At 41.9% G+C, this 144,179-nt stretch overlaps 1 protein-coding gene and 1 long non-coding RNA gene across 5 annotated transcripts; one reads left to right on the top strand and one right to left on the bottom strand.

Annotated features, from left to right (window-relative positions):
* The first annotated feature begins 46,245 nt into the window (after positions 1 to 46,245).
* On the top strand, positions 46,246 to 51,717 carry LOC133365518 (uncharacterized). Its single transcript, XM_061587499.1, is given in 4 exon segments — positions 46,246 to 47,869; positions 48,429 to 49,898; positions 50,095 to 51,349; positions 51,387 to 51,717. Coding segments are annotated over 4 exon segments (4,680 nt in total).
* A 6,176-nt stretch (positions 51,718 to 57,893) lies between these two features.
* On the bottom strand, positions 57,894 to 83,532 carry LOC133365385 (uncharacterized). 4 transcript variants are annotated; one of them, XR_009758193.1, is made up of 3 exons: positions 83,430 to 83,532; positions 74,375 to 74,624; positions 57,894 to 58,083 (listed from the first exon to the last, which is right to left on the bottom strand). It is a non-coding gene; the product is annotated as an uncharacterized LOC133365385 (long non-coding RNA). The 4 variants fall into 4 exon arrangements; XR_009758194.1 differs by lacking the exon at positions 83,430 to 83,532 and adding an exon at positions 77,541 to 77,732; XR_009758196.1 differs by lacking the exon at positions 83,430 to 83,532 and adding an exon at positions 74,910 to 74,983.
* Between the last annotated feature and the right edge of the window lie 60,647 nt (positions 83,533 to 144,179).

Below are 144,179 nucleotides of genomic sequence, written 5' to 3'. Positions count from 1 at the left end.
ATATTGCTCAAATAGATCCCATTTTTATAGCTTTTTGATGCATACGTTGCACAGAGTAAAACAGTTCTCCTTTTAAAAATTGGCTACTTGCCCTCCCTTCTGAACAAAGCAATGTTTTTCTGTGAGGCAAAGTACAAAGTGATAAGGAAGTCTAGGCAGACAGCCAGCCCTCTGGCTGAATCACTAAGAAAGCCCCTTATATGGTAAAGTTAAGCCAACTAGTTGTTGATATAAATTACACGAGGTGTGCCTGGATAATGACTTGAAGAAGGTGGCATGAAGAGGCACAGTGAAAAAGTTGTAGCTGATAAGGCCATGGGAACATGCTCCCTCTTGGATACAAAAGTGTCTAAAAGACCAGGTTTTATAGCACTCATTATGCTCCACTCTGGCTAAAGTGAGGGTTGAAGAGAATGCAGGAGAACAATCCATTGATTCGATCCATGGCATCTGATACGTGATGTATCCTGACATGTATGTCCATGTACTTTGTAATTTTGGCTTGTAATATGACTTAGAATTTAACTCAGTCTTTCATCAGTTGTAACCTGTTTAACTAAGATGTACCTTCAAAGTCTTATATTTGATGTTAAATGGATATCTAACAGTTTCTTTTTTGCTGATATGTATTCCTATTTTTCTGTTTCTGCAATGTTGGCTAAGGCCACCTAGAATGCATTTTATTAGTTGCAGTGTGCAAGATATGAACAAATAGCATATATTATAAAGATTATTCTGCTGTCTGAAGTCTGACTCCCAAATAGAACATTTCTGGTACCTCCCGAGACTCGAGTATTCTTGAGTGAGGTCCTCTATCCTCCACCTACATTGACAACTGCTGTTGATAATCTGTGAGCTTAGGTGAACTAATGTTTGACATACAAGGACTCTGGGTAGACACAGGTAAAGGGAGAAAGCAAGAACCTTTGACCCTGTGCCTTCACAAGAAGAGGGCCGGCCTTGCCAGTATCACCATCTTTTCTTAAGCAGCGCTCTGTGGTAAGCAGAAATTCAAGAGTTGAAGCTTTCTCTGTTATTGCACTTTCATGATGAAAAAGTTACACCTGCCTTGCAATGTAGCTGTTAAAGATACAAAAGTCCAGGCTTAATGGAAAACCCTTGTGACCACACTAGAAGAGAATGATGCTTCCAAAGAATATTCTTAAACTATCATACACTGGCCACTGACAAAATCTGAACATGTATTGGGAGAGCCAAGGGATTTATTCCAAAATGAACACTTTCATTCCAAGGGCTTGAATGGCCCTAGTATTCTGTGGTGACTACTTCTTCTTCAAGGCACCAAAATTAAAACAATTAGCCAGGCTCTCACACCAGAGTTAATGTTATGCTAAAGCAAATCTAAGTTTGAATTATTGACCCAATGTGCAGCAGCTGTGAAAATGGCAAATTCTATGTTGGGGATCATTAGGAAAGAAATGTAAAGCAAAGCTGCCAATATCATAGGATTGTATCTAACAATGTCAGTGTGTGAGTAGTACAGAATTTCCCCTCCCTCTCCTCTCACATGTCCCCCAAACTGTTCTGGGTTTCCCCTAACCCTTCAAAGAAAACTTGGGGGGTGGGGGATGCCAGGGGCAGAGAAGGGGAGGGGAAGTTCCATTCTGTGAGTAGAAGCTGTTCTGCTTGTGCAAGAACTTATCAGGATTCAACCTTTCATATGGTGTGACAACACTTGGAATACTGTGTACAGTTCTGGTTACTGCACCTCAAAGATACTGCAGAGCTGGAAAAATTGTAGATAAGGGTAACTACAATAAGGCTGGAGCATCCTGCCCCCAATGAGGAAAGGTTACAATGTTTGGAGATTTTTAGTTTTGAAAAAAAGGTGAGTAGGGTGGGCTGCAGACATGATACAGGTGTATAAAGTTATACATGAAGTGGGGAAAATAGATAAAGGTTTGGGTTTTTTGCACTCTCATAATGTAATGAAGCTCAATGTTAGGAGGTTCAGGACAGAAAAAAAGGAAGAACACACAGTAATTGGAATTTGCTACCAAGTGTAGTGATGGTGACTACCAACTTGGATAGCTTTATAAGGGGATTAGACATACTAATAGAAAATAAAGCTATCAGTAGCTAATAATCACAATAGTTACATTACTTCCATTATTGGAGGCAGTCTGCCTCTGAATACCAATTGGTGGGGATCACAAGTGGAGAGCTATTGTACTCATGTCCTATTTGTAGGTTGCCCATAGGCATCTGGTGGGCCACTGTAAGAGTAGAAACACACTTGTGGTTTTGTTGGCTTCAGTGTGTCTACACCTGTTTTCTGAATGTGGGAACACACAATGCCAGCAGCGGCATCACTAGCGGGAGTGCGGGGGGATGCAGACCTCCGGTGCGCGCCCTCCCAGGTGCATGGATGGGGGTGGCTGGCCTTGTGTGTGTGTGCACGCATGCGTGCGTGCACTCACCACGCACTCCAGGCTGATGGTGGAAGGCCCATCCCAGCTTCACCACCAGCGAACGGGCACCTGCTTTCAGTCTCACCCACCCGCCTCCGAGGAGGAGTTGGCTGTGCTGACCCGGAATGCTTCTTGGCTCCTTTGCCGGGCAACGGCACGGGGCGGGATGGCTCTGGGTGTCACCCCCCTCATGCTGTCACCCGGGTGCGGTCTGCACCCTTCGCACCCGGGTAGTGATGCCCCTGAACGCCAGGCAAACTCTAAACCCTTTTACTCCAAAACCTCAGAAAACTCCAGTCTGATTTACCTTGACATCAGCTTCACACAGACTTCTAAACTGATTGGCCTTCAACCCCATTGCCATTCCAGGTGTGTCCAATGAAAACGCTTTGCTGTAGGCTCAGGTGGACACAGTGATTGGCCCAGCATTTTGCTATGGGTGGTCCTAATCAGCAGTGGAGATGGCAGATATGTCCAGCTTGGGCAGAGTTGTTTCAAAACACAGCCAGAGAAAATGTTCTGGTTGCTTTTGAAGCAACTAGTGTGTTTGCAGCCTAAAAGAATACTGGTCTATATAGGCCTTTGGTTTGATTCAGCAGGGCTCTTCTTACGCTCATTCAGTTCCAGAGGCATAAAACCAAGCTTAACTATAAAGCTGGCAGACAACAAGCAAGTGCTCTGTCAGACATTATAAAGGTAATATTTTAAACCTTTAGTAGTTGAACAGAAGAGGGGATTTCATTCCACAGCCCTGAAGCATAGTGATGCACTTACCAAAATTCTATGCCAACACTGCTTGATGGAGCAGGGGTGATGTTGCCAACAAAGCTTGGAGACGTAAAGCCCTGCTGGCTCAGACTATGGGGTCACCTGCTTCCAACTTCATACTTGATTAGTGGCAGAGAGTGTTTTCTCTGGGAAGCCTACAAGCAGGGCATGAAGGCTAGCAAGGGGCAGCTCCGCACCATGGAGGATTCCATGGCAGATGGTCTACTCAAAGAAGTAGACAAGGGTGAAATGAGGTATTTATTGAAAGTTTAATAACAGAAAGACAGCAGTAACTTCACCCTGCTTCCTTGTCTTGCTCCAGCTCCTGGAAGTGGAAAACCAACAAACCCTGAGAGCCTGACCAATCCTGATCGGGATGGACCAAGAAAGCACCTCCTCTGGGGTCTCCTTTTCCTTCCAGTGCCAGGATACTGAAGGGCCTTCCAATTCCAGAATGGTGCTCCTCTCTGTCAGATATCAATCCTAGGATTCACCCAGCTAGTCCAGTTAACCCCTTAGCTGCCTAGTCTTGCTGTATTTTCCCTTTTGCTTCCTCCACTTGCCGAGTCATTTGCCCCAGGTCTCACTCTGAGCCACATGTCCCTACCACGTTACTTGGCCCCAGCAATTGATATGCGGAGGCAAGCCCTTTCTCAATGTAAGGTTTTTATTCTACAGTCATAACAAATAGCCACATTTGTCCTGATTTGTTCTGCGGGAGATTAGATGACATTGCTTGAAGCAAATGTCCTCCCACACTTTCCAGTGCATTTCTCCATCATTTTCCTTATCACAAAAAGTCAGATTTTAGGGGGAAGTGAGTTTGTTGTGGAAATCAGCTTAAATTGTGCAACCTGAATTTGCCAGTATGTGACTGAATCCCACTCAAAAATAGTGACAGTCTGAAAGTGGCCCCTAGATTTTAACTAGGAACCTGTTGATTCATAGTCAAATACTCTTAAAATTGCCAGCAGGTTACCTGACATGAAATAGCTCACTGCAGTGCTTCTACTAGTTCAGTTCTAATTCAACAGCAGTTCAAAAGATTAGACAGCTGGAGAACCCAGCCCATCAACTATGCATCACTGAGCTATAGTGCAGGCAAATCCTAAGTAGGTACTCAGAGAAAAAAATTCTGGGTCATTAGAATGACTACTTTGCAGGTTGCCACTTCAGTTCTAGAGTAATAGGGTTTGACGATTTCATACAGCAAAGGGCTCTCTCTCACGGTAAGGCCACCATCTGGAAGGCAACTGCGTGCAGTAAGCCCTGCATGTGAACCTGCTCAGTCTGCAAAATTATACCCCCTCCACTGCTCATACATGCATGTTCACCACTTGACAATGGCAGTACAATGGTGGTTTGATGAGCCATTGCATATCCAAAGCCACAAACAGCCTTACTTATCATCAAGAAAGTGAGCACACAATCAACAGACAGTTGTAAAGTCTTGAGTGATGGAGAAATGTTGAGTAGCATGCAGCCTTTGGGCAGAAGTCTTGCCTATCACCCTTCACAAATTATTGTGTCTAACATTTTAAATAATATTGAATTGTGCACCACTGATAGATGTGGTAACCAGCCATATTGTGGTCAGTCACCACGATATTGCCAAGCAGCTTGTAGCAGCATTGAATGGTGAAGAGTCAACTGTTAAGGCAGCTGTGAGCGAGTACATGAGAACAGTTTGCTGTATTACCCAGAAGGGATTTCACACAGCATCCATGTGGAGGCTATATTATGAGAAGTGGCCCTCAACATGCTTAGGACTGCAGCCTTAGTCCTACCAATTTCAGTCAGGGTTCAGAACGTCAATGGGTAACACTTTTGATAAATAGTAACAGTCATAAACTAAGCAACTAATATCAGGGATGATGGAAACAGCAGCATGGGAGAGTTTCCTTGCCTATATTAAATCTGAAAGACTTTGAGGGATCACAAGACTCATACTGGCTACAATAGTAGTGTTTGGTGGAGCAGCAAAGGTGCTGCAGTGTTTTTAAAAAAATATTTTTATTGAGTTTTGAAATATTACATAACTTTGACATAAAAACAATGAACATATATAGCCCACATATGAAAATTACATTTTGGTAATTGATTTTTAATACTAAAACCATATCTAAACTACCACCCTCCTCCCCCTTCTCTGGCAATAGCAACGTATTTAAATGAACACAGTTTAATAAGGTAATTAGTATAATTTTAGAGAACGAGGAATTTTTTCCCCTTCATTGGATATTTGAAGTTGTGCATACTCCTGGGGTTTTTCAGTTTAGGTATTCCAGCTAGTCACATATTGTGATGGTGGAGCCCATGTGTTGTTTAACTTATGTACATTATAAAGGGGTACCAAGAGTCAACAAAAATTTCCTTCTTTAACTCTCCCCTAGCTTGTCAGAGCTTGGAGGTTGTGTTTCAGTGTTGTGCACCTGGCTTCCAGATGCTGAGTGTCACTGCCATTTTCCAAGAGGGGTAGGTGTGGGGAGCTCAGCGTGGTGCGGGTGCAGTGGCAGAGCCAATGCTACTGGGCTACCCCTTTGAACCATGGAAGGCACCAACTGCACTGTATGAAGTGGACAGTTTTTGTGTGCATATATCTGTCAACTGAGAGCCGCACTTCATGCAGCTAAGTGGGCGGACTCTAGTCCATGAAAGCTTATATCAAAATAAATGTGTTAGTCTTTAAGGTGCCACAAGACTCTGTGTTGCCTTTTTTTTGCTCCAGGTTATTTCTCTAGTCCAGGGGTAGGGGTACCTGTGGTCCTTCTAATGTTGCTACACTATCTCCCATCATGTCTGACCCTTGGCCAAGCTGACTGGCACTGATGGGAATTGTGGTCCAACAATATTGAAATGGCCACTGGTTACCCACTCCTGCTAAATCATATCTAGTACTTCTGTATAGAATGGACATAGAGTCATGGCATAATGTGCTTCGCCTGGAGGCTTGAGTCCATGTTGTTTCACCCATTGTACTCTCACTCCAGGAACAGTTGCTACTTTCTGTGTAAGAGAGAGAAACTCATTTTAGTTAGCAACAAATGCTATTCCCCTTCCCCACTGATGAATGGGGTCCTGAATATTCAGGATGATACAACAGCAGCAATCCAGCTCAATGAGACAACACATAGGAAAACCATAAAGACCAGTGTCATAAGTTGCTTGGCACAACTAGCCTGCTTAAGTCATCTGGATTTGTTTTGACTCATCTGATTCTTTGTCCTACAAATGCTGCTGGCAATGATGCACATTCATCGCTGTTTACAGTGCGCTGTATAATCAGGTTGATAAAAGGTTATTTCCCTCGTTATCTGGGTACGCAAGCAGGAGCACAGGATCCCGCAGCAGGGTAGGCAGTGACATGACATGACCTTCATTTCGCCTCCAGCCTCTATGAGGCTTTATGCGCACAACCATATTTCCCCCTTTACAGACCCCCATAAGGTGTGTATTTTTGCACTGTACTAATCTTATGACCACATGCCAGAAAGATCTTATGTACACATTTTTTTTAAAAAAAATCTCATTTTTAACTGAGGTGGATGTATGCCTAGTGGTGGTAGTCATTTCCCCCTGTATCTCATTGTGCCATGTTTCTCCTTCATTACACTCTCTCCATTCATTATCTCCCGCTAATGTATTAGATCCATTTTAGTTTCTTGACACTTTGTAGTTTTAAATCTCTCCACATTTTGACTCATCTAGTTTCTCTTCTTTCTCTTTATTATCCTTCTTGCTCAGATAGTCCTTTTTGTGTCAAAACCTCAAGTTACTTCTGCTGCTGCATGCTTCTCTCCTCTGACTGTCCCCTTATTCTGGAACTCACTGCTTATTGATATCCAGAGTTCTTCTTCCATGCAAGTCTTGACACAACATCAGAAAAACATGTCTCTTGTCCTGAGCCTTTAACCTCAGATACCTTCCTCTCATTCTTGTCCTTCATTTTTATCCCTTTCCCTTTTCTAATGGTCTTGTTTCTTCTGAGATTGTCATAGGAACATAGAAACCTGCCTTATACTAAGTCAGACCATTGGTCCAACCAGCTCAGTATTGTTTACACTGATTGGCAGCGGTTCTTCAGGTTTTCAAGCAGAAATGTCTCCCAACCCTTGCTTGAGATGTGAGGGATTGAATCTTGGACCTTCTGCATGCAAAGCAAATGTTTTGCCACTGAGCTATGGCAGGATTTATTGTGATGAAGTGGCTCTGTGTGTGTACATTTCAACTCATGTGCCGTGAACAGATCGCTACATGGGAATGAAAAACCCACATTCTATTTATCCAGTCTGTTCCTGAGAGAACAAATTAAAAATGGAGCAGGTTTATTATAACGGTCAAAGTGTTTCCCATTCATGAGGGCAGTAACAGTTACAACAACCCTGTATTATTATCTCCATTTTATGGATGGGCTACTGAGTCAGAGTGCAATGCCCATACCCATCTTGTGAATCTATAGCAAATATCAGATTTGAATTAGAACCTTCTTGATTTATAACCAAGCTTCCTAGCAGCTGTCTGACACTTGTGTTCACTTTGACAGCTTTGAGGCCAAATTTGAACCTGTAGCAGTTAAGAACAAACAAAAAATAAACCCAATGTCATCTATTTGAAAGGAATTTTTGTAGCTGGCTAAAATGGTTAGTGGTGAAACTTTGAAGTTAGTTGTTGTATGTTGACATATTAGTGTGCTGTGAAGATCCAATTCATTTGTTAATTGGGACCATCTGCAGACATTTAGAGGTCTAATCTTTTCATGCACATTTCAGAAGCTTCAGAATTACCAAGTAAGGAGCTTGAAGGAACAGAGCAAATAACTGGCTGAGCCAAAGCTTTCCTCCCCATCAGAATCAACATTTTCAGACTTTGTAAATGGAGGAAGCTGAACCAGTTAAGTTCAAATGCTTCTTAAAATGATTCACTTTAAAACAATTGCAGTCTTTTGTGGTAGCTGACACTTTAGCTAAGGGCAGGTAAATATAGTTCAGACAAATTCTGTGTAAGGATTTATAATATGATTTTGTTTGAGAACAAACAAGCTCTCAAAGGGGAGAACAATATTTTTAAAAACTTAGGTACAACCAAACAATACAAGGCATTTATAGAGCCTAGGCAAACAACCACTTAAATGCATGGGAATGCCAACTCTTCTACAGGATCTGCTACTCTGTCTTAAACATTCCCGTCATATTAAGCTGATGAAGCTTTGCTGATCACTTTGCCTCCTTACCAGGATAAGCTGCCTTCACCTACCAAACGTCAGAGTTTTCTCCTTGAACCACTCCATGGGTATACCATTGTGTACTAGACCTCTTCAGGATCATATATATGGAGCTAAGTTTTACTCATAAATCTTTATGTATATCAGATGACAAAATATTAAACATGTAAATCTTGAAGAGGAAGCTGAACAAAGTTGCACTGCAGAGGCACTAGTGGGCACCATTCTGACTTATTTTGTTTGTAAAAATGTGCAGTTCTCTTCAGCTTGCCTGTCTCTTAGCTCAAAGAGAACGAATCCTTACTTTTCTGTTTGAAAGGGTGTGATGTGGCAAAGAATGACAGGTCAGAGAGGGAAAGTACTTAGATCCAGGTGTCAGAGCCAATGACCTATGATCAAGAAATTCAGTCCATATGCACTGTGTATACAATTCAATATGCATGGTTAAAGCAGTGTTTGGTCCCACAGGGCTAGATTAACCTGTAATCTAAACAAATTTAGGGGTTTTTATAATACATAAATAAATAAATAATAATAATAAGATAATAATGTTTATTTATAATAAATAAATCAGATCAACACACAAGTGTCAGAGTGCCCTTCTTGGGGTTTTCAGTGCAGTTGTGATTCCTGAAAGTGTACACCAAAATGCATCATTTTACGTAGAAAATGTGTACAAAAACATATTTTAGTGGGGAATATGTACTTTGCAAGAAGAACTTGTGAAAAAAAGTGTAACGTTTAAATCCCACCTGCAAAAAGATGGGACCAGTGAAACCGACAGAGCAGACTTGAGCCCGGTCTGTCCATCTCGACCAATTGCTAGTATCTGCATTAAGATTAAACCATCAGTATTGTTAGCTTCTGCATGTGGAATAAGGGGGCACACCATTTTGCCCTTCATCTCAGGCAGCAAAACGTCGTTGGACTGGCCCTACTGACAAGGAACTGCTTGGCATTCAGGAATGGGACACCACCTACTGTGGCAAAGGCAAAGTGGAGAGTCAGAAAGGATCAAATTTGTGTTGGAAGCAGAAGCTATATAAATCATCAAGAGACTGGTTGGATGGCCACCGAGAGATTCTGTCAAGGGTTTTAGACAACTAAAATCAATTCATCCACTTTATCTGTTTTGAACATACTGGAGAGGCATCTAAAGATGTCACAAATGGTTAGAGTTGCCTGGAAACCTTTAAGGTGTCAATTGACTGTATTTTTAGGTACAGGAATGTTACATGGACATGCCAGTTTCACCAGTGATTAAAAAAAAAAAAGACTAAAAACAAAACAAATGGACTTGGTAATATGCAAGGGAATAAAAATATCATGAGAGTGAAGCTGAGTTGAAGCAGGGTAACTCAAAATCAATATTTTGCTTTTAAACTCTTCAAGGGAGGCCCAGGAGGGCTGCACTCATTTTGTCCTCCTTACTTATTATCCTCAGAGGACTGGCTGAAAAGTGTTAAGAAGACTCCATACTTACAGCTAGGACATTCCTTGCCGACAAGCCACTTGTTAGACTATTTCACTGCTGCCTGGGGTTTATGGAGAGGATAAAGTAAAAAAAACAAAGCCTCAAACTTTGAACAGGTAAAATATGCCAAAGATGTTATGTCAAGCATGCTTGTGCCTCCTGCCCATGCTTGCATCAAACAACTCCTTTAGTTATTGTGGTCACTCAGATGGTTGCCCAGGGCCTATCCATATGTTACAACTAACTGCTGTTAACATCTTATGCAACCAGTTCCTTATATGAGCAGAAGGGAACTTATGCAATAACATGGCAACCATTTCTATGAACAAAGTTGCTTGGGAATATATTTCTCATGCAAGGTTGCTGCTATAGTGCCATGTCAATTTCTCATTCCATGTTACTCAGTTTGCTCAAGCAAATTTATTTATTTATTAAATTTATATTCCACCCTTCCTCCCAGTAGGAGCCCAGAGCGGCAAACAAAAACACTCTAAAACATCATAAAAACAGACTTTAAGATATATTAAAACAAAATATCTTTAAAAGCATCTTTTTTAAAAAAAAAACTTTAAAAATATCTTAAAAAACAGTTCCAACACAGACGCAGACTGGGATAAGGTCTCTACTTAAAAAGCTTGTTGAAAAAGGAAGATTTTCAGTAGGTGTGGAAAAGATAACAAAGATGGCGCCTGTCTAATATTTAGGGGGAGGAAAGTCCAAAGGGAAGGTACAGCTACACTAAAGGTCTGTTTCCTATGTTGTGCAGAACGGACCTCCCGATAAGACGGTATCTGCAAGAGGCCCTCAGTGATCAACACAGTGATCAGCTGGGTATATAAAGGGTAATATGATATTTCAGGTACCCTGGTCCCAAGCTGTATAGGGCTTTGTACACCAAAACCAGAATCTTGAACTTAGCCCAGTAGTCAATGGGCAGCCAGTGCAATTCTTTCAGCAGTGGGGTGACATGTTAGTGGTACCCTGCCCCAATGAGCAGTCACTGTGCCTCATTTTGCACTAACTGCAGCTTCTGGACCAACCTCAAGGGCAGCCCACATAGACGGCATGACAGTAATCCAGCCTGGAGGTTACCAGTACATGAACAACAGAAGTTAGGCTATCCTGGTCCAGAAACAGCTGCAGTTGTCTTACCAGCCTAAGCTGGTAAAAGGCACTCCTAGCCACGGAGGCCACCTGGGCCTCTAGTGACAAAGATGGATCCAGGAACACCCCCAGACTATGAACCTGCTCTTTCAACGGGAGTATGACCTCATCCAAAGTGGGCAACTGACCAATTATCCAAACTTGGGAACCACCAACCCACAGCACTTCTGTCTTGCGAGGATTCAGACTCAGTTTATTGGCCCTCATCCAGCCCACTACCGAGTCAAGGCAGCAGTCCAGGGCTTGCATGGCCTCTCCCAATTCAGATGTTACTGAGAAACAGAGCTGGGCTTCATCAGCATACAGCTGACATCTCACTCCAAATCTCCTGATTGGCTCCCAGAGACTGAATCTTTAGCACAGGGATGTCAGTGTGATCACCTAAACTAGAGTGTTCAACCAATGAAGTATAGGTGATAGAATGTGTGTATGTTTAATGCAGAGGTGAACTGAGTGGGCAAATGCAATTCAGATACCAGAAACAAATATTTTGTTACTGTTGTTGATCTGCTTGTGTGCCTATGTATATACCCAAACACACATCTTATGTGTGTGTGCACTCAAAACTATTGCTTTGGGAATATTCATTGGAGATGATAGCATGTCACAGAGGCTATTGCAGTGGACATGATTACTCTGAAAATATTAATATTGCTTTGCTTCTTTTGGGAAAATTAGCAAAACCCAAACAGATGCTAACAATATCTTGCTTGCTTAGGAGAATTAGCAAGAACCACTCTATTTATCATGATTAGAACATTTCTTTCACAAAATAGTTGATAGTGAGTAAAATGTCTGTCCCTTGAAATGTTAGTAGAAAATGTTACAGAATGGAAAAGGTGGTTAGTTAGCATGAGGACATACCTAAGAAGAACTGCTTGCTCTTTCTCAGAGGCAAGGCAAGGTAGCAGGAATGTGGAGGGTGGTGAAAGTGAGCAGATAGGAAGTTGCTGCCACCGCAGAGAAAATCTGGATCTGGTGGTGAGGGGTCAGGCAGCAGGTTGGGGCCTTATGAGCTCTGAAACCCTTGGCCAGCACCTGACCTGGCCAGCTGCTGGCACCTGGCTTGTCTGAAAGGCTCACAGGTAATCCTCCTGTTGTGGACTCCACATCATGTGCTGGCCTTCACCAGCTTTGTGAACCTGATGGCAGGGGAATAACCAATGTGGACTAAAGCATCCTGAACTTCTGAACCTCAGGAATCTTGGACCTGAAGAACTACCTTCTCACACACAAACCTCTCCATGTACCAAAGTCATTGTTAAAGACTCTTCTCTGGGTGTCCCCCCTCAAGATAGGTGGATAGTGTGTAGAAGGAGGGCCCCTTTTAGCTCTGGAGTGTTGCCTTTGGAGCACTTGCCTGACACCCAGCCTGGAATCTATTTGGCACTAGGTGAAGACCTTTTGGTTTGCCTGGGCTGCTTAAAAGGTGATCTGTCTGAATTGTTTTCATTGTTGCCCTGATGCTCATACATTTTATTGCCTGCCATTTTAACTTGCTTGATTTCTAGTTGGATTGTTTAAATTATTTTTTTCATTGACAGATCTGAAAGTAAAATACTGAAGGGCAGATATAAATATTTTAAACAAATACAACCAATTCCTCAGGACAGAGTTGATGTGGAAACATCTTTGAGCAGCAGCTACAATACCTTTTCTCATGTTCTACCATTTTGTAGACAGAGGTTTGCAATGGGTGAATAAGGATGGAGGACAAGCAGAAGAATTCATATCATAACTGTATGCTTCAGATCCATCCTTCATATATTAATTTTTTAAAATGTGCTTGTTTACAACAGAAGTGGGCAATCTGTGGCCCTCTAGATGTTTCTGGACCACATCTCCCATCACCTGTGACCACTGGCCATGCTGACTGGGCTGTTGGAAGATGAATCAAATTCATTATCTAAAAACACTTGGAGAAATAGAAACATTTTCAGCAGGTGACAAAATATCAGAATTGTAGGTACATGCCCACTTTCAATAGGAATAGTGTTCCAAAACACTAGTGCCACTATGCTCAACACTTCAGTTTGCACTGAAATGAAACAAATATGAGATCATAGAATCATAGAATAGTAGAGCTGGAAGGGGTCCATAAGGCCACTGAGTCCAACCCCCTGCTTCATGCAGGAATCCAACTTAAAGCATACCCAACAGGTCAGGAGGGCTTCTCCTGATGTTCACAGGGATCTGGCCAGTGTATAAGGCACAAGGTGGTCCTTGAGATAACCTGGCCAGTTAGGGCTTTGTACACTAACAGTAATAGTGCACTGTTACTTAGCTCAAGAACATACTGGCAGCCAGCAGAGACCTTTTAGCACCACTGCAATATGCCAGTAAGGAGCTGCAGCATTCTGCACTAGCGGCAACCTCAAGGACAGCCCCATGTAGACAGCATTGCAGTAGTCCAGTCTAAAGGTTACCAAGGGCTGCACCCCTATGGCCAAGCCATGTAGCAGGGAGAGTGCAACCCCATCAAGAACAGGATATACACACGTACATGTTTACGTCCAGATCATAAAAATTACAGGTACACATACCAGGGAGTCAGGATTGACTATTATTTCCTGCTAGGTGTACATACAGTAGCAAACACACATATAGATACTAAAGAAAAACATATGAAGAGCCTTGCTGGATCCATAAGGCCTAGTTAGGCCAGCAATCTGTTTCCCACAGTGGCCAACCAGATGCCTGTGAGAAGCCCACAGTGTGAGTGCATTAGCTTTTAAGTTTTGCTTTGGGGCTTAAGTTATCTTTTTAACTGAAGGAGGGACATTCTTGCACTTGCGCTGAAAGTTATTGCCAGTGTTTAACTGACAATCATGGCAATCAGAAAGGCACGTGTATTTACAGCTACAAAATTAAAATCCTTTAATTCCCCGGGAGGAAATACATGGTTTGAAGAGTGTCCTTCATGAGGCCATTTATTAACATTTCACTGCTGGATCTCTATCTAAGTGTTTCTGTCGTGACAGTGATCGTATAGGCAGCAATGAGACACCATCCCAGGAGATTTTTGATAGGCATGTGTGGCGGTACCAGCCACTTTCACATCTCTAGCTATACTTCAATCTATTATTTATAACATCCCAACAGTATAAGTTCTCATGCAAAAAATCCTCCTCAGACACAACATCAATCCTTAAAACAATCTTCCACATTTTCACTATAATCACAGAAGGTCATACATAAAAAATACTACATCAACCATCCGTTCTCTTTCTTATTCATTCCCTCCCTTCCCTATATATTTCATTTGTAATGTATAAAGTCATTTGCTACAGCACTGCAACTTTAAATTACAGTTTTAAGTCCCTGCAAAGCGTAATAAATCCACAACTGGAATCACATCAACTGAGCAGCCATCAGCCAGGATAAGGTGTGCCAGGACCTGCCTATGGGTTTGTCAGCCCCTAGTAATTGAATCTCATTACTTTCAGTTGATTGACTCATATATGGGATCTCAGAAATGTGTTAGTTCAGTTTTTAATCTCACCTTGGAAACCACTCCCCTCCCTGTTGGACCAGTGTGTGCGCGCGTGAGTGGGCGGGCACTATATACAGCAAAATAGATATATTTATGATCTTCACTGTTCACATTATGCATCTCATAGCATAGACTTTTGTATATGAAAGCTCACCCCAAGATCATTTTGTTAGTCTTTTAATGTGTTGTTTTAACAGTACAGTAATAGAACAGGTGTTGTTTTGACAGCACAGTATTAGAATGTACCATGCAAATGTTTAATATTAAGGTTAGATAATTACAATAAATACGCTACTCATTCAGTGGCTGTTAGGCATGATGGAGCCTCCATGTTCAGAACCATTCACACATTACCTTCAATGACTTGTATAATTTGTGTATCTGTGTACACAGTAATTAATATGCACAAATCACAAGTGTACACTCTTTCACACAAACACTTGTACATGTGTAGAAATAGTTTGTACCGCTGTCCAGTGTAACATGTGAACAACCCTAATATGCCACTGAAAACCAGTGCCGAGGGAGCAACAGTGAGGGAAGGCTGTGTCTTTCATATACTGTTTGTGGGTTTTGGGGGGACATCTGGTTGGCCTCTGTGAGGGGCATGATGGCATAGATAGGCTTTTGATCTGATCCAGCAGGGCTCTTCATATGTTCTTCCTTATCTACTATATATTTTGGAAAGTTGTGTGTTCACTAAGTGTTTCGACATCTCTTAAGAGATATCATAACCAAATTTTGCATGCTGGTTCCCGAGATCAAGAAGCAGGATTTCCTCTATGTTTGGATACAATTGGACACCATTTTGAATCAAGGTGGTGGACTGTACCTTTCAAAATTGCACGGAGGTTTTGGTTTCTCAGAATTCCTGAGCAACACTAGGCATAAGGCTACGAGTTTACTATAAAAGATGGACATTTGTAGAATTATCCATATTTTTACACCATGCCCTGGTTCCTATCTTTGCCTCTTTTAACTGGCAGTGGCTGCCAGTCCCCCAAAGCAACTACATGCAGGAATGCAAAACTATCCCATAGCAGAATGCTTAATCTTGCCTCTAAAACTAAAACAAATCTGTTTAAGGACAATTCATAATTTCACTCTCCCTTCGTTGGTCTGAATTTATGTGGCTGTTCTTTCCTTGAGAATCCCAGTGCAAGGAGTTGGACTGGGATCAACTTTGAGGCACCTTTGGTTTACACTGTGCTTATATTATCATAATCAACCAAGCTGTCACTATTTTGTGGTAAAGATTCAAGTGCATACCAGAACTTTAGGTTTGCACAGTTAAAGTGGATTAAAGTGCTCTGTTGCCCTGGTGCAACAAATGCACTTTAAAAAACCACAGGCTTTTTGCAGTTTGGAAAGTGACGGGGAAATACACTGAAAAGTGTGGGATAAAAGAATGTTTAATAGAAAGACGTGTAAACATCCCACAAGCAAAGCAGGATGAATGCAGGATGAACGCTCATTGTCATATAACTGCCCCATAAACAAATGAAAATGAACGCTCAGTAGAGACTGAGCATAGTTTAACCTCTGTGTAAGCTTTCTGCAAGCAAATCCAGATGAATCTTGAATAAACAGGTCATCTGGAGGAGCCTTAGAAAGGCCCAAAGTTTATCCCTTCACCTGTTATCTGCACTGTATGGGATATTGCACTGTATATATCAAGGCTTTTAAGAGTCTTGTGTTAAGAATAAAGTGTGGTTGGGAAACAGCTTTCTAGATGTGTGGAAAGGCCTCAACTGGAAACATCTGCTGTTCTTAAGATCTTACCAAGAAAGAGCGGTCGCAAAGGTGACTGAAAAAATATTTTCTTTCTAGATCTGTTCTCTGAACAAAGGTTTTAAATTTACAGTTACTCAAAACCTGTACAATAATTATAACTATATTTTTAATTTCTTTTTTTTTCAGCACAGTTGATATAGGCATCCACATTCTCAATTCTCCCACAGTTTGTTTTCATACAAAGCTGCTCTCCCATCTATACCAGAATACTGGCTTTTACATCTACCCAAAGTACAGAATAATATAGAAATTATTAATTTTCTTCTGCATATAAGAGATTTTAAAAAAACAAGTAAAAGAAATGGTAGGCAAAAAGTCTCTGTGCAATAAGCTGTGGTAGAATTGATATCTTCTCTGAAGGGTTTTATAAATAAAATAAATATAAAAAGACAAGTAACTTTCTCACCTAATTTGCTTGCAGAACTGATAATTAAGTGTTGCTGGCTGCATCACCAGCAAACATTTGTGATACTTGATATTGTGTCTCTGCATATTTAGAGGCTAAAATCGTTTTGCTTTTTGCTGAGTAAAACATCCATTTCATGGATGCTTTCCACCCCCTGATATTGTCTAGCTCCTGTCTTATAACTTTTCCTTCAATAGAAAAATCTCTTATTTGGGGTCAAATATCCCCATGTCTAATATCTTTAGGAGAACCAGAAGAACCAGAGCAGGGCTCACCAGCATGGCTTCCCTGGGCACACATGGGCCCTCAGAGGTCTTCCCTGGTGCCCTCCTTCCTGGTTGAAATTAGGCTGGAAGCATTCTCTTGTAGCCAATAGACTAGACTGTGGTGTGTGCTTTGTTGCAGTGTATGTATGGTGCCCACAACAGTTTCTCCAGTTTGCAAATCTGCCATGGGTCCAAAAAAGTGGCTGAACCCCTACACTAAAGGCTACAAACTGTCTTAATCAGTGCTTCAAAGTAATTCAGTACAAGTAACGAATTACTTGTAATTCATTACTTTTTTGAGGAACGAGTGGGTAATTCCTTTACATTTTGATTGTAATAGAACTAGGAGTAATTTTATTACTTTCATGGAGTAATTGTAATGTTTCCAGCATTACTTTTGGGGATTACTTTTGGGGGGGAAGCAGGGGAAGCCTTCTGCTTCTCTGATTTGTGGATGAAAATCATGTACCTTAAACTGGGCTTCTGTGCAGCATCGCTCTTCCCTCATGCTCTGTGGGTGGGTAGGAGGCGACGAGGGAGGAGGTAGAGAATGAGACGGGGTGGAGTGGAGAAAACAATTGTTGAAAAAAATGTATGGTGGACTTCCGGGAAGGGTGACTTCGCTTGTGCCTGCTTTTGGGACGGGCTCCCGCCTCAAAAGAAGCTTATTCAGATATAAATCAGTCAGAACATTTTTTTTTTTGACTGATGAAATTTCTCCCGGGCAGGGAGAAACGTAGAGATCAACCTCAAAGCCTGTTTTTGTTGGGAGGACTGGATTTCATTAATTTATGAGATAAGGTCCAGCCAACAATGCCGGACGGACTTTCTAACAAGCTCTATCTGCTTAAGCGATACGTTTATCTTTTCTTCAAAGAGAGAACGGACTAACAGGCAAGCACCCTTCTTTCTATTATTTTTTTTACTTGGTTTAAATTGTTGCAGCAAAAGGAGATTTGTCAGATTGATCGGCTTTGGACAACTTCTGGGTGAGATATAGCTCTTCTCTGTTATTCACGAAATTAACAGCTTATCTCTGTTTCTGTCGCAAAAAGCTGTCCTGGAAGTGCATTCTAAAGATAATAAACAGAAGAGGGATTTCTATTCCTGATTTCTATTCCGAGGAATATTATATTGCCTGGGACTATTCTTTTTTTGGTCTATTTTATTTTGACGAATCTGCTTCTTCACAACGCCACTAACTGTTTTGATGCTGGGAACTAAATTTGTTTTGCATTCTTGCACAAGAGAGATAAGGCAGGTTGCTCTGTTTATACTGTGATGTCATCAAGCCTGGAATATTAACCCAATTGTTGCTGAAATAAGAAGTGGTTCTTCTTTATTTTTGTTTTGCTTTGTTTTCGTGGTTTTAAAAATGGCAATCAAGAAAGTGGCTGAGAATCTGGAAGTAATTATGTTTCAGAAAATAATGGATGAGATTGAGATAACGAAACAAACCCTGCGACAGGGTAGTAAGGAGCTGAAAATTGAACTGAGCAAAATGACGCAGGAGCTTAAAGAAATAGGGGACCCTGTGAGAGAGGAGAATGAGATCAGAGATGAGAAAAGAAAAAATAAAGGGAAGATACAAGCCCTGGAGATTGGAACAAATGTGGAATTGGAAAAAGATCTGGAGTTTATGGATTTTAGAAATAAAATCTACTGTTTGGAATTTAACGTTATCTCTGAAGAAATTAATGAAGATATTACAGATAAAGTTATCAATGGCTTGGATAATCTTCTGGACTGGAATGATGTGATGGAGCTTGATATAGAGAAAATCTATGGAATTAACTGCAGCCATGTGACAATGGAAAAACTCTTAAGAGATGAGCCAGTGCATTTTGTAAAAAAGAAGAACACAGATATGACTTTACAACAGTATTTCAGCAACTTATTCAGAATGGATGGCAAGAAAATATTTGGGATAGAGGAAATTCCCATCAGACTCTTATTATATGACTATGGCTACAACAGCAAGATTATTATGGAATACTGATAATGGAAGATTGGACACTGAAATTACTGGACTTAACAGGACTATTGAAGATGGAAGATGGAACTAATAGGGATAATGGAATAATGGCTATTGAAATTATTGGACCTAACAGATTCTGATGAGATGGATTAATCGAAATGTTTATTTGGACTATGGTTATGACAATAAGATTATTATAATTATTAACGAGATGGATTAATTGACATGTTTATTTGGAGAAAAATTGATAGATATATTTCTTAAAGAATTGAAACCTCTCTTTGACTTTTTGTGGAAAGAATAAAGTAATGTTTATGAGATTTGATGATTAATTAAGATAACTACTGGAGGAAAGTGATTTTATAATATGATTTAAGAGACAGGATTGTTATATATTGTAGACCTGTAACTGATTTGATATGTGACAAATGGGAAGTCAACATTTTATTTTATTTTATTTTTTTGTTTAATCATTTTTGTTTTGTTTTGTTTTTTGTCTTTGAATGTTTTATGATTTTGTTTTCTATGTTTTATGAAAATTTGAATAAAAATTATTAAAAAAAAAAAAGAAAAAAATGTATGGTGGTGGTGAAGAATGGAGTGGAGGGAAAAAGCAGCCGGAGGGCAAGAACATGGATAAAGGAGGAGAAGGAGACAGTGGAAGAATGGAGATAAAGGAACTGTGGAGGTGAAAGATGACAATGTGTGTGTGTGTATGTGAATACTATGTTTGCACTTGGCACACAAAATGGCCTCCACCACCCTCTCTGGCTACTGTGCTGCATTTGCAGTATTTTAACTTCTTTGCATCTCAGGGGAAAATGTTTGCTTGGGTGAGTGTCCCTCAACTGGTGGCAGGGCAAGGTCTGGGAGGTGGTTAAGGGAGAGAGATTATGCTTGCTGGCTGAGTGGGGGGGATTGCACTTGTCTGACATGCAAAGATCTGAGTAGTGGCCTCTGCCTCCCTCCCCACCTCGCTTACCAGCGGAGAGACCACCATTGCTATCTTATGGATAAAAAGAATTCCACTACCTGTGTATGTGTGTGTTTGTTTTTAATGTTGTTTTAGGCTACTTAGATGTGCAGCAGCCAAGGCCAGCACCTTGTAGGCATTTTTTAAAAAAGTAACTGAAATGTAATTGTAAGACATTATGTTAGAGAAAAAGTAAAGTAATCAGTTACTTTCAGAGCAATTGTAATTGTAAAGGTAATTACTACTTTTTGGGCCATGTAATTGTAACTGTAATTTATTACTTTTTCAACGTAATCTTCCAAGCTGTGGTCTTAATTAACAACAGTAATAATCATAATAAATGTAAGCTGGTGGTCAAAAGGAAGTTTCCAACTATTTATAGAGTTGAGGGAGCAAGCTGGTTCCAAGACATAGAGCACAATATGTGAAAAATGTCAGAAAGCTGATTCAGACAAAGAAATAACCTGCTTCTTCCTCTGCTTAACATGTTTTTAAAGATGTTTTGTTTTAATATATTTTTAAGGCTTCCCAGAAACATCTGGCTGGACAATGTTGGGAACGCAATGCTGGACTAGATGGATCGTTGACCTGATTCAGCAGGGATGTTCGTAGACTCTTATGAACCAGCATCTCTTTATAATCATAACTGCAGTGGAAGGCTGTGCATGCTTCTATTTTGCTTGCGAGAGGTAAGACTGACAAAAGGTGCCACAGCAAAGTGACAGGCAACTTTGGCAAGGATATGAAATATTGCATTGAGTCTAGCCAGCCATGGTTAAAACCTTAATTTCCCCCTTCACTAACACCCTCTCCTCTGAAATTCCCAAAGACCTTTGGCTATTAGTTAGCACCTTTGGTCTTTTCCCACGTAGCAATACAAGGAGTGGAGTAGCTTGGTTAGGCTTGCCAGAGCAGTGTTGCAACTTAGACCATGCGACAGGAAAGGGATGGGGAACCTGCCACAGCTGCCATCATACCTGACCTTGGCCATGCTGGCTGGGGCTAATGGCAGGTGAAGTCTGACAATACCTCCAACGCTAAGAAAAAGGGATTTTCCATCGCTAAGGAAAAGGGATTCAGCTGCTGTAGTTGTTCCTTTCCTCAGCTGGTCTCCGTAATGTTTGTTGCCTTCCTACTTGGCCCCCTTTTGTGCTGCAGTCTGGAGTTTATGTTAGGCCTCATCAAGATCATTCTTTTTTCTTTAATGAGGTTCCACAAAAAACATTGAATCAATCTCTTGCTCACTTCACACCTCTTCAGGAATCTTGTTTCTCTCCTGGGTCAGTGGTCAGATCTCCATCACAACCATTTTTTGAAAAAGTATAGATAAATATTCTGTTTTTCATGGATTGGAGTTACTCTTGTTGTATTAACTGGCTTGGGGGGGAAATTGTTTGTTTTTAAAAAAAGGATATTAGTGATTTATTTGTAATGGGTTGGATGCAACCTAAATTAGTCAGGTCCTGCTCATTTCAATGTCAAAAGTCAGTATTTCAGTGGGATATAAGTGTGGCTAACTTAGGTTCGATCCAACCCGTTGTACTGATTTTAAAAAACAGTGATCACAATTGATTTTGTCAAACCAAATATATTGATCTGTTTTTACTGCAATCCACAGGCATCAGCTTGCAGTGGAACATTCATGTCTCACTTTATCTTTATAGTAATGTCCACCCAGGAGAAAGTTCCATTGAGTTAATAGAAAGCACAATATGATGGCTTATCACCACGTCTGAATCGTGATGGAGTCACACCTATGCAAACCTGTTAGCATTAAGTAGTCTGCAGAATGATACTTCAAGATGTGGGAAAATATGGGCAATCCCTAGTGCTGGAATTTGTTGCTATCATTTCCCCTTCTGACCAAATGTCTCTAGATTTGATTCAGATACAGTTTAGTTTGCCAGTTGTGGATTAAAACTGTGTTTGAAGTGGCTGATGCCCTTATAAACATACTAAAGGATTTAAGAGGTGAGAAATACCAGCAAAGCAGACATGCATGAGTGACAAATTGCCAGTTTAGAAGGAATGAGCAGATTCTAAGCATTTGAATGCCAAAGGAAGTCCAGTCAAGCTCTAATTGGTACTCTTGCTGGCATTAATTTTTGTAAATACAGTTGAGTATCATTTGGACAGGAACTCAGCAATTTTGCTAACAGAGGAGGGTAACAACAACAAAAGAGCCCCAAGAAATCAAAAGAAGTCCTTTCCAAGGCAATACACATAGTTGCTTGCATTACTGATTACTATGCCAGCAGTGGAATCTAACTATGGAAGATGAGATCTGCATCAGAATGATCACTACAAGATTCAGGCAGTAAAAACGTATTGAAAATGACAGCTTGTCCAAAATATTGTTTCTTCCCCTTAAGATTATTTTTTCAAAGGTATGAAATTCCTTTTAATAGCACCTGATCAGACTCCACGTACACATAACCAGAGGCTGGATTTCTTATTAAATCTCCTCATTTTTTATTTCTATTTTGCCATTATTCTTTGGAAAGTCATCCACCCAGAGAATGGCCAGGTTTTTTCTCCCAGCATAACTATCCACATTGCTCTTAAAAGGCTGTCCATAATCTGAAGCATGTAAAAACTTTTTTTGCCCTCTTGCCCCATTTTAATTTCCTTCAGCGATTTAGTACCTCTTTGCAGCTCACATATATGGAACACCCAGGGAAATTTCTTAAGACCCCTTTTGGCAACTTAGCCATGACATTTTTTTCCATACCCAGAGCAAGCCAGAATAAAGAGCACCCAACCCAAAATCAAAGTACACACACACATACATAGTAAGCAACTGACAACCCCAGGGAACAGGCAGGCAAAGAGCATTAAAATCTATGGTCCTTATTTCTCGTTCTCGCTCTCTTTTTATTTAAAAAGCACAAAACCCAGTAGGAATGAAAACAGTGTCAATCCAAAGCAATATATTCTATGCACCCAAAACAATAGCTGGATTTTTATTGATTGTTTTCAGAAATATATACTCCATCCGTCTCAAAGCAGTTTACAGAAAAGAAAAACAAACATACAGTATACAACATTAAAACAGATAAAAGGGGAAGGCACAAAGGGCCAGAATGAGTGACAACTGAAGTTGTAAAATGGTCAACCACAAAGGTTTCTGGGCTCAGTTCTTTGAAGCATCCAAGTCTGAGATACATTAACAAACAACAGATGTGCCAGCAGGATTTTCTGGGCCCAGTATACTGTATGTGGATTGGGCCCCCTTCTGCACTTTCAAGAGAAGACACACATTTGCATAAAATTTGCATAAACTTTATGCCATATGAAAATATGTGCCCTCTTTTGTAGGTGGGGGTGGAGCACCTTAAAGTAAATCAGGGTACATATACAAGTACTGAGATGTCTGATAGGCAGAATAATAGGGCACTCAGAGTGGCTCACAATAAAATCACAAAAACATTAAACCAGATAAAAATACATAAAATGCAATTAAGAAACACAGGGGAGTGACATTAAAAGGGACTAGAGGCAAAAAAAACTAAAAAGGGGGGGAATAAAATCTGTTACAGGCTTGACTTTTAGTCCCTCCCAAAGGGTCTCTGGAACAAGGTTAGGGTTGCCAGGTCCATGGCCTGAGACTGATCCTGTATCTTTAGGAGAAGAAAAGGTCAGCCAAGTGCAGGTGTTCTTGCAACTCTGTAATGGGAAAAACCACAAGGTGGAATTCTCCCTCCCCCTCCCCCCTCCACAACTTTTAAAGATACAGAAGACCTCTTGGAGGCCGGGCAAGAACACCTGCACTTGGCTGACCTTCTCTTCTAAAGATACAGGATCAGTCTCAGGCCAAGAACCTGGCAACCCTACATGTAGAGTATGTTGAGCTGGTTTCTTGGCATTCATTTGTTTGATTGTTGGAGACTGGTTCAGTATGTGTGATAAGAAAACCGACTTAGCACAGAACCTGTCAATAACTACCACGCAGATGTTAGGACAACTGTTATCTATTTCTTAAAAAAAAAAACTATAGAGAAACACTTCACTAGGTTTGACTGTGTAACAGGCCTAAGTTCTCCAAGTGCCAAAATTGATGGTAGCCAGGGACATTTTAGCGTGTTAAGAAGCTTCTGATATCTTCTGTGCACTCTTCACAGTGCTCTGTGATTCTGTCATCTTATGACATTATATTATCAGCTCCAAGAATTTTCAGTTCTTCAGTGTCTTCTAGAAAAGATACTGCCTAACTCTTCAGACATGTCAATACTGCCTTCAAACCAGCATAGGAACTCTGGGTGAGTATTTGTGTGAGTACACTCTTTTTGTAGTGCTTGGGATTCTCCACAATGGATGTATCAGTGTAAGGAGCCCTGCCTGGAGCAGCAGCCAAATCTCTGAGGAATAGGAGCCCACCAGATCAATCAGCTTAGCGGTACTGGAGGCAGGTACAGTAGGGCCCCACTCATACGGCGGGTTACGTTCTGGACCCCAGCTGTAAAGCAAAAACCACTGAAAAGCAGAACTCATTGAATAGAATGGTGTGCAATGCCCGAAAACCGCCGTAAAACTGGAACAAGCGTTGTATGAGTGGGGCTTTAGTCTAATTGTGTCTAATTGAGACCGCCGCATTAGTGAAGCGCCTTAAATCGAAGCACCGTAAAGTGGGGCCCTACTGTATCAGTCATTCACCCTCAGCAGCAGCCTGGATTCTGAGTTAGGTCACATCCACACCATACATTTAAAGCTGGGATTTGTAGCTCTTTGAGGGGTAAACTACAGTTACCAGTATTCTTTGGGGGAAGTCATGTGCTTTCAATGTATGGGCTCAGAGGGACAGTCCAATCTATTAGTATAGTTACACTGGAGGTCAACCACACCCCAGCATTATGGCTAGTACAGCCTAGTGAATCAGGGGCTCTTGAGCCCAAGACACCCCTCCCCACAAGTCAGCACTTTGAGTCCATATGCACAGAGCATGCACACCCCAAAGATTGGGCTCCACCATGCAAGGGACCAATGTCCCCCTGTCAATCCAGCAATGCAAGTAATATTCCCAGAACAAAGAAGTGCCGGGCTCCAGTTAGAGGCCTTTCCCTTTAAGCCAAAAATGGGGAGCCTCAGGTCAATAGGCGAAATGAGGCTCTCCAGGTTTCTCTATACTGCCCTTGGGACTTGCCCTAGGCCACACCCCTCCCAAGCCACACCCCTCCCAAGCCACACCCCTCAGCAGCTCTGCTTTGCACCCTCCTTGACTTTTTTTGCTTGGCAGACATGTTCTTGAATTCTGACAATGTTTCTTGCTGGATGGAGGATAGAGAGGTGTTTAGAAACTCGCCTACGGTACAAAGATAAATTCACTTTCATTGCTGTGCCCACTTTTGCCTCTGATCCCATCCACTAATGGCATGTTGCCCAGAAGGGAATGTGGTGTTTGGCTAAAAACTGTTCCATACCCCTACTTTAAGCTTTCCATTCTTCAAGGAAAGTAAGGGACAGTGGTGAGGGGGGGTGAACAATGGCTTGGCTCTGCTTCCTTTTTCTTTCTCCACTGCAACCTTGAGGAAGAGCAAAATATGACCAAGAAAAAAACACAAGAGCAATAGCTAAGCATTGCATTCACCTCTGCCCTCAGAAATCTATATTCATATTCCCTTTATTCTTTTTTGAGTTGCTGTTCTTTTTTGCTGATCTGGCATGCATAACTGAGACCTGGGTGGGTGAGCAGGGAGGAGTTGGTCTCTCTCAGCTGTGCCCACCAGGATACTCAGTACAGCATCACGGTAGATCTGAGGGCCGGGGAGGGGGGGTTGCTGTGGTCTATAGGAGTTCTATCCCCCTCTTCAAGCACCATGTCCATGTAACTACTGGCCTTGAGTGTTTGGACCTTGAGCTGGGCCAGAGGGACAGATTGGGGATCCTGTTAGTGTACCGCCCACCCCACTGCCTAACAGACTCCCTGACTGAGCTGATGGAGGTGGTCTCGGAGGTTTTGTTGAGATCTCCTAGACTATTGGTACTGGGCGATGTCAACATTCATGCCGAGGCCATCTTATCTGGGGCGGCTCAGGACTTCATGGTCTCCATGACGACCATGGGGTTGTCCCAATACACCACCAGCCCAACTCATGTGGCAGGTCACACTCTGGACCTGATTTTTGCTACGGGACATGATGATAGTGATCTGTATATAGGGAGCCTTACATCAGCTCCTTTGTCATGGACAGATCACTGCTTGTTGAGGTTTAGACTCGCGATGGCTTTCCCCCTCTGCAAGGGTGGGGGACCTATTAAGATGGTCCGTCTCCGCTTCAAAAAGCTCTGGGGAGTTTTCCGGCTGATAAGGCTGGCACCCATGTCGACACCCTGGTCGATTTGTGGAATGCGGAAATGACCCGGGCAGCTGACATGATCGCTCCTGTGCGCCCTCTCCTTTGTAGAGCTCATACAGCTCCATGGTATACTCTGGAGCTGAGGGCAATGAAACAGTATAGGAGACGGCTTGAGTGCAGATGGAGACGGACTCCTGACGAATGCAACTTTGCACTGGTGAGTGCTTATAATATGACATATTTTGGGGCAGTGCGGGCAGCAAAGAAACAACATATCACTGCCTCTATTCAATCTTCTATTTCCCGTCCAGCAGAGCTTTTTCAAACTGTCAAAGGGCTCTTACATTCTGGCCCTAAGGACGTGATTGAATCTTCTAAAGCTCACTGTGACAAATTTGCCAATCACTTCCAGAATAAAATCTCTTGCATCCGTCAGGACTTAGACTCCAATGTTATAGCAGTAGAATCAAATGAAGTCTCCGGAGCACAGTCTGGTCATATTTTATTGGATGAGTTTCAATTGGTGCAGCTTGAGGACGTTGACAAGGTGCTTGGACAGGTGCGTGCAACCACTTCTGTGTTAGATCCTTGCGCCTCTTGGCTAATAAAAGCTAGCAGGGATGGCACTGCCGGCTGGGCCAGGGAAGTGATTAATGCCTCACTATGTGAGGGAGTGGTCCCGAACTGCCTTAAGGCGGCAGCGGTGAGACCACTTTTGAAGAAATCTTCCCTGGACCCAGATAATTTGAATAACTATAGGCCGGTAGCAAATGTGCCATTCCTGGGCAAGGTTCTGGAAAGGGTGGTTGCATCCCAGCTCCAGGCACTCTTGGATGAGACAGATTATCTGGATCCATTTCAATCGGGTTTCAGGCCCGGTTTTGGCATGGAGACGGCCTTGGTCGCCCTGTATGATGACCTTTGTCGGGAGAAAGACAGGGGGAGTGTAACCCTGTTGATTCTCCTTGATCTCTCAGCGGCTTTTGATACCATCGACCATGGCATCCTTCTGGGGAGGCTTGCGGATTTGGGAGTTGGAGGTACTGCTTGGCAGTGGTTCCGCTCCTATCTGGCAGGTCGTCTCCAGAAAGTAGTGCTTGGGGAGCACTACTCGATACCCTGGGCACTCCAATATGGAGTTCCGCAGGGATCAGTTCTGTCCCCCATGCTCTTTAACATCTATATGAAGCCGCTGGGTGCTGTCATCAGGAGTTTTGGAGTGCGTTCTCATCAGTACGCTGATGATACGCAGCTCTACCTTTTCATCTTCTTCAGGTGAGGCCGTCAAGGTGCTAAACCGATGCTTGGCCGCAATAATGGACTGGATGAGAGCGAACAAATTGAAGCTCAATCCAGACAAGACTGAGATGCTGTTAGTAAATGGATCCCCTGACCAGATGGATGTTCGACCTGTTCTGGATGAGGTTACACTCCCCCTGAAGGAGCAGGTGCACAGCTTGGGAGTCCTTTTGGACCCGTCCTTGTCACTTGAGGCGCAGGTGGCCTCGGTGGCACGGAGTGCTTTTTACCAACTTAGGCTGGTAGCCCAGCTATGCCCATATCTGGACAGGGAACATCTTGCTTCAGTTGTTCATGCTCTGGTAACCTTGAAATTGGACTACTGCAATGCACTATACGTGGGGCTGCCCTTGAAGACGGTTCGGAAACTGCAGCTTGTGCAGAATGCAGCGGCCAGATTAATAACTGGGACCAAGCGGTCGGAACATGTGACACCGATTCTGGTCCGCTTGCAGTGGCTGCCTATATGTTTCCGGGCTCGATTCAAGGTGCTGGTTTTAACCTATAAAGCCTTACACGGCACGGGCCCGCAATACCTGATGGAACGTCTCTCCCGATATGAACCTACCCGTACACTGCGTTCAACATCGAAGGGCCTCCTCTGGGGGCCTACTCAGAAAGACGCCCGGAAGGCGATTACGAGAAAGAGGGCCTTCTCGGTAGCGGCCCCCAAACTATAGAACACCCGTCCTGACGAGGTACGCCTGGCGCCTACAGTACTATCTTTTCGGCGCCAGGTGAAAACCTTCCTCTTTACCCAGGCGTTTTAGTATTTTTAGTATTTTAATATTTTAGTATTTTGTATTTAATGTTGTAAAGATAGTTATATGTTCATTTTTTTCTAATTACTTTTTGATTTGTATTTAATGGGTTTAATTATGTTAATCTTCGTTTTTGTTGTATGTTTAAATTGTTGATTTGATGACCAGGTGGTTTTAAATTGAATGTAAAGTGTTTACTTGATGTACACTGCCCAGAGAGCTTTGCTATGGGCGGTATAAAACTTGAATTAAATAAATAAATAAAATAAAATTTGTTTACCCTCTTGTCATCTTAAAAAAATAAAATAAAATGAGGAGTAACAGGAATCCAGAAATGGCCAACAGATTTAACCTAAACTTTTCTACTAAATTAATTACAATCTTAACTTATTTCTTTTGTGATGTGTCTTCCTCACAAAGATAGCTTGTTTGACCTAACAATTTCTATATTATGAACTATATTTATTTCTATACATTAAAATTATTGTGTATTTATCACTGGATTTACCTAACCGGGAAAAAAATCTTAATGTGGTCAACATTACATAGAATATAAGAAGACAAGATAGTAAAAACATATGCTGCCATATAGACAGATAATTTGTCCAATCCAGTGGCCAGTTTTGGGTGCATATACAAATTTCTCTCAATCATCAAAGCTTCCTTATTCATTTCAATTGGTGGCCTGCCCCAGCCACTGAAGTGATTGGGGCAGACTGTAGAAGCTTCATTGGGATGTATGACCACAATGCAAGACTTTGGATATGTTGAAACGTAATGCTAACCCTTTGTGTTACATACATGAGACCCAGGCTCATGTGCTCTCCCCTCCCCTCTTCTCCTCTGGCGTCACCACAAATGAAAGACAGGAAGCATTTGCTTCCATATTCAACTAATTTGCAGTTTGTTATGTCCAAGCCTAGACAAATTATGGTTAGTGTTAACTATGATTTGTTGAAATGACAACTTCAAACCATAGTTAATGTTCCTGACTTACTTCAATAAACAATAGTTAACTATTGTGCACCATCCCAATCTCCGAGCCGTGAGGGATCTCCAGGGATCCCTGCGCTTGCCCAAAGTTTGGTTCCCTTGGAAAGGTCAGCGGAGTCTGTGGTGTCTTTATGAAATACGGTTTATTTATTTACACACATTCCAACCTGAGCTTAAGATGGAGGGGTTCAAAGCATCAACTGTCCCATAGATCTTTCTTTTCCATCAGGCTTACAGAAGGCATCCTAAAGCCACGGTGCAGGGAGCCAGCCTCTCTGCCTCAACACAAGCCTCTCATGGGGGGCTCTCCTGAAGAGCTTCAATAACAATAGGATCTCCCTGGCCCATTTATCAGTTAATGGGCGTTTGGCAGACACATTAGCCCACCTGGCTACTCTATCAGATTAACAAAAGAGACTCATCTGACCAGTGGAGCAGTTTTCTCAGCTGGGGAGCCAACCTCCAGGTGCAGGGTCCCAAATCAGAGACTGGAAGGTGTTGTGGAAAATAACCACTCTGAGTTTAGCATTTATAAGTCTTTATTAACCAATGCATTGGGGCTATTCCAACAAGCCATCACAGGACTAAGGAACTCTCCAAGGAAAAGTTAGCACCCATATTTATATACATTTAAAAGCAAAGCATTGTTTTCATGGAAACGTACAGCAATGAGAAATCATTGCCATCCATTATTTTCCTTTCACCATCCCTGAAGTTCTGGCAGTTTTCTTCCTTCCTCATCCCTGTCTTGAGACTGCCTGTCTCTACAGATAATGATTTCTCAGAAGAAGAGGCGCTGTAAGGGAGTCTTGGAAGAGAGCTAGGCCTAGTTTTTCCTTTGTTTTCCTAAATTGGTTAACACTGGTTTTTATGCTGAATTTATATTCCTAAATCCACGTCTAAGGGAACTCATAGAAATTATCTATCTTAATCCCCAAACTCCTAATATAACATTGGTACATTATAACCATCCATGGTTAGTTGAAAATGAGTGGATGCTTCTGATGTCCTCCTCTGATGTCATGCTGGAGGAGAGGAGACAAATTTATTATTATTATTTATTATTATTTATTTAATTTCATTTATAAACCGCCCATAGCCAATGGCTCCCTGGGCGGTGTACAACATACAATAATACAATAAATGAACAAAATCACAGATAAAAATACAAATTCATAATAACACTAAATGATATTAGCATAGCTAAAACATTAAAACAATAAAATACATAGAAATATATTAAAATGCCTGGGAGAATAGGAAGGTTTTAGCCTGGTGCCGAAAGGATAGCAGCGTAGGTGCCAGGCGTACCTCCTCGGGGAGACTGTTCCACAATTCGGGGGCCACCACCGAAAAGGCCCTAGATCTTGTCATTACCCTCCGAGCCTCTCGGTGAGACGGTACTTGGAGGAGGGCCTTAGATGTCGAACAAAGTGTACGGGTAGGTTCATAGCGGGAGAGGCGTTCCATCAGATATTGCGGGCCCACACCGTGTAAGGCTTTATAGGTCAATACCAGCACCTTGAATCTGGCCTGGAAACAAATTGGCAACCAGTGCAAACGGGCCAGAACAGGTGTAATATGTGAGGACCGCTTGGTCCTCGTCAGTAGTCTGGCTGCTGCATTTTGCACAAAATGTCATGAGCCGAAGGCAGTGAATGATGGTTAATGCTACATGCTTTTTTATTTTATATTTTACTTATTTGAGATACTTAAAGGTAAAGGTAAAGGTGTCCCCGCACTTATAGTGCAAGTCGTTTCCGACTCTTAGGGTGACGTCTTGTGATGTTTGCTAGGCAGACCGTTTATATGGGGTGGGATTGCCAGTTCCAGAAAAAGGTGAAAAATTGTAACCATCATGCTTATGTGCTAGCTACACATGCTTGTCCTAAATAAGTCCCTGGTTTAAAATAAAAAAATATTCATCTTTGTTTTACATTACTGCCTGGATCTCTTGAATGCTGTGGGAATACAAGGTATATTATTCCTAGAACCCATCTAGTACTGGTCATGTATTTAGGGAAACATTCGGACACACTTCACTCATTTAGTTTGTTGTTGTTATGTGCCCTCAAGTCGATTACAACTTATGGTGACCCTATGAATCAGTGACCTCCAATAGCATCTGTTATAAACCACCCTGTTCAGATCTTGCAAGTTCAGGCCTATGGCTTCCTTTATGGAGTCAATCCATCTCTTGTTTGGTCTTCCTCTTTTTCTACTCCCTTCATTTTTCCCAGCATTATTGTCTTTTCTAGTGAATCCTGTCTTCTCCTGATGTGCCCAAAGTATGATAACCTCAGTTTCATCATTTTAGCTTCTAGTAATAGTTATGGTTTAATTTGTTCTAACACCCAGTTATTTGTCTTTTGCAAAGCTCTCCTCCAACACCACATTTCAAATGAGTTTATTTTTCTCTTATCCGCTTTTTTCACTGTCCAGCTTTCACATCCACCCATACAGATCAGGAATACCATGGTCTGAATGATCCTCACTTTAGCGTTCAGTGATACATCTTTGCATTTTAGGACTTTTTAAATTCTCTCATGCCCTCCCCAGTCCTAGCTTTCTTCCAATTTCTTGACTATTGTCTCCATTTTGGTTAATGACTGTGCCAAGGTATTGATAATCCTTCACAACTTCAATGTCCTCGTTGTCAACATTAAAGTTACATAAAACTTCTGTTGACATTACTTTAGTTTTCTTGATGTTCAGCTGTAGTCCTGCTTTTGTGCTTTCCTCTTTAACTTTCATCAGCATTCATTTGAAATCATTACTGGTTTCTGCTAGTAGTATGGTACTGTCTGCATATCTGAAATTATTGATATTTCTCCCTCCAGTTTTCACACCTCCTTCATCTTGGTCCAATCCCGCTTTCTGTATGATATATTCACTGTATAGATTAAACAAATAGGGTGATAAAATGCACCCGTCTCACACCCTTTCCGATGGGGAACCAATCGGTTTCTCCATATTCTGTCCTTACAGTAGCCTCTTGTCCAGAGTATAGGTTGCGCATCAGGACAATCAGATGCTGTGGCACCCCCATTTCTTTTAAAGCATTCCATATTTTTGCATGATCTACACAGTCAAAGCTTTGCTGTAGTCTATAAAGCACAGGGTGATTTTCTTCTGAAATTCCTTGCTCGGTTCCATTATCCAACGTATGTTTGCGATATGAACTCTGGTACTTCTTCTCTTTCTAAATCCAGCTTGGACATCTGGCATTTCTTGCTCCATATATGGTAAGAGCCTTTGTTGTAGGATCTTGGGCGTTACTTTACTTGCATGGGATATTAAGGCAATAGTTTTATAATTACTGCATTCCCTGGGATTCTTTCTTTGGAATTGGGATGTATATTGAACACTTCCAGTCTGTGGGCCATTGTTTAGTTTTCCGTATTTGTTGACAGTTTTTTGTCAAAATTTGGACAGATTCAGTCTCAGTACCTTGTAGCAACTCTATTGGTATGCCATCTGTTCCTGGTGATTTCTTTCCAAATATTTTAAGAGCAGCTTTCATCTCACATTCTAAAATTTCTGGTTCTTCATCATACGGTTGCTCCATGAATGAATCTGTCATTCTTGCATCTCTTTTATATAATTCTTCAGTGTATTGCTTCCATCTTCCTTTTATTTCATCTTGGCTAGTCAGAGTGTTCCACTCTTGATTATTCAACATCCCTACTCTTGATTTAAATTTCCCTTTCATTTCTCTAAACTTTTGGAACAGGGCTCTTGTTCTACCCTTTTAGTTGTCCTCTTCTATTTCTATACAATAACTATTGTAATCGTTCTCTTTGTCCCTACGTACTAGTCGCTGTATTGTTGCATTTAGGGTTCTAACTGTGTTTCCATCTCCTTTTGCTTTTGCTTTCCTTCTTTCTTTAACCATTTTAAGAGTTTCTTCAGTCATCCATTGAGGTCTTTCTTTTTAACTAGAGGTATTGTCTTTTTGCAATCTTCCTGATAATGTATCTAACTTCATTCCATAGTTCTTCTGGTTCTCGGTCAACTAAGTTTAAAGCCTCAAATCAATTCCTTATTTGATCTTTACATTCTTCTGGGATGTTATTTAAATTGTATTTTGGCATTATGATTGCTTTGTTGTTCTTCTTTAGCTTTACTCTGATTTTCAATATGACCAGTTCATGATCTGTACCACAGTCTGCTCCTGGTCTTCTTTTCGCAGAAAGTATGGAACTTCTCCATCTTCTGTTTCCAATTATATAATCAATTTGATTCCTATATGGACCATTTGGTGATGTCCACATGTACAGTTGTGTTTTTGGTTGCTCAAAAAATGTGTTTGCAAGAAACAAATTATTGGCTTTACAGAATTCAGTAAGTCTTTCTCCTGCTTCATTTCTATCTCTTAAACCCCATTTCCCCACAATCCCTAGTTCTGCTTTGTTCTCTACTTTTGCATTCCAGTCCCTCATGATTATCAGAACATCTTCTTTTAGTGTGTGATCAATTTCTTCCTGTATTTCTGCATCCGGCTCCTCTTCTTCTGCATTTGCCATTGGAGCGTAGACTTGGATGATGGTTATGTTAATAGGTTTCACATTTAATCTCATTGATGTAGACCTTACGTTGTAGCTCCTAATTGCTTTTGCTACATCACTTCTCACTATTAAAGCAACCCCATTTCTTCTTAATTTCTCATTTCCTGCATAAAATATTTTGTAGTTGCCTGAATGAAAATGTCCCATTCTCGTCCATTTTAATTCACTCACACCAGGTAATGTAAGGTTGATGCGTTCCATTTCTTGCTTGACATTTATAACTTTCCCTGGTTCATGCTTCTCACATTCCATGTTCCTATTGTGTGCGTCATACAACTTGGGACTCCTTTCGCATCTGTGCGCAACAGCCTCTGGACTTCCTTTCAGCTTTGACCCAGCTATGTCATTAGTCACAGCACTACTTGTACTTGTACTTTGTTCTTCCCCAGTAGCTTGGTGAGTGCCTTCTGACTTGGGGGATCTCATCTTCCAGCATTATCTCATGTTGCATTTTGAATACTCTGTTCTTAGGATTTTCATGGTAAGCGGTATTCAAAGGTTGTAATGTGAGTAGGAACTCAAGTGAATTAGAAGTAATTGTATGGGGGAATCAGTTGGGGTGGGACCAGTAGGAAAACGAAAGTAGAGTTTTTGGTTATGCAGTGTCATGGCCCCGTCAGAGGACTCATCAGACGAGGATGACTCGGGAGTAACAGCAGCAGACCCAGAAGCAGCAGACCCAGAAGGAGAAATGGAGGAAACTCCTGAGAACCCAGCTCCTTCTCCCCCTCAGCTGCAGAGCACCCCAGACACAGCTGAAGCCCTTCAGCCAGACGCAGACAGTGAACAGGATACTCCCCCCTCACCTGCAGAACGTAGACAACAGAAGGTCAGGCAGAACAGGGGCAGGTCTGTCCACTTAAGGCCAAAACGCTGATGGCTCACACCTGCTGACAAACCTGCTCCTTAAAAGTCAAACCTTGGCTTCAGCTTGTGGCTGACTACAACGTCAGGCGTGACCACTGTGTGTGTCTTCCTATCCCCTGAACCTTGACTTGGACTGATGTCTCGGCAAACTAGACCCGGACCTTCACTGACATCTCTTCTGGATTTCTGGCTTGGCACGTAAGCTTTGAACGGCCTCTGCCCTTATCTTGCTTCCTCCTTGCTAGCCTGGCAGATTTATAGCCAAGCTGCCGGCTGAGGACTTACGGCCTGGCAATTACCAAGGAATCTCCAGCCCTGCCTGCACCCCCACCGACACTGCTGTCTCAGTGAAGAGCTGACATGCAGCAACACACTGTGAAGTAAAGTTTGTTCCTTCTAACCAGTATTTGTGGTTCATTTCAAATCTTGCAAATATTACATGGTGTCAGAAGACTACCTAAAAACATAAGGCAGTGAAAAATAGACCAGCTAAAGCCTCCAGGAACGTTGGTGTTGGAAGGAAATGCAGCAGAGAACTGGAGAAGATGGAAGCAAGGGTTTGAATTGTACTGCATTGCAAGTGGAGCAGATAAGAAAGATGAGAGACTCCAGTCAGCATTATTTCTGCATGTGGCAGGTGAAGAAGCAAGAGAGGTATTTAATACTTTCCAGTTTGATGATGATGCAGATAAATATAAAATTCAAGTTTTGATGAATAAATTTGAAGCATATTGTGTGCCCAGGAGAAATGTTACTTATGAAAGACACAGGTTCTTCACTAGAATACAGAGTGAAGGAAAAAGTATAGACCAATATGTGGCTGATTTGAAGCTTTTGGCACAGACCTGTGAATTTGGGGAGCTGTGTGATTCTCTTATTAAGGATCGCATAGTGTGTGGCATTCAGAAAGACAGATTGAGAGCCACGTAACTGAAAGAGAGTGATTTAATCCTTGAGTGTGCAGTGAATATATGCAGGGCAGAAGAAGTGACTGCAAAACAGATGAAAGATTTTGGGGCAACAGAAAAACAAATGGATGCCTTACAGGGCAAAAGTACCTTTGAAAAGCCAAAAGTAAGCCAGCCTCAGAGCAAATGGAGCCCTGGCACTACTACCAGTCCCCAAGAAAAGGAAATGCCACAGAGGCCTGTAGTAGCAGCAAAGGCCTGCTACAAGTGTGGTATCAGACATCATGACATAAATGTTTGTCCTGCATATGAGAAAGAATGCAGAAGATGTGGCAAACTTAATCATTTTGCTAAAATGTGTAAAATGAGAGATAGAAAACTTCAAGGCAGACAAATGTTCTCAGCAGCAGATACAACTAAAAATGCTCATGATTTCTTCATTGGCACATTGAATTCTACAGCTCTGGAAGATGAATGGTGTGTGGATCTTCTCATAAATGATCACAAGTATGTGACCTTTAAGCCTGACACAGGAGCACAGGCTAATGCAATGTCTTTAAAAACATACAAAGCCTTGCAAGCTGAACCACTTCAGCATTGAAATACGAGATTAATAACCTACTCTGGAGAAAGACTACATGTGTCTGGTAAATGTAACCTGGATTGCAAATATAAAGATCAAAGAGCTGAGTTGGAATTTCACATAGTAGACTTTGATGCACAAGCTGTACTTGGTCTCTGGGCTGTGACTAATTTAAATTTGGTGCAAAGAGTTAATTCAATGAAAAGAGCTCCAGTAGATCAGTGGGATGTTGCAGTTGAATAGAAATATGTATTTGAAGGCTTAGGTTGCTTACCAGAGAAATACGCCATCAAAATCAACCCACAGGTTCCACCTGTAATTCATGCACCTTGGAAGGTTCCAGTGGCACTAAGGGATAAAGTGCAAAAGGAACTGACTCGTATGAAGCAATTAAAAGTCATAGTTAAGGTAAAAGAACCTACAGAGTGGGTGAATTCAATTGTGGTTGTAGACAAGCCTGGCCAGGACCAGATAAGAATATGTTTAGATCCAAGAGATGTGAACAAAGCAATTTTAAGAGAACATTTTCAATTACCTACTGTAGAAGAAATTACCAGTAAGCTAGCAGAAGCAGAATTGTTTACTGTTCTTGATGCCAGTAGTGGATTCTGGCAAATTCAGCTAGATGACAACAGTTCCAGGCTATGTACATTTAATACACCTTTTGGCAGGTACCGATTTACAGGAATGCCATTTGGTATCTCTTTAGCTCCTGAGGTCTATCAGAGGATGATCCAACAGACATTTGAGGGTATTGATGGGGTCACATGCTACATAGATGATATCCTGGTGTGGGGGAAGACCAAACAGGAACATAATGAGAGACCGAAGAGAGTTCTGGACAGGTGTCAAGAGAGGAATCTGAAACTGAACAAAGTGAAATGCAAATTTGCCATGACTGAAATAAAATATCTAGGACACATCTTAACCAAAGGACTAAAACCTGATTCATCTAAAATAGAGGCCATCACTGAAATGCCCAGCCCAAGGAACAAAGCTGATCTTCATAGATTTCTAGGAATGGTGACTTACCTAGCAAAGTTTATCCCAAATTTGTCAACAGTAACAACCCCTTTAAGACAGCTGATGGCCCAAGATGTTGAATTTTGCTGGATGTCAGTTCATGAAACAGCATTCACACAGTTGAAAGAACTATTAACAAAAACTCCTGTTTTGAAATATTATAATGTGAAAGAACCTGTAACTCTGTCAGTGGACGCTAGTTCTACAGGCTTAGGTGCTGTACTGTTGCAAAGAGGTGCACCTGTTGCATATGCTTCTAAAGCAATGACTGTGGCCCAACAGAACTATGCTCAAATAGAAAAGGAAATGTTGGCAATAGTGTTTGGATGCACAAGATTCCATCAATTTCTCTATGGCAAAAAAGTGACTGTGGAAACGGACCACAAACCATTGGAGGCAATTTTCAGAAAACCTTTGCATAATGCACCTCCAAGAATCCAAAGATGGCAGTTAACACTGCAGAAATATCATTTACAAGTGCACTATAGACCAGGCAAAGAATTAATTGTTGCTGATACCCTGTCCAGGGCATATCTTGAACAGGGTGAAGGATTAAGTTCTGATGAAGCTGAGGTTGCTGTTAACCTCATGTTATCTTATTTACCAATCTCCGAATTAAACTGAAAGAATTTCAGGTGGCTACTGAAAAGGATAGCATTTTGCAAATCCTGAAAAATGCCATTTTGCAGGCGTGGCCAGATAGAAGAGTAGAAGTTCCAGAGTGTATACATGTTTATTGGAATTACAGAGAGGAATTAAGTGTTCATGATGGACTCATTTTTAAAAGTGACAGAATCGTAGTACCACAAGATTTGAGGAAAGAGATATTGAATATTATACATGAGAGTCATCTGGGTGTTGAATTATGTAAAAAGCGGGCACGAGAAGCTGTATATTGGCCAGGTGTGTGTGCCCAAACTGAAGAATTGGTACTGTCATGTACCACATGTCACACCTTCAGAAATAAAAACCAAAAAGAACCAATGTTACCTCATGAAATTCCAAGAAGACCTTGGCAGAAGCTAGGAATGGACTTGTTTGAATTTGGAAGAAAGGACTATCTACTTTTGGTTGATTATTATTCAAAATATGTGGAAATATGTTTGCTTGAAGACACTACAAGTAGATCAGTAATTTTACACTGCAAATCTATATTTGCAAGACATGGTATACCTGAAGAGGTTGTCAGTGATAATGGCCCTCAGTTTTGCTCTAGAGACTTTAAAATGTTTGCCAAAGATTGGGACTTCGTTCACACAACATCCAGTCCACTATTTCCTCAATCAAATGGAATGGCAGAAAGAGCGATCCAAACAGTAAAAAGGATTCTTAAGAAATCTAGTCTGAATAACACAGATCCTTATCTTAGTTTATTGGATTACAGAAATACGGCTACATTAGATACAGCCTCACCTGCACAACTTTTAATGGGGAGACGTTTAAGAACCAGGTTGCCTACCTCAGCACCGTTGTTACTACTTCAGCAGGTAAAAGGTGACATACAGACACATCTGAAGAGAAGACAAGAAAAACAGAAGCTTTACTTTGACAAAGGTTCAAAGTCTTTACCCACCTTTGCAGGTTGGTGATTCTGTTAATGTTCGGCAAAATGGAGTGTGGAAACCAGCGAGAATGACTGGACAAAACATGACTCCAAGATCATATTCGGTTCAGACTGATGATTTAGCTGTCTACCAAAGGAACAGAAGAGATCTTCAAAGCACTCTAAGTTGTGAACCAAAAATGGATGAGACTACTGAGACTGCAAATGTACCTCCATCAGAGGTAGACCTATCAGAGTCTCAAGACAACAAAAGTGGAACAGTTGTAGCACAAAGTGCCAGTGATATACCAGAGAAGATTTTGGACTCTGAGTTACCTGTTACTACATCAAGAGGCAGAGTGATCAGAAAACCAATTCGATATAGACAGTAGTTTCTATCTTTTTTCTTAAAAATAAAAAAGGGAGATATAATGTGAGTAGGAACTCAAGTGAATTAGAAGTAATTGTATGGGGGAATCAGTTGTGGATGGGACCAGCAGGAAAATGAGAGTAGAGTTTTTGGTTATGCAGCAACACACTGTGAAGTAAAGTTTGTTCCTTCTAACCAGCATTTGTGGTTCATTTCAAATCTTGCAAATATTACAGAGGTGGTTTACCATTGCCTTCCTCTGAGTTTGGATGCATCTTAGTCTGATGTCTCTCCTTTGACCATTCCGCCTTGGGTGCCCCTGCTAGGAATTTAGCCTCTTGGTCTAAACTCCTGATGGCATTGCTCCCTAGAGGGGGTGTGCATCCTAGAGGGGGTATATATTTTACCGCTCCTATTTTAGGGCAGTCACTTCATGACATGTCAGTAACTTTAAAAGTGTTGCAAAAGGCAGGTGAGGTGGGACTGCCAGCTCCAGTGAAGGGAGAATTGAACTAGGGGAGTGGACCTCGTTATACTCACTTGGGGCTTGGAAAAGGGCTATCACAATAAGAACTTTATGGGAGGGAGCACACAGCAGAAGCAAGCACTTAATGCCTAATTTGTTATCATAGGAGAAGAGACAGGCTGAATCAGAGTTTTTGAGAAGTATGTTTGAAGGCAGGCTGAAAAACAGAATACCTGCCATCATCTACAGTAATAGCAACTACTTTACTGCACAGCCAGACCTCCCATTAGGCAGAGAGAGGTGGAAATCTTAGGCAGCTGATTTTGGATGTCATGAAAGATCTATACTTGAAAAGATGTGTATTGTTCTCTTCTTATCTGTTGCCTTTGGACCCAGTGGAAGCCACTCACTGGGGCTGACTTGGGCTGTCTTCAACAAATATATGCCATATCTATATTTTCTAACAATACAGTAGGGCCCCGCTTTACAGCGCTTCGCTTTACAGCATTCCGCTAATACAGCGGTTGTCAATTGCAGAAAGGCCCCACTCTTACGGTGCTTGTTCCACTTTTACGGCATTTTTTGGCCGTCAGGCACCATTTTGGTCAATGTTAGTCAATGCGTTCCACTTTACAGCGGTTTTCGCTTTACAGCGGTGGTCCGGAACGTAACCCGCTGTATGAGCGGGGCCCTACTGTACCCAAGTACAGAATAACAGTTTTGTTGGCACGTTTTGACAAATTTACTCTGCAAAATTGTACATGACAGATTTATTAAAGTTCCCTTGACAAATAGGTGCTGTCCTTGTAATAATTTAGAAACAGTAAATAACAACGCATGAGAGACTATCGATCAAGGGGTCAGAAAACACAAAATAATAATAATAAAAGAAAACACATAATCTACCCTCTTATGAGGCAGTTTCCTGGACGAATTTAGGCCCTTCTGAATATCTTCCTTGAGGGGTCAAATAAATCCATTACCGAACAGGCAGCGATATATTGGAATGTTGTAATATCTCTTAGACCTGATATAATCATTAGCTCTCAGCTTCTCACCTTCTGAGACTGTGATTATGTATTTTTACAGTTTGTACTTTCTTTCGTAGTTGGTTGACAATAATAAATGTTTGATTGAGATTGAATGGACTTGTAATTTATTTTTAATGTATTTTTACTCCCAAGCAGAAGTGCTTGTGGGATTTTGTGCCTCAGGTGTCAAAACAACTTGGAAACTATTACCTTGATTTGGTGGGTGAGCATTTGCTGTTTTGTACTAGGCAGCAAAACATCTTGGGCCAGCCCTAAGAGGAAGTGAATAGTGATATGCCAAAGGTACAAGCAAGTTCTCTTAACAATACCAGATTATCTGATTGTTTAGCTTGGCCAACAGAGAAGTTACCATCTGTTCTATCTAGATAGAATATCTGCCCAGTCCTTTAAGTCAACAATATATCTTCAAATAGCTTAATGTTACATCCCACAGCCACCAGGTTGGTTAAACAGGAGGTGAGATTAGATAAATATCAACCCTGATTGGGTCAGAATTCATCCAAAAATAGATTTATACTCTCTCTCCAGTGCATTATTGCTCTACATTGGAAAAGGTTCAGAAGAGGGCAACCAGAATGATCAAGGGGATGGAGAGACTCCCTTACGAGGAAAGGTTGCAGCATTTGGGGCTTTTTAGTTTAGAGAAAAGGCGGTTCAGAGGAGACATGATAGAAGTGTATAAAGTGGATAGAGAAAAGTTCTTCTCCCTCTCTCATAATACTAGAACTCATGGACATTCAAAGAAGCTGAATGTTGGAAGATTCAGGACAGACAAAAGGAAGTACTTCTTTACTCAGCGCATAGTTAAACTATGGAATTTGCTCCCACAAGATGCAGTAATGGCCACCAGCTTGGATGGCTTTAAAAGAAGATTAGACAAATTCATGGAGGACGGGGCTATCAATTGCTACTAGCCATGATGGCTGTGCTCTGCCACCCTAAGTCAGAGGCAGCATGCTTCTGAAAACCAGTTGCCGGAAGCCTCAGGAGGGGAGAGTGTTCTTGCACTCGGGTCCTGCTTGCGGGCTTCCCTCAGGCACCTGGTTGGCCACTGTGAGAACAGGATGCTGGACTAGATGGGCCACTGGCCTGATCCGGCAGGCTCTTATGTTCTTACATATCAAAATTTAGTACCTACCTAGATCATGCCTTTAAAGTGGTAAATGGGTGACTTTTCTAACCTACTATTTGTTGATAGATTTTATGCGTCCAAAGGAAGCTGTCACATTAACATTTTTAGAATGGAAAAATGAACATTTAATAACCAAATGTTGCCAATTTCTCATTATATCATCATCAGCATCAAAGGAAATAATGCTACCATATTAAAAGGAATTTTCTCCCAACTGAATACACTGGCAGTAGTATGGCGTTCTCTGCTCATCAAAACAGCTGCCTTTTATACATGAGTCTTGCAGATCCTCAAAGTCTGAACACACTAGTGAACAATTATTAACACCTTGTGCTATACTTAGCATTGTGTGGGCTGGGTGTCGCATTGTTACATATTAAATAGGCTGTCACAGTTTCATTTGCCCCTTTTCAGATTCTCCTATATTCCTTACACTCGGGTTCCACACCATCAACACCTGAAAAATCAAAATGCATTTATTCCCTTTTGTACCCATTCATCTTTCCCAATAAAAATCAATAAATGCATTTTAAAAGGAGAAGGAAGAAGAGAGCACAAAGTCAACATTGGGGGCCTGATGCAGTGGGGCTGTTTCCCCCTCCCCCCAGGGCCAGGACCAACTTTACATTTTATATCCTTTATTTGTTTGAATATTTTACAACAGTAAGCCATCTTGGGCACTTTGGCAGAAAGGTGGAATATAAACGCAAAAAATAAATAATAAAACACCAGCCTTGTGGATTGCACTGAGATGTTGAGGAACACTTGATGTTCCAGCATTACTTAAGCTAAGTTGGAGTAGACCTGGCCCATCCCTTGGATGAGGCACCATTGCAGGCTTCACGTATAAGCAGGATATATATGACCCCTCACCTCCTGCATCATCAGCACTCTGTTCCTTCAAGCGAACCAGGCAGATCAGACTCTGTGAAGATGCCTTCTGGACTGCAGTTCTAATCTTAACACAGTCACATTACCCCAATAGAAGTACACTAGGCATCTTGTCTCATTGAGTATCCAAACAGACTCCTGCGCATTATCTGTAGGGATCTGTGCACAGCTGCCCCATGTGGCGAGCTACTGAACTGCAGGGGGCAGCTCCTCAGTGATGTATCTTGGCTGACTCTGCTTTCTAAGCTGGTCATTGGATCATCCTGAACAGGAAAGAGTATATGGCATCCTTCCTCAACCTGGCACTGTCCCCTTAGTTGTTTTGCCATTAGCTTCAGCTAGCACAGGCAAAATATCTGGAGGGCACCAGGTTGGGGAAGGCTGGTATAAAGCTTCCTGTTCCAGCTGAGCTTTGCTCAAGCAACCAGGTCTTCAAAGAACATAAGAAGAGCCCTGCTGGATCAGTCCAAAGGCTCTTCTGTCCAAACATCCTGTTCTTGAAGTGGCCAACCAGATGCCTATGGGAAGCCTGCAAGCAGGACAAAAACACAATAGCACTCTCCTGTTTGTGTTCCCCCAGCAACTGGTGTTCACAGGCATATCACCTCTGATACTGGAGGTGATATATTTATCATGACTAACTGATAGTTTGCTCATTCTTAAACGTGCCTGATCCCCATTGACAGCATTATCCTCCACGAATTTGTCTAGTGCATTAAAAAATCAAGTAGTTCCATGTCTAATCTCATTTTAAAGACATTCAAGCTGGTGGCCTTCACCATGTCTTATGGTGGCAAACCCCTGCCCATCCTAAATCTGCTACCAATCTGTTTCATTGGGTGTCTCCAAGGTACAGTGTTAGAGAAAAAAATCCCTCTAACCGGTTTGCCCACACTGTTCTTGATTTGTCCCCCTCTACCTACCTAGTCATCTTTCCTCTAAACTGTTGGAATGTATGAGGTTCAACTCCAACTTGGTGGGTTGAAGCAACTCAACAGAATTCCGACATAAACAGCAGCACCAAACACTGTTACATTTCCTCAGAAGAAACCCCAATGCCACAATCGTTTGTGTTGCTCTTTTCTATACTTTTTCCTGCAGAGATGTTGGAATTAGAACTCGGTAATGTTCCAAATACGACCACACCACAATGGCTTTAAAATACTGGCATATTTTTTTTCAGTTCGTTTCCTAATTATTCCTAACATAGAATTTGTGTTTTTTCACAGCTGGTGCACATTCACTTTATTTTCAATATGCTATCCGCTGCTATCCCTAGATCACTTCCTTGGTTAGTCACCACCAGGCTAGACCCATCGGTGTCTATATGAAGCTAGGATTTTGAGGCCTAATATGCCTCAGTTTATACTAAGATTATACTAAACCTCCTTTGCCATTTTTGTTCTCCATTCCCAGTTTGGTACTCTTGGAAATCTTCACAGTCTGCTTTGGTTTTCACCATCCTGAGTAAAATGATATCACATCTGCAAACCTGGCCACATCACTGCCTCACCCTCGACTCCAGATCAATGCTTAGCATTGCAGCACTGGTGCAACGAAATAATTTTAGGCTTTGGACTTAAAGGCCTTAAGGTAGCCCCTCTTTATGATAATGAAAAGCCCTGCAGCATTTGGGGGCTCTCTTGTTCATACTGCTGAGTGGGGCCCCGGACATCTGCCCCAAAGCCTGCCCTGATGGTGCTGCTAAATTGCAGCTCGGAACTCTAAACCTAAAGTGGGCTAAATTAAAAGATAATCAAATATTACCCAGGTGGATCTTGGTAAGTGGCTGTGAGTCTAAGCTTGTGCCCAGACCCTCTCAGAGGACCAGAGAGGCCTGGGCTACTTCTAGCTTTTGAGGCCACTAGCCAAAATAAATAAATAAATGACAACATACAAAACCAAAATAAGGCATGAAAAAAGAGAGCGAGTGATTCGTTTATGTAATCAGCTGATCTCAGAGGGCATGTTTATCACAGTCTAACCTTGTGCCATCAGAACAGATACATGTTTATTAATGTTCATGAACATTTTTAAGGGTGGATTCCAATTCGTATTTATGCTGAGCTGAGGGTAGTTGGATATGGCGGATCTGTAGCTGAGCCAGCTGGGTCCCGGCTTAGCTGCGCTATGCTGGCATAAGTCCTTCAGCCTGACCCAGCCAGCTCAGCCAAGACTGCGCTAAGGCCCCAAAAAGGGGCATGTCAGAGAAGGGGCCAAGGTGAGGGGGCTTAGGCCACATCCAACTCGTGTTCGGCGCGCTCTTGCAGGTCCCAGTCCAGGAAAAAGTGACACCAGGAAAAAGGTCAGTGAGAAAATAATTGCAATAGAAGTCAATGGAAAGGGCTTACTACCCAGTAGGGGTATTTAGGAGAGCAGGCTTTTACTTTCTGGGTCCCTGGGTGCAGCTCCAAGCTGAGCCGGCGTTCAGTCAACCCAGGGGCTCCTGAATGGCAACTGGATACGGTGCAACTTTACGCCAGCTTCTTTTGCTCCAGCACAATTTAAGCCTGCTTCCCTTGAGTTGGATTGCTCCGCCCCTCTTTAATATGACAAATCTGTAGTGTATCAGTAAACAAAAAAACCTATGTCTTTTACCAAATCACATTGCTTATGTGAGGGTAGCAGAACGCCATTAGTAAAGAAGGGTTTAACACGTAGGCCAGAGGGAGGCGCAAGCACAGAAGATCGCTTTAGAATGGAAAATTACCAAGCTCACAGTTGGAGAATTGTATCTTTGTTGCCTGTAACTGAATAAAAGTGCTGTGCCTCATCTGCCTGGGGGCACAGTTTGGAGGACAAATTCCCCTGTGCTTCTGCTAGCAATAAAGCCATCTGTTGAACCGAATTTGGGCCTGAGACTCTGTTCTTCTACCGTAACATTTGGCGCCCGAACAGGGACTTGAGATCAGGGGTATCCCCCCCTGCTCTACTTGGAGTCTCGGTCAGGGATATTTCCCCTGTATCCGCCTTGGTCCCCGTGGCTCCCCGGTTCGCTTCACCACCTCCCTTGGGAGCGCGCCTTCAGCAGTTGCTGATGCCCGATAGAGCTGAGGGAGACGCCGGGGAGCGGCGCTGAACCAACGAGGTCCTTTCGGAAGTTCGGTCCAGATCGCTTTACACTTGGTACCGGAGGTGTTCACCGCCAGGTGAGTATAAGGGGATCTTTCTCATTACTGTCCTGTTTCTGCCTGCCAGCCGATCCCAGTGGGTCGAAGGGGGGTCTGATCCGCCCCCATTTCTGTTTCTCTGTCGGGAGGATTGGGAGGAGGGTTTCCTGTCATTTGTTTGGTGAGTGTGTGACTGACCACTCGATTCCCACGTCTGGCCGTTGGACGCACTAGTCCTGGGATGCCCTAGGGTGTCTTGAAAGTCCGGGAGACGTGGGCAGTGGTGTATGCCTGAAACCCTCACTTCAGCAGGTCGACTCCCCCAATTCCTATAGCCGGCTTGTATCCTGTGATCCTCCCCTTCTTTGTGTTGTTTTCTGTCCTGATTTGATTAGGTTAGGAAAGAACTAGGTTAGGATGGGGGGAGGCTCTTCAACCCCTTTGGCTCTCATGGTCAAACACTTTTCTGAAGTCTTTGATACTAGCACCTGCAATATAGAGGCCATGAAGACTAAGTGTTCCTGGGACTGGCCAGGACTCAGACCCCTGGTGGATTGGCCCTCTGAAGGTACTTTTTATGGTCCGGCCATTTCCCGCCTCTGGAACGTAGTCATAGTGGAAGGCAATCCTGGATGTCCCGAGGATATCCATTATGTGGAAGGATGGAAGAAGGTGGCTAACAATCTACCGCCCTGGGCGAAGAAATGGGTGGAAAATGCAGCTATGATTATGCTAACTCAGGTTAAGAAGGCCCCTAAGGCGGGTCGCAAAATGAATCAGAAGGCCAAGGTGCAGCCCGACCTGTGTTATACTGTCACCCGGAAACAGAAAACAGCTTCAGAAGACCAGGCCGAGAAATCAGAAAAACTTGTTTTAGGAACTCAGCCTGAAGAATCACCTCTGCCGTATGTGTGTCCTTGTCCATCTCCGGCACCATCAGCTCCACCACCCCTTGTAACTGAGACTCGGTCGGTAGAGCATGAGACTCCGGATAAACACCTATACCCTCTGCTGCCCGGGGCAGAGGGTCAAGAAAGCCCCGCAGGAGAGGGCGTTGAAATCCTCTGGAGATCTGCCCGATTAATAGAAAAAGAGTTGGGGAAGCCCAGCCCCTTTAAACAGAGGAAAGAGATAAGTACCAGTCAAAGAAGGGACAAAAATACAGATGAAAGCAACCTTGCAGACTCTAAGATCCTGCCTGTTCGCACCGTCCCAGCTATGGTTCCCGCCTCAGACCCAATTGATCCCGGCAAAGTAGTCTACAAATCGGTTGATACCTATACGTATGTGCCATTTAGTTCCTCCGATTTGCTCAACTGGAAAAATCATGGACCATCGTACAAGGAGGAACCGGAGAAATTTGTGGATATGGTTGAAGGTATAGTGTCAGCTCAGAACCCCACCTGGTCTGATATACAACAGTTACAGGGATATTTGATGACTACGGAGCAACGAATGCAAATTCAGACTAACTTGGAAGAGGCTGCAGGCAAAATTGCCAAGTGGGAGGGAGTGGGTGACGAAGATCGAGCAATGTATATAGCCAGATATGCTCCAACTGTAGACCCACGCTGGGACCTTTCTAGTGGAGCGGACCGTATAGCCATGCGTCAGTACCAACAAGCTTTTATCGAAGCGGTGGAAAAGGGCCGGAAGCGAATGATGAACATGCAAAAGATCCACAATGTAGTCCAGGAAAAGGATGAAAGCCCTGGGGCTTTTCTTGAACGACTTTTTAAGGCATACCGGAGATACACCCCCATAGACCCTGAGGATGAAAGGAACCGACAGACAGTGGCGCTGGCCTTCGTGTCCCAATCAGCACCGGACATCAGAAAGAAGTTACAGAAAGCTGAGGGCTTCGAAGGAATGCCCCTCAGCCAGTTAAAGGTCCTAGCAGATAAAGTATTTCTCAATCGAGATGTGGAAGAGAAACGGGAACAAGTAAAACGGATGAAGGAAAAGGCTAATCTTCTTGCAGCTGTCCTGAGGCCCCAGGAGTCACGAGAACAATTCCCACACCCTCGTCCGTCTTTAGGATGTAATCAATGTGCATATTGTAAAAAGGAAGGCTATTGGAAAAATGAATGTCTGGAAAGACCTCCAGGGTGGGGAAGAGGATGTGGACAGGATAATATGTCCCATCGAGGACAAAGCCGGGGAAGAGGATGTGGAAACCTGAATCCTCAGGCTCCCCCGTTCTGACCTCCACCCCCCCATTGGACAACCTACCCGCACTATGACCATGGAAGACTATTATCAAGGGGAGGACTGAGGATGCCTATGGGGCATTCTGCCTCCCGACCCCGTACTGGAAATCACTGTGGGAGGCAGGAAAATCAAGGGCCTTCTGGACTCCGGAGCTCAGCGTTCGGTCCTCAATGTGCTGCCTGTTGAGTTACCCATTAAAAAGAAAACCTACATACCTGTCATAGGGGCGGGAGGACAAATCCTTCAGGCCCCCCAGTTTAAACCAGTAGGCACCAAGGTTGGTTCCTGTGAGGTTGATCACGAGTTCATCCTGATCCCTTCTTGTCCAATACCATTAATCGGCCGCAATCTACTCTGTAAAGTTCAAGCTACCTTGTCTTTTCACCCAGATGGCCGAGTCACCGCCACGGCTAACGGACAGCCTCTGACGTTGACTTGCCCCCTCCAAGAAGCCTGGAGGCTCGGACCAGCCATGGGTCTGTGTGCACCGGCAATTATTCATCAGTCACCGACAGCCCTCCGTGTCATCGGGGCTGTGCCCGGAGTGTGGGCTGAAGATCACCCTGGAGGGTTGGCCAGACTGGCCATACCCCTTCGGATAGAATTAAAGGACGATTACACCGTAGTTAATCAAGCCCAGTACCCAATTCCAGCAGAGGCCCGAATCTCCATGCATGAACATTTGGGGAAATTAGTTCAACTTAAGGTCCTGGTACCAACCACATCTGCTTGGAATACCCCCTTATTACCTGTAATAAAGCCCAGTTCTGGACCAGTCCCCCTCTATCGTCCAGTGCAAGACCTCCGATTGGTAAATCAGCAAACCAAAGATATTGTGGCGGCGGTCGCTAATCCATACTCTCTGATAGGTTTGATCCCTGGAGGAAGTCAGTGGTATTCTGTGATTGATTTGAAAGACGCTTTCTTCACTATCCCCTTACATCCTGATTCTCAAGCAATCTTTGCTTTTACCTGGGAACATCCACAGACTGGTCGGAAAAGACAGTTCACCTGGTCACGGTTGCCTCAAGGGTTCAAGAATTCACCCACCCTGTTTGGCCAGCAACTAGCCAAGGACCTTCAGCAATTCCAAGAAGAGGTTGGGTTAGTGCTTCAGTATGTAGATGACCTCCTCCTGCCCTGCCGGACTGAACAAGAATGCTCCACCGACACGGTCGAATTACTCAGATGGCTCCAGAACTGTGGGTACCGTGCTAGTAGGGCCAAAGCTCAAATATGTAGCCAAGAAGTCACCTACTTAGGATTCACGATCAAGAAGGATACCCGTGTTTTAGGCAGTAGTAGAACCCAGGCTATTAATTGCCTGCCCTGGCCTACCAACAAGAAGGAGCTCCGTGTATTTTTGGGAATGGCTGGCTACTGTCGTATTTGGATTTTAGATTATGTTTCCATGGCTAGACCATTATACGATCTGTTAACAGGAAGGGTGCCAGAATCTTGTCCCATAAATTGGACAAGAGAAGAAATCCAGGCCTTAGAACGGTTAAAGCAGTCATTAACTAGCTCACCTGCTTTAGGGTTACCAGACATTACTAAACCCTTTCAGCTTTTTGTCGATGAGAGAAAAGGAACCGCTGTGGAAGTTCTCACCCAGCAAGTTGGAACCTGGAACCGACCGGTCGCGTATCTCAGCAAAAATATGGATCCTGTTAGCCGAGGATGGCCAGGCTGTCTCCGGAGTATAGTGGCAGCCTCGCTTCTCTTGACAGAAGCTGTCAAACTGACGTACGGCCAAACTATAGAAGTGACTGCATCCCATTCTATCCAATCTTTACTAGAAGTGCATGGGCCTAAATGGATGACCAACTCTCGCTTGGTAAAATATCGAGCCCAGCTATGTGAAAATCCTAACATAATTATAAGGGACCGAGCGACCCTGAATCCGGCTACCCTGATGCCCCTGCTTGGACGATTAATACACCAGTGTGATGAAATTATGTCAACCGTACATTCCAGCCAACCAGATTTGAAGGATATACCAATCCCTGGGGGAGTTATATTGTTTACTGATCATAAATGGAGTCCGGCATGCAGGGTATGCTGTGGTCACTGAAGATCAAATCCTAATGGCTAAACCTCTGCCACCTGGTACGTCTGCCCAGAAAGCCGAACTCATAGCCCTAATTGAAGCCTTGAAGTGGGCTGAAGGGAAAAAGGTTACCATCTACACCGATTCTAAATATGCTTTCTTAACTGTTCAAGTACATGGAGCCCTTTATCGGGAAAGAGGATTTCTGACTGCAGAAGGCAAGGAGGTGGCACATGCCCCTGAAATTCACCAATTACTGGAAGTCATTTGGAAGCCTGCACGAGTGGCTGTAATCCATTGTCGAGCCCACACAGGGAAAGCTAACCCTGTGGCTAGAGGGAATGCTAGAGCTGATAAGGCTGCCAAAGAAGCCGCCCTGGAATCCTTACCCAAGACTGACAATATAATGACTATTTCGTTACCCTCTCTGACTCAGGGCCCGCAATATACCCAGGAAGAAATTGAGGAGAGTCAGAGACAAAATTATACCCTTCAACAGGGCTGGTATGTTCTTACTGATGGCAGGATTTGGGTACCCCAAAGGTTAGCCCGTACGGCCGTTTTCCATATGCACAATCAATGCCACCTAGGAAAAGAGGCACTCCGACACTTAATTGAGAATATGTTTATTGATAAACTTGCTTCCCTGTGCACTGAAGCATCTCGACGATGTGTAACTTGTGCCCGAAACAATCCCCGAAGAGGACCCGTCCCTGAACCAGGCCAGATTCTCCGGGGAAGTCGCCCGTTTCAAGTGATCCAGGTGGACTTCACCCATATGCCACCAGCCGGGGGCTACAAACTTTTATTAGTGACTGTATGCACCTTTTCCTGATGGGTTGAGGCCTGGCCAGTCCGGTCTGAAGGATCCAAGGGAGTAGTAAAGCATTTACTTGAGGACATCATCCCCAGGTACAGGTTACCCCGACAGATCAACAGTGATAACGGCGCAGCCTTCCAAGCTGAAGTGACGGAAAAACTCAGCAGAGCTCTTGGAGTGGACTGGAAACTCCATTGTGCCTGGAGACCTCAGAGCAGCGGAGCGGTTGAACGGGCCAATCAGACCCTCAAATTGCACCTCAGGAAAATGTGCGCGGAAACAAAGACTAAATGGATTCAGATGCTGCCGGTGGCTTTGTTACACATGAGATGTACACCTGGAGCTAATGGTCTCACCCCATATGAACTGGTTTACGGGAGGCCACCACCTTTGCCTGTGGCAGTGGATACCCTGACATTAAGGGGGGAAATAAACCTGAAGTGCATTTTAAGAGAATTAAACCGAACTGTTCTAGAGATAGGTCAATACACAGAACAGAGCCCCTTGGGACTCACCACCCGTCCATGGATTCCGCCCCGGAGATACAGTATGGGTCAAAAGTTACAAGGAAGATGCATTGGGAAAAATTTGGGAAGGACCTTTTGTTGTCTTATTAACTACCCCTACTGCCTTAAAGGTTGAAGGAAATCCTACCTGGATCCACTGGAGTTGCGCTAAAATAGCCTCTCCGGAAGGATGGACGATTGCCAACCAGAGAGACCTGAAGATGACCTTGAGAAGGGAGGCCACCCCGCGGGACGCGACGGGAGAAGCCTCCTCGGGACCGGCAACCGAGGGAGCGAAATAGCTGAGGGCGCTGCATCCCCTACCGTCCTGGATAGAGTAGTGGGACACCGCCCGAAGATTCAGATTTGCCCAACTTCAACTAGAATGCCCTGTTGTAAATTGTCTTATTTGATTATACTGTTCCAGTTTGGGGTTATTCTTTTTTTTTTTTTTTTTTTTACAATAATTGTTATTCAAATTTTCATAAAACATACAAAACAAAATCATAAAACATTCAAAGACAAAAAACAAAACAAAACAAAAATGATTAAACAAAAAAATAAAATGTTGACTTCCCATTTGTCGCAGATCAAATCAGTTATAGGTCTACAATATATAACAATCCTGTCTCTTAAATTATATTATAAGATCACTTTCCTCCAGTAGTTATCTTAATTAATCATCAAATCTCATAAACATTACTTTATTCTTTCCACAAAAAGTCAAAGAGAGGTTTCAATTCTTTAAGAAATATATCTATCAATTTTTCTCCAAATAAACATGTCGATTAATCCATCTCGTTAATAATAATAATAATCTTATTGTCATAACCATAGTCCAAATAAACATATCGATTAATCCATCTCATCAAAATCTGTTAGGTCCAATAATTTCAATAGCCATTATTCCATTATCCCTATTAATTTCATCTTCCATCTTCAATAGTCCTGTTAAGTCCAGTAATTTCAGTGTCCAATCTTTCATTATCAGTATTCCATAATAATCTTGCTGTCATAGCCATAGTCATATAATAAGAGTCTGATGGGAACAGTTTGGGGTTATTCTAATGCTGCTGTTGTTTCCTCCCCACTGTGAAATGGCTTCCCTCCCATTATGCAGGATTTGTATTAAGACTGTTAGGAACCATAACAATATCCAGGACACTATAGTTTATCAGAGTAAATTCAGTTGTAAAGGAACAACTGTCGCTTGCCAGTTTCGTAACGTTAGTTACTCAGCCTGTACTCAGGGAAATCAGACAACTTGCTATGACCCCAAAGAAAATCCTGAACAGTGGTGGCTCCAGGTAAGGGAAGGCACGCAGAGTGGACGGGTGCTCTCCCAAATTAGGTTAGCCACCCCTAATACTAAAGCGTGGATCAAAATTGAGCCTTGTGAGATTTCAAAATGGCCTGACCAATGTGGAGGTTATGATTGGGAGAAGACCTATACATGGAATGACAAATACATCTGCCCGGAAAAAGGAATAAGTACTGAATGCACGAATCAATGTCCTTACTGGAACTGTGTGGGCTGGGCCCCCTGGCAAACTACCGGGATACGTGCTCATCTTTCTAAGGTCACAGTACGAAGTGACTGCGGGCCTCGAAAGTGTAATTATGTAAATTTTACTATTAATAATCCACAGGCCTTTCTGAGTAAGTTTGGGCAACACTTTGGGTTATGCATTCATGGCCGGGGAAAGGACCCATTAGGATTATTTTATCTGAAACTCGTCCAATTGACAGAGGCGGGTCATACCTTGCAGCAGACCTTCTTCTCCGAATTCTGGGAGGAAATAAAAACCCCTTTTCAGGTGCCTGAAGTGGCCAGAAATTTGTTTATTACTTTTGCAGAAACTGTTGCCACCACTTTAAATATCAGCAACTGTTATGTTTGTGGGGGGAGTCAGATTGCAGATCACTGGCCCTGGGAAGCTGCTGAGTTGGATGTTAGTCAGCCCTATAACACTACCAATGTCTCAAACCCCCACAGTCAATGGATACTGAAGGCTACCCTTGGTCGTTGGTGCGTACAAAGAATCTCCCCCGGAGCCCCGCAGATAGGTCAGATGCCCTGTGAAACCATGACCATTTTGAATCAGTCCACTGTTAGTTATTGGCCCAATGCCTCTATGATTCCGGTTAACCTGTTATGGACATTGGAGTTAAAGTTAAGATTAAATTTATCAGTTGTTAACAATAATTCCTGGAAAGCATTGCCAGGGTTTTACTGGGTTTGTGGGAAATATGCTTATTCCGAACTACCCGAACCCTGGGAGGGAACTTGTACCCTAGGAGAGGTCAGACCATCCTTCTTTCTCATCCCCCTCAGTGCAGGGGTTCGGTTGGAACATCCAGTGTATGATAGAAAAAAAAGAATGACGATTAAGATTGGTGACTGGAAGGATGATGAGTGGCCCCCTGAGAGAATAGTCCAGTACTATGGACCTGCGACCTGGGCCCAGGATGGGTCTTATGGGTACAGAACCCCAATTTACATGTTGAATAGAATAATTCGGTTACAGGCGGTGCTTGAACTTATAACGAATGAAACTGCAAGAGCCTTGACTGTCCTGTCTAAAACACAGACCCAGCTTAGGAATGCTGTATATCAAAACAGGCTCGCCCTTGATTACCTGTTGGCAGCGGAAGGAGGAGTCTGTGGGAAGTTTAATTTGACTAATTGCTGTCTACACATTGATGATAATGGAAAAGTAATAGAAGACATAACTGATAAAATAATTAAGCTTGCACATGTGCCTGTGCAAACATGGAAAGGATTTGAGTGGGCGAAAGGATTGGGCCCATGATTCCAATGGGTAGGAGGGATACGAGGTATCATTGGAATAATACTTGTGGGAATTTTGATGTGTGTTTTGTTACCTTGTATTTTACCTCTGATTATGCAAGGGCTAAGAAACATGATGGAAAACATAGCAGACAGGAGGACAGCAGTACAGCTAATGGCGTTGTATGAATACAGATCCATAGCTACATGTGAGAATGATACTCCCTGAACCTCTTAGTGAGGGTCAGTGAAGTATCAAGGGGAGGACTGTGAGGGTAGCAGAACGCCATTAGTAAAGGAGAGTTTAACACGTAGGCCAGAGGGAGGCGCAAGCGCAGAAGATTGCTTTAGAATGGAAAATTACCAAGCTCACAGTTGGAGAATTGTATCTTTGTATCTTTGTTGCCTGTAACTGAATAAAAGTGCTGTGCCTCATCTGCCTGGGGGCGCAGTTTGGAGGACAAATTCCCCTGTGCCTCTGCTAGCAATAAAGCCATCTGTTGAACCGAATTTGGGCCTGAGACTCTGTTCTTCTACCGTAACACTTACTAGCTGAGAGGGTGTCACATGCTAGTCCGATGTGCATAAAAACAAGCTGTGAAACTTGACAAGTGTCTAAATATGAGGCCCCCTTTGAGTGCAAGGCCCAAGCCAAATGGCCCTGCTGGGGCCTCCCCTCTGACTGGCCTTGCTTGTGCCTTCAAACAAAGAGAGGGAAGGTATTTTCCAGTAGAAGTTCTCAGAAGTTCATTTAGTTTCATTTTTGGATTTTATGCTACTGCCATATAGGCACAATGCGACACAAAAGCCAATGTGGTGGGAAATTAAGAGGTAGGGAGGGAAATGCCCTGCTGAAATGAGAGAGGCAGAGCAAGTGGGAGAACATCTGAGGGTGATGTGGTGAGGTGAGGCCTGCACCGGCTTGGTGTTTTTCTTTCTTTCTATTGCACATTCTCTCGCTGCAGTCTTTTAAAAGGTTATAAGGAGAGAAAATACCAACATTAAAGAAAGCTGGTTGGAAAACTTGTTTTAGAAAACAAATGGTAAAAACTGATATCTGCATAAACAAAGACGGGGGGGGGACTGAAAGGTGTTAACACGGACAAAACCACAAATGTCTAATATAATGAAGAGATTAAAAAAAAACCTTCCAGCTTTGTTTCTCTTCAGACCTATTCTTGAAATAGATTTCAGTTAATGTGGTATTTTCGAGCGGTCAGGTGAGAAGGACTCCTGCACATTTAATAGTTTGTTTATTTAGGTTGCAATCCAATACATACTTACCTGGGAGTAAGTCCCACTGAACCCAATGGATCTTACTTCCGAGTAGATATGTATTGGATTGCAGGCTTAATCTATTTAGGGCTCCTCCTCATGACCTATTTATTCAGCATTCATCCTGATTTGCTTGCACCAAGCTTATGCAGAGGTTAGGCTCTGCCCAGGCTTTAATGAGCATTCATTCTCATTTATTTTTATTTAAGGAATTTATACTCCACTTTTCACTGAATGTCTAAAAGTGGTTTACAGTAGGGGAAAAAAACAATACACAAAATTTAAAACATAAATCAAAACACTGGAGAATAAAACGTTAGAACATTGACAGTGCAAAGGTCTCCGTTTTAGCCTGGTGTCCAATAAATAATAATAATAATAATAATAATAATAATAATAATAATAATAATGTATTCAATTTATTTGTTACTTGTTACCTGAAGATCTCCAAGCGATTTACAACAATGTTAACCATACTGTAAAAACAAACCAATAAACAACAACACTCCCATGCTGTCACAGGAAGCTTAGCAGGGACAATGCCTGCTTGATTTCAAAGGTGAGGGAATTCCATTGAGTTGGGTCTACTAAGCTGAAGGCACAATTTCTTATGGAGAAGAGTTGTGTTTCTGGTCCATGGCGGACCACTAACAGTGTTCCCCCAGATGATCTAAGTGATTGACTTGGGACATACAGGGTAAAGCAGTCTTTAAGGTATCCTGAGCCTAAGTTGTTCAGAGCTTTGTACATTAGGCCCAGTAGCAGATGGGAAGCCTTGTTTGCAGGGCAGTTTTACAACAATGAGCATTCATCCTGATGTGTTTGTGGGTGTTTAGATGTCTTTGCATTAATCATTCCTTCATTCCACACTTTTCTCCCTGTTACTTACCTAATGGCAAAAAGTTCTGCTTTAAAAAAAAAAAAACACCCAGGAGACACAAGCAGGGATTTGAACTCACAGACTCTGGACTCCCAGCCAGGCTCTCTTCATGCATTATTGTCAAACTAAATATTGAAATTATTTGTACCCATTTTATTCTATTGACATATGTCTTTGTATCTTGTCTGTCTGAAATGGTCAAATGACTGTAACAATAAATTTCATTTCATTTCATGCATTAAAATGGGTGGGTAACCTTTTATGATCCATGGCTTGCAGTGCCTCTTGGATAACCCTCTGGGTGCTGCATACAGTACTAATTATGGGAGTGGCCAAGACAAGAGGACAGAAGGAAGCATGGTGAGAGTGGGCATGGCCACCCACCCAAACATACATGCCACACACACAGAGAGAGCAATTAGACTTGAAAAAAGCCATGTACTGACCAACAGAAGGCAATTTCCAACGTTAGTTGCAATGGGGGAAAGTGCAAATAAGAGACCTCTAGGCCAGGTGGAGAGGCCATCATCCCTGATACAGACCATTATTCCATTCCACTCAGGGCAACAGTACACATTAATCTGCAGCCACATGTAAAGATAGTGCAACAGCCCCTTCTCCATTGCAAAAAGCCCTTGTGAGAAGGATTTCATTGCAGGGGTAGGAAAAGGGAAATCTTCAGAGCTTGGAAGTAATTTGTTACGAAAAATGAATTAGTTGTAATTTATTACTGTTTTGAGGAACGAGTGGGTAATTGCTTTACATTTTAATTGTAATAGAATGAGGAGAAATTGCATTACTTTTGACCTGAAATTGTAATGTCTCCACTGTTACTTTCAGGAGTTACTTGGGGGGAGTGGGGGGAGCATTCTGCTCCTCTGATTCATGGATAAAAATCATGTGCTTCTAGCATTGCTATTCCCTCTTGCTGTGTGGGTGTTTAGGAGGCAATGAGGGAGGAGGTAGAGAGCAAGATGGGGGTGGAGTGGAGAAAAAATTGTGAAGAAACGGACGAGGGTGGAGAAGAATGGAGTGGAGGAAGAAAGGAGCTGGAAGGCAAGGAGGCAGCGGCAGACTGGGGAGAGACGATGACTTGTGTGTATGTGTGTTAATACTGTGTTTGCAGTTGGTGTGAGGGAGTAGTCCTCCCTGGCTACTTTGCTGCATGTGCAGTTTTAACCTTTTTGCGCCCCCAGGGAAAATGTTTGTTTTGTGGCAAGGCAAGGTCCGGGAGGTGGTTGAGTGAGAGAGACTATGCTTGCTTGGCTGAGTGCGTGTGTGTGTGTGTGTGTGTGGGCTGCATGTGTTGCAAAGCTCTGAGTGGCAGTTTCTGTCTCCTTCCCCACCTCCCCTCTCTTACCAGCAGAGAGCCCACCACTGCTAGCTATTTGCCCAGAAGTAGCAGGGCTGCTGAGACAGCAAGAAGCAGAGCCAAAAGCAGTGCCATAACTAGCTTTTCATGTGCCCTGTGCAAGGTTTTATTTTTGGGCCCCTTAATTTTTTTTTTTTTGGAATAATAATAATAAAACAAATACAATATAACAATTGTTTATAAATAATTTTTGTGTACACAAGAAGTATACAAGATCATTGACATGTATTTATAAATGAAAATAATTATTTTAATTGCACTTTTCTGGCTTCCATTTCAGCAAATTCATTGATTTTCACTTGTTTATTTTTCTCTTTTGTGCACCCGACAGTTGCTTGGAGATTTTTGGACTAGAAAAAAACAAAAATACTATTTTTCACACTGCATGAGTATTGGTAAAAATATTTAAAAAATTAAATCGATAAAAAATCTCAAAAAAATTAAAATCATCAAATCTTCTGAAAATTTAAGAGTTTAAGTATTACAATTATAATCTTTTATATTAATATGTTCCTATATTTATAATTATTTGCATTCGACATTATCTTTACTTCAATAATAACGATAATTATGAGCTAAGTTTTTGTATGCCTTATAAATTACATTTCACAATCACATACGTATTTAATTTTTAATTTAATTTATGTACAATATAAATTTAATAAATTAAAATATCTACCCTGGTATTGAATTGTAGCAAAATAATGTAATATCGCTAAATTCAAATAGATGATTCGCCACCTTAACCTTAAAATATACGAACGTATTTTTGAGATTTTTATTATTTAATAAAGCTTACCTACCTGTCTGTTTTCACAATAACACATAAACGCAAAAACAAAGTAATTTGTTCGTTATCAAATCACAAGTCGAAGTCAGACCAGTTAACAAACAGCGTCAACAATATTTTCAGCTGTGGTCGTTGGGTGAAAAGCGGCATAAACCACGACATAAACATAAACATCTGCTCCCACCGCACGCATAACGCGTCGATCAGTCCTGCGATTCAGTCATTCAGATGTTGGTGAGCAGAGGGCGTTGAGGGCATCCAGGGACTGAGCGACGCAATGACCAATCGCTAAACCGCTAAATAATGCAATGGGCTGCCTGGGCCCACTTGACGCACTCGGTTCACTGACATCTGAACTGCACAGCAGAGGACGGCGGCGAAATTTAAAATTTGAAAATATTATTATATTTGACAATTTTTTTTGTCAGTTTCATTTCAGGGCCCCCTTCATCCTGGGCCCTGGGCCTGTGCACCTGTTGCACCTGCCTAGTTATGGCACTGGCCAAAAGCCTCCTCACAGCTGTGGCTTCAGTATGAGCAAGGGGCGGGCAGACGTTGGAGCAGCTAGGGTCCTAAAGAGCTGCTGCTTCAGCTTTTCTTTCCTGCCTTTCCTTTCCTCTTAACAACCAAGATACACATTGTTGTCTGAGGAAGGTATTCCATGGAAGTTCTTTTGTGCAGATTAAAAAATCTCCCTCCCCATGGCAAATGCAAAGAGTTCCAAATAGGCACTTGTTAAAAATCATTGTACAGTTAACTTACAGTACAATATATACAAGTCTACACAGAAATAACTCTCTTTATGTTTAATGGAGCTTACTCCCAGGTAAATCAAATTGGGTATAGGATTGCAAAAATTAGGCAAGATAAGGACTGGTAGAATCCTTGAAGCTGTACTAATCTGTTGGGAGGGGGGAGGAGAGAAAAGATATGACACTTTATAGTACAAAGATGCATCATTCTGGTTAAGGCAAGTAAAATTTGATGCCTATAATACAAGGACTAATCTGCAATCCAATACATGTCTGCTCAGAAGTAAGTTCCATTGGGTTTAATGGTATTTACTCCCAGGCAAGTGTATTGAGAGTAAGTCCCATTGAACCAAATAAAGCTTACATGTATTGGTTTCCACCTTAGTTTCCTTTTGCAGCCATTTTAATTCTTTCTGTATCTTCAGAACAGCCATGTGAGGTAGGTTAGGCTAAGAGTTAGGGATTGGCCCAAGGCAGTAAATAAGCAAAACTAATGATGAGTACAAATTTAAAATGTGAAAATGGTCGTGCTCAGAGCATTTTTGTTCCTGTTTGTCAAGGCTTTGTGTGTATGTTTTTATGTGTACTGTCTCATAATTTCTTTTTACCTGAGCATGTTGTATTTCATACAGTTAGATGTTCTTTTAAAAAAAAAAATTGCCTAAATTCTGTGGGGTTTTTTTTTTAACTCTTCTTTCCATGGTTTAGGGTTGGTATTGCAGGAGGTCAGGCTTTTGTGCATTTAACAGCTGTGGGGCAGGTAGAAATTAAATGGAGTAAGCCTTTTTTACTATGGAAATACAATTATGGGAAAGCTTCACCTGTTAACATTCTGTCTGTCAGACATCTTATTACTTATGTGTGCCCCCCTCCCCAGATTTACTTTTGATTTGTGAATGCTATGACCATGGCCATTCCCTCCCCCCGTTTATCTTTGTAACAACCCAGCGAGGTAGCTTAGGCTGAGACAATATATGTGTTGTTATTACTATTATTTATTAGATTTATATCACACCCTTTCTCCCAATAGGAGCCCAGGGCAGCAAACAAAAGCACTAAAAACACTTTAACGCATCATAAAGATAGACTTTAAAATATATTAAAACAAAACATCTTTAAAAACATTTTTTTAAAAAGCTTTAAAAATGTCATCTTTTAAAAAAGCTTTAAAAACATCTACTTTTTAAAAAAAGAAGGTTTAAAAACATTAAAAAGCAATTCCAACAGACACACACTGGGATAAGGGCTCTACTTAAAAGGCTTGTTGAAAGAGGAAGGTCTTCAGTAGGCACTGGAAAGACAAGAGAGATGGCACCTGTCTAATATTTAAGGGGAGGGAATTCCAAAGGGTAGGTGCCGCTACACTAAAGGTCCGTTTCCCATGCTGTGAAGAACTGACCTCCTGATAAGATGGTATCTGCAGGAGGCCCTCACCTGCAGAGCACAGTGATTGACTGGGCATATAAGGGATAAGACAGTCTTTCAGGTATCCTGGTCCCAAGCTGTATAGGGCTTTGTATACCAAAACTCGAACCTAGAACTTGTGCCAGTAACTAATAGGTAGCCAGTGCAATTCTTTCAGCAGTGGGGTGACATGTTGGCGATACCCTGCCCCAGTGAGCAGTCTCGCTGCCGCATTTTGCACCAGCTGCAGCTTCGGGACCAACCTCAAGGGTAGCCCCACATAGAGAGCATTACAATACTTCAACCTAGAGGTTACCAGTGCATGGACAACAGTGGTCAGGTTATCCCGGTCCAGAAACAGCCGCAGCTGTCTTACCAGTCACAGCTGGTAAAAGGCACTCCTAGATACTGAGGTCACCTGAGCCTCTAGTGACAAAGATGGATCCAGGAGCACCCCCAGACTACAGACCTGCTCTTTCAGAGGGAGTACAACCCCATCCAAAGCAGGCAACTGACCAATTATCCGAACTCAGGAGCCACCAACCCACAGCATCTCCATCTTGCTAGGATTCAGACTCAGTTTATTGGCCCTCATCCAGCCCACCACTGAGTCAAGGCAGCGGTCCAGGGCTTGCACGACCCCTCCCAATTCAGATGTTACAGAGAAATAGAGCTGGGTATCATCAGCATACTGCTGACACCTCGCCCCAAATCTCCTGATGACCACTCCCAAGGGTTTCATATAGATGTTAAACAGCATGGGGAACAAGATGGTACCCTGTGGCACTCCACAGCACAACTGCCAGGGAGCCAAAAGACAATCACCCAATACTATTCTCTGAGAATGACCCTGGAAATAGGATTGGAACCACTGTAAAACAGTGCCTCCAATACCCGTCTCACCAAGTCGGCCCAGAAAGATGCCATGGTCAATGGTATCAAAAGCCATCAAGTGATCAAATAAGAATAGCAGGGTCACACTCCCCCTGTCCTTCTCCCGATAAAGGTCATCATTCAGGGTGACCAAGGCCAATTCAGTCCCATAACTAGGCCTGAACCCAGACTGGGGTGGGTCAAGATAATCTGTTTCATTCAAGAGTACTTGCAATTGTTGCGCCACAACCCTCTCAATCACCTACCCTAAGAAGGGGGTATTTGCAACCGGGTGGTAGTTGTCATAAACAAATGGGTCCAGGGTGGGCTTTTTCAGGAGCGGTCAGATCACCACCTCTTTCCGGATGTTTGGAACTACTCCTTCCTGCAGCGATGCATTGACCACACCCTGGATCCACTCAGTTAACCCCCACGGTAAGCTTAAATAAGCCAAGAAGGGCAAGGGTCGAGAGGACATGTTGCTGGCCGCATCATCACAATCACCTTGTCCATGTTATCAGGCCGCATCAGCTGAAACTGATCCCAAGAAGTTGCACCAGACGTTGCACTAGACACCTCACTGGGGACCACGGTAGATGTGGATGGGGCATCAAGATTGCTACGGAGGTGAACAACTTTATCCTCAAACTGCCTTGCAAACAATTCACAGAGGGCCTCTGAAGGGTCTAAAACTCCATTTCCTGGAGTTGATGTCAACAGACCCCTGACAATATGGAAAAGCTCCACAAATAATTAGTCTGTTAAGAGAGGTAGTTGAAAGAATAAAAAAAACTTAAGGCAAAGAAAGTCATACATGCTGTTGTAGCCATTGCAGAGGAATCAGCAGAGGGAAGAATAGGTTGCCTTTCTCTCTGTCGCCTCCCACTGCTTTAAGTTGTCAGGCTAACATTATATGCAGTTGCAGTGCAACATATAAGTAGGCCCTCAACAGCCCATTCTGAGGGCCTAATTCCCACAGTGCTGATTTCTAGCTGCACTCCTATGTGCTGAGGGGCTGTCACATGACCCAGCAGTCCAATCTGCTGTCTCCAGGGGATGAGGCCCCAGACATAGACAATCCCTCAGAGCATGAAGAAGATGGGGCTTTCTAGGTGGTTCTCAATATCCCTACCGCATCAGGTCTGCCATAAAAAAAGACCATGAGGCCAACCCCACTTTTGGCTTAAGGAGGTAGCGCTACTTCCATCAGACTCCAAGCAGTCTAATGTCAAAGCCAATACCACACTGTAGTTGCCTCCATATCACTGCAGCCAAAGATTCCTAAAGCAAACAGGGCTCATTTAAGGATGGAAGCCTCATTATTCATTGTGGGAGTGGAGCCAGCGACCAGAAAGAAGCCAAAACACTAAAGGCCAGGTAAGTACATTGGAGCAACATTCAAGTTCAGCTTCTCTGACGTCCAGCATCATTCTGAGTCAGGCCTCACCATTTGGGCTGAGAGGCCGTTTTGGCCAAGCCACACCGACCTGTCCTAGACCTGATGTCATATATCACATCAGGTGTGGGGCAGGTAAAGATATGGCCATGCCAAAGGGAGTTTGCAGGCATCACTGATCAGCCCTGTGCATAGCACTCCACAAATGCTGGCAATCAGCTGATGAGATCATATATGACGCCTGATATATGACATCAGGTTTGGGACAAGTAAAGGTGTGTGGGGGACAATGGGGGTTTCCTGGCATTTCTGATCAGCTAATCAGAGCACCTGCAAAGCCCTGTGCATAGTGCTTGGCATGCACCAGCAACCAGCTGATTATTGTAGCTTCCATAGTTCTATGCTGCAGTCTCGATAATAATTGCCCACATATACACTTGCAATTAAAGAGAAACAAGAGATGCATTATAGCAATGTTTATAGTATGGTCCTGAACAAGAAATCATGCACTCAACAGCAAACCATGTAATTAACATTATGTGGTGTTTGGCCCTTCAATAAACCCACAGGCCTTTGAGGGCTCTCTCTCTATTGTTCCTCTGCTGAATTTGCATAAGATAGTCTGCTGAAAGAAGCATGTGTCTTGTTTTTCCTCTCTCATTATACAGCTCTGCACTATATAAAAGATCAGCCGAGAGAGATGTCATTTCAGGTTTGTGCAGCAAATGTGCAATACCAGACCAGCTGTCTATATGATTTCTTCTCTGACAGAGGTGAGAAGATGTTGCAGGCTCATGTTCCGAGGCATCTCCTAACAAGCTGTGTATAGAAATCTCACCCCCTTAAATATCACAGAATGCACAGAGTGCATGGCTAATGGTGTGCTAAGATAATGATAAAGAAGAACCTCTGCTCAAAGCATGTAGCTTTAGAAAAATACCCTTCCCTTTACAAAACATTCTAACAACAAAAACAGCTGGCAGATCATTCAGCCTCTTCTCTCCCAGCATCTGCCATTCTAATAATTCCAAATACAACTCAGGAGGTAATTGGGCTTGGGTGGTGGCTTGTCATGTGAGCTGTTCGCTAAATGTACCCCTTCTCCAATTCTGTTAACTGGTAAAGTGCCCACTGCTCCAAATGCAAATAATATCAAGAATTAAATACAGAATCCTTCCTTCTGTCTAAACTTGCCTGTCTGTACTGCTCAGCTAATTCTATCCAAACAATGTAAACTCTGTTCATAGAGGGCATGGATGTGTAATGTGTCTGACTCAGTCTGGATCTATCCAAAATGCACACCTGCCCTGTCTGTGTGGTAATGTGCACATCTGATCTGCATTTTACCTGGATACAAGGAGAGTGGAAGCATATTGTGTTGGAATGTATGAGGTTCAACTCCAACTTGATGGGTTGAGGCTGCATGGGGTTAAAAAGGGTAGCTAGGGAGGAGACCTCTTCGTTGTCAGGCTATACCTGTCCTTTGGTCCTTGCCCTCTCTCCCCCTCCTGCTAGACTGATATGCAAAGGATGTTGATCCCAGTTCCTTGCTGCCTTCCCAGTTCCTTCTTCTCTCGAGAGAGAGGAGCAGACATCTTTCCTTTGTGTCTCCCTCTCAACCAGCATGAGAGCTGCACTGGGACCAGTGCAGACTGCTCCAACATAGCTATTTAGCTAGATGTAAGGACTCTTTCCTATCAAGCATGTACTTCCAGAATAAAGTAGTTGTTTCTTATTTTACAGCTTAAAGTCTCTGTCTGACTAATTTGCAGGGAAGGTAGAATCTTAGCAAAGATTCAAACACACACACGTAAGCTCCCTCAATACTCTCCGCTATGCTACGCAACTCAATAGACTTCCAACATATTGTGCAGAAAGTTGTACATATTCAAAGAAAAAGTCCCCTGCTTCCTGCTGGAGAGTTACTAAGAGGCAAGAATTCCACATCCTGAAGGTCAGCCTCAGGCCAACCCAGTACATGCAGCCACAGAGTGTGCTTGTAAGACAGACTAACTATATAGCTCATTGGCAGAGCATATGCTTTGGATGCAGAAGGTCCAAGGTCAGTTCCTGGCATCTCCAGTTACACAAGGCTCAAGTAAGAGGTGACAGAAAGAACTCTTTCTGCTTGAGTCTCTAGAGAGTTGCTGCCAGTCAGAGTATGCAACACTGAGCAAACTGGACAAAACATATGACTTGGTATAGCCCCTGGAAGCAGCAGAGGATCAGACACAATGATGATGTAAGCCAGCACTGTATTTTGGATAGAAACAAGTTAACCTGATGATCTACTCACATCCAAACTCTTCCTATAAACAGGTCATTTAAACTGCTCAGTCTTCCTTGCAACTTCTTTCCTGCTTGATAAAGATCCTCTTTTGAGTCCTCGCTTTGTAGGTGACAGTAGCAATTAGGTGCTCAAAAGGGCTTGTTTGCTTAGTCAGAATGGCTGGAATCATATAGCCTGGATTTCTTCAATTTACCTGGTGGACCATGATCTCACTCAGGCTGGTGGTTATTTCCCTTTCTTAATTAATGGCAGATAGGGCTTGCTTATTACAATATCATATTGCATGTAGTTAAAGACATGCATATTCTCACTTAATGAGCTGATAGGTAAACAATGTGATTGTATGATCCACATAGCCTTGTACCACATCCATGAGTATCTTACAGGTATTATTCTTCTATGGCTCCAATTTCACAGCATATGACTAGATGAGCAATATACTAATTGATTCAGCACTTTCTACAAAAGAGAGTGGGAAGCATCCTGTAATATCAGGCCTTTTAGATAGCTCACAATGTTAATTTGTTTAGAATATTATACAAAACATGGATCATTTTAGCATAACTACAAGTTATCACCATACAGCTTTATCTAGCTTGAGTATCAGAAATTAATTTTAACTAATGCACTCCTGAATGGATATGAACTATTCTTATCAGAAACATGGCACCAAACTGAACAAAAATCACACAACTGAATAGCAGAAAGAAGCATGATCTGAATACAACAAAGAGTGATGCATGAAATGAATGCATCCCCAGGCTCAGGTTTACCTGTCAAAAAGCTGGGAAGAAATAACAGCAATAAAAGGCATAACCCCCGCCCTTCAGTAATTCAGGTCAAGGAAGAATGAGAGAGAATTATGTTCTAATGGAAAAGTCCATAGTGGTTGATTTCTAACACAAGAAAGGGATGAGGCCTCAAGTCTACCTGCAGTGCACAGTATCCAACCTGAAAACCCTATCTCCAGGTCTTGGATGGCTATGGCTACTCATGAAAGAAATGTACTCTGCACATGCTCAGAGATAACTCAAATGTTTTAGAGTTGAGGCCTGGTATTGAAAACAGCTTCTGAGGCTGTCCAGGTGAGCTATTCTTTCACCAGTCCATGGATGACTTTGCCTCAACAATCCCATCTCAACTTCAAAAATGCCTTCTGCTCATAAATAGCTGCAGTTTATCACCACTGCCACCATCATTTCTACTACTAGTAGTAATTTACTTACTTCCAACCCATCACCCTGTTCTGCTGCTCATAAGGCAGCTTTGTATTGCTTCATAAGGCACTTAGGGTTTTTCCCAGATGATTCTTTAAAACTTGGGCCTCTTTACAACTCCTGATTTTTGTAAAACAATACAAGAATACAAGAAAATCCTTTTTTTTTTTTGCAGGAGAAACATTATAAAGGTCAATATTTATTTGTCTGATTCATTTATAGACCACCCTTTCATCCAGCTAGGATCACAGGGCAGTTCACTATACAATAATAAAACATGACAATACTATTGAAAATAACTGAACAATAAAACCAAGAGTTTACAATTCCTCATGTCAGTACAGTAATGATAAGAACAATACAGATAACTCAACCAAACATCCATATCGGTAAAAGGCATGGCTGAATAGGTATATCTTGAGTTGGTGACAAAAAATCAAAAGACCAAAAGGAGGGAGTTTCAAAAGCCGGCCACTACCACAGAGAAGGCCCTGTTTTAAGTCACAGCATGACTGGCTGTGCCTGGTAACAGGACTGTAAGAAGGGTATCCTCTGCAGATCACAAGGCTTGAGCCAGAAAATATAGGGAGAGGTGCTTCTTTTAGTATTTGGGCCCCAAATTGTTCAGGGCTTTGTAAGTTAGGATGAAGACCTTGAATTGGGGCCCAGTAGTGGGTAAGTCAGAGGGGAACAAAGATTTCAGAGTGAGGTCCAAGATTCTTGGCATGATTTCAAGGCCAAACATTCTTGAATATATTCAAAGAAAGGAAAGGAAATGGGGGAATGAGTACTGAAAGAGCATTCATTGTATTACTTTTTTAAAAAAACCCTATTATTATAGTTGTTTGTTTTCTAGCTAAGCCAGGGAATTTGTGCTGTTGGGCTGTGTACCCACTATTCAAGCCTGTATAACAATAGTTTGTAAGATTCAACATCCATTGTCGGGAGCCTGTGAGTTGGGAGGGGGGGAAAGCCACTCCATATTCCTGTGAAATAATTACATCTGGCCTGGAAAAAAGGGATGGGGAAGGTGTTCCCTTTCACAATCTGTATCTTTGCTTACCTTTCTAATAATTTACCTGCCAGTTATTTGAGCCCAATGACATCCATGCTGATGCTTTGTAATTTTAAGTTTTGTTGCCATCTTGCAGCAGAAACTCTCCATGTGCTCTCTTTGATCCTCAGCTTACCTTTGCTTCTCACATTCTGTCTCTCTGTAAATCTGCTTATTAACACTTCTTCTGTATTGCCCTATCTTCAACACTGTCTCAGTCACACTTCTGCTGAAAGTCTTATTTGCACTTTTGTCTTCTCTAGACTTGATTATTGTAATTTTCTGTCTCTACTACAACCCTTCTTAGGAGCTTGTTCTTGTAAAAACCCAGGGATGTGATCCTACAATAGCAAATGTTCACATCAATATCTCACCTTCAAGGCAAAGGATCTCAAAGTGAGCTACAGAAAATGTACATATAACACATTGGGGACCAAAAGCTATAACAGAATATGACAGGTGACCAATCATTTTAAAGCAGTGGAGTTACTCCTGTAACAGCAATGATGGAAGCTTTAGGATTCAAATGTTTGGGACGTGGGCAGGGGCGGGTGGGAATGCAGTGAATTGGTTTGTGAATAGGGTTGCCAACCTTTTTCTGGGCTCGTATGCTTTGAGAATGAGAGAGCCAGTGTGGCGTAGTGGTTAAGGTGCTGGACTACGACCCCAGCCATGAAGCTCACTGTGTGACCTTGGGCCAGTCACTGCCTCTCAGTCTCAGAGGAAGGCAATGGTAAACCACCTCTGAATATCGCTTACCATGACAACCCTATTCATAGGGTCGCCATAAGTCAGGATTGACTTGAGGGCAGTACATTTACATTTATGCTTTGAGAATAGGTGTAACATAATTGCTAAGACTAGATGTGAGATGTCTTGTTTACATTCTTACCACTGAACTCACTGTATGGCTTTAGGCAAATCGCGATCACAGGCTTGCATAATTACACACACACACACACAACCTGACAGTCCTCTATTGTGGCTGATCAAGTGCTTGGACACACTCCTCTTTCTGCAGTAACAGACAGGAAGGAAATACCATTCTATAGTTTTGGTAGGTCAAAGATAGGGTGGTACTTTATAGAGGAGAGTCCTCTGTCTGAAGAGCAGTCTGGTCCAAGTCCCATTTAGTGATAAGGGACCATAAGAGGGAGAGCAGAAGCCTTGAAATTGACCATCAACGGTTACCACAGACTTCACTACTTTAATGAGATGCATTGTATTTTGAATTTAAATTATGGCAGTTATTTCTAAATTAGATAAATCTGCATACGCACACTTTATGCAAATTCATGTCCTCTTTACCACTCTTTTTGGATATCCACTTTTTTACCCTACAAAAATACCCACCATAGTCACAAGTTATATAGGACTACAATGGGCAACAGAATTGAATCATTGTTTTTTCATTTATTTATTTTAGAATACTTACCAACAGGGCTGGTTCTAAAGGGTGGCCAGGTTGGGCACTGGCCCGAGGTCCCCGGAGCTACAGGATCACCTGAGGGGCCCTCTGCTCCCCTTCTGCAATCCGTACCCCCCCACGCCCCCCACTTACCTGTCAGCCCACTTTTTAGCATTGCCCTTAATGAAGATGGTGGCTGCAGCTTCCCTAAGGTACTGAAGCTGCTGCCGCCATCTTAGTTGATGGCACAGATGTGCAGGCGTAGCACGCACGTGTGCCATCAACAAAGATGGCGGTGGAGGCTTCATTCCCCTTAGGGAAACCGAGGCCGCCATCTGCATTAAGGGCAATGGTAAAGACTAGACAGGTAGGGGGGCTGGGGGGCCGCACGGGGGCCCACGCACGTGCGTACTCACACGCTCGCACACCCACCCACCCACTGGGGGGCCAGGGCAAGCTGATGCCTAAGGGCCCCTACATGCCTGGAGCCGGCCCTGCTTACCAAGTCCAGTATAAGAACTAGGGTTAATAGGTGTCGGGTTTTTGCCTGGAGACTCCTGATTTTTGGGGTCCTCTCCGGGTGAATCACCTTAATCTCCAGACTCTCAGTTTCCATTAAAAAAAAGTTTCTATGTGGTTTGGATTACAAGATGTAAACCAAAATGTCAGCTTCCCCCCCCCCCTTGCAACTTCTGGGAAATGATCTCTTAGCTAGCTGCTCTAATCCCACCCTTTCAGGTTTGTAGCCAATAAGCAAAGTCAGGGTTGTGATTGACAAGGGATTTCTGGGCCTCCAGGCAGTACCTAGACTCCATTGCAAAGTTGGAAAACTAACCTGTTTATCTGAAAATCTCATAAATTGAGTAAATACATAGGTTTCAGCAATACCAAAAGTCTTTTTTTCTCTTGTATGCAGGAGTCAAACAAGATTAAATTTTCCTGGACTGTTGAAGAAGGCAGTGTTTTGGAAACATTCCCAATATGAAGCTTTAATCCAATACTTGCTTTTCTGGGAGGAAAGATGCAATGCTAATCCCACATACCCACAGTAAATCCCATTGAATTCATCAGGATTTACTTTTGAGTAGACATGGTTAGGATTGTGCTGTAAATTAATGGGACTTTTGAGTGAACATAGCAAAGGATTGTGTTTGTGTTGTAAATCTTTCTTCCCCCCCCTCCAATCCTATTTTTTAAAGTAATTAGGCAGAGCTTACATAGATATTGCTTTTATTATGTAGAAAACTAATACTGATTTTATTTATTTTTTAAAAAATGTTCTGCAATGACCAACTGGTTTTGACAATAAACTATTATATGGGGTGTATATATTTTTGCATCTCCAGTGTGTATGGGGAGTCTTCCCAACAACCCTGTGAGGTAGGATTGCTGATCGGAAACCAAGGCAGCTCACACAAGAAATAAATCCCTTTAAAATCCAATAACCATAAAAAGTATAAACAGTTGCAAAACAGCTTAAAGTGGTATGATTCTGAGTTTTGGGTTGGGTGAGTGTTCCTGCTCACTTGAGATTGTAGTTCTGTGCATGCTTCCCTGTTTGAGTAAGCCCCATTGAATACACTAGGACTTGTTTCTGCGTACACAATCATAGGATTGCACTACAGATATCTTTACAGGTTGTGTAAACAATAAACATCGTTGACAGTCATAAATATTTCTTCATACTGTGTTCCGATAAGTATTTGATTTCACACTATAGTTGTATATTATTACTTCCTCTACATTTTCAGTATGCCCTTCTTCCTTGGGGTGTTCATGGTTCCCCTCTGTTGATTTCATCTTGAGGGGCAGAATAGGCTGAGAGATGGTGAGTAGCCCATGGTCACCAAGTAAATGTTATAGCTCATTTCCATTAAAAAAATTAATTAAAACATTTTACATGCAGGCAATGTTTATTAAGTAGATCCACATAATACATTTAAAGCACATCCAACTCACATTTAAAGCTCATGACTTTCCCTAAAAAATCTTGGGAAGTGTAGTTTCCCCCTCACAGAAATTGTTCCTACCACCCTTAACAAACTACAGTTCCCATGATTTTGTGGTGGGATTCATGTGCTTCAAATGTGTGTTTAATGTGCTTTAAATGAATGATGTGTATCTGCCCGAGGTATGCTTAGTGAATTGAAAAGAACAATTTTAAAAGATACTTTTTTAAACAGGGGAAGGGCTGTAGCTCAGTGGCAGGGCATATGCTTTGCATGCAAAGGTCCAAAATTCAATTTCTGGAAAAGACTATTGCCTGTAATCCTGGAAAGCCAATGCTAGTCCATGTGATCAGTACTGGGCTATATGGTATCAAATGCCCTGAGTCGGTATAAGGTGGATTCCTTTGTTCCTAAAAGTGGAAACAGTGCTTGCTTCGGCAGCACATATACTAAATACTAAAAGTGGAAAGAGGCCCCAGGGACACAGTGACTCTAACATTTATTTATGTATTTTATTTACAACATTTATATAATGTTTTATTGTAAAAAATCTCAAAGCAATTTACAGAAGCAAATAAAACAATAAAATTATTGGCAAAAAGAGTTAAATACAGGTATTTTAAAACATTCAAAATAATAAAACCAACAATGAGTTAAAAACAGATAAAAAACGTAATAGCTTTTACCTGCCTGGGTAGGCTTGCTGAAAAGAGTAACATCTCTACAACACTAGGCTCCTTTCTTCCTACAATGGCCTTTTGGTGACTGGGCTGGCCTGAGGGCACTTAAACCCTTCTTACCAGAAGCAAGTGGGCCAGATTAAATGTTCCCTAACCAGTAATGATTTGAAACGAATGCTGATGAAAGTTAAAGAGGAAAGCACAAAAGCAGGACTACAGCTGAATGTCAAAAAGACTAAAGTAATGACAACAGAAGATTTACATAACTTTAACAATGACAATGAGGACATTGAACTTGTCAAGGATTATCAATACCTTGGCATAGTCATTAACCAAAATGGAGACAATAGTCATGAAATCAAGAAGACTAGGATTGGGGAGGGCAGCTATGAGAGAACTAGAAAATGTCCTCAGATGCAAGAATGTATCACTGAACACTAAAGTCAGGATCATTCAGACCATGGTATTCCCGATCTCTATGTATGGATGTGAAAGTTGGACAGTGAAAAACGTGGATAAGAGAAAAGCAACTCATTTGAAATGTGGTGTTGGAGAAGAGCTTTGCAGATACCATGGACCATGAAAAAGACAAATAACTGGGTGTTATAACAAATTAAGCCAGAACTATCACTAGAAGCTAAAATGATGAAACTGAGGTTATCATACTTTGGACACATAATGAGAAGACATGGTTCACTAGAAAAGACAATAATGCTGGGAAAAAGGGAGTAGAAAAAGAGGAAGAGCAAACAAGATTGATTCCATAAAGGAAGCCACAGATCTGAACTTGCAAGATCTGAACAGGATGGTTTACACCAGATGCGATTGGAGGTCACTGATTCATAGGGTCGCCGTAGGTCATGATCAACTTGAAGGCACATAACAACAACAAACCCAGGTTCTATCTTTTAGCTAAGATTTCTATCTTAATTTCCAATGAGATAAATGTTTTTGTTTGAATTGTATGCTCCGAGCAACTGTGGTTGATGCTTAATGTATCATGCTTAATGACATCACTAGGGCCTGCCCATGTGACATCATGTGGCCCTGCCCCTATGACATCACTAGAAGCCCACCCTCATGACATCACTACAACCTCTCCTGTGATATCACTAGGGGCCTGCCCCTGAAATCTCAGGGTTTGGGATGCTTCTGACCTGGTAACCCTAATAGGAGCTGACATTATGTCCATATGGAATCAGGATTTTTCAGGCAGCGTAATCTTGTTCTTCCTTGGTGTCATACCAGCTAGCAGGCGCCACCAAAATCCTCTGAGGCAAAGGAACGGGGCTGAACAGTTGCATTTTGCTCAGCTCATGATGGAAGCTATCTTCCCTTTCTTTGTGAATCTATGCACATACATCTATGCAGATATTTGAATCCATTCAGTACCACTGCAGTTAGTTTTCACTGAAGTTTTACCTGCCTTGATTTTGTTTTTTACTGTGTATTTTATTGCTGTTTTATTGTATTTTTGTTATGCTGTTAGCCTCTTTGAGCACCTTTTGGTGGCAAGGCAGGATATCAATTTAACAAATAAATGGTGAATGGTTGAAAACTTATTCTTTTAGTGGTATGAAGGGAGGGCAAGATTCAAGAATGTGTATTTTGATTGCATAGAGAGTAGTTATGATGCCTATCATTTCACCATGGCACTAAGAAGAGCATCCCATTTCATATGATCATCCACACAACTGATGGCCTTGAGTGACAGATTACATTATTATCAGCAATTAAATGCACAGTCCAGTGGGTACTGCCAGTGAATGACAGAATGCTAAAGCTGTCTGTGGTTGCATTTACTACAGCTGGACTTCAAGTACCACCACTGGACACACTTAAGGGATATTCCTTCACTGGTGGTGGTTCATTATGAAATCAGTATTATTTACCTTTGTAAGATCAAGCAGTTCTACATAGCTCACAGGAAGTGTTAACTAACAGTACCGAGTAAGGTGCCTCCATGCTTATATATTTCAAATAGTTGTCAATTCCCACAACTAAGTGCAATGTTAATGTACTTCTATATTATTAATTATATTGTTGTAAACCACCCAGAGAGCTTCGGCTATGGGGCGATATACAAATGAAATAAATAAATGAATGAATAAATAAATAAGCACTCCCACGACAATGGGGAAATAATAAATTGTTTCTTTCCAGTGCTTTTCCATTCTCAGTAGTAGTGAATATTCCATAACTCTCTGCACTGAGCAAATGGACTGTATGAATAACACACCCACAAAAGATGGCCACTTCTATCCAGAACAGCAGAAAAAAGTAGTGCTTTGTCTGGTATGGCTACAGTTTGCCAACAGATCGTAGCATTAAAAAAGTGAGTCTTTAAGGTGGCACAAGACTCTTAGTCTTTTTTTTTTTTGCAAAAGACTAGCAACCCATCTGTAGTATACATTTAAAGCAGTATCATACCACTTTAAATAGTCATGGTTTCCCCCAAAGAATCCCAGGAACTGTAATTTAAGCATGTTAGGAGACTTGTTAGGAGACCCTGTATTCCCCTCACAGAGCTACAGTTCCCAGTGTGGTTTAACAATCCATCACTCTTCCCAGGGAACTCTGGGAATTGTGGCTCTGTGAGGGGAATAGGGATTTTCCTCTGGGATGGACCTCATCCTGTGTCTTTAACAGGTTGCTTTGCTGCAATCCTCAGAAGCTTTTCACTGACATGAAGATAAACATTATTACCTGCTAAAGTCTGCAGATTAAGCAGCTATTAAATGCCCAGGAACAGAGACCAATAAAAGCCACACAAAACATAAAGGCAGAAAAAAAGTAAAGGTAATACAAAACCCATATTAGGGAAATACCTTCATTAGGCCACTCTACATCACAAAAAAAGTGTGCAAGCTTTTGAGTTCTCCAGAACTCTTCATCGGGTAAAGCAAACAGGAGAGGTTGCTGCTGTTGAAGCCACGACTCTGCAACTTGTAAGAGTTTTAAGGCAGAATGTGGAAGGAGGTGGCAGACATTCAAATGAGGCTCTCTTAGGTGCCTTTCAGGTAACAGGTTGCATCAAGGTCTTCTGGGAAATGCATAACAATAGTAACTTCCTCATCTCTGAAATTACAAAAACCAGTTGTTATCTACATCAGGCTCTGTCCTTAGGTGAAACACACTGGTTCCTTGGTAAATGGGGAAAAAAAGAATCTAGAGAAACTAGGGTAGAAAAAGTCAATAGGAGCTAAATTGGATGGCTTTACTTTACCTAACAGTTGGCAGGAATGTTCCCTCAGAGAATAAAGGTTGTATAAGATCCTCTTCCCCCAGTTTATAGTGCCAGACTAGGACCTTGAGACCCAGGTACAAATCCCCAATCAGCCACAAAGCTCCTTGGATCCTTACTTGACAGGATTGTTGTGAGGATAAGATAGGTGGTGATAGGATGGCAATACATGATTTCTTCTCTGAGTTTCTTGGAGGAAAGGCAATATGTTTGGAACCCTGATTAAGGCTGTTATGGATGGCTAGAACTAATGCTGATCACCCAATCCACAAAAAGAAACAAATAAACCAAAAGGCACCACCTTAAATGGTCTTGCAAGCCACTTATTCAGAAAATGGTCAGGAATATATGCAATATGTTTTAAGGGACTCATTCATATTAGGGGCAATTATGAAAACATACATAAATACATTTTTTTAAAAATGATCACTTTTTTGGACTATTTTGTAAAATGCATCCACTCTGTGTTTGAATGCAATCTTTTTAAAAGAGTATTTTACCTGCTTCTTTGGCTGGGGAGAAATTTAAAAAATAATGCTTTTTCCAGGATCAATTTATTTCAATAATATAACATTTTATTATCAATAAAATGAGATTTTCCCCCTTCTACATAAAAACAAAACCCAGCATCTCATATAGCACAACTGTTAAGAACAGATTATGTCCATGAGACCCACCTCTCGTTTATTCACCCACAACCTCTGGGCCTTCTCCAGTTTGGGGGGAAATGATGGGGGGAACGGCCTTTTTGGGTGTGGCACCTCATCGTAGATGCAACTCTTACATTGTTGAACAATTACATTGTTCGAGTACCAATGGAATTGTTGTTGTTGTTTTATCTTCACAGGTTTTGAAACTGTTAGCTGGATTTTTTGCCCTATTTGGCTGTTTTTCCCCCTGCAGTTTTAACTTGGTAAAATAACTCAGCTTACTACTATTTTTGTTTAAATTGTTTTGAGATTTTTATTTGACTGTAAACTGTACTGGGAAATAACAGAGTAGAGCAGGGCATGATTTTTTTTTACAACAAAATAAATAATAATAAATCTGCTAGGCAATGCTTTTTGGATTATTCTGTGCCCCTTACCTTACCCTGGATATTTCAGTGGTAATTTAACAAGCAATGATTAGTGATTACAAGTGATTAGGTGCCCTTAGTGGTAGCGCAGCAATGTTCTGTCTTCTCAAACACAATGGCCACACAATCTAACACAAGACACAGTTTAGCCCATTGAAGTAAATGGGCTTAAGGCTGCAATCCTATATACACTTACCTGGGAGTAAGTTCAATTGAACTTACTTCTGAATAGATATGCATAGGATTGTACTATAAATGTGGTCAGTAAGTCATGATGGTGACAACTTTCAAACACACATTCTTAGTACACAACAATTGTCTGCAAGAAAGTATGGGACTGCCACAAAATTGTTTACAGCACAAGGAAAGACTGGCAGAAAATAGAGCAAAGAAAGGGCATCTGTCTGTTTAAGGTAAGCAAGCAATCAGGTGAGCAAAGCTTCCCCATCATTGCATTTCCATAGTGGGAAAAGCTTCAGCTGTTGAATTTCTGACTCTCCTGCAATTCAGCCTAACAAGAAAAAGAAAACCTCAACCCAACAATCTTGAAAGCTTTGTGTGATCAGTTGCATCATGCTTGGCAATTAGATGCACAATCCAATAATTATGGCCATCTGCAGAAAGTTGGATCAAAATGGTCTGAAATTCTCTATGGGTTCTGGGTAGTGAAATTGGATAGACTATTTTGCCAAATATTTTCCAGGGGGAGAAAAAATATGCCAACAATTTCTTAGGTAGCATGGCTTATTATTAGCAATGGCTGGATTTCTTCCTTCCTGAGATTCTGTTTGCTGCTGCTGCATCCCTACCAACCTCCTTGGGTGTTAAGATCTGTGGCAGGCCCTAAATTGTGGGATTCTGTTCCCACAGAGGTGCCTGTAGCATCTTAATTGTACAGCTTTCACCCTATGATGAAGACACACCTCTTTAACCTGGCGTTGGGCAGTTAAGATTTTTTGTTTTGCAGAATTTATATTGTTCTGTTCCATTTGGAATGATTTTGTTTTATAACTGGAATGGGTCAACTATTTTTATATTTGCATATTATATTGTTGTAACCCACCCTGAGGCCTGATGGTGAAGGATAGGTAAGAAGTCTTAATAAAAAAATAAATGGCAGCAGTAGGAACTGTGTTTGCCACCTGGCTGCCATTTTGCATCCTCCACAACACCCTGGACCTTGTGTCATTTCGAGGCAATGTCGGAGGGGAAATAGCAGCCATCACAAGAAATGGTGGAGAACATCTGACCAAACTGTTCTTTTTCTTCAATCATCGGTGAGAAAAAGAAAACATTCTCTAGGAATTTTCTGAGAAAAAAATATATATTCTGAGAAACTTTGGGCTAGCTCTGCACAGGAGTGCTGCTAGATAAAAAGCAATCCTAATAAGCAACGAAATTGCAATGGAATGCAATGCATGTAGAGTAAGCCCTGTAAAGTGAAACTTGTTAATGTTGAGCATGCCAATGGAGCAGAAGAGGGCACATTGAAAAGTAGGCTGTGTCAAAGAGACAAATGAGCAAACAACTTTCAAGTTTAAAACAGCTCTCAAAACTTGAAAGGTTTCAGCAGCCTGCTTGAGCTGTGAGCGCAGGTAGGTGGTAGAAAGGAGAAGCTGAACCGGTTTTCACAAGGGTGGGCTGGAGTTGCCCTGGAAAGTGTGACTCAAACCTTATTCTGTGGGCACAGTTCACTTTACTCCCAGGAAGTTCTCTGAAGTTGAAGCTGCAGCTTGGTTAAGTTGATGACTCAGAGGTGTGAAGATTCATATTTTAGCACTTGGCAATTAGAGGCAGCATTAAACCATTTAAAAACAAACAATGATGAAAAAGAAGAACTTTAGAAGAGCCTCTGGACTGTAGTGTGCTTTAGGAAGGCAATTAAATGCCATTATTTTAATGTCTGAAGGATGTTAAAAATAAAATAATAAAGGGGGCCAGCTGCTTAAAGGTCACTGTTTTATTTGACCCTTTGAAGGTCCAATGATTATGCAGGCACAATTCTTGGGTGTAAGGTCAATGTGTCCCAAGGTCAAGCCTGCTGTTTTAACATACAGCAGAGCCTCAGAAGGAAACATCTCTCACACCTGTAATCTGATTGAGGGTTGCATCTAAATTTCGCTAATAGCAAAATTTATACTGAAATATGGTTTCATCAAATCAGATTTTTTTTCCTCCCCCAAATTTATGGCGCATTCAGATTGTTGCTATTTTCAGTGGGATTCAGTCACATACCAGCAAATTCAGGTTGTGCAATTAAAGATGATTGGGAGGTCTTGCACAAAAATAACACTTCCCAAAAAGATTAGACTTTTTGCTGTAAGGAAAGTGATGGTAAAATGCCCCGGGAAGTGTGGGATAGCACTTGCTTAACATCCTCTGAACTCCATGCAAAGAAATCAGGATGAATGCTCAATGAACAGGTTGTCTGGATATAATGCTTTTGTCAAATCTGCTGCTGTCTTCAGTGCCGCAGTAGCAAGTATGGTGGATACCCACAATCTTTGTCTCTTTCTCAGTAAACAATCTAACCCTTTTTGTACTGGATGCACCATGTTGTGCAATTTCATCTAACTCTATGATCTTGCCCTTTCATACCAAGATCCACTTTAAAATGTGAACATTGCATCCCCCTTCCTCAAGTAGAAGGGCATGAGATCTTAATAATTCCTTCTGTCCACTGACAGCAGCCATTCCACCAGGCTACAGCACATGGAGAAAGAGAAGAGATGAAGGATCATTCCATCCCTACAGCTAAAAGCCCAGTTGCTTTTGGCTCTTCCTTTTGTAGAATTGTTTTCATCCAGCTGGTCATTAAAAGAACTTGCAACTGAGGATTCATGTTTGCTTATTTCCTCTTCCCTTACAATTAATTTTCCTTTTGTGTCATGCGTTTTAGATTTAAACCTGTAGGCAGGGACTGTCTTTTATTATTGTTGATCTGTAAGCCACTCTGGAATCTTTTGGGCAGCAAAAAGTCTTTAATATTTTTTTCACAATAAAATGAATAATAGTAACCCATTATTTACATAACTTTAATATGCATTTTTACTGAAATAATTATTTGCATACTGTAGTGTACTGGTCGTTTTCCTCCCCTCATAGTTCTTTTTCTTTCCCTCCTGCAATATGGGTGGGGAAACCATGACTCATCAGATGCTGTTGACTACGACTCCCATTATCCCTGACCATTGGCCATGCTGGCTGGAACTGATAGGAGTTAAGGCTGACAATATCTGGAGGGAGTTACAGGTTCCCCATGCCTGCTGTACAAAAAGAAAAAAAAAACAGGACTTACAGTAAGGTCACTTTCACACCATACATTTATTCCAATTTCAACAGTCATGGCTTCCCTCAAAGAATCCTGGGAAGTGTAGTTTGTGAAGGGTGCTGAGAGTTGTTAGGAGACTGCTATTCTCCTCGCACACATACAATATCCAGGGGTTTAACAAGTCCAACTTCCCAGGGAACTCTGATAATTGTAGCTGTGTGAGGAGAATAGGAGTCTCCTAACAATTCTCAGCACCCTTCACAAACTACACTTCCCAGGATTCCTTAGAGAAAGCCATGACTGTTTAAAGTGGAATCACAGTGGTATAAATGTATAATGTGAATGTGGCCTAGGATTCCATACTGGCACAAATGCAGAGGGGATTTAAAAGCTGCTCTGTTTGTTTGCATTGAAAATGTACATCTGTAAACACTGTAAATTATGGGAACAAGGCCTACAAATGGAAAGGAGTTAATTTATGTGCATTGCATTTGCAGGTGTAGAGTGGCGTAGTTTATCCCGAGAGCACAGACACGAACATTTCAAAATAAACTCATACTTGTTAATGCCTGTTGGTATGGCATAAATATGAGGGGAGGGGAAAAATATCGCCCTGATGGAACTATAGATGTACAAGATCACATGCCAAAAGAATCCTGTTAGTAAAAATGCTGTGCTCCTGAGCAATAGTTGCATATGGCCTGACAAATGGAGGGGAAGAGTGCATGGCTAGGAATAGCCCCTCTAAACAGCATCCCTTGAGTAAGTCATGCATATTTTAGCCAGCTTGTAGATATAGGTGGACAGTTTGCACCAAAGGAGACACACTATACCTAGCAGCAAGTGAGGCACATTGTGGGGACACTAAATGTAGTTGAACTCAAGTGTGAAGTCAGGCAGTCTCTTTGAAGAGGTCTCTGTTTCCAACTTTCCTTGCTTAGAAAATTGCAGGGGAAGGCCCAGACAGTAGACCTCATTATCAGCTACTTAACTTGCTAAACGTTGGAGAAGCTGCCAGGTCAAAATGTGGGGAAATGTGTGTAAACAAATCTCTCACCTAATCAAACAAGGACAATTAGGCTGTCTGAATTACAAGAAGAACAAACTTCTGGACAAAGAAAAGGATACACGTCACTTAATTAGAAAAGCTGTGGTCAGTTATCTATGCACTCCTGATTCAAAAGAGAAACAAATATAGGCCATTTGATGGGATTAAGATTGTGCTCTTTAGGGTCCTTACATTCCTTGCTAGTCTGAAACTAGTGATGTCTTCATGCTGCACATTATGTGAAGCCTGAGGGTGCTCCGCAATCAGACCCTCCTACTCGCATCTTAATGTAGGTCCTGGTCTATAGTGGTGTTTTTATGCCCCCCCTCCCAAACCAGAGTAAAAAGAGCTTTGTTTATGTTGGGTTGCTGCAGTGTGTTGATGTTCAGGGTCTATGCTGGAGCAATGACAACATTTTCCTGACACAGGCAAGCCCAATTTATTTTACATGTGATAATGAGATCCCTCCACTTAAGCCTCCTGTGCCACTTTGGAGGCACTCTGCTAAGAATGAAGCTCTTTATTTGATTAGCAAAGCAGGATTGAAACCGGTTTGCAGTCTCTTGCATCAAAGTTCCAACCATCTCCTGTCAGAAATGATTGCCTCACTTATGCCCCATAGCCACTGCCAACAGTCTCAAAAATGCTACTTTTAATTAAAAACATTATTTCTAAATGTGCTTCACAGTTTGTGTTCTGGGTGAGAAGTGCACCTAACCTCGTGAACTTTCAGACTGTTGTGTTGCCAACTGAAACTGCCACACTCTTTCCTTGTGCTCTTACTACATAAATGTAAATGTACTGCCTTCAAGCCAATTCCAATGTATGACGGCCCTATGAATAGGGTTTTCATGAGGCTGAGAGGCAGTGATTGGCCCAAGGTCACCTAGTGAGCTTCATGACTATGTGGGGATTCAAACCCTGGTCTCCCAGGTCGTAGTCCAACACCTTAACCACTACACCACACTGGCTCTCCTCTTACTACATAGAACAAACTAAAACATTGATTTAGTGGTTGATTCAAAGAGGATTTTCACTTTTTTCTCTCTTCAACTATCTGGATAGGGTGCCTTGTATTGGGAGGGAGGACCAGGGCTGGTAGCAACCTTCTGTATGTGTGGAATGTTTGACTCTTAAAAGGTCAGGAACCACTTAAACCTCAGATGACCACCCATACTGGTTAGCATAACACTTGTACAAGTATCCCCCTTGCAAGTACATGCATGGAAATGCTACAAATAGAAATTCCACATTGATTTTGCATGTGATCTCCCTCAAGCCAGTTGCTAGGTTCATGCTCTTTACCAGTCACAGATCTTATAAATGGATCTAAAATTGCATGACAAGATAACACCTGCTAGAATTTCCTCTTCTACACAACTATTAAAGATGCAGGACTCTATTCCTCTTGCATCTGGCTGCCTTAAATCCTATAGTTGGGGTTGCCAGTGTGACACAATGGCACCCTTAAGGATTTCCCCTAGTACCCACAAAGCCTCTGAGCCCCACCCCCACCCTTTGTCACTCAGGCTCTATGTGCTTTTCATGTTGGAATATATGTGGTTCAACTCCAACTTGTGGGTTGAGGCTGCATGGGGTTAAAAAGGGTAGCTAGAGAGGAGACCTCTTAGTTGCTAAGCTATACCTGTCCTTTGATCTCCTGCTGTCTTTTCCTTCCTGCTAGACTGATATGCAAAGGATGTTGATCACAGTTCCTTCCCTCCTTCTTACTTCTTCTTTCTCTTGAGAGGGGAGAAGACATATTCCTTTGTCTCTCCCTCTCCTCCAAAGCATGAGGGCAAGCACTGGGCTCAGTGTTTGCAGCTCCAACTTAGCTAGTTAGCTAGATATAGGACTCTTTCCTATCAAGCATGTACTTCCAGAATAAAGTAGTTATTTCTTATTTTTAAAGCTTAAAGTCTCTGTCTGACTAATTTGCAGGGAAGGTAGAATCTCTAGCAAGGATTCAAACACACACACGTAGGCTCGCTCAGAACTTTCCGTTCCCAGCATCGCGACTCTCTGACATTTCAAGACTCAGATCAGCACCAGAGCAGCTGGAAGAGAGACCAAAAGGATAGGAAAGAAAGCGGGGAGGGAAGCAATCTCGGGGGGGGGAGGAATGGAGCTACCAGAGGGAAAAAGCAGGGGTACTACAGGTGTCAGGTGAAAGAGAGTGTGAGAGGAAGAAAACGAAGAGAGAGAGTGAGAGGAAGAGAACACACACGGATTCAACAAAATGGATCCCCTTGAAATTACATAATTTTTTTACAGCCCCCCATCCCAACCACAATTAAATCACTGATCACATGTTTCCATTGACTGAACTGGAAAAAGTTGTAGATCTGGTTTCCAGAGCTGCCATAGCACACACAAAAGAGGTCTGAATCACAGATCTTCATGGATTGTTGTTATTTTTACTTGGGAATCCCCTCAAACCACTATCAAATTATAGTCTAACTTCTGTGTCCAGAAGTGTTCTGTGTTTTGTTGGTGGCTTTGTTATCATCTTCTTTAAAGAAAAGAAAATCAAGAAGATCTGTAAAGATTCGTGCCTTGGATCAATGTTTATATGGTGCTGGTAAGCACCAGATGTGTTGTAAAGAATTTTTACTGTGCAATCTACCAATGTAAGTTGAATATGATGTTGTTTTCTGGAGGACCCTGTGTAAAATCACACAAAATCAAGAGGGTGTTTTAATTCTACTGGATTTGACTTTAACCCAGACCCCATGGAAAAGCAATGTGTGTGGAGAGTACACTTTCTCTCTTTCACTCTGGGGGACGGAGAAGCAGATGTGCCCACTTGCCCCCAAAAGGCTGATGACTCCTATCGTATACATATCTACTCAGAAGTAGGTCCCATTGGATTCAGTGATATGTATTTCCTGGGCAGTAGGATTAGGATTACAGATTTGGGGCACTTCCTGACCGTTGTTGTTTTCAAGTGGGAGTCAGTCACATACTGGCAAATGAAGTTTACACAATTACAGCTGATTAGGTCTTGTGCAACAGCCCACTTCCCAAAAAGATCCAACTTTTTGTGATAAAAAGAAAGTGATAAGGAAATACACTAAAATGTGGGATAACACTTGCTTTGAGGCCTCTATACAACCAAATCAGAATGAATGCTCATTAAATAGCCAACTGTAAATAATCTTGCTGCAAATAAATCAATAAACAAGTCATCTGGAAGCACCCAGCATGGAAACAAAGCCAGGAGCTATAGGTGCCAATCTCACCTTAGTCACAAATAAGCAGTATGCTCCTTTTTATCCAGCCTCAGTGATCCTCTCGCCACCATCTGCAATATGGGACTAATAATGCTAGTTGACCTCAGGGCTAGGGTAGCTAGAAAAAAAAATATGTAGAAGAGAGAATTTCAGGAATTGCATGATAAGCTACACCTGTGGGAATTCCCTCTTCTTTACAACTATTGCAAGCGCAGGAGCCCCTGTCCTTTTTTGTATTAGGTCATCCTACTTAAAGGGGTGTTGTAAATAATTTCTAAGACAATGTATGTGAAGTGCTTTGGACACTTAGAATGTACTATATAAATGAATTTTATTTGTAACAAGCCCTACATTTCATTAAATAAATAGTTTTAACCTAGATCTTTGGGGGACCCTGCTTTTAACATTTCTCCATTGTGAGAAGAGTCCTCTCTACTTCCTGTTCTTTAACCAGTGACTTATTCATAAGATCAGGGGTGGGGAACCTCCAGCCCATGGGACCTAATTTGGCTTACTGGGCCTACCCATTTGGCCTGTGAGGCCATTTTGGCCAAGCCATGCCCACTTGCCATACACCTGACATCATACTTTCCCTCATCATAAATTCAACATATGACACCAGGTGTGGGGCAGGTTTGCCAGCACTGCTAGTCAACTGATTGTCAGAGTTTGCAAAGTGCTCCACAAGACAGCCATTCGGAAGGGGCTAAAAAAGGTCACCTGCTATCATTGTGATGCCAGGTGGGGGCTTCACCCACCTGTCAAACCTGGTCCACAGGAGGTGGGAGATAATGATCTGGATCGCTGGCCAGAGTCAGTTCCCCACCCCTGCATAAGTGGGGCTGTTCTCTTACGCTACGTTTGCTCAGGAGACTTTTGTGAGAGACTTTGTCAAAAGTTATTTTGAAGTCCAAGTATACAATGGCCTGGTCCGCATGTCGTGATGAGTCAAACCTTGGCTCACAAATGTGCAGGTTCTGGGAGAGGAGCTCGAGTAGTAGCTGCTTTCCTTCTCCCTGGTCCTTTTTGCTCCCAAGATGAGCTAAACAAATATTTAGTTAGTTAGAACTAGGTATGCCTTTCTATCTACTATGTATTTCTATAAATAAAGTAGCTTTCTTATTTTTCTAAGTCTCAAGTCTCAGTGATCCTAATGCAGGGTAAAAGCCTGCTTTCTTAGGTAAATGCATGCACACGCTGGCACACTCACATTTCAGACCGCTGTTACTCTCTGCTGTGCTGCTTAAACAAATTTAGCACCAGCAACAAGTGAGAGGTCATGCCTGCATTTCAGTACTCCCATAGGCTTGGATCACAGCTGCTCTGGACCTGCAACCAACCTTCAAGTATATGTCTTTTCAGGAGGCACATACCATCATAATTCTCTTTTTCTGCTAAAATTTGCTGTAATTTTTTATCAGCTGTTCAGGTCTACATATGCCTGCACCTCCATATCTGAAATATGCTCTGGGTACAGTGAAGGTTGTGTTGCCCTGGACAGTGCATCTGCTGTAAACATCAATTTGCCTGGTGTATAGGACACTGTCAAGTCATATTTTTGTAATTTGAGCATCATCCTTTGGATTCTTAAAGTACAATCATATAATGGCTTTTCAAATAATGCTATCAGAGGTTTATGGTCAGTTTCTACTTGCACTTTTTGTCCATAGATAAATTGGTGGAATCTCTGGCAAGCAAACAGGATACCTAGCAGCTTGTTTTCAATCTGTGCATACCTGGTTTCTGCCTCAGTCAATGCCTTAGATGCATATGCCACTGCTTGCCAGTTACCACCATGGTTCTGCATAATCACTGCACCCAGCCCAGACTGTGAGGCATCCGAAGAAATCTTGAATGACTTACCAGGATCACAGAACCTTTTGCTTCAGGATTGATTCAGCTCAGACTGAGAACTTGTATAGGATTTAGAGGGTCACTTAGGAACATAGAAAACTGCTTTACACCAAAGTCAGACCAATGCTCCATCTAGTTCAGTAGTGTCTACACTGACAGGCAGCAGCTCTCCAGGGTTTCAGGCAGAAGTCTCTCTCAGCACCACCTGGAGATACCAGGGATTGACCAAGGGCCTTCTACATGCAAAGCAGATGCTCTACTACTGAGCTATGGCCCTGCCACCCCTTCCTGGTCCTCAGCCAGCACTGATCCCGGCAGGTGCTCACACACGTTCCTCCATCCTCCACAAGGACTCGTGTGCAGCTAGCTGGGTACTTTGCTGGTGGCCCTAACGCTCTTGCTTAGCTCACTGTCTCCTCTGCTCCTGTGGGTGATATATATATGTGTATCTGCGAGATGATTTGGAACCCAGGCAACTGGTTTAAAGACCACTCATTCTGGGGCAAGGATTTCAGGATCTGAAAACTCCTCAAGATCACTGGCAGTTCAGGGGTCTCCTGGGGGTTCCTGCTCTCCCTACTCTTCCTCTAAGCAAACCCAATGTTTTAGGCCTCCAAGGAGGCCAAGCCCAGCCAGATCATAAGCCTTACTGAGTATGCTCAGGCAGGCCTGTAGGTGGGGGGTGGGGATGGAGGGGTGCTGCCCTCCTAGAGCTCTCCTTCACTCCCCCCTGGGTTTTTTTGGGGGGGGGAATTGCCTTCTTTTTAATCTGTGACATGACAGACAATGGCAACCTCCATTTAAAGACTGATAGCTCGTTTTAAGAACAGAAGCAATTTAAGAATAGAATCCTCTGAAAAATTGAGTGAATAAGGCAGTGCACAACAAAAGCCTCATCTGGAAGAGTCCTCAAATGTCTGCTTACTCAAGACTTTCTCTGACTGACGGTAGATTTTTCAAGATCACAATCACCCTATAATTACTTAAGTGATCCTGGAAAAAGCCAGCTTGGATAGTAATATGACCCTTGAAGAGTTAAATATTAGAACCTTGAATTATGGGCTGGAGTTAGACTCCACCCCTTGGACTTTTCTTTGCTCTGCTTTTCATTTTCATTTTCAGTTGTGGTGTCTACCAAGCCAGCAATAAAGAAGCGTATTTGCTTGCAGTAAGAATAACAGTGTGTTTATTCTGCAGTTATATAATGAGTAGAGCAGGAATGGGTGCTCTTGCTAATGGGTGAAATAAAGAGATAACAAAGTGATCTGCAAGAATGACTACCCTTTATTCTTTTAAAGCACTTACTATACTCATAATCATAGCGGCTATTTTTTTCTTCTTTTTCTTGATTACTTAATGGCAAAGGATGAAAACAGCCTAGAGGAACAGAAATTCCTGGGCTCCTACTGGGAGGAAGGGTGGGATATAAATCTAATAATAAAATAAATAAATAAATATTGCTGTACATTAAAGTTAGCTAGCTAGCTGGCTGGAAACCTAAGCTGTAACCCAGACCTAATTTCTGATTTTCCCAATATGTGTAGCTCAGCATGAGGCCTTTTCAAGGTTTCTGCACAGAAAAATCAACCCAGCAATCAGTAAAAAGAATTCCAATTACTTTCCACAATTAGTTTCCAAGTGCTTAGTTCATCCTTTATATAGCAGCCAGCTAAAAAGTTTTACCTTGATTGTCCAACAGGAAAGAAAATCAAAAAGCCAGGAACAGGAGTAGAAGAAAGGACTCTCAAGGAGGAGTTAAGAAACACATCCTATAGTGTTTATTTTCTCTCTGCCCTTCCCCAAACTTGTAGTATGGACAAGTTTGTTTTCAGTGGAATCTAAAACTGAGATACCTAAAGCAGCATCAAAGCCAAGCTCAGGACCTCACTATCTTTACCAAAGTTGTTCAGTTCATGAAGAATCAGAACACAAGGACAGACCATGGGTGAATGGGGACTGTAGCCATAGGCAAAGTCAAGCTTTAGAGTGTGGAATTCCTGGGGATCTTTCAAAAAAGGGTGAGGCAGTTCAGCAGATTAAGCTTCATTAACACATTCTCTGGATGGAGGAATTGTGAAGAGGAAGGTCACTACCTTTTCCTTCCCCAGTCCTGGTCCTCACATCCTCTCCACCAGTGTGTGCGGGGGGGGGGGTTGGCTGGTGCTATGCACTTCTTCCTCCCAATGCCCCACCTGGAAATGTGGGTGCCCCACATAACAAGGAAGGCTGGCTACAGGGCTATGCTCAGGGAGGAGACTGAGAAGGGTGACCAGTTGTGTGTCCCTCCCATTTGCCACCCACACGGCTGCCTGCTGGCTATAGAAATGGTTCAATGGGTGGGGTGGAGCCACTATGCAGCTCCTCAGGAGGTGGCTCTTCAGAGCTCACTCGGAGGGGGAGGCGGTAGGAAGGATAGTGTTGGATGGACTCCACTGGTGCATTTGCATTGTACTGACCTCGCTGCCATCTCCCCCTTCCCCCAATAAGCAACAACAGCCTACCTCCCTGGGAAGCTACTGTAGTGGCTCCACCTTACCCAGTGATCTTCTTCTGGTGTTTGCTACTTCTGCTGCCTCACTTCCTCCTACTGCTTACCTTAGTCAGTTAATGCTGCCACTGCATTTGCTACTGAAAAAAAGGTGGCTGGTGAGGCTCTGCAGGGCTATGGAGAGGGCCAACCCTATGCCATGCTATGTGAAAGGGGTCCTTCCTCAGAGCAAGGCATTGTGGCCAAGGTGGCCCACCAGAGTGACAAAACAAGAGTGGCAGAAATGGTCTCTGGGGCCACTTTGTCCCAAAACCCTGCTCTGAGGAAGGACTGTTTCAGAGTGTGGCACTGTCTGCACTACTGCCACTAATGTAGCAACAAAACATTAAAAAAATCACAGAGGCAGTGGTTTATCTCTGGTGGCACAATGTCTTATGTTGACCCTGGGCAACATCACACATAGTGGAGGAATGAAATATTTAATCTTCTAAGCCTTGGAAGGCACCAGAGAACTTGCTGAAAGGACCTTCCCAGGGATGGTGCGCAGATGTGGAATTTTCTTTCTGGAGAGGTGCAATAAACTCCCTTGCTTCCTGTTTTTAGGCAGGCATTGTTTTGCTTCCGGGAGGCATTTTATGATTAATTTATACTGTTTTAATGTTGTTGCTGACAGGCTTTAATGCTGCTTCATTTTTACATCTGTGTTATTTTTAACGGTATTTTTTAAAATCACGTAATTCTATCTCAGTTACTGAGCCCTGTAGCATGTTTGAATTTCTGTTTCTTCACTTGAAGTTGCCAAGTCATTTGCTGATCTGTTCCATAGACTTGCTGGTTGCCTTCCAATCCAAAGTACTGTGGAGGTGAGGCCAAAGCAGACCTGACCCCAGCTAACAATGAACCCCAGGAGCACTCTGTACCATAATAAATAATGCAGGGCAAATAGAGAGCAAAGGCACGAGATGTGGGAAATGTGATATCTCAGTTCAGAGGCCCAGGTGGGCCAACTTGGTAGCCTTGGATGGAAACGGAATAAGTGTGAGAAATCACTCATCCTTAATAAAGACTAGTTCCATAGACTTTGCTGGTTGTGAGAAGCAGACAGCTCCAGCGAGTCACTGAAAACAAAAATGTGCATTTTTTCACTTCAAATGACTCGGCAGTTGATTAAATGCAGAGCTTGGCGGTAAAAGGACTAGACTTTCACTTCAGGGAATTCAGGGCTGGTCTCTTGTGGGTTGGTTCATTTCTCAGTTTGATGTCTCTAATGGTACTAGCCCATATTAGTGCTTCAACTGTTTTCGAGTAAAGGGTTTTGGCACACTGTGGGAGGGTTGATGATCTCTGGCCAGAAAGGGAAGTAGAAAGGTTTACAAGGCTGTGACAGAACTGTAGGACAGCCTTCATCAGCCTGGTCCTCTTCAGACATTTGGACTACAACTCATGTACAGCTTATCTACAAGTTGGACTACAGCACACATTGACTGGGGCTGATGGGAGCTGTAGTCCAAAATGTCTGCAGGGAACTAGGTTGGTGAAGGCTGCTACAGAATCTCTTTACTATATAAAAGTGAGTGCCAGGTGCAAATGGAGGTTGAAGTCCTGTAGCCAGAAATAGAGAGATCAAGGCCTCAGGGAGCAGGCAATCCCTCCACAGCAGCCACGACATAAAAGCAAGTTGTTCCATATGTTTAAAGATATTTAACTATCTTTAAAGATATTTAACTATCTTTAAATTTATTCCTTCTTTGTGAGCAGTTACGTAAAATATTGGCTGTGTGTTTTTTCTCCACAAGTAGAAGGGCTAAGAGAATTTTTAAAAAGATAAAAATTCAGGAAGGGATCTGGAATGTTCTGGAATGTTTCCATGATTACCCCCCCCAACTTCAGTCTTCTAGGCACTGCTTTTCTTTGACCACATCATACATTTAAAGCACTCTAATACCACTTTAACAGTCATGACTTCTCCCAAAGATTCCTGGGAACTTTAGTTTAAATGCGTTGGTAATTGTAGTTCTGTGAGAGGGTCTTCTAACAACTGCCAACACCCTTAACAAACTACCATTCCCAGGATTCTTTGGCAGAAGCTATGACTGTTGAAGTGGTATATAAATTTTTAAATGTGTGGTGTGGATGTGATCTACTCAGGAGTAACCCTGTTGAATTCAATGGGGCTTACTCCCAGGTAAATTGGATTAGGACTGCAGCCTAAGTCTGTAGCTAAGCAGCCTAGGAGGTGAGATGTGTGCACAGTGCCAAATAGTAAAAGAAATGCAAAAAGAAAGCATATGGAAATGAAACATACTGTTGCAAAATGTCTTAAATTAACAAGAATTTTTGCCAAGAGCATTCTTCAGCTACTGCTGTTGCTACAACCATTATTACAGGAAAACACATCTGGAAGAAAGCAGAGAACATCCCCCTCCAGATGATCTTTTAATTATGTGCATTCATAATCATGTTTGCTCATAGTAATATTAGGGTTCTGGTGTAATGTCCCTTTAAGCACAGGTAAAAAGTATTTATTCAGGCAAGAGGTTTGGTTTAGGGTTCTTTCTATAAATGCCTGTGTTTGTACTTGCTTGCTTGCTTTTGGACTCATGAATAAACCTGTTTGCTATATAGGAGGCTTGAGCATCCATGTGTTTGCCTGATAGAACCTTTGAGAATAGGGTTGCCAGGTCAGAAGCATCCCAAACCCTGAGATTTTTTTGGGGGGGGGGGGCTGAATGATCTCATGGGGCATGCCTGAGTGATGTCACAGCCCGGGGCAGGTCCAAGTGGTGTCATTGAGTGGGTCCAAGTGATGTCATGGGGCGGGTCCAAGTGATGTCATTAAGCATTATACATTAAGCATCAACCACAGTTGCCTGGCGCATACATTAATACAAAAACATTTCTCTGGTTGGAAATTAAGACAGAAATTTTAGCTAAAAGATGGAGCCTGGGTAGGGAACATTTAATCTAGTCAACTCGTTTCTGGCAAAAAGGGCTTTAAGTGTCCTCAGGCCAGGTCAGTCACCAGAAGGCTATTGTAGGAGCCTAGTGTTGTGGAGATGTTAGATGGGAGCACTCAGGAGTAAAGATGGATGCCTGCAATTCTAAACACACTTGCTAGGGACTACGCCCCATAGAACTCAATAGGACTTACTTCTCAGTAGATATGGTTTGGATTGTGTTGTTGGTAAAGCTTGACTAGGGATCCTCTGCAAAGATATCCATATCTAAGCAGGGTTGGCAACCCCCTGCCTGGAATGCCTTGCCCGTACCTTTTAACATGGCTGCTCCAAATTTCTTTACAGATTTGACCCTTCACTTCGGAAAGAGGGAGAAACGTAGAGATTAACCACAAAGCCTGTTTTTGTGGGGAGGACTGGATTTCATTTATTTATGAGAGAAGGTTCAAACTGCAATGCCGGACGGACTTTCATCAAGCTCTAGCTGATTACAGCGACACGTTTATATTTTCTTCAAAGAAAAACGGACTATAACAGGCAGATAAGCATCCTTCTTTCTATTTTCTTTTTTCACTTGGTTTAAATTGTTGCAGCAAAAAAGAGATTTGTCAATGAATCAGCTGTGAAGAACTTCTGGGTGAGTTATGGCTTTTCTCTTTCACTCACGAAATTAAGGAGGAAAGAAATCGAAAAAGCTTATATTTGTTTTTATTGCAAAAAGCTGTCCTGGAGGTGCATTCTAAAGATACCAACGGAAGAGGGATTTCTATTTCGAGGAGGGGAAAAAAATTATTTTTTTTTGAGTCTATTTCATTTTGACGAATCTGCTTGTTCATGACGCCACTAATTGTTTTGATGTTGGGAACTAAGTTTGTTTTGTATTCCTGAACACATAAAAGATAAGGCAGGCTGTATTGTCTACACTGATGTCAGCAAGCCTGTAATATTAACCCAATTGTGGCTGAAATAATTTTTGTTTCTGTGGTTTTAAGAATGACAACCAGGAAAGTGATTGAGACCATGAAAGAAATTATGTTTCAGAAAATAATGGGTGAGATTGAGATAACGAAACAAACCCTGAGACAGGGTAGACAGGAGATGAAAATTGAATTTAACAAAATGACGCAGGAGCTTAAAGAAATAGGAGATTCTGTGAGAGAGGTGTTTGATGAGATTAGAGATGAGAAAAGAAAAATTAAAGGAAAGCTACAAGCCCTGGAGATTGGAACAAATGTGAAATTGGAAAAAGATTTGGAGTTTATGGATGTTAGAAATAAAGTTTACTGTTTGGAATTCAGCGTTGTCTCTGAAGAAATTAATGAAGATTTTGGTGGTAAAGTTATCAATGTCTTGGATAATTTTCTGGACTGGAATGATGTGATGGAGCTTGACATAGAAAAAATCTATGGAGTTGGCTACAGATATGTGACAGTGGAGAAACTCTTAAGAGATGAGCCAGTGCATTTTGTAAAAAAGAAGAACAGAGATATGACTTTGCAGCAATATTTCAGCAACATATTCAGAATTCTTGACTGGAATGATGTGATGGGGCTTGACATAGAAAAAATTTATGGAATTAACTACAAATATGTGACAATGGAGAAACTTTTAAGAGATGAGCCAGTGCATTTTGTAAAAAAGAAGAGCAGAGATGTGACTTTACAACAATATTTCAGCAACATATTCAGAATTGATGGCAAGGACATATTTGTGTTGGGGGAAATTCCCATCAGACTCTTGTTATATGACTATGGCTATGACAGCAAGATCATCATGGGATACTGATAATGGATGAATGGATACTGAAACCACTGGATTTAACAGGACTATTGAAGATGGAAGATGGAATTAATATTGATAATGGAAGAATGGTTATGGAAATTATTGGACCTAACAGATTTGACGAGATGGATTAATCAATATGTTTATTTGGACTATGGCTATGACAACAAGATTATTATGGGATACTGATAATGGAAGAATGGCTACTGAAATTACTGGACTTAACAGGATTATTGAAGATGGAAGATGGAATTAATACAGATAATGGAAGAATGGCTATTGAAATTATTGGGCCTAACAGATTTGAATCAGATGGATTAAGCGATATGTTTATTTGGAGAAAAATTGAAAGATATATCTCTCAAGGAATTGAAACCTCTCTTTGACTTTTTGTGGAAAGAATAAAGTAATGTTTATGAGATTTGATGATTAATTAAGATAACTACTGGAGGAAAGTGATTTTATAATATAATTTTAGAGACAGGATTGTTATGCATTGTAGACCTATAACTGATCTGCGACAAATCGGAAGTCAACATTTTATTTTATTGTTTAATTGTTTTTGTTTTGTTTTGTTTTTTGTCTTTGAAAATTTGAATAAAAATTAATGATAAAAAAAGAAAGAGGTCTGAGAAATGAATAAGAAGATTCTCTACCCTTTTCTGTCTCCCTTGTGGGCTGCTATAAACTCACTTTGTCAGCCAACCCAATTCCAGTGAACATAACTGACAGAGAGAAAGTACACATTATTTGGTCTACCTTCATAGGTAGTAGCTTGGGAACAACAATTGCAGCCATGCTGCCCAGTATGTGAATTCTCTTTGACCACTATTGGGCAAGAAACAAACAACAAGGTGCATCATCAATGGGTTTAAGAAGTTTGAACAGAGCGCATGGAACCACTGTTGTTGCAACCAGTAAGATTTTGGAGTAGAGGTATTATATGCTGATAGGATCTCACTCATGTCAGCAATCGTGCCACAGCATTTTGCACTAAATGCAGCCCCTGGGTCAGGTTGTGCTGCATGGGGATTTCTGTGACCTTGGCTGGCTGCCAGAACCTTTTTTAGTTTTGGTCTTTGGTTAGGAATCCTGACTTCTTGTGGGATGCTTAGTTTTCTGTCTTACTCATAGGAATCTTATTGTGGTTGGTATGGTATTGCATTTAAGAAATCATCACTGTCTCTTGTTTTTCTATTTGCATTTCATTTACCTTGTAAGAAACTGATCCTTTAATGTGGCAGCACCTACACTTTGGAACTCCCTGCCCATTGACATTAGCAGATACCACCATTGTACTCTTTTTGGCATCTTCTAAAAATACTTTTGTTTAGGCAAGCCTAACCAGGCATGTAGAAGCTATTATTTTTTATCTATTTTAACTCATTGTTTGTTTTATTATTTTGAATGTTTTTCAATATCTGTCTGTTTTTGCCAATAATGTTATTATTTTAATTCTTGCTATAAACCACCTTGAGGTTTTTTACAATAAAGCAGTATATAAATGTTGTAAATAAAATAAATAAATAAATTTTGGAGTCACTGTGGCCCTTGGATCTCTTTCCTTTTTTGTACTGAGTCAGGCCATTTGGTACCATCTAGCTCAGTACTGATGAGATTTAATTTTAGACCTTTGCATGCAAAGCATGTGCCCTACCCCTGAGCTACAGCCCCGTTTAAAAAAGTATCTTTTAAAACTGTTCTTTTTAATTCACTAATAAATGCACAGCATACTAGGGCAGATCCACACCATGCATTTAAAGCACATTCAACAGACATTTGAAGCACATGAATCCCACCACAGAATCTTGGGAACTGTAGTTTGTTAAGAGTGATGGGAACTATAACTGTGAGGGGGGAACTACACTTCCCCAGGATTCTTTGAGGGAAGTCATGTGCTTTAAATGTGAATTGGATGTGCTTTAAACGTATTATGTGGATCTGCATTACTTCATACACTTTGCCTATATATAAATCATTTTAATTAAATTTTAAAATGAAAATAAGCTACAAAGTTTACTTGGTGACCATGGGCTACGCACCATCTCTCAGTCTAATCTGTCCCTCAGGGTGAAATCAACAGAGGGAGACCATGTCCACCCCAAGGAAGAAGGGCACACTTAAAATAATAATTTGTAAATAATAATTTACAACCATAGTGTGAAATCAGATACATATCAAGAAGAAATATTTATATAAGCATGAATGTCAAAGATGTTTATTATTTACACAACCTGTAAAGATATTTATAGTGCAATCCTATGCATGTTTACTCAGAAGCAAGTCCCAATGTATTCAATGGGGCTTACTCAGACAGGGAAACATGCACAGGACTGCACTATAAATATCTTTACAGGTTGTGCAGTTCAGTGAGGAGAAACTTCACTCACCCAACCCAAAATTGAGAATCGTGCCACTTTAAGCTGTTTTGCAACTGTTTTATATTCGTTTTACAGTTATTGGATTTTTAAATGCTTTTATTCCTTGTTGTGAGCTGCCTTGGTTTCCAACTCTACCTCACAGGGTTGTTGGAAATATTTCATATGTGCACACACTGGGGATGTAAAAATACACCCCCCCATAGAATAGTTTATTATCAAAACCAGTTGGCCATTGCATAACTTTAAAAAAAAATACTAGTAGTTTCCTGCCAAGCAAAAGCAGTGAGACCTAAACAAGCCCTGCCTTACTGCTTAAAAAAAAAAAGGAAGGATCAGAGAGGGAAAGAAAGATTTACAACACAATCCTTTTCTATGTTCACTCAAAGTGCCATTGATTTTCAGCACAATCCTAACCACGTCTACTCAAAGTAAGTCCTACTGAATTTAATGGGGTTAGCTCCCAGGTATGTGGAATTAGCACTAAAGTTTGGGATGGTGTAAAAGCTTTTATACCGTCCCCTAAAGTTTTACTCCCAGAAAAAAATCATATTGGAAAGGTTTTCAAAACAGGTTATGAATAAGAATACGCTGCCCTAGTCCTGTAAAATTTAAACTTTGTTTGACTCCTTAATTAGAAAAGTATAACACTGAAGCTTGTACACTTTTTAAAACTTCTGTTCAAAAATTATTTGAAATATAAAAAGTATAATATACAATTTTTGCAAGTAATTAAAGAAACCTTACTTGCCTACCAAGATCCTGCTGTGATCTTCTGGTGTACTGCAGTCCTATGCATGTTGACTCAGAAGCAAGTCCCAAGCCAGTACAGAGAAAGTACTCTTCAGCTGCTAAAAGGTATATATTTACTGAATTCCTGATGGGAGACAGGAAGAGGAAACTGTTCTCAGAACCTGAAATGAGGGTTAGCTCTTGCCAATCACAACCCTGACTTCTTATTGGCTAAAAACCTGAAAGGGCAGGGATTAAAGTAGAACTTAGAGCAACTAACAGAAGGTGCGGGGGAGGCTGATGTTTTGGTGTATATCTTGGGAACCAGGCCACCTAGAAACTTATTTTTTAAAAATAAAAGCTGAAAGTCTGGAGATTAAGGTGAGTCACCTGGAGACCCCCCAGAACTGGAGTTCCCTGCCAAAAGATGGACATCTGTTTACCCTATTTGAGAACCAGCCATCACAGGGGTGGTTATACACAATCCCACTTTTGCACCTGCAACTATTTTGGGGCAGACATTGCTTTGTTTCCAGTTGGTGGATATCCCATAGCTTACTGCTGAAATCCTGGAACTCCTTATATGAGAAATGTCTGGGGTGTGTGTCCTGCTTTTGTCACAGCAGTGATGCAGTAACATTGGGGAAGCATTGTAGAACAACTCATAAAGTGGAATAATGTGTGGACAATCCAGTATAAATCCACCAGAAATGCACTATTGTTGCATCAGTGGCATGTTGCTTAATACACACACACACAAACAGCAGTCTGAAGGGATCCTATCTGATCAAAATGAAGACAAACCATTTCCCTCCAACAAGAACTAGTACCAGAGCATTAGAAGTAAGATGTACCAAACGCTGATCAGCAGTGGCAGTGCTGTCCATAAGAGGCAACCAATGAAAATGGAATCAATTATTATTAAGGCATAAGGCTTGATGTGAAGTTTTTTTTGAGAGAATTTGAATTTTTAAAAGCTTTTAAGAATGGGAAAGAATAGCTGAGGGTTGCCTGCAAATCTGGTGAGAATACAATAGATGAAGCAACAACAAAAAGACTAAAAAATAATGGGACTGTTCTGATTGCAAGTTGTACAAGAGCTGCTGGAGATTATTATTTAACAAAAAACCCCACAGTGAAGCACCTTAAATCAGAACTTCATAAAGCTGTGAACTAAGTTCAGCAGAGAGTGGAACTGCAGTAGGAGAAAGGCAATGGGAATGTAAGTGCTAAGTTTCTTTAAATCCTATTTAATGTTCAAACGTATTTATCACGTATTATGTATTTTTATTTTTTATAAAAGGTTAAAGGTTTTTGCATGGTTAAAAGTGCCCTTTTGAGTTCATTCTCTTTCTTTCCCTCCACCCCACATCCATTTTCAATGCCACCCTTTATGCTAGAAGCCTTGCTCCTAAATCCTGATGAGTGGGGACTCTGCTATTTCCTGGTAGTGAAGGGAATACATTCTGCAGATACTCAACCACAAGACTGTCTGTTCTTACTTCACATGTTTCAGGGTTAAGTCTTACAAGTCCAAGATGGGTGGCAGTTTCTAAAAAAGGAAATTCTAAAAGCGCAATGGCAAGCAATTCTAACAAGGAAAAAAGGGGGAAAACAGCAGAAGAAGCCAATGTGGCTTCACAAAAAGCTTAGAGTGGGCCTGAAAACAAAAAAAGGGCACATACAGGAAGTGGAAAGAAGGCCAGGCCACAAAGGAAGAGTACAGGCAGGTATCACAGAATTGCAGGGATGGTGTCAGGAAGGCTAAAGCTGAGAATGAGCTGAGGCTAGCGACAGATGCTAAAAGCAACAAAAAAGCTTTCTTCAGGTATGTCCATAGTAAAAGACAGAGAAAAGAAACGGTGGCACAGCTACTCAATGAGGATGACAAAATGATAACGGATGACAAAAAAGGCAGAAGTGCTCAATTCCTACTTTGGCTCAGTCTTCTCCCAAAAGAAGAATGACCCTCCTGGGAAACATGAAGTAGAAGGGGCAGGATTGGAGCTTGAGATTGATAGACAAACAGTAAAGGAATACCTAATCACTTTGAACGAGTTCAAATCAGCAGCGCCCGATAAACTGCATCCTATAGTACTGAAGGAACAGAACAGCTGTCTATTATCTTTGTGAAATCATGGACTGGTGAAGTGCCAGATGACTGGAGGAGAGCTAATGTTGTCCCTATCTTCAAAAAGGGCAAAAAGGAGGAACCGGGAAACTACAGACTAGTCAGCCTAACATCAATTCCTGGAAAAACTCTGGAGCAGATTATAAAGCAGTCAATCTGTTACCACCTTGAAAACAATGCAGTGATTACTAGGAGCCAACATGGATTTATGAAGAACAAATCCTGCTAAACTAATCTTATCTCATTTTTTGATTGGATAACCTCCCTTGTAGACTGTGGGAATGCTGTGGACATAATATATCTGGACTTCAGCAAAGCTTTTGACAAAGTGCCCCATGATAATCTGATTAGCTATATGTGGGCTGGATGGAACAACTATCAGGTGGATCCACAGTTGGCTCCAGAATCATACTCAAACAGCGCTTATCAATGGTTCCTTCTCAAACTGGGCAGAAGTAACGAGTGGGGTACCACAGGGTTCGGTCCTGGGCCCAGTGCTCTTCAACATTTTTATTAATGACTTAGATGAGGAGGTACAGAGCATGCTTATCAAATTTGCAGATGATACAAAATTGGGGGGCACAGCTAATACTGTGGAAGACAGAAACAAAATTCAAAGGGACCTTGATAGGCTGGAGCATTGGGCTGAAAACAACAGAATGAAATTCAACAGGGATAAATGCAAAGTTCTACACTTAGGAAAAAGAACCCAAATGCACAGTGATAAGATGGGGGATACTTGGCTCACCAATACGTCATGTGAGAAGGATCTTGGAATTGTCGTTGATCACAAGCTGAATATGAGCCAACACTGTGATGTGGCTGCAAAAAAGACAAATGCTATATTAGGCTGCATTAACAGAAGTATAGTTTCCAAATCACATGAAATATTAGTTCCCCACTATTAAGCACTGGTTAGGCCTCATCTTGAATACTGTGTCCAGTTCTGGTCTCCACACTGCAAGAAGGATGCAGACAAACTGGAACAGATTCAGAGGAGGGCAGCAAGGATGATCAGGGGACTGGAAACAAAGTCCTATGAAGAGAGACTGAAAGAACTGGGCTTGTTTGGCCTGGAGAAGAGAAGACTGAGGGGAGATATGATAGCACTCTTCAAGTACATGAAAGGTTGTCACATAGAGGAGGGCCGGGATCTCTTCTCAATCGTTGCAGAGTGCAGGACATGGAATAATGGGCTCAAGTTGCAGGAAGCCAGATTTCAACTGGACATCAGGAAAAACTTCAGAACTGTTAGAGCCATATGACAATGGAACCAATTACCTAGAGAGGTAGTGGGCTCTCTGACACTGGAGACATTCAAGAGGCAGCTGGACAGCCATCTATCGGGAATGCTTTGATTTGGATTCCTGCATTGAGCAGGGGATTTGATTTGATGGCCTTATAGGCTCCTTCCAACTTTACTATTCTATGATTCTAAATGAAAACAGACTCCAGGGCTATTCATCAGGAGTCAAGACCCTTTGGACCTGTATGGGACCATCCCTTGTGGTAGTTCATCAAGATTGCAGTTTAAACTTTCTTCCTGAAGTGCGTGGAGCAAGCGGAAGGCGTCGTCATCTCCAGCACCAAGAAGGAGAAATGGACGCAGGAAGGCCACAGCGAGGAAAGGCCTCCGGCGGCTTCTCACTCTCCCTCACTCCCTCCATCAGACTCCACCTTTGGGACCCTCACAAGGTGAACCGGTGGCTCCAGGGCCAGAACTGCCATCCCGCCGCCATCATAAGCAGGAGCCCCGGCTTCTGCGGGCTGAGAGGGCCGCACCACTCCCAGAACTATGGGGATAGGACTATGACTGAGAGAGTGTGGCTAGCCTTGCAAAGTAGCCCAATGCCTATAATACCTATTTTGCCAAAGTGTTTGTGTTAACTTTGAAATGTATTACCAATTGTATTGTTTTTATTGTTCATTGTTTATTGTTTTATTTATGTATTATTGATGTTTTATTGATATATTATTGTTTTATTTGTGTATTTTTATATGAGTGCTCTTTTGTAAGCCGCCTTGAGGGCCTTTTGGCCAGAAGGCAGGGTAGAAATATTAAAATCAAATCAAATCAAACAGTAAAATATTCCCAGGCTCTGGAATAGTCCTAGCCATCCTAGTTGGCTCTTGCCTCCTGCTAGTCAGGAAGAGATATAAAGGGTTCCTGTTCAATCTTAGTCTTTGCCTGAGGAACACAACAGTGTTACTGGCTCTGGTGTGTTCCACTATACTTCTGTTCTGCAATCCTTTGCACACTTACCAGGGAGAAAACTTCATTGAACACAGCGGGGCTTATTTCTGAGCAAACATGCGTACAATTGGATCCAATCCAATGTACAAAAATATCAGTAAAACAAAAGTTCAAAAATCTCAACAATTCAAATAATTTTTAAATTAGCAGAACCCCCCCCCCCAATCAAACAAAAAATCAATAAACAAGTAGGGTTAAAAGCAAATGAGCAGAAACAACATTAAGAAGTGAATATAAATAGTAAAGAACCAAATTAAAAACTAATAATCTTAAAGGCCTGCCTACATTTGGCTTTTAGAGCAGAGGTGGTCCTCCAGCGGTTGTTGGTATCCCTGACCAGAAAGGATGGTAGCTGAGGTTGATGCCAGTTGGAGTCCAACAATATCTGGAGGGCCACAGGCTCCCTATGCCACAGGCCCCAGCTTTCTCACTGAGCAGTATAGTTATGCAATAATAATAATATAAATACAAGAAACAGAAGATTGAGTACCAGTTTTATTCTGCCAGTATTACATTTATTTTTCTCCTTTTTAAATGGCATGCACAGGAAGTAAATTAATGCTCATCTCTTTGCACCAGAAACATTCATTCCAGCATCAAAATGTGGAGTGCCCCTGGCCAATCCAAAGAATAAAGAGCAGGGGTGGGGATTTTTTTTTCTGTTAAGAGCTGCATTCCTTCATACGCAGGGCCAGAGTCCAAAGTGGATGGAGACTACAACACTGCATAGCCCCCCCATCTGTTTTCCTGCTCTCCTATCCCCACCCCACTAGCACAGATCAGAAGTGATTGCTTACAGAGGGCTTCACCCTACTCCGTCCATAACTCTGCCAAAATGATCTCCCTGTGTCTCCCTCTGGTGAGCTTTTGTTTTCTGGGCTCACTGTGTAGCAGCTACCTCCCCCCCCCATACAGTGTGGAAAAGGAACAGATTCTCAGAGGGGTGGCCAAAAGAGCAAGCTTGGGCCTGAAGCTTTATGGAGGGTTGTATGAAATTAGGGCACACTGGGCTTAAGACTACGAGCTAATGGCCAATAAATTATTGAAAAGAAAAGCATATGCTCTTATTGAGGCCCAACTCTATTTCTGTTGCACAGTTGTCACCACAAAAAGTACCACAATATACATTGGCTAATAATGACCCACACAAGAAGATTTTACAGTACCAATGACAAAGTTACTATGCTTGATTGTGTCAGAGCTAGCTAAGATATAATAAAGTAGTTCCACCGCAAAAACAAAACACTTCATTTATGATTACAGCGAAGGTTGTCCAGCCTTTTCTTACATTTTTGTTTGCTAAAAGTATTCCAAATGATGAAAACAAACACTGCCGGGGGGGGGAGAGGGAGGTGAGATGGATTTATGAGTCACCATATTTCTTTCAGTAAATAGTTGCTGATGACCAACAGAACGTCATTGCAATACACTTGGCAGGGCTCTTGAGGTTGTCAGATACTAAAGTAACAGCATTATGAAAGCAGACATCTTATAAATAATTATAAAAAAAATCTATTCCATTCCTTTGTACTGACCCCATATGGGCAAACCAGACCCTTAAAGATGCAGCTTTTTATGTTCACTCAACATTGTTAAGAAGATCAACACTTGACTAAGAATCTGTGTATCTCTGCAAAATAATCTTGTTACTTTCAAATCAAGAGATCTGCCTGTCTTGAAGACTGACATAAGTAATCACTAAAAACTATTGCTGAAAAATAATTTTAATCCATTGTCCTGTGATTTTGACTTCACAAGGTGACACTGAGCTCTTGTATTATAAGAAAGTGGGAAATGTTGCTAGCCTCTCTGTAACATAAATAATTTTACGTATTTTATTTTATTTTTTATTTTATTTATTTGTTTCATTTATAGACCGCCCATAGCGAGTGGCTCTCTGGGCGGTGTACAAAAAGGTTAAAATACAAAATATCAACAATAAAATCAGACAACAAACAGTAAACACAAGCAGCAACTAAAGAAAAAAATAAAAAATAAAAAAATTAAATTATAACATAAACGCTTAAAATGCCTGGGAGCATAGCCAGGTCTTAACCTGGCGCCAAAAAGATAGAAGCGTAGGCGCCAGGCGTACTTCTTCGGGGAGGCTGTTCCACAGTTCGGGGGCCACTACAGAAAAGGCCCTAGATCGAGTAACTGTCCTCCGGGCTTCTCGATGGGTTGGTACCCGGAGGAGGGCCTTAGATGCTGAGCGAAGTGACCGGGTAGGTTCATAGCGGGAGAGGCGTTCCACAAGATATTGCGGTCCCACGCCGTGTAAGGCTTTATAGGTCAAAACCAGCACCTTGAATCTGGCTCGGAAACAAATAGGTAGCCAGTGCAAACGGGCCAGAACAGGTGTTATATGTGCTGACCGGCTGGTCCTCGTCAGCAGTCTGGCTGCTGCGTTTTGCACTAGCTGAAGCTTCCGAACTGTCTTCAAGGGCAGCCCTACGTAGAGCGCATTACAGTAATCCAGCCTAGAAGTTACCAGAGCATGAACAACTGAGGCGAGGTCATCCCTGTTCAGATAGGGGCGTAGCTGGGCTACCAACCGAAGGTGGTAGAACGCATTCCTTGCCACCGAGGCCACTTGCGCCTCAAGAGACAAGGAAGGATTGAAAAGAACTCCCAGACTACGAACCTGTTCCTTCAAGGGGAGTGTGACCCCATCTAGAACAGGGTGAACATCCACCATCTGGGCAGGGGAGGCACTCACCAACAGTGTCTCAGTCTTGTCTGGATTGAGTCTCAGTTTATTAGCTCTCATCCAGTCCATTATCGCGGTCAGGCAATGATTCAGCACATCCACAGACACACCTGTAGAAGATGAAAAGGAGAAATAGAGCTGCGTGTCATCAGCGTACTGGTGGCAACGCACTCCAAAACTCCTGATGACGGCACCCAGAGGCTGCATGTAGATGTTAAAAAGCATGGGGGACAAAATCGACCCCTGAGGGACTCCACAATGGAGAGTCCAAGGTGTCGAGCAATGTTCCCCAAGTACTACCTTCTGGCAACGATCCGCCAAGTAGGAGCGGAACCACTGCCAAGCAGTGCCTCCAACTCCCAACTCCGCGAGTCTCCCCAGAAGGATACCATGGTCGATGGTATCAAACGCCACTGAGAGATCAAGGAGAATCAACAGAGTCACACTCCCTCAGTCCCTCTCCCGACAGAGGTCATCGTACAGGGCGACCAAGGCTGTTTCAGTGCCAAAACCAGGCCTAAAACCGGATTGAAACGGATCCAGATAATCGGTCTCATCCAAGAGCACCTGGAGCTGATTGGCAACCACCCGCTCCAGAACCTTGCCCAAAAAGGGGATATTTGCCACCGGTCTATAATTGTTCAAGTTATCTGGGTCTAAGGAAGGTTTCTTCAAAAGAGGTCTCACTACTGCCTCCTTGAGGCTACTAGGGACTACTCCCTCACTCAAGGAGGCATTTATCACTTCCTTGGCCCAGCCGGTGGTACCAGTCCTGCTAGCCTTGACCAGCCAAGATGGACAAGGATCTAGAGCAGACGTGGTCGCCCGCACCATTCCAAGTACCTTGTCCACTTCCTCAAGCTGCACCAACTGAAACTCATCCAATAATGAAAGACAAGACCGTGTTCTGGACACTTCAATGGATTCATCTGTCGTAACATCAGAGTCTAGGTCCCTATGGATGCATGCGATTTTATTTTGGAAGTGCCCTGCAATGTCGTTACAGCGAGCTTCAGATGTTTCAATGGTATCTTGAGGACCAGAATGTAAGAGTCCTCGTACAACCATAAAAAGCTCTGCTGGGCGGCAGAGAGATGTCTTGATAGAGGCAGCGAAGTAGGACTTCTTAGCCGCCCTTACCGCTTTTATGTACGACTTAGTAGAGGCATTTACCAAAGCATAATTGCATCCGTCTGGAGTTCGTCTCCATCTGCACTCCAGCCTCCTTCTCTCTTGCTTCATCACTCTCAGCTCCGGGGTATACCACGGAGCTGTATGAGCTCTGCATCGAAGAGGGCGCGCGGGAGCGATCGTGTCGATAGCCCGGGCCATCTCTGTATTCCACAGTTCGACCAAGGCCTCGACAGGAGCGCCAGTACTATCAGCTGGAAAAACTCCCAGAACCCTCTGAAAACCCATAGGATCCATAAGCCTCCAGGAGCGGACCAACTTAATAGGTCCCCCACCCTTGCAGAGGGAAAGTGTCGTTGTAAGTCTAAAACTCAGCAGGCGGTGATCTGTCCATGACAATGGAGTAGATGAAAAATACCCCACCTCCAGATCACCATCTCCATGACCAGTGGCGAAGATCAAATCAAGAGTGTGACCCGACACATGCGTTGGGCCAGTTACAAATTGAGACAGCCCCATGGTTGTCATGGAGGCCATGAAGTCCTGAGCCGCTCCAGATAAGACAGTCTCGGCATGAACATTGATATCCCCCAACACCACAAGTTTGGGGGACCTCAACAACACCTCCGAGACTATCTCTGTCAGCTCAGCTAGGGAAGCTGTTGGGCAGCAAGGTGGGCGGTACACCAACAAGATTCCCAGTCTGTCTCCTTGGCCCAGTACAAGGTGGAGGCACTCTAGACCAGTCGTCATCTGGACAGGATGCCTGGTGAGAGAGAAAATACTCCTATAGACCACAGCGACCCCGCCTCCCCGGCCCTCAGATCTGCCATAGTGCTGCACCGTATACCCAGGTGGGCAAAGCTGAGAGAGGGCAACTCCTCCCTGCTCACCCACCCAGGTCTCGGTTATACACGCCAGGTCGGCACCCTCATCCACAATTAAATCATGGACAAGGGAGGTTTTATTATATACCGAACTGGCATTCAAAAGCAGCACCTGGAGATCTAAGGGCTGGCTGATAGAACAACCAGCAGTTCTGTGGTCTTGAGGAGAACCGGAACAAGGCACAGACACAACTTGTCTGGGGCGAGTTCCCCTTACCTGGCATGTTCTCCTCCTAACACCATACCTCCCATTACCCGTCACTACGCTAATTGGGGCCCCCGGAAGCCCCCCCCATTAAATACAAAACATGCTCTCCCAGGCACATTTTAAAAATATTTAAATACAAACAAACACATTCACACAACAACGCATAAAAATACACATAAATATACACAAACACGTCCACACAATCTCATTCATACACACAACAGACAAAACAAACAGACAATTAAAATGCACCCAAACAGCAATAATAGCAGCCGACATTAAAGTTCTCCTCCGCATCAAGCTGTTGGTCAGTGAGGCATGCTGTGAGACTCACAGACAGGGCTTCTAGTGGAGAGAGTGAAACCTGAAGCAGAAGGGTTAAGCTGGAAGAACAGAGCGCCAGGTTTGCCAAGGTCAGCAGCTGACTGGCAAGCAGATAAGAAGGGACTCTTGCAGAAGCTTTGTGTGGGGGAAAAGTCGTTTGTTGAGAGAACTGTGTCTAATGTCTTTGCCTAGTAAAGACTCTTACAAGAAACTTGCCTGGCCTGGCTCATTTACTGTTCTATGCGACACTTGGATTTCTTCCTTGTATGATCTCTATACGCACGCACCGACAGGGGTTATGGGCCCAGCTTATCATACAAGGTAACGGGTTCGAGAGTCGTTGACGCGGCGTTGTTGCAGAGAGAAAAGAAAGTGCAAAAAAGAGGCAAGTAAGAGTGGACAACATGGCTGTAAACCTGTCATCCGGGATGCCGATGGAGAGACTGAATGCTGTAAACTACTCCAGCTGGAAATGGAGAATGACAGCAGTTCTGATTAAAGAGGATTTGAATGATGTCATGGAAAAAACCCCTCCGGCAGCTCCTTCAGCAGCGTGGTTGAAGAAAGATGAGAAAGCGAAGGCTTTTATTACTCTGGGGCTGTCTGATTCACAACTGTTGCTGGTGAGTAATGAGCCGACAGCTAATCAAATGTGGGAGAAGCTAAGAGCCGTTCATGTGCAGCAAACGGAAGCTTTATCAGATCCGTTTTACAGATGAAGTGACTATGACAGAGCATCTGGCTGAATTTCGTAGATTAAATGCTGAGCTGCAAGATAGAGGAGTGCATCATAGTGACATTCAGATGGTCTATATACTGTTATCTTCATTTGATCAAAAATGGGATGTCATGGTCTCGAGCTTGGAAAGTTTACCAGACGGAAATCTAAATTTGGACTTTGTAGAACAGAAACTTCAACAAGAGTGGAATAGAAGACAAGAGAATAAGAAAACTGAGTTAAAAGAGACTGTGGCTGTACAACAACAACAATATCAAAGAAACAGGCAAGAGAATAAAATATGTTATTTTTGTGGGTCCCGTGGACATATACAGAGACATTGTTTAAAGAAGAGAAATAACAGGGACTTTGGAAGTCAGAGAACAAGCGTGAACTTTGTTACTAAGGAGGACAATAAACTAATTAACTCTAAGTGGCTTCTCGACAGCGGAGCGTCTAATTGCCTAATCACAGACTCTAGTTTATTTTACACTTCAAAGCCAGTGCAGGAGAAGATTTATCTGGCTGACGGATCGACTCAGGACGCAATTGCAAGAGGCACGCTCAGGTTGAGTAATTTGGGAACTATATTGACAGATGTGTTATTAGTTTCTGGTTTAAAATATAACATTCTATCAGTGAGAAAATTGGCTCAAATAGGTTGTAAAATTACATTTGAAGGGGATAGATGTTTTGTGAGAAAAGATGGTGAAATCTGTATGCAAGGGAAATTACAGAACCAAATGTTTATGGTTGAGTGCAAGCTTGATAAACCCACGTGTGCCTGGATAGGAGTAAATAAAAATAAACATGAAAATTGTATACATGAATGGCACAGAAAATTGGGACACGCACATTTTGAAAAAGTGAAAAATACTCCAAAGCATAGTCAAGATTTGAAGTTAACACATTGTGAGCATGTGGATGAATGTGAGGTATGTTATAAAACAAAAATGACTGTGACTCCGGTAAATAAGAGCTGTGAAAGCACGACCACTAAACCCTATCAGCTCATACATGTGGATTTGGCTGGACCTTTCTAGTGCTCAAAAGGTGGAGCAAGGTTTTATTTAGTGATTGTGGATGATTTCTCCAGATTTACACATGTATTCTTATTGAAAAAGAAAAGTGAAGCAGAAGAGAAATTAAACGCATTTATACAGAGGACAGAGACACAATATGGGGTTGTTATCAGGAATATCAAATCAGATCAAGGTGGGGAATTTACCAGTAATTCATTTAAAACATATTTGGAAAAGAAGGGAATAATACAAAGTCTCACTGCTCCCTTCAGCCCATCCTCCAACGGAACTGCAGAGAGGAGGAACCGGTCATTGCAGGATTCAATGAGAGCCATGCTAGCAGATGCAGATATGAATAACACTTATTGGGGTGAATGTATTCTGTACACTACATACATTCAGAACCGTCTTGTGCACAGAGTGATAGGCATGTCTCCATATGAGAAGTTGACTGGAAGAAAGCCCAGGGTGAAACACATAGAGCGTTTCGGGGCAAAATGCTGGGTACATATTGCAAAACAGAAAAGGCATGGTAAATTAGGCTCAAGAGCTCAGGCAGGACGCATTTTGGGATTTCAGAATTCATATTATAGAATTTGGTTGCCTGAGAAACAACAATTAGTGTTAAGCAGAAGCATAAAGGTGATAGATAAACCTTGGAGAGAGAGTCAAACAGTTATCCTTGAAGGTGCAAGCTAGCAGGAAACAGCAGATGTTCCTTTTGGGCATCAAATTCCATTAAGAACTGCATTGACTGATTTAATCCACAGAGGCAAACGTACTGTGAAAAGACTGAGAAATGAAGACATGGCAATGCAAGATACAGAAGTGCCAGGTACTAGTGCAGGAACAAGTGCAGACACAGGTGCAGGTCCAAGTAAAATTGAGAGTGAGGAAGAAATGGAAATAGATACTGTTAGGAGGTCAGAAAGAAAAACGAAAGGACAACCACCTCAAAGATTCACATTTAATGTCACACAACAGAATGATGAGACAGATGAATATCCTGTAGAGTGGGAAAAAGAAGGGCCAATAGATAAAGAAACAATGGATCTCATGTGGAAATTTTGTATTGAGGAATGAAATATAAATGTGTTATCAAATAAAAGTGAACAAAAATGACTCTGTGAAACTTGTGTGAATAAAGAAATAAAGAAACAAAAACTGAACTGAAAAATGTAAATAGAAACTGTGAGGAAACAAACCATGTACTGATATGTATTGAAATGAAAAAGTTAATATTGTAGAAATGTAATGATGAACAATGAAGTTTTGTAATCTGTGAGTCTCAGGTGGGGGCTGTTGGTCAGTGAGGCATGCTGTGAGACTCACAGACAGGGCTTCTAGTGGAGAGAGTGAAACCTGAAGCAGAAGGGTTAAGCTGGAAGAACAGAGCGCCAGGTTTGCCAAGGTCAGCAGCTGGCTGGCAAGCAGATAAGAAGGGACTCTTGCAGAAGCTCTGTGTGGGGGAAAAGTCGTTTGTTGAGAGAACTGTGTCTAATGTTTTTGCCTAGTAAAGACTCTTACAAGAAACTTGCCTGGCCTGGCTCATTTACTGTTCTATGCGGCGCTTGGATTTCTTCCTTGTATGATCTCTATACGCACGCACCGACACAAGCTTCATCCATAAGTAATGTCATCAAATAAAGTTGTAAAATATCTGCCCGCGACCCAGTAAACAGCAAGTAAGCAAGCCAGAGGACAAGACATGCCCCAAGCAGCGAACTTGAATGGAGTGGCAGCAAGCAGGCAGAAAGCCACGATGAAACAGCGACAGAGCAGCAGGCAGAAGCAGCGGAACCCAGCAGCATCGATCCAGCGACAGAGCAGCAGGCAGAAGCAGTGGAACCTAGCAGCATCGATCCAGGACTCACAGGCGTGTCGCAGCCGGCGACCGACGACAAAGCCGAACACCGACCAACAGGCAGTCCAGAAGACCCGGAGATCAGCGGCAGCAACAACAAAAGCCAAGGCAGCAGCAGTTGTAAATCCGAAACGGCCAGAGCCACGCCGGAGACCAAACAACGGGCCCAGAAACAAACGGCCCAAAAGCACTCGAGAAGCACCCGGAGGGCAGCGACTCCTCGAGAACCGCAGCAGCCAGGGCAGCAACGCCACGGCAACAGCGGCCCCCGACACACTCCAGCCGTAGCACGCCAAAGATGGAACTCCGCAATGGGTCAGAGCAACCCAAGAGCCGCGGCTCCGCCCCGAACCAAAGGCCAAAACAGCAAAACTGGGTCCAGGCAAAGATGTAAAGTCCAGCCACAGTCCAAGATCGTACCAACGCCGGCATAAGCATAAGCATAAGCAAAGACATCGATGATAAGGTAAGATGATAAATACCAGGCGGTAGAAAGGGAAGAAATTAGGAGCTGAGGTGCAGAGCTCCCAATCAAACATCCTCTCTCGTCGCCATCTTTGTATGTATACCTCATCTCTCCACCCCCTCCAAGTTGCCATGCACCCACATCCTCAGTTTTTAATGTGGGCAACATTTTGCTATGCCAATATAAAAGCTTCAAAGAGTTTGGAAGAACTAGATCATTTGGAAGAAGATTATGGAACTTCTTGCCTACTGAAATGCAATCGCTGCCCTCAGTTATGTTTTTAGCCACCTCCTGAATACTTTTTTTATGCCACCAGGCATTTAACGTTTGGTTGCTGACATTTTTTGGCTACGTTATAACTTTTTTTTAATCAGCTGTCTCTTTCCTAGTTTAATTCAATTTTAATTGTTTTGGTGTTTTATTGTTCTGTATTGTTTTGCACTTGATGGGCATTAATTTATTGAAGGATGTAAGCTGCCTTGAAAGTTCAGGGTATAAATTGTCTAAATAACAATAGTAATCACTGCAATAAAATGTCTAGACCGACAAATGAGCACCAACACTTTTACCAACTTTACTGATGTTAGGTACAGTCAGTCCCCCAAAACACAACTCACTAGTCCACTTTTAAGACTATGTGCAACAGAAGTGGCAAGTAGTCCTTTCCAACCCTTTTTGGTAATATAAACTGCAGCAAATATTTAAAAGCTCATCAAAAATAGTCTCTTACCACACTCTTGTCGGATCCTACCAAATGAAGCAGAATAGTGGGCCCACTGTTCTGGGTCGTGATGACACTATTAATGAATTTGCTTGGGTTGCCAGTTCACACAATCCATCTGTGTGTGTGTGTGTAGGCATGCATGTATACGTGTATGGGAAGGGTTTCCCATGTCTATATGGCCTAGTGTCCAAATTGGTACTGAACATCACTGTATTAATTTTGTTGCATCGGCATGTTGAAAATATAGGGGGAAAGTAAGTCTGTAAAGTCTGTTAAGAAGTCAGCCTTATACAGAAGGAAAGGTATGTCACAACGAGGCATCAGTCAGGGGGGCACAATGGTCACAGAGCTTATCAAGTGACTAACTGAACCACATGTCAGAACCAGAGGCACCTCCAGGACTGCCAACACAGCCAGCTGCTGTTGGACTTTTCCATGGAGCTGGATGCTGTATCTTGGAATTCTTCCACAGGTGGCCTCTGGCTCCCAGGACTGTCGTCCTGAGAGGAGGCTGACTGGTTGCAATGTGGAGTGATAAACAGGGCCGGTTCTAAAGGGCGGCCAGGTGGGGCACTAGCCCGATGGCCCCTGGAGCTACAGGAGGCCCCTCAGCCACCTCTCCGCTCCCCTTCCACAATCCGCGGGCCCCCACGCCTCCCACCTACCTGTCTGCTGTCTTTTACCATTGCCCTTAACGAAGATGGCGGCCGCGGTTTCCCTAAGGTACTGAAGCCCCTGCTGCCATCTTAGTTGATGGCAGAGATGCACATGCGTAGCACACATGTGTGCCATCAACAAAGATGGCAGCGGAGGCGTCAAGCTGATGCCCAAGGGCCCTGGCATTCCTGGAGCCAGCCCTGGTGATAAAAACAAAAAAGGCAGCACTGGGCTGCGTCTGGGACTTTCAAAACCACTGGGTTATAAATTAAACAAATATTGTCCAAATGCTTTGCACAGTTTGGAAACAAAAGAAATAGGAAAGCACAGAGAATTGTGTTGTTGGTTTGTTTTTTGTTTGTAAAAGACAAATCATTGCTTCCAGTTACAACAGCGAGTTTTAAACTATTCCCTTTTTCAGATGAAATGTTGGCTTAGCAAAGCAGCTGAAACCCTTCCATCTTCAGAAAACTTGAAATAGTCATCTAGGCTTTCAATCAAGACAGGGTAGGGGAAAAACAGGATCTTGAATTATTGCTGCCTCTACTGATATGATGAAGAAGAGAATTAAACACAAGATCATAAAACACATTTTGTCCATTTTCGGCAACATCATTCTCCTTAAATTTGTTCAGCTATTTTTAAAGGGAGCTCAACTGCAATCCTTTGTACATTTACTTAGCAGTAAGCCCCACTGAACTCAGAAATAAAATCTACTGAGTTTAGTGGGTCTTACTCTCAAGTAAGTGCACATAAGATTGCAGCTGCTGTCCTTTTAAAAATAGTTGAATAAATTCGTATAGGATGCACAGGCCTGGGATGCACGTTTTATCTAGGCAAAAGCCCCGCTGAACACAGAGGGATTTACTCAGACCCAGCACCAGAACACAACATACTTTCTGGGTGGAGGCCCCTGCTATTCCTGTTGCAGGTAGCTTTCTGGCTGTCTGCGGTGACATCTGGCATGGAATGGGATAGTTCAAGAGTGGTACTGAGCTGATCGCTGGGCCTGAACTCACTTGTCCTATCTTAATTATATTTTCTCAACATACACACATCAGGAAAGGTATAATTAAGGTGGCAGCACAGGAAAGTTCAGGCACATAGCCTAGACCTGCGTTCAGTGCTGCTATTACGGGTGAGTAGGCAGCCCATGGACTTACTTCTCAGTAAACATGCAAATATATGAGCAATATTCTGAGTAAACCCCCTCCTCCCTGCCACAAAAAAGACTGGTATGCCAGTTGACCTAGGACCACTGACCCAAAAGGAAGCATCCTGTGTCCCCATCCATCAGCCATCCATTATTATTGTTGTTGTTTCTTGTACCCACCTTGGGAATCATTTGATTGAAAGAGTGGGGTATAAAATCTTCCAAACATATGAATCAGCTAGATCACAAGTGAGCAATGACCGCTCAATTACTTTTCTATTTTTTAAAAAGTAAGGGCTGTAGTTCAATGATAGTACATCTACTTTGCATGCAGAAGGTCCCACATTCAACCTCTGGTGAAAATGAGGTTCTTAATTTGCCCCAGTGGGCAAGAGGATGGCGACCATGCAGAACCTGAGAGGCTAAAATCTGTTTGCTTTAAATACATCAGCAGAAGACCAGCTAACACATTTCAGTTTTTGAAAGATATGAGCATAATAATATCAAAGAGAAATCATTAGCGCATTAAACATAAATGAATCTTGGGGAAGGGAAAAATTAGGAGCAATATATGCAAATGATGATTACATGGAAAACAAAATAGAATACGAATATGCACATTAACCATTAAACTTATCTCTATTCAGAAGAGCAATATGCAAGATTAAAATTAACTGCAACCTAACCATTGCTGAATCCTACACTTGCGCACCTAAACTCCACCACTACATGATCCCAGCTGTCCTAACTACATGACATTTTTAGTTTAAGAAAAGAACATAGCTATCAATCAAGAGGGAAATTCCTGGAAACAGGTTCCTGTGATCTTAGATGCATGTTACTAGAGATCAGTCTGGCGTCCAGGATATAGGATCCAGGAAAATCCAAACCAAAAATTAGTCCAGGTAAAAATTAAATTAAAACATTTAAAAATAAAATAGTGAAGTCTGAACCTCACATGGGAACAAAATAATCAGGGCTGAAGAAAATGTATGTGGAAAACTCATCACAGAAAAATGTAAACCAGTGTAAAACAATTACAGGAAGCAAGAATGGAAATTAAAAGTAAAGTTTTACTTCTCCCTGTGCATATTCCAGAGAAGATATAAGTTACAGTGTAAACTGATATCAGAAAAAACTGCTTGTGCAGAAAAAAGATGAAGCTAAGATGGAATCCAGAGAAGAAACTACCACTTCTGTCTGCTTCCCAACACCCCAGAGATCATTTTCCTTGCTCACTGATTAGCTCCTTTAAGTACCTGCCCCCATCCTGCTTGCTCGCAACTAAACTAAAATGTGTTCTTTATTGGTAAATGAAAGGCCATGGGATAAAACACCCCCAAAACCTTTTTGCATTCTTTTAGGGGCTGATGATCCTCTGTGGCACAGAGTGGTAAGCGGCGGTAACGCTGCCGAAGCTCTGCTCACGGACGGAATTCGATTCCAACGGAAGGAGGAAGTTGAATCTCCGGTAAAAGGAGTCGAGGTCCACTCAGCCTTCCATTCATCCGTGGTCGGTAAATGAGTACCCAGCATACGCTGGGGGGTAAAGAAAGGCCGGGGAAGGAACTGGCAATCCCACCCCATATATACGGTCTGCCTAGTAAACGTCACAAGATGGCACCCTAAGAGTTGGAAACGACTCGCACTATAAGTGCGGGGACACCTTTACCTTTTAGGGGCTGATAGACTCTTAAGCCTTATCAGGGTATAGGGAGTCTCATGAAGGTCACTCAGAGCTGACAACAAGGCTTGTGTCTTCTTCAACATGGTACATGATCTCAGCTTGGCTAAAGCCTTGCCAAGGCTTCTCTTCTCATGTTGCAGCATGGGAACCAGGCAGACACAGACATTTCTGCCATTAAAGCAAATATTTGGGCTTGCTTAAAGCATGAGCCAGAGTTCTCTTGAGCAACGTTTGCTCCTCTTCCATGACATGCCATGTCATAGCTTCTGGAGTGATCGCCTCCACCATGCACACAGACTTGCCCCCAAAATTGATCTCAGTAAATACCTGTCATCTTCAGGTAGATCTGGAAAGGACTTCTGCCTGAAACCCTGGAGAGTGGCTGCCAGTCAGCATAGACAATACTGAGCTGGATGGACCAATGGTCTGACTCAGTACAAGGCAGCTTTCTATGTTCCTGTTTAAAAAGTGGTAACATTTCTGGTATTGTGCTTGACTGACTAGGAATAGATCATTTCTTGTACATGCCATCTAAAGTATGCATAACTTCCCTCCAAAATGTAAATTGTGCCTGATCCAGTGTTATACAATAGCTAGAGTACTGGAACAAATGTTCGATTTGCATCTAAAAGAACAAAGAATCCTGTAATACCTTAACAACAGGCAAACTTGTAGGGGCATAAGGTTTCATAGGCTGGAGCTGGTTTCTTCACAATCTGATAAAGTGGATGCCAGTATCATTATGCCACAATAAATGTGTCAGTTTTTAAGGTGCTGCAGGATTCTCTGTTGAGTTATTACAATGTAACATGAACATTGAGAACTTCTCTCTGAAAGTCTTGGATGCAAATTTCAGTGAACTTGTTATATAGCTTTGGGTAGACCCATTTATAAAATGGGAATGGTTGCAACGTGCCTCACAAGGCTGTTGTGAATGCACACACAATGAAGACTTAAAAAAAACCACTGCAAATTAAAAGATGCTAGATAATTAAACTAACATCTATTAAAAAGGTAAAGGTGTCCCTGCACTTATAGTGCGAGACGTTTCCGACTCTTAGGGTGACGTTTTGTGACGTTTACAAGGCAGACCGTATATATGGGGTGGGATTGCCAGTTCCGTCCCCGGACTTTCTTTACCCCCCAGCATATGCCGGGTACTCATTTTACCGACCACGGATGGATGGAAGGCTGAGTGGACCTCGACCCCTTTTATCGGAGATTCAACTTCCTCCTTCCGTTGGAATTGAACTCCGTCCGTGAGCAGAGCTTTGGCTGCGTTACTGCCGCTTACCACTCTGCGCCACAGAGGACCCTATTACCCACCCACAAAACACTGAACAAAACAATACCCTCTAACCAGATTATATTCACTGGGAGCCATCCAGCTATAACAAGTATTTTTATTGTTTTCAGTGGGAGAATGTTAAGCATGGACTCACATTTCTACTGAACTCAATGGCCCTTAAATGTCCTTAACTTGCTACATATTACAGTTCCAACTGAGGTCTCGCTTGTGAATTTTAAACACACACAGCCATTAGTCCTTTTATTTCATAGAAAACCAGACATATTCACACTCACTTATTGCCCTACTGTGCTGGGGGGAAAAAACCCCTCTTATGTCTTTCACAACATTTAATCCGGAGAAGGTGGGAGGTTTCCTATAATTGCTGCCCCTAATTATATTACTGGTGTGCTACATCTTTAATGTGCCATAGCTGGATTATCAGAGGTGCTGGTAAAGTGTATGTGTATGCTTTAAATCATGATGAGGAAAACAAAAACAGAATAAAGGAGGAGGAAAAGGCAAATGTTTTATACAGAAACAAACACTTAAAAATCATGGATTGGTGATAAATCCTGAACTTTAGTGAGCAGGAGATGAACTGGGTTCATCTAACACAAACAAACATGATATAGCCGTGGGGCATTTCACCCTGGTTAAATACCAGATGAATTAAAGGCTCCCAGCAGCTATGATGAATGTCACTGGGATGCAGTCTGATTGCTTGCTGAGTGCTATGAGTGAAGTATGTCAGCTCCTTCTTTGTTAAGGTCAGCCTGGATTTGGAATGGTTCATCTGCAGGGCTTTGCTGGAGGCACCACTGAGAATACAGGTGTTGGGAAATGTCTCTTTTGTGCAGCATGGACTGGAACAAACAACACTGGATAGTGTCAGAGGAGATTTGGCATCCATCAGTGTGTTGGTAGCTTACAAGATGGCCTCACCAATCAGGGAACAGAATAGAGTGGCATTTTTAGTAAGGTGAAAAGAAACTAAAAAAGAAAAGGAAGAAGCACATATCTTGCTTGACAGGAACATGAGTGGCATCACAGCTGGACACATCTTGGACAAAGCTAAGTGACTTCCCACAGCTCAGTAATGCTGTTGTCATCACCAGATTACTGATAACATCATAGAACTGCAAGTCTCGTTTAGTCTCCCACATCCATCCCATAATAAGGCAAGACCATTTACTGGTCCTCCACATATCACCCTATGCGAGCCACAATGTACAAACAACACATGTCAAAAGTGCCAACCCCACAAACTGCAGAAACAAGCCTTTTCAGGGCTGTGTCTGTTCTGAACATTACCTAGACAACAACAGCTATAATCTAGCTAAAGTTGAGCACATTTAAATTTCACTGGTTTCACACTGGAGGTTTAACTCCTCCATTGAAATCAATGTGACACTTAAAACATTGGGTTGAACTTTGGCCAATTTGAGCCTATTGTCCTGGGAGTTCACAAAAGGGGTGCCTAGTAGCTAGTTAGCAAAAATAAGTAAAAAGTTGATATTCATAAAAATATGTAGATTTGGAAATTAATGAAAAACAGAAGATTGCATAAGTAATCTGGTGGTGCAGTTATGAAGGTAAAACAAGTTTTAGGAGGAATCTTTCTACAATAAGAGAGGAGGATGAGCACAATCACTGGTAGTAAAATTATTTTAGCCTAAGGTAAGACCATTTATGTCATGTAGTGGTGAGTTTGTTTGTTTGTTTGTTTATTTATTATTTGATCCCACCCTTCCTCCTAGCAGGAGCCCAGGAGTTTGCAGGAAGGAAGATGTTACTTGCAAACAAGCTGAAAACACTTTCTGTGGGTGCCTCTCTAGAGACAGTACTTTTCTGGTGGTGGCACCCTAGTTGTGGAATGTTCTGCTTAGGGAAACTCAGGTGGTGCCCACATTGTGGTTTTTTCAGCACCAGATTTTTATTCTTTGCCACCAGGGGATCTAATCTCACACTAACTGTGATAGTCCATTTTGCTGAATTCCACACTTAGCTGTCACTTTTTACCTGGGATACTTGGAAAAAGGTTTGGAGTTGTTCGACTTTGTGGTACCTCAAATGAGTCAGAAATAACAGCCCAAGATCAATTAATGGTGCTCTGAATAGTGACCACTATAACTGAACTACGAGAGAGCATGTGGCTTTTGAAATGCAAATATTTTCTGAATTCATTACAATGGATTAATCAAATTAGTATGTTGAGATAATAATAATACTAATAAAAATAATGTTGACATAATCAGTCCACGTCAGAAATAATGTGCGTTGGATCAATTTGTGAGCTGAGAGCAGGACTATATCGACTAGATCCACCACCAATGTTGCACACTTTAGCTTGCCCTGTGCCCTGGGAATTCACACAACTATCTGGGAACCACAGCACAACCATCTGCACCAGGGAAGCCCAACTGCACAGGGTTCCAGATCAAATGGAAGCATTTGCTTGTACAACTGTGAATGTGAAGGCTGCCCCACTATAGGTGTACCTGCTGTATGCAGAGGTGGGTGAAGCTGAAGTCATGTTGGGAGTAAGGCTACTTGGTTCAAACCTGCTTACACATTAATAAAATGTGTGAGCAGGTCTTTTGAAGGGAGCTAAAATGCAAAGGTTGTCAAGATAAATCACGAAACTCTTGCTTTATATTCTCTATCCAAATCATACTGCCTGTTGACAGAAGAATCCATGTGTCTGATGGTGGTTTGTATTTTTCAGCTATTTGTTTATTTGATTCTTGCCTTACCTTTGGGTAAATCTTCCATCATATTGTATAGAAATAGTGAACCTGCCAGTATCAAACCCAGAACACAACAAAGAACTCAGTTTAAGATAGAAAGTCCAAATTTAGTAAGCACAGAACCTCTTTCACTGCATGTGATCAAGGTATTGAGCAAAATGGCCACCAAAGATTTAAAACCACAAGTGGCTTGACTAGAAGAACTTTTCTACAGTTCATTGGTGGAATTTATCACAGTAAGAGAGAGCTTCCATGATGAGATGAAATGAGGAGATGGCACCGATGACTCCAAATGTATGCAAACAAATGTCTTGATGGCACATTCATTTAAAAGGACAAGGAGGCAACAGTAAGAGTTAATCTTCTTCCTCCTCCTCTTCTTATCATCATCATCATCATCATCATCTCTTCCAGAGCATTCAGCTGATTAATATGCGACTTTTCTCTTTGTGAACCAAGATGAACTGGTGACAGCAAAAAGCACCACATTTCTAGTGGCATTAAAATAAAGGCCATAATGATGCTCTCCACGTTTTGATTTGTATAATTTTAAAATTATTTTGGCAATTTTATCTGCTTAGTTGTATTTATGTTGGCACTTTGTACACAAATTGCAATGGCTGGTGGATGATGCAAATCTATCTATCTATCTATCTATCTATCTATCTATCTATCTATCTATCTATCTATCTATCTATCTATCTATCATCTATCTATCTATCTATCTATCTATCTATCTATCTATCTATCTATCTATCTATCTATCTATCTATCTATCTATCTATCTATCTATCTGTCTATCTGTCTGTCTGTCTGTCTGTCTGTCTATGTTCATCATAATCCCCACCACCACCATCATCACATTCCGTTTGCTAATTAAAACATGTGGAATACTTTTCAAGTTCACTTGTAGACTTCCATTTCAGCAAATTACTCACTTAGCTTGCCCCATCATGTCCCTTAAGTTCCTTGTCAAGACCAATACAGGACACTGATGAATAGAGAATGAAATCATGCTGATAGACTTCCTGAAACAGTTTTATTTCAGGAGGCCTTTGCCACATGGATGTTGTTCTGACATTCAGCTCTCTGATATTTTAATCTGTGTTTTTAATGTTGTATATTGTATGTTTTTTTTAAAAGCCACTAAGACATATAGTGCAAAATGGGGTATAAATAACCATTCTCTCTTCCATAAAAGGACAAAAACTGAAAGCTTCTCAATAATTAAATAAAAGCCAAAGCAACATTTCCTGCATATATACAGTTCTGCACTGTATCAAGAAACCCTTTGCCAATACTTCTAATGGGCCACAGTGGGATAACTTACTTAAGGGAAATATTTTCCTACTCCTGGGATCAGTTTGACAAAACTCTGTAGTATTCTGGCAAGTACCAACAAACCAGTTCTTCTAGTTTTCTTGTACCCAGAAATAAAGATCGCCTTGTTGATAATTGTCCAGAAAATGATGTAATCATCTTTGATGTTGAGTTTTTATCAAAAAGCTACATGATGTTCTGTCAACAATTTATAAGTTTGTGGACATAATTTACTGAGTAAGGTTAACCTTGCAGCAAAGCATAAATGGACAAACCTATTGGACTTTAGCATAGCTCTGAGGCAACAACATGGTGCCCTCCAGATGCTTCAGGACTACAGCTCCCATCATCCCTAGCAATTGGCAATGCTGGCCAGATTGGAATGGGATGACGGACACCAGGGCTCTGCACCGGACCCAGCTGAATCCCAAATAGAATCAACCCAATTCAGGCTGATCCTGGCTTTGGCCGGATTGAGCTGAGATAGCCCTTGATCACCCCTGGTCAGGTCAGCCCACTCGGAGCAATTCTGGGTTGTCAAAAGGTGAGGAAGTCAGGGTTTCCTCTACCTTTTTATTCTACAGCAGGCACATGTAGTCTCCCACCCAAATTTAAACCAAAGCTGTCCCTGGCCACATCAACACCAGACCTTTATTTCACTTTAGACAGTTATGGCTTCCCCCAAAGAATCCTGGGAAGTGTAGTTTGTGAAGAGTGCTGAGAACTGCTAGGAGATGCCATATTCCGCTCACAGAGCTATAATCCCCAGAAAAGGGGTGGACTTTTAAACCACTCTGGTCACTGGAGCTCTGTCAGGGGTACAGGAGTATCCTAACAACTCTTAGCACCCTTCACAAACTGTCTAAAGTGAAATAAAGGTCTGGCATGGGTGTGGCCACCTGATTTACCAAGCCAAACAGTTGTGAATCTGGCTTTTAGAACACTGACGGTTCTTACTGAGAATGCCAGACACTATAATAAACTTCAATGTTAAATTTCTTAAATTAATTAAAAATCAGCCATGCATTTTTTTAAACTTTTAAACTGCAGAAGATGAAGATCAGAGTATAGGGCAAGGTCAGTAATAGGATTACAGTATTCTGTGAACATGGCTGATTTTTAATTAATTACAACAAATTATGAGACCACTGACAAAAAAAAGTCCAACAGGGGTCTGAATTTCCCCCCCTCTGGTTTTACACTTTGGACTCTCAATTTTCTCTGAGTGTTTTGTGTATTGTCATGAAAATTCAGAGGGTTGTTAAGCAAGCATTTCTGAGTTCAGGACTATAAGTTTTATAAGGTTTTGTTTTGAAATGATCTTATGGGAAGCAGCAGAATGGCAGGGGTGTATTTTCAATTTAACATTGCAGAATATGAAATATCCATGCTGGCTATAGTATACAGCCACTCTTGTGGCTATATAATAACTGCATATCAGTTGTCAGCATTGTGTTTTTTGTTATGTAAAAGGATGTGGAGCATGTAAATCACTAAGAAGTGGCAAATATCCTAATTACAACAGCAAGAATTGAGAGAAATACCAAAGAGAAAGAGAGATGGATCTCTTTTCAAGGATTGAAAAAGTTATGGCATGCACAATATTTGGTCAACTACATTCACTTAGTCAGATTTCAAACAAGAAGAGAAACAGACGAAAGAAGTTTCAACCAATTTGTTATACTGGAAAAATATATTAATCAAAATGTGTCATTAGAATTATTGTTATTTTTGTAAAAAAATTATTTACAAGACAAGGTATAAAAATGAATAATAATGCATATAGACATAAATTGTGCAAATTAATTATGTAGTCAGAGAAAAAGACTAACAAAATGTGATAGCAATATGTAATGTAAGAATAGGAGTCGAGTAAGTATCAGAAATGATAGAATGTTAGAGATATTGAAAGAGAAATAAATAAAAACTTTTCTCTGTCCATTTTCTCCACACCATGCATATAATATTATGCCACCACACAGCAAATAGTTAAACTATGGAATTTACTCCCACTAGAGTAGTGATGGCCACCAACTTGGACAGCTCTAAAACAGGATTAGATAAGCTGATAGGGGATAAGGCTTTCAATGGCTATTAGCCATGATGCCTATGTTCTACCGCCATGGTTGGAAGTAGTATGTCTCTGGACGCCAGTTGTTAGGAATCACAAGTGGGTAGAAATCTGTTGCACTCAGTTTCTGCTTGGAGGCTTCCCATGGGCATCTGGTTGGCCACTGTGAAAACAGGATGCTGGACTAGATGGGCTATTGGCTTGATCCAGCAGACTCTTCTTAGGTTCTTATGAAAAGATGAAAAATACTAAGTATATAGGGAGTACTGTGAAGTATTAAGGAATAAAGTAGAAGAGAATTAAGGTTGTATATTATCTTGTATTTTACTCTTCCCATAATTAACAAATAGATATTGTTTTTCAACAAGAAGTTATTATTGCTTTGAGAGTTATAATACACACACAGCCTCGTACCTGAGGTTGCTTGGAAGCTCTAACAAAATTTTAAAAATCAGTGCAGTTTTGAAATCAGTGGTTGAAATCAGTGCAGTTTTGAATGGTTCAGTCCACCATCTTGATTTAAAATGGTGTCCAACTGCATCCAAGCAAAGACAAAAAACTGCTCCTTGATCTCAGGAGCCATCATGCAAAATTTGGCTATGACATCTTGGGAGATGTCCAAATGCATAATGAACAGACAAAAAAAAAACCCTTAAAAAAAAAAAGTAGATGCATAGTTTATCTGAATAATTTGTTTATCAGAATAAATCAGTGCTGGGCTAAATTTAGTGCTGGGCTATATGGTGATTCTTTTTATATGACAGATTAGACAATGAGGTTAGATAGTAATAATGTTTAATTGTATCTATACTAGCCTTTCCAGCCTTTGGGTTCCTAGATTTTGCTGGACTACAATTCCCCTCATTCCTGATCATTGGCCCTGCTGGCTGAGGCTGATGGGAGTTTTAGTTCAGCAATGTCTGGGGACCCAAAGGCTGGGAAAAGCTGATCTATACATTTAATTGTACTATCAAAGAGAAAGCAATTGCCTAAGTGGTATTCTATTAATTTACAATATTTGCCTCTGTAATGTTAGGGACCAATTAAAGTTGCAGTATTTGTTAATACAATGTTGATGAAAACAGCTGCAGCCTCAAACTTTTAATGGAAGGATGCAAGATCAATTTTAGGTAAGTACCTTTAAGTGCATTCTGGGCAAAAATTGAAAGAATGCTTGGAGAACATTTAGCACAAATTCAGTAATATTGCCTCTCTAAATCTACTGTGGTGGGGAGACAGTTCTCAGTTGGTGGGATGAAAATAAGTTTCTGAGCACCTTTTCCCCATTCGTTTCAGAAGTCTGCTGGGCTCAGTTTTGCATCTAGCTCTGTTGAGCTCTGTCCAGGGTTCTGATGCTTTGTCTGCCATTCCAAATTCCTGATTTGTATTATAAACTGAACCATTGTTGCTCACCTGGTGATTCTTAAATGCAATCCACAGCCTTGGATAGCAGCTGCTACTCCTGTTAGAACATAAAATTTTACTAACAGTAGAGCCAGTGTGGTGTAGTGGTTAAGATGCTGGACGATGACCTGGGAGACCAGGGTTCGAATCCCCACAAAGTCATGAAGCTCACTGGGTGGCCCTGGGCCAGTCACTGCATCTCAGTCTCAGAGGAAGGCAATGGTAAACCACCTCTGAATACCACTTACCATGAAAATCCTATTCATAGGGTTGCCATAAGTTGGAATCAAATTGGAGGCAGTACATTTACATTTAGCTGTACTTTAAGCAATTGTGTGTTTTCACCTTTTGGGCTGCTTCAGACACTATCCCAGGCACAGGGATTTCATGCAGATGAACCAGTGTTTCACATGTTCACTCCAAAAAATGCCACCACAATCCTGGAAATCATAGCAAAAGTATAATCATGGAGCATTGATTTATATATTTATCCTCACATACCTGTATTCAGGTATGATATGGAGTTTTTATGCAGAGGTCACATGTGTAAATCAGCTCTAAGTGGTCTGGTTATTAATCTCTATTACCTTTGTGACTAAAAGACAGCAGAAGATAATGGAATGTCTAAAACAAACTATTCATTGACTACATAAATATGGTTCCTGGTGACTAATTTCACCCTCTACTACTGTAAACATTTTGGCCCAAACATGTTTCCACAGAAAAATGGCAAAGGGCTGTGGATGAACCCTTTTTTTCTTTAAAAAATTAAAATAATATAAACCTGAGATCCTTGACTTTCTAAGTGTGAAGGAAAGCTACCACTTCACATAAATGTCACATTAAATCCTATTGCTGTCAGGCCTATTTGAAATTTACAGGCCCAATAGTTCTTGTATTAACTGAAGAACTGTCAGACGTCGTTACTTCCAGTGGACTCTGACAGGTTTGTCTTAACATTATAGCGTGTCAGTCTGTTTTCCCTTGATGGCAGGAAAGTAACATAACATCTTCATTTCTCAGCAGTGAAGTTATTGCAACTACTATGGTCAGTAACCTGTTTTCCAAAACAAAGAAAACTAATTATTCCAATTTATGAAGTAGTCAAATGGGGGGAGGGAAGGAGAGAGGGAAGGAAGGATCTTAATGTAACAAAAATTGCTCTTCATGAAACAGACTTAGATGTAGTGTTTTCTTAGGTCCTTTAACCCAGGGATTGGGAATCTGTGACCTTCCAGATGTTGCTGGATCCCAGCTCCCATCAGCCTCAGCCAAAATGGTCAATGGTCTGGGAGTGGTTGAAAGTCTGATGGAGGGAGCCCTCACAAGCCATCTCTACATTGGGTAGACACCTTCTGACAATATTTGGTGGGACTTGCACAACATGGTTTCTCCTGCTCCATCCTCCTTCTCTGTCAGTAAATCAGCCAGTGTGGTTAATTGTCCTTCTGAGTCAGAATGGGATAGAAATAAGTGCCCACAGGTGATATTTTGAAATTGCCCTGGCCACCTGTCAAGGTCTGTTGTACAGAGCTTCATGAGCACCCAACCGGCACCTGGTTATCAGGCACATGGGAGCAGCATGGAGCTGATTCCATTGAAACAGCTGCTAGCAGCAGATTCAGTGGAAATCGCTTGGTGTTACTGGAGTAAGGCGCGCTCACCACAACAATCAGGTGGCCTTCCTCCAGCAAAGGAACTACCAGGAGCTCACTTTAAGCTCCCAATTGTTCCTTTTGTAGCCACGTCACTATGCATCCTGCACCTGATGTCACATATGTGACATCAGGCTAAACGGGAAGGCCTGGCAAGCCAAATTTGGCCTGTGGGCCAGAGGTTTCCCACCTGACTTACAGCATATTATAGGCACACACACATTGCTATACAAGTAAGAAAACTATAGTTTGTGGCTGAGCTATATTTAAATAATCGCTTCTTAAGGAAAAAGCAATCTGAAGACGAGTCCAGCAAACATGCAAGTGACATTTCTTCCCATAAAATGTATGGCCTAAATCAGTGTTGAACTGTTTTTTCTCAGATCAAGTTGCTGAGTTGCTTCCTAACTGATGCAGCTTTCCATGATGAAGTGTAGGGGTGGATCCAAGAAAGATTCCCCAAGCAGGTTGTTTGATTCCCAGGAGTTAAATATTTTACATGAACACCCAGTTTTGATACTACACTTTTATCATGTATGCTTCTGTAGTAATCACTCCAAAAACATTTCTAGAGGAGACATCCTCAGAAGAAGACCATAATTAGCAAGTCCTATAATTCTGAGGAATTGATTCCCAATTTTGCCATACCACTCAGCCCCAAAGTGTTCATTGGTAAAATGGTGGCTGCCATTCTGGGGACAGTTAAAATGTCAAACAGCTGGCAAGAACAAGTTCAAGGATTGTGCCAGTTTCCATGCCCAAACACTTGTCCATTATAAACCACAGTAACATCACAAAATAGTGGCATTTTGAAAGTGTAGTATTTTATCTCTTCTACTATAGACCTCCTGACTCTTAAAACTGCAAGGTAACTTGGTGGTAGCATTCCAGACTGGAAATCAGTCATAATAATACTATTAGCCACGTATTTCTTAGTAGAGATGGCTTCCCACATGATGGCTCTCTTTATCCTGTTTGTAAACAGCCAGGGCCATGGAGAATGGGGCCAGACACAGACATTAGGCAGATTCTTGGTGAGCAACATCCCATCAGACAAAAGTGCCAGTAGCAGGGGCTTATCTGATAGAGTTAGTCAGTCAGTTACAGTGAGCAAAGTCACAGCAAGTTGAGTCACATCAGATAATGGTCAGGGTCAGGGGGAACTGAAGCACAGAGCGTTCCGATTATGGGAGACAGGATTAGAACCCCCAGATTTGACTGGCTGGAGCTGAAAGTAACAGAGATATGTTAGTCCTATACAGAGTTTAAGTCATCTGAAGCCTTGTTGTTGTTGTTGTTATATGCCTTCGATTACTACTTATGGTGATCCTATGAATCAGCAACATCTAATAGCATCTGTTATAAACCATCCTGTTCAGATCTTGTAAGTTCAGGTCTGTGGCTTCCTTCATGGAATCAATCCATCATTTGTTTGGCCTTCCTCTTTTTCTACTCCCTTCTGTTTTTCCCAGCATTATTGTCTAAAGCCTTAAAAGGTGTTATAAGAGCAGGCAGGGCCTGTTCCACATTAAGTCCTGCCTCCATGAATGAACCTGCTGTGTTCCCTTAAAGGGCTCTTTCATTCCTGCAAGTTGAAGAGTTAGAGATGCTGGGAACTCATTCTCTGCATCTGAGGATAATGGTAGGTTCACATCTTCTGGCTGGGAAGGCAAGCGAGAAGGTCCCAAAGGTTCTATCCCAGGGAAATTTACCTGAAACTTATCCCCATCTAGGTTTTTCTCTGAGCATTATGGGACTCTAGGTATGGGGGCAATGATGTTTTGCCTCTGGTCAGGGTATCTCATTAATTTCAAAAAGGTTGTTTCTGCTCATCAATCCACTTTTCATTATCTCAGATTCCAAACACAAGTTGCTCCCACCAATGACCCCTAGCAGGGTAAGCCAACCAGCACCACAGCAGCTGCTGAGGTGCCAGCAAGGTGTCAAGGTGAGGACAGGGACCCTATGACTTGTTATTCTGGTCCTGTTCTTTTCCTGTTGATCACATGACTAGCCATGGGTAGGCACAAAATGTGGCCCTGAATCACACACATTATGAACCATCTCCTCTCTGCCACCTTCTGAAACTCAACAGATTCACATTTGATTGGTCAGTTCTGAAATGGAGTGCAGCAAGCAATATTTCATTGTAGAGACTGAATAGCTGGAGCAGGGAATGATGTTAGGGAAGTCATGGAGTGGATTAAAATAAACCACTAATGTGCAATTCTGTGAGGAAAAGCAAAAGCAAAAATGTGTGTGTGCAGGTATACACAGGTGTTACTTGCTCCTGTGCATGCCCAGAAAGGAAGAACATAGCAGTGTGTGGAAAGGAGGAAGGATTGATCAAGATGAAGTCTGGCTACATCCCATAATGCTTCACCCAACAATGGATATTAGATAAGAGCAGGATGCAAGCAGGAAAAAAATGAGGAAAGGTCCAGATTGCCTGCTGCAGTGGAAATGTGTTGAAATTCTGCACACAGAAAAGCAATGCCCGGGGACCACTAGGAGGTTCCCACAGGGAAGCACTCCAGGGATCAATAGGATCTATTTCCAAGTAAATGCATGTTAAGGCAGAGGTGCTGAGCTTGCACCTTTATGTATCACTTCAGCCATTTAGCTACCTTTAAAGTCTCCAGTATATTTATCCCTTTGTCACACTTCCACTTTCTCAGTTTTCCACTCACCAAAGTGCCCTTTCTTGCTTCTTTCTCCACAGAGATGTTCTCTGACACTTGTTTTGGATTTTACACCTGATACTGTTTGTAGTTTTCCTTCAGCAGTTAACCTGATGTGTGACCTCAGCTTTCCGACCTCAACTTCCTATGAATTTATAATGTGTTCACAAATATACTACAATTTCTGAGTGGTGGCAAAACTACTTGTCATAACTATTTTACCCACACTTCTTCTGCCAACATAGCAGCAACATTAGCTCTGTAGTTACACCGATTGCTTGAATCCTGCACCTAAAGAAGTCAACCCGTGTTTTAAAACTGGTGTGTAGAAGGTCACGATTCTTTTCTCTTACTGTGCATGAAACCAGGTCTGCACACAGTTAAAGAAGGATGTTACTTACCATTCATAAATGTGTCTGTCATACCTCTTGGACTCATTTCTCAACTGGCTAATTTAAGCTCTGATTAAACCAAGGTAATCACTTAATTATGAAACATTGCATTTTAGGCTCTGTATAGTGATGATGATGATAATAATAACAACAATAAAATATACATATTATTGTAGTATTATTATGGGTCCCTAAATGGCTTAGACTAGTATGTTATTTCTTCTCCCTTAGGTTGCAATCCTATACACACTTACCTGGGGGTAACACCCATTGAAAACAGTAGTACTTCAAGTAAACATCCATAGGTTTGTGCATTTAGCATCCCATATGCTTTCCATGTGACATTCACGCAATCAAATTGAGGGCCTCATTTTCCAAGCAAAGAACTACAATGGAAGAAAAAAGGATTTGGAATGGAGACAGATTTCATTACTCTTATTTATTATTTATCTCCCCATTATTCAATGTAGCTTACAAAAATGCAACATATTTTTTAAAAAAACACACAATAAAAGTAGCAGCCATTAAACATATGTAAAAGTGGTGCATATAAAAACAACTGAAAGGCAGCTAGAAACAAATCCTAACAACAGCCAATAACTAAATATCTCCAGTTTTCACCCTGAGACTCCGGATTTTGGGGGTTGTCTCTGGGTCTCAGGGTGAGTCACCTTACTCTCTGAACTCTTAGCTTTACTTTTTTAAAAAAAGTTTTTAGGTGGTCTAGTTCAAAAAATATAAACCAAAATGTCAGCTGCCCCCTCCTGTAACTTCTGTTAGTACTGGCTGCTCTAATCCCTGCCCTTTTAGGTTTGTAGCCAATAAGTGAAGTCAGGGTTGTGATTGAAAATATTTGTTGACACCCCCCCCCAGGCAAGACCTAAACCCCATTTCAAGTTCTGAGAACAGTATCCTTTTCCTGCTTGTCTCACATCAGGAATTCTGTATATATAGCTTTCCACAACATAAAGAGTACTTTCTCTGTACAGGATTGGGACTTGCTTCTGAATAAACAAGCATGGGATTGCACTACAACAGAAGATCACAGCAGGATCTTGGTGGGCATACACAGTAAATAATTGTAGTTATAATTATAATAAAAGTGTGGATGCAGGTTTTTTTAATTGCTTGCAAAAATGGCATATTACACATTTTACCTTTTGAACAGAAGTTTTAAAAAGTGTACATGCTACAGAGTTAAACTTTTCTAATTAAGGAGTCAAGTCTAAATTTTACTAGACTGTTGAAGAGGGCAGTTTATTTGTCTTATTCATAACCTGTTTTGAAAACCTTCCCAATATGGAGCTTTTCTGGGAGTAAAACTTCAATGCTAATTCCATATACCTAGGAGTTAACCCCATTGAATGGCATGATTCTGAATTTTGGATTGGGTGAGTGAAGTTTCTTATCACTGAACTGCAGTCCTGTGCATGCTTCCCTGTTTGAATAAACCTCATTGAATACATCGGGACTTCTGAGTAAACATGCATAGGATTGCACTATAAATATCTTTACAAGTTGTGTAAATAATAAACAACTTTGACATTCATGCTTATATAAATATTTCTTCATACTATCTTTTGATATGTATCTGATTTCACGCTATGGTTGTTAATTATTATTTCCTCTACATTTTAAGTGTGCCGTTCTTCCTTGGGGTGGTCATGGTTCCCCTCTGTTGTTTTCACCCTGAGGGACAGATTGGGCTGAGAGATGGTGTGTAGCCCATGGTCACCCAGTAAACATCGTACCTTATTTCCATTTTAAAATTTAATTAAAATGATTTATATGTAGGCAAAGTTTATGAAGTAATGCAGATCCTCATAATACATTTAAAGTACATCCAGCTTGCATTTAAAGTGCATGACTTTCTCCAAAGAATCCAGGGAAGTGTAGTTTCCCCCTCACAGTTTTAGTTCCCACCATCTTTAGCAAACTACAGTTCCTATTATTCTGTGGTGGGATTCATGTGCTTCAAATGTATGTTGAATGTGCTTTAAATGCATGGTGTGGATCTGCCCTAGTATGCTGTGCATTCATTAGTGAACTGAAAAGAACAATTTTAAAAGAGACTTTTTAAAATAGGGTTGTAGGTCAATAGTAGGGCATATGCTTTGCATGCAAAGGTCCAAAATTCAATTTCTGGAAAAGACTATTGCCCGGAATCCTGGACAGCCAATGCTAGTCCATGTCACCAGTACTTAGCTAGATGGCACCAAATGGCCTGAGTTGGTATAAGGCAGATTCTTTTGTTCCTAAAAATGGAAAGAGACCCAAAGGCCACAGTGACTCTACAATTTATTTATGTATTTTAATTACAACATTTATATACCACTTTATTGTAAAAAATCTCAACGGAGTTTACAAAAAGAATTAAAACAAAATTATTGGCAACAACAGTTAAAGACAGGTATTTAAAAATATTTTAAAAAACAACGAGTTAAAAATAGATAAAAACATAATAGCTTCTATATGCCTGGGTAGGCTTGCCTAAACAAAAATGTTTTAGCCGCTGCCAAAAAGAGTACAATGAAGGCACCTGTTAATGTCGATGGGCAGGGAGTTCCAAAGTGTAGGTGCTGTCACAGTAAAGGACTGATTCCTTACAAGAGCAGAACAAGTACTATGTGGCACCCATAACATGGAAAGCACACGTTGAACTTGGCCTGGTAGCAAATCGGCAACCAGTGCAGATTTCAGAGCAAAGGTATTATGTGCTGATAGGGTCTCACTCGTGTCAGCAATTGTGCCGCAGAATTCTGCACTAACTGCAGCCCCCGGGTGCTGCATGGGGATTTCTGTGACTTTGGCTGACTGGCTGCCAAGATTTTTTTTAGTTTTGGTTAGGAACCGTGACTGGTTGTGGGATGCTGAGTTGTCTGCCTTACTCATAGGAATCTTGTTGTGGTTGGTATGGTACTGAATTTAGGAAATCATCACTGTCTTTTCTTTTTCTATTTGCATTTCATTTCCCTCTGACCTTACTACCTTACATCCATAGAAGCAACAAAAGTGGTTCCATGTGGTCAGCTCAATCCCCTGAAATTCACTAATGATGCACTTTGTTATTTGCACGATGGTTTGTTTTTTGCCCAATAGCGTTAAAAGAGAATTCACATCCTGGGAAGTGTGGCTTTAATTGCTGTTGTTCCCAGTGTACTACCGGTGAAGGTAGACCAAACCATGTGTGCTTTCTCTCTATCAATTATTACTCACTGGAATTGGTTCGGCTGTCAAAGTGAGTTTGGCAGGGTGAGTAGGCAGGAAAGAGTAGAGAATCTTAACTCTTATTCATTTCTCAAATCTCTCTCTGCAGTGAAGAGTCAAGTCTGTAAAGACATCTGGAGCAGCCACATTAAAATATAGGCAGGGTATTCTGGGCTGGTGGTTACCAACCTTGCTTTGATATGGATATCTTTGCAGAGGATCCCTACTCATGCCTTACCAACAGCACAATCCTAACAATATCTCCTCAGAAGAAAGTCATATTGAGTTCTGTGGGACTTAGTCTCTTAGTAAGTGTGTTTAGAATTGCAGCCTTCAGGGGCATCCATCTTTACTCCTAAGTGCTCCCACCTAACATCTCCATAATACTTGGCTTTCTTCCTATAATGGCCTTCTGCTGACTGGCATGATTAAATGTTACTTACCCAGGCTCTCTAAGCAGGTGAAAAGGAATGATCCCATCACTTCAGTTGGACCTGGAAACACCCTCTTTTAGCTAAGATTTTGCTTAATCTCCAATCAGAGATTTTTTTTGTTTGAGTGGTATGCTCCAAGCTACTGGTTGATGCTTAATGACATCACTAGGGCCCACCACTAAGACATCACTAGGGCCCACCCCTGAAATCTCAGGGTTTGGGATGCTTCTGATCTGGCAACCCTGATTACAACCCTGTTAAAATAGCAATTTTTTTCCATATATACTAACCTTTCCTTCCTCTTTTTCTCTCCTAATTTACTCCTATGTATATTTATATTAAGAGCAGTTACCTATTCCAGTGTTCTCACACTGTGCCCCCCCCCGGAGGATGCAAGACGTCTAGATAGGACACAAGGTTTCAGAAATGGAAAGGATCCTACAGCATCAACCTGCCAGAAACATTTACCCTCCCTGAGGTAAAGCTTTAATGTTGCAGTGATGAAAACATCTGTGCTAACTTTGGAAGATTGCAGAGAGGCAGGGAACATATAGCAGTTTCTAGCCACAGCACCTCCTTCCCAGGCTGGCTGCTTCTAGGATGGAGTCTGAGATGCTAAAGGTTCCTGTCCCACCCTAGTCAATAGATCCCAACTCAACAAAGCAATGGGCTGCATATATGCAGTTACAGTATATGCATGAATTCTGCTTTCTTCCCTATTGACGAGATGGCTCCCAGCAGATTGCAAGACTAAAACATTACACATTTTAAAGGGGAGGCTGAGAGAGCTTTTTTATAAAAACACAAAACTTTGACCTAATCAATGCTTTGGAAATGGAAAATACATTACAAAAGAGGTGACAAAACATGAGGCTGCATGCTTCTATATTTGGAGGCAGTATGCTTCCAAATACTAGTTGCTGGAAAACTCAGGAGGGGAGAGTGCCGTTGTGTTCAGGTCCTGCTTGCGGGCTTCCCATAGACATCTGGCTGGCCACTGTGAAAAGACGATGTTGGACTAGATGGACCACTGGCCGGATCTGAAGATTCATATTCTAATAAAAGGAAAGAATGGGATAACCTACAATTTAGAACTACCCCCCCCATTTCATTCTAGGTAAACAACATATTCTTCCCTGTCTCATTCTACTGTATGATTCTGTTCTGTTACCTGCTTGAAGGTGCTTCTTGCCCATTTGAACAAAGCATCAGTCCTGCCTCTCTCTCTCTTAAGGCTAGGGGTGGTCAAATCTGTCCTTTTCAGTTTCTCTCTGTTTCTCATTTTTCCAACCTTAAGTTCAGTTCTCCACATTTCCACATCAGTTTGCTTTAAAAAAAGCCCTCATGAAAATTCACCAGCATTTTAGTATAAAATAACGCTGAATATACACATTTTTGTATGCAGTTTTGCCTAATATACACATATTTGCAGAGCAGTTTTCGCTAATATGTTCATGTTACTTTTGTTAACATATACAGTTAGATACATACTTTACCTTACATGCATTTTTGTATACATTACTTGGCTGGAAAACTGCATTGAAAAATTCAGAGCAGTGTGAATTTTGAAGAATGGCTGTATTTCAATTTGTATATTGTTTCAGAAAATGTGAATTAAGTAAGTTCACCTTCAGTGTGGACTGAATCTAATTTCTGCCCCATCTCTACTTAAGGCATTATTCTAGCCGCCAAGGCTTTTAATATTTTTTTTGGGGGGGAGGGTGGAATACATTGGATATTTTCCTCATTAACCTATTACTCTGGGCAGAAAACAAAGAGCTGGCATAATAATTCAAACTGGATTGTTAAACCATTGGTGAAAACCTTTCTTTCCCACCAAGTTTTATATGGCAGTGGGGCATCTCGATTTTTTTAGCATGTTGTGGTGGTCTTTTTCAGTGTATTGATTTTAAGAATTATATTTTGTTTGGTTTACTTTTTAACTGCTTCAATCTCTGTATTCCACTGTGAATGGTTTGCAAGGCACTTTGAGGGTAAAGTTGTTTGCCTCCAGAGCAGTCTTGATGCCCCATCCACATCTACTGTAGTCCCCAGTGAGGTGTCCAGTGCAATGTCTTCTGCAACTTCTTGGGATCGGTTTCACTTGATGTGGCCTGATGACGTAGACAAGGTGCTTGCGATGATGTGGCCAGCAACATGTCCTATTGACTCTTGCCCTTCTTGGTTTATTAAAGTTTGCCGAGGGGGGTTGACCAAGTGGATCCAGGGTGTGGTCAATGTATCAATGTGGGATGGAGTGGTTCTAGCCGCCTTGAAAGAGGCTGTGATCTGACCAATCCTGAATAAGCCCACCCTGGACCCATTGGTTTGTGACAACTACTGACCGGTCACAAATACCCCCTTTTTAGGAAAGGTGATTGAGAGGGTTGTGGCACAGCAATTGCAAGTACTCTTGGATGAAACAGATTATCTTGACCCACCCCAGTCTGGGTTCAGGCCTGGTTATGGGACTGAATTGGCCTTGGTCGCCCTGATGAATGACCTTTATCGGGAGAAGGACAGGGGGAGTGCAACCCTGTTATACTTGATGTTTCAGCAGCTTTTGATACCATTAACCATGGTATCCTTTGCGCCAACTTAGTGAGATGGGTATTGGAGGCACTGTCTTACAGTGGTTCTTATCCTATCTCCAAGGTCATTCTCAGAGAATAGCATTGGGTGACTGTCTTTCGGTCCCCTGGCAGTTGTGCTGTGGGGTGCCGCAGGGTACCATCTTGTCCCCCATGCTGTTTAACATCTATATGACACCCTTGGGAGCTGTCATCAGGAGATTTGGGGTGAGGTGTCAGCAGTATGCTGACGATACCCAGCTCTATTTTTCCATAACATCTGAATCAGGAGAGGCCATGCAAGCCCTTGACCGCTGCCTGGACTTGGTGGTGGGCTGGAGTCTGAATCCTAGAAGGACGGAGGCACTGTGGGTTGGTGGTTCCTGAGTTCAGATAATTGGTCAGTTGCCTGCTTTGGATGAGGTCGTACTCCCTCTGAAAGAGCAGGCCCATAGTCTTGGGGTGCTCCTGCATCTATCTTTGTGGCTAGGGACCCAGGTGACCTCAGTGGCTAGGAGTGCCTTTTACCAGTTTCGGCTGGTAAGACATCTGTGGCCATTTCTGGACTGGGATAGCCTGACCACTATTGTCCACGTACTGGTATCCTCCAGGCTGGATTACTGTAATGCGCTCAATGTGTGGCTGCCCTTGAGGTTGGTCTGGAAGTTGCAGCTGGTGCAAAATGCAGCCGCCAGACTACTCACTGAGGCAGGGTATCGCCAACGTGTCACCCTGCTGCTGAAAGAATTGCACTGGCTGCCCAATTTGCTACCAGGCCAAGTTCAAGTTTCTAGTCTTGGTGTACAAAGCCCTACACAACTTGGGACCAGGATACCTGAAACACTGTCTTATCCCTTATATACCAAGTCAATCACTGCATTCTTCAGGTGAGGGCTTCCTGCAGATACCATCTTATCAGGAGGTCCGTTCTGCACAACATAGGAAACGGACCTTTAGTGTGGCTGCACCTACCCTGTGGAATTCCCTCCCCTTTAAATATTAGACAGGAGCCATCTCTGTTATCTTGTCAGTGCCTATTGAAGACCTTTCTCTTTCAACAAGCCTTTTAAGTAGAGACCTTATCCCAGTCTGCATCTGTGTTGGAATTGCTTTTTAATATGTTTTTAAACCTTTTTTTTTTTAACCCAATTATGTTTTAACCTTTTTTTAAAAAAAAAGATGTCTTGAAAGCTTTTAAAAAATGTTTTAATGTATTTTAAAGTATGTTTTTATGATGTTTTAAAGTGTTTTTAGCGCTTTTGTTTGCTGCCCTGGGCTTCTGCTGGGATGCAGGGTGGGATATAAATCAAATAATAAATAAATTAAATTATTCATCTAAAGCAGGAGTTGCCAGCCCATTGCCCATGGGTGCCATGGTGCCCACAAAAGCCTTCAGTGGTGCCCACAGCAGGTAGCTCAGAATCTGAGCTTTCTTTCTTTTTTTAAAGAATGTAAGTATGTAGCACTCCTAGAAAGAATGTTATGGAGAAAAATGTGCAGGTACTCTTCTAAGCAATTTATGTGAAATGAACCAGCCTGGCTGCTCCTGCCTGTCAGAGTGATTAGCCAATAAGTGAAGTCAGAGCTGTGATTGATAAGTAAGTTGTTTGGGTACAAGGTAACAAGAATTCATGGGGTTCTAAAGAGCTGCTGTTTTGGCCTCCCTTTTGGAGCACTTTTCCTGCTTCTGACTTTTTCCCCACTAGCCCTTGTAGTCCTAAGTCACAAAGAAGGTTGCACAACCAGGTTTGGGCTATGATTGAAGGGTTTTTCCATAGCCACTGAGACCTGGTTTATAAGATGAGTATAAGATCATGCAGCATGACTGTGTAACTGTTTTACCACCTGTCAGTTAACCTGGAGAATTGCATAGAATCTTATGATTTTATCTGTTTAGGCTCTGAGTAGGCAATGATGTATATTTCTGTCTGCTGTCTGTTAAGCCTAGATTAAGCCTAGAAGAATCACAATTGTCTTCATTGTCCACAAAATCCAAAGGAACCTCTGCTCAGGCTTAGCTACCCTGGGGCAGAACATGCTGCTTTCATTGTATGCTGAAGACACACCTCTTCACCCTGGCCATTGACACTTGTGATACATGTTTTAGGACCATCTCTAGTTGTGAATTTAATTTGTTTTAAACTGTTTTTAATATTGTATTTTATATTGTTGTGACCCACCCTGGGACCTTCTGGTGAAGGCGATGCTGATGCTGATGATGCTGCATTTCCAATTCATGCCTGTCCTGTAACTTCCTATTGAAATCCTGTAACTTTTCATACCACAAATGTGCCAGGATTTGTTTGTTTTTTGTTCCACTTTTCTTGCACTACAATGCAAGACCAACACCCCAAATGACAATGATGCAGTAAAATTGGGAAAGGATCACAGAACAATGAATAAAGCGGAGTTATGTATGGATAGTCCAGTATAAATCCACCACTAATGTACTATTATTGCAGCAATGACATGTTGCAGTACTGTCTGGAGGGGTCTTTATGATATCATCTTCCTTTTCCCATGTTTTCCTGGTATTCTCAACTAAATGGTAATCCTGGAGAACAAGAATGGAAACTGATTTATCTGACTTGATCAATCAGACTGGATGTGCCTATGAAAACATTGTTGGGATTGCATTCCTTTATAGGAAGCCATGTTTCTTTTCTTTTCTTTAAAAAACCGAAAGAAAGCATTGTTTAATTTACTCAACTAATATAAGGGATTGCAAGACATTTTCAGTCAATTAGGATTATCCTGGAGAGTGAAGATGTAGTTAGTTTATGAAATTCTAAAAAGGACTTAGTCTTAAAACAGGCAGAACAGCTCTCAAGTTCTTTAGGGACAGGTGTCATAAGAAACTAAGAGCTGCTGTCACTCCATGTCTTTTCACCCTTTCTTGCAACATCTAATGCAAACAACCCATGATGTGATGTCTTCATGCTGTGCATCATCCCACAACTGCTTCACAGTTTTGTCTGGTGAGGGTCGTGGGGGCATATAATACCGATCCATGGCTCATATAGTGTCTAGTTTTGCCCTATGTAACTCTTTCTAATGCTTCAATACATGAATACAGAAACAGGAAAAATGGCTGAAGGCACAAGTCTTCATAATGTTGAAACAGCCAGACATGTCTGATGCAGAACTTTGTCAACATTTGGACTACATACAGTTTTTTTCCCAGGACGAGGCCCTCAAACGTAGTGGGTCCCAACTTCATTAGAACATTTTGGCATTACAGATTCTCTGCAAAGGAATCTGTCATAAAAAAAATCTGTACACAGAAGATCCAGACAGAAGAAGAGAAATGGATGGTGCAGATGGCAGGGATTGAGGGAAGCACATATAAGAAGGAGAGAGAACTTTGCAAGGGTAGTTTAGACAGATAGCCAGGTGGAAGGACATATAAGCATGAAGCCACCTATTGCTCAGGCAATGGTGAAAAGCAGACCTGGAAGTCTTTAAAGGTAGCTAGGATCATCAGGGGCCAATGAGAATCATGAATTATATAGGCAAGCATAGCATCTCTACAGCAAACACTGGTGGGGATGTCAGGACGGTGACTGTTTTAAGACTGGAAAGTCCTGATATAAAGGCTTCCATAGCTGTTCCAGAGATGTGAAAGGCTTCATGGACTGATCATTTCCTACCCCCCACCCTGTTCCTGCTTCCCCTTGTGTCTTAAAGATGCAAGCATGAATAAATAAAGCCGAGCCCAGCCTTGGGATGCCTAAAACTATACACATGCTTTGCCAAAGATGGAATCAGCCGGTTGCCTCTTTTGTTGCCTCGTTCCCCATTCATTTTAGATGACAGCTTTCAGTAAACACCATACAATGCCACAGTGAGACATTAGATTTAGCAACATGTTGATGAGGACCAGTAACATCTTTACGCCCAGAAGATATCCAACAGGAAATTGTTTAAACCTTACACATATCCTGAAAGGCCTTTTCATACTGGGTGCCCCAAGACTGCCCAGGCCTCACCACCTTTCTGTACCGAACTCTCTCCGGCATGGTTACAATACTTTAATGCTAAAGTGCAGGAGGCTCTGGGGTGACCGTTGAGTGCACTCGAATTTTACAAACTGTCATATGGCGAGATAGTAGTGGGTTTTGATGCTGTCACCTATTCAGTCAGCCCAGATGAACTAGAATCACCATTTCAGTTATATCATAGCTCGGGGCAAGAACATGTCACCCTCTTTATTTCCAGCTCAGAACAAGCTGCTTAGGCAGATGCTAACTGTGGTCCTCCCTGCCATGTTCTGTAGAGTGGCCTTTGTCTGGGTTAATTGAGCCCCCACTCCATTTAATAGGCTGTTGAAGCCTTATTGAAACAGAGCTAGTGCCGCAGGTTAAATACATTGCCGTGCTCTTGTTAATCCCCTCATTAACAGAGCTGTAGAGCTTGTTGAGAGCTGTGAGTTTGCATATATTAACAGAGAGTTCTTCACTCAAGAGCTATCAATAAAATGACAAAGCCAGTTTGCAAATAGTGAAATCAACAGTGACACAAAGCTAGATACCTTAAAGGAAATAAACAGCTTAATAATGGATAAATCTTATTTTCACGGAGGAGGATTAAAGGCAAGGCACCTGATGATTATGGGGATTTTTTGGCTGAAGTTACAGTATAGATTATTTGAAGGGTTTAGTTGGTCGAAATGAAAAAGCAAGCAAAGGAGAAATCTATTATTTCTTCATCACTGTATACTGGTCAATGAGCCATTTGGATAGAGCCAGACTTACAAGAACCCGCAAAAGCAAATGCATGTTCCGAATTCTTGAGAGAATCTGACACGCAAGAATCCTTTGAGATTTGAAGAAGCAAATAAAGGAAGTGCAGTTGTAGGAAGTGTTACGCGTAACAGAAGGAGCTGAGTTACAATCATTACAGCAGATCACAACTGGTGGTTCGCCAGTAGGAGGAGCAGAAGGGGCTCCACAAACGTGTGTCAGGGGGAACAGCTTCTGGCAATCATGGAGCAGGTGTGTAGAGAACTAATTTACCAAACTTAAACAAAGAAGCCCCATAAAGTTCCAATTCCTATGAGCTGCTTCCCTGAAGTATGCTTCCATGCTGATCTGGTAACGTGTGTATGAAGGAATAACACTGGTAGAGAGAGGAACCACTGATGGGGTTCATTCCCACATGAATATCACCTTGGCAGAGAGGAGGGCAAGATTTGCCATAGGAAGAAACCACATTGTTCACCTGGACCGTGACATTGCTTTATTTTCTTATTCCTAAGGAAAACAGCTGCTGTGCCACTGAGGATGTGTATGGATCAGCCCACAAAAAATGAACAGATGATCATCTATAGGATGTTATAGTTAAGACAAGATAAGAACATTTAGTTTGGACTTGGATGAAAAGGCCTCCCAAAAACTCTAAGTCTATGATGGTAAGTAACATTGTAGAATCAATGAGATGCTAGAGGAATATGAAAATTGTGGTCCAGTATATTTCATTGTCAAGGCAGAACTTTACTTTAAAAGAACAGGGAAATAATGATTAAATTACTATCCAGAAACATGCTACCACAGCAATGCTTTGATGACTTCCCTTGAGTTTGAAATAATGTGGAGGGTGCATGCTGTGATTACATAGATTCATTTCCATCTCTGATAGATAGCTATCTCTTCAGTTACAGTTTTTATCAGACAGGCAGTTATTGCAAAGTATTATACATATGGCCTTTTGAATGTATGCCCTGAATTATTATCATTTCAACCCATTGCCCATTGATATGTCAGAGCCATGACTGTGGGGTTTATATCACTAAATAGCCAGGAAAAGTTCAGGAAGCCTTACAAATCATTGTAAGGGTTCAGAAAACGTAGGAGAAGATTTATTATATGCACAATATGGCTAAGTGGCTGTTACACTGAGCCACCCCAAATTTGTGCAACTCTGTATTGGAGTCAGGAACTTTGGCTGCCAGTAGGAAGTGTCTAAAAGACAGGATTCAACCCACAGTACTGTTACTGGGGAAAGGCTGTTCTTCAGACTTCACACAGCTTATATTTAAACTATGGAATTTGCTCATACAAGAAGCAGTGATGGCCACCAGCTTGGATGGCTTTAAAAGAGGTTCAGACAAATTCATGGAGGATAAGGCTATCAATGGCTACTAGCCATTTTGTTGGCTATGTAGCCAATATGTAGTGTATACAGTGTGGGAGGCTTCTGAAAACCAGCTGCTGGGAATCATGTGGGGTGAGTCTGTTGTGCTCAGGCCCTTCCCATAGGCATCTGGTTGGCCAGTGGAAACAGAATGCTGGAGTAGATGGGCCTTTGGTCTGATCTAGCAGGGTTTTTATTTATTTATTTATTTATTTATTTATTTAATTTCATTTATATACCGCCCTAAGCCTAACAGCTCCCTGGGCGGTGTACATAAGAGAAAACAGCACAGTATATAACTACAATAAATATAACAAAGTCAAAAGCCAAAAACAAACTAACAACAACAAAAACCAAACAGCATCATAATACAACACTAGTAAAATACAATTAGAGTACACTTTAAAGAGTACCTTTTGTTATTTAGGGTGTAATAGGGTACAAAATGTTCTGTACATTATTAATATGGTAGTTTATTAAATAGAACCAGCAAGATGTGCATAATTGTTCACATGACTAATATCTATATAAGCTCAACTTTTGTTGACCCACATCTAATTTGTATGAAGTAAGTAGCCACATGAAGTAAGTAGCCACATATGACACAAAATGACCAGAGAGAAAGCCCCTCAGTATAGCATTATATACACCTAGGGCCAATTCTGGCTTTGTAAATTTTCCAGGTAACTGTGCTATTATTTTATCACCCTTTTTTATTTTAATCTCCTCATGCTTTTTCCTGTTTATACCCTTGACAAATTATCCCAGTGTTTTGCTAAATTTGGATCTTGTCGGCACCAAGATTGTATACTTGTCACATCTACCCAGTGCTAGACTTCTGGTGCTACAAACTAATGGTAATGCTTGTTTTGGCACTGGCGGAGTCCACCTCAGCTTGAAATCACCTCAGCTTGGACTGTATAACTGGGTTACATAAGGAATTCGAAGAGTGTGCTTGAGTTGCTTTCCCCTCCTCCTTCCCACTCCTTTTCCTCATGTGCCATGCCTTTTTAGATTGTGAGTCTGACCATCCTAGCAGTGATTTTTGTAAGCTACTCTGAGGGCCTTTTTGTCTAAAAGGCAAAGTATAAATGCATTAGGTAAATAAATAATCAGACATATAACCTTGCGTGGTGGATTTTCATTTATTACTAAAGCTATGTGCGCACTAGTTGCTTCAAAAGCAGGAAGATCACTTTCTCTGGGCTGCTGTTTTGAACTGGCTCTGCCTACAGCTGGACACATTTCCTTTCCCCACTGCTGATTAGGACTGCCCACAGCAAAGCATTGGACCAATTGCTGTGCCTGCCTCAACCCATAGCAAAGTGTTCTCATTGGACACAGCTGGAGTGGCAACAGGGCTGATGGCAAATCACATTTGAAGTCTCTGTAAAGCTGACTTCAAAGTAGAGCACTCTTGAGCTGCAGCTTCTGGGTGGAGTTTGACTAGTAGTGTCATATGTCCCCACGTTCAGAAAATGGAGGTGGAGGTGCACTGAAGCCAGCAAAAGTTCAACTGTGTCTCTACCCTGAGTTTTGCCTTCTGAAAGCCAGTATCCAGACCCAAAGATACTAGTTGGGTGTCCCAGACTCGAGGCACTTGAATAATAAATTGATACAGAATGTTGCAGCATGTAGTGCAGGGCTCTTGTCAGACAGCCTGCTAGTGCTTACTCTGCTGAACTACAAGTCAGACTCCAAACACATGATAGTATATTCCTCTGGTGTCACTGCCTTTGGTGTTATATCAATTGCCATGAAACCCCCTGGAGGTCATTTTGCTGCAGAAAATCACTACTTGCTGCACAGCTTGATTCTGGGCATGCTTACTCAGAAGTGGTAGTGTAGTGGCAACTTCAGAAGTGCAGGGTCTCTCTGTGTTAGTCACAGCCACCCCTCCACCTTTTTTGCTGCTGAGTTGAGAATAAGATCCTTATTAATGCCTTCTCCCACAACAACAGACATCCCTAGGAACCAATAAGGATGAAAGGGGAGAGTGTTAGCTACTGAGAAGAGTCTTCTCAGTGGCTGACTCACCTCCTTTCACTTTGAGTGGCTACAATCCACAGGAAAGGACAAGGAAGCATGTTAAGACTCTTCTCAGTGGCTAACACACTCCCCTTTCACGCTGGTTGGCTTGTAGGACACAAGAGACATTGGGACCCTGCTCCGAAAAAAGTAAAGTATCTAAGGCCCCCTGAAACCCTGGATGACTACACCCCTACTTGGAAGTAAATTTCATTGTGTTCAATGAGGATTATTCTCAAGTAATAGTGTATGGGGCTATGGTTTAAAATTTATGTGGGTGTTGGGAGGTCAAAATGCAAATGGAAAGAGGAATGGCAATTAGGACAACTGTGGTAAAGCGCTAGAGGTTGATGCATTCCGTTGTGAAGCCAAGATTTGTAAACGCTGCATCAGTTCCCTCCATGAGATGAATGACCTCTCCATGTGGTTTCCAGAGGGGAACTTTCTCCCTTCCAGTAGTAGCCAATGCAGTGGCGGAGGCAGCTGGAGAACATTGTCATTGGCTATGCTGGCTGCTCCTATAAAGAAGCCAGTTCCCTTCATCGAGGGGCTAATACAAGTGGAGGAGGTTTATATTTAAATTTATATCAAGGGTGAGGAAGCTGTGGTCCTCCAGATATTGTTGAACTACAACCCCCATCATCACTTGACCATCGACTATGGTGAGCTGGGGTTAATGGGAGATGAAGTCCAACAATGTCTAGAGGGTCATCTGAGCTGTGGTCATCTGAGCTATGGGGTTTGTTTGTTCTTTCTAGTAGTCACAAGAAGAGGCTACAATGTGGAAATGAGGGGAACTGGCTTAAATTTTTAGGAAGCTGAAGACACTCTGTGAAGATGAAATATATCCATAGCTATGGTATATTTCATGGATCTCTTTCTTGTTTCCTGATGAAAACGATGTAGTTTTTTTCCTGGAGGATCACATTAGCCAACTGCTGATATTTATGCATTTTTATCTACTGTCTGCACTAAATTACCTTTCTAGAGTAGAGATGCCAATATCATATTTTCCAGGGGGGGTAGTCTATTTCAAGGAAGAAAAAAAGAGAGAGATTGACTGCTTTCTCACTGCGCTTTATTCCGTTATTCTGATGATTTCTTACCTGGTAATCTGCACATTATATTTGATCTTTCACATGACACACAAGCTAGCTTCAGAATTCTAGTGGAATGTAGTGGAAGTTTAGCGCTAATTTCCATGATAAATGATACCAGAAAAAATCCGTTAGCAAGGCTGGGAACCCGGAAGATTGCAGGAGTTTTTTGCTAGCTGCAGCTGCTCACATGACAGGCAGCCCAGCATGCACTGAGTTCCCGCCCTTGAGTCGCGCGGGGGTGTGTGTGTTGCCTGATGAACGTTGTACCGGTATTCTGGCATCAGCGCAGATAGCAGCAGCATTTCCCCCACATACCCGTCTTGATACAACTGAAACAATTTAAAAAGTCAGATCCTAAAGGGAGAGGGCTTGCATGGCAACGGAATGAGATCTTAGACCTCCTACACAGTGGAGAACAGTGCGCATGGGTGAGGGACGAAAACAAGCTGTGTGAAAGACAGTTGTGCGAAATGCCAGTATATTGGCTGAAAAAGCTGCTGTTCCTTAACACAACAGGTACTGCAGCGTGAAAGGGATTTTAGAAATTGGGACAGAAGCACTACCTTTTAAATCCATTAAACTAATGCAATCAGCCCCATGTGTGAAAGCAGCCATTGTCAGTGTAATGTTTCAGCTACTATGTTGATTCTTTGTTCAGAGTCTGCTCCTTTGACAACTTTCAAATTCAATTTGCATTATCTGCAGCTCCTTAATCTAACAGGTAATATACCAAGTAACCAGCCACACAATCCCCATACTGTCCTCCATTCCATGTAACAGGCTTTAAACACACTAGTTGCCAGATTAAAGCGTTTCCATTAGCCACACCTGGAGGAGGATCAGGTTGATCTGCCGATCAGCTGCAAAATCTCTTTGAAGCTGAATTTTAAATAATCACTCAAGCTGCTCCCATCAGGTTTTACAGTAAGAAGGGGCGGGGTTTGACTAGCGTTGCGTGCCCCATTTTCAGAAGAGAGAGATGGAGACACACTGCAACCAGTAGAGCAGTGAGTGTGTCTCTACCCTTTGTCATTAGGTCAGTAGCAGAACTATGCAGTTAAGAATCAGGAATGAAATATGGGGTTCTCCTTCTTTATATAATATCAATAATCAGTCGGCCCTACCTGAAAGAGAAAGATGCTGAATATAACAAGATGATGATAAAACAAATAAGGATGATGATTTAGCATTTCTATAGTGCTTTAGAGCGTTTAGAAATATTTACATTCATTATGCCACCCTGAGCTCCTACTGGGAGAAAGGGCAGGATATAAATAAAATAAATAAATAAAATTATTGTTGTAAGCCTCACAGCCACCTTGTATGGAATATCAGTGTCATGATCCACATATTGCAGACGGGGAAACTGTGGCTACAAAAGAATTGCTTGTCTAAGGCTAGTGAGTTGATGGCAAGGGTGAGATCTTAAGTTAAGCCATCCTGATTCATGTTATATACATGATAGGCAGAGCTACGTATACCATATATTTTCTGAATATATTTTTTTTAAAAAATAATTGTACTTTTATTAACATTTCATATTGTTTTACTTACAAGGATGACAGATATGAGAAAGTATTCAAAACAGTATTGTTGTACA

Source organism: Rhineura floridana, chromosome 10 (assembly GCF_030035675.1).
Source record: "Rhineura floridana isolate rRhiFlo1 chromosome 10, rRhiFlo1.hap2, whole genome shotgun sequence".
NCBI lineage: Eukaryota > Metazoa > Chordata > Lepidosauria > Squamata > Rhineuridae > Rhineura > Rhineura floridana.
The sequence above is the reverse complement of the archived record's forward strand: the minus strand, read 5'-3'. Positions and strand labels throughout refer to the sequence as shown.